The sequence below is a fragment of the Alosa pseudoharengus genome, unplaced genomic scaffold (genome assembly GCF_046254945.1).
Source record: "Alosa pseudoharengus isolate Yale_2024_CS ecotype anadromous, Long Island Sound unplaced genomic scaffold, YU_APseudo_1.1 YU_APseudo_1.1_scf_5, whole genome shotgun sequence".
Taxonomy (NCBI): domain Eukaryota; kingdom Metazoa; phylum Chordata; class Actinopteri; order Clupeiformes; family Clupeidae; genus Alosa; species Alosa pseudoharengus.
Genome location: NW_027468837.1, coordinates 35,657,669 through 35,800,817, shown reverse-complemented (window position 1 = coordinate 35,800,817; position 143,149 = coordinate 35,657,669). Strand labels below are relative to the sequence as shown.

The 143,149-nt window shown below is 41.3% G+C and overlaps 9 protein-coding genes across 18 annotated transcripts; 3 read left to right on the top strand and 6 right to left on the bottom strand.

Annotated features, from left to right (window-relative positions):
* Window positions 1-5,750: 5,750 nt before the first annotated feature.
* nr4a1 (nuclear receptor subfamily 4, group A, member 1) lies at window positions 5,751-20,489 on the bottom strand. 3 transcript variants are annotated; one of them, XM_076267568.1, is made up of 7 exons: window positions 20,179-20,489; window positions 9,192-10,039; window positions 8,871-9,000; window positions 8,564-8,727; window positions 8,256-8,458; window positions 7,918-8,096; window positions 5,751-7,805 (listed from the first exon to the last, which is right to left on the bottom strand). In XM_076267568.1, exons 1-7 carry the CDS (start codon window positions 20,210-20,212, stop codon window positions 7,543-7,545), a joined length of 1,821 nt encoding a protein of 606 aa, XP_076123683.1. In that variant the 5' UTR covers window positions 20,213-20,489; the 3' UTR covers window positions 5,751-7,542. The 3 variants fall into 3 exon arrangements, with proteins under 3 accessions (XP_076123683.1, XP_076123684.1, XP_076123680.1); XM_076267569.1 differs by lacking the exon at window positions 20,179-20,489 and adding an exon at window positions 11,721-12,043; XM_076267565.1 differs by lacking the exon at window positions 20,179-20,489 and having other exon boundaries at window positions 9,192-11,699.
* Window positions 20,490-26,083: 5,594 nt separating this feature from the next.
* Window positions 26,084-42,863, bottom strand: LOC143103602 (diacylglycerol kinase alpha-like). Of its 4 annotated transcripts, none has more exons than XM_076267317.1 (24): window positions 42,787-42,863; window positions 40,974-41,066; window positions 40,569-40,645; window positions 39,997-40,171; window positions 39,547-39,621; window positions 39,384-39,433; window positions 39,102-39,176; window positions 36,873-36,989; window positions 36,540-36,657; window positions 36,244-36,332; window positions 35,992-36,102; window positions 35,748-35,846; window positions 35,219-35,290; window positions 33,917-33,990; window positions 33,261-33,335; window positions 32,563-32,648; window positions 31,833-31,922; window positions 31,512-31,672; window positions 30,903-30,967; window positions 30,309-30,399; window positions 29,732-29,912; window positions 28,614-28,734; window positions 28,440-28,500; window positions 26,084-26,922 (listed from the first exon to the last, which is right to left on the bottom strand). In XM_076267317.1, exons 2-24 carry the CDS (start codon window positions 41,050-41,052, stop codon window positions 26,842-26,844), a joined length of 2,223 nt encoding a protein of 740 aa, XP_076123432.1. In that variant the 5' UTR covers window positions 41,053-41,066; window positions 42,787-42,863; the 3' UTR covers window positions 26,084-26,841. The 4 variants fall into 4 exon arrangements, with proteins under 4 accessions (XP_076123432.1, XP_076123434.1, XP_076123433.1 ...); XM_076267319.1 differs by having other exon boundaries at window positions 40,039-40,171; XM_076267318.1 differs by lacking the exon at window positions 42,787-42,863 and adding an exon at window positions 41,163-41,277.
* Window positions 42,864-43,726: 863 nt separating this feature from the next.
* LOC143104033 (E3 ubiquitin-protein ligase NRDP1-like) lies at window positions 43,727-50,386 on the bottom strand. Of its 2 annotated transcripts, none has more exons than XM_076267942.1 (6): window positions 50,113-50,386; window positions 49,436-49,550; window positions 47,293-47,564; window positions 46,755-46,890; window positions 46,111-46,214; window positions 43,727-45,535 (listed from the first exon to the last, which is right to left on the bottom strand). In XM_076267942.1, exons 2-6 carry the CDS (start codon window positions 49,523-49,525, stop codon window positions 45,181-45,183), a joined length of 957 nt encoding a protein of 318 aa, XP_076124057.1. In that variant the 5' UTR covers window positions 49,526-49,550; window positions 50,113-50,386; the 3' UTR covers window positions 43,727-45,180. The 2 variants fall into 2 exon arrangements, with proteins under 2 accessions (XP_076124057.1, XP_076124058.1); XM_076267943.1 differs by having other exon boundaries at window positions 50,118-50,386.
* A 105-nt stretch (window positions 50,387-50,491) lies between these two features.
* Window positions 50,492-57,548, top strand: nabp2 (nucleic acid binding protein 2). Of its 3 annotated transcripts, none has more exons than XM_076268214.1 (7): window positions 50,492-50,563; window positions 51,102-51,240; window positions 51,437-51,575; window positions 51,770-51,841; window positions 52,357-52,432; window positions 52,651-52,699; window positions 55,931-57,548. In XM_076268214.1, the coding sequence occupies exons 2-7, from the start codon at window positions 51,162-51,164 to the stop codon at window positions 56,101-56,103; spliced, it is 588 nt and encodes a 195-aa protein (XP_076124329.1). In that variant the 5' UTR covers window positions 50,492-50,563; window positions 51,102-51,161; the 3' UTR covers window positions 56,104-57,548. The 3 variants fall into 3 exon arrangements, with proteins under 3 accessions (XP_076124329.1, XP_076124330.1, XP_076124331.1); XM_076268215.1 differs by having other exon boundaries at window positions 50,539-50,629; XM_076268216.1 differs by lacking the exon at window positions 50,492-50,563 and adding an exon at window positions 50,694-50,790.
* Window positions 57,549-57,617: 69 nt separating this feature from the next.
* On the bottom strand, window positions 57,618-62,031 carry LOC143104243 (SAM pointed domain-containing Ets transcription factor-like). The gene is made up of 5 exons (XM_076268213.1): window positions 61,506-62,031; window positions 60,307-60,504; window positions 59,409-59,456; window positions 59,132-59,269; window positions 57,618-58,480 (listed from the first exon to the last, which is right to left on the bottom strand). Exons 1-5 carry the CDS (start codon window positions 62,005-62,007, stop codon window positions 58,302-58,304), a joined length of 1,065 nt encoding a protein of 354 aa, XP_076124328.1. The 5' UTR covers window positions 62,008-62,031; the 3' UTR covers window positions 57,618-58,301.
* A 7,136-nt stretch (window positions 62,032-69,167) lies between these two features.
* Window positions 69,168-71,984, top strand: snrpc (small nuclear ribonucleoprotein polypeptide C). The gene is made up of 6 exons (XM_076267564.1): window positions 69,168-69,248; window positions 69,795-69,837; window positions 70,084-70,192; window positions 70,324-70,413; window positions 70,864-70,968; window positions 71,517-71,984. The coding sequence occupies exons 1-6, from the start codon at window positions 69,241-69,243 to the stop codon at window positions 71,639-71,641; spliced, it is 480 nt and encodes a 159-aa protein (XP_076123679.1). The 5' UTR covers window positions 69,168-69,240; the 3' UTR covers window positions 71,642-71,984.
* A 1,950-nt stretch (window positions 71,985-73,934) lies between these two features.
* ankrd52a (ankyrin repeat domain 52a) lies at window positions 73,935-110,782 on the bottom strand. 2 transcript variants are annotated; one of them, XM_076267877.1, is made up of 28 exons: window positions 110,613-110,782; window positions 106,719-106,802; window positions 101,955-102,033; window positions 101,545-101,615; window positions 101,001-101,201; window positions 99,796-99,883; window positions 99,471-99,613; window positions 98,836-99,048; window positions 97,525-97,603; window positions 96,210-96,324; window positions 95,131-95,213; window positions 94,848-94,965; window positions 93,796-93,864; window positions 93,536-93,676; window positions 93,111-93,170; window positions 92,497-92,608; window positions 92,125-92,196; window positions 91,766-91,967; window positions 91,307-91,394; window positions 89,403-89,520; window positions 88,868-89,087; window positions 87,842-87,929; window positions 87,646-87,729; window positions 87,356-87,501; window positions 87,054-87,136; window positions 86,755-86,837; window positions 86,203-86,294; window positions 73,935-86,066 (listed from the first exon to the last, which is right to left on the bottom strand). In XM_076267877.1, exons 1-28 carry the CDS (start codon window positions 110,637-110,639, stop codon window positions 85,849-85,851), a joined length of 3,177 nt encoding a protein of 1,058 aa, XP_076123992.1. In that variant the 5' UTR covers window positions 110,640-110,782; the 3' UTR covers window positions 73,935-85,848. The 2 variants fall into 2 exon arrangements, with proteins under 2 accessions (XP_076123992.1, XP_076123993.1); XM_076267878.1 differs by having other exon boundaries at window positions 106,584-106,802; window positions 110,613-110,780.
* Window positions 110,783-111,211: 429 nt separating this feature from the next.
* coq10a (coenzyme Q10A) lies at window positions 111,212-119,897 on the top strand. The gene is made up of 5 exons (XM_076268246.1): window positions 111,212-111,941; window positions 112,876-113,022; window positions 115,518-115,710; window positions 117,009-117,110; window positions 118,287-119,897. The coding sequence occupies exons 1-5, from the start codon at window positions 111,808-111,810 to the stop codon at window positions 118,452-118,454; spliced, it is 744 nt and encodes a 247-aa protein (XP_076124361.1). The 5' UTR covers window positions 111,212-111,807; the 3' UTR covers window positions 118,455-119,897.
* A 13,299-nt stretch (window positions 119,898-133,196) lies between these two features.
* asip1 (agouti signaling protein 1) lies at window positions 133,197-134,708 on the bottom strand. Its single transcript, XM_076268760.1, has 3 exons — window positions 134,543-134,708; window positions 134,099-134,154; window positions 133,197-133,364 (listed from the first exon to the last, which is right to left on the bottom strand). The coding sequence occupies exons 1-3, from the start codon at window positions 134,706-134,708 to the stop codon at window positions 133,197-133,199; spliced, it is 390 nt and encodes a 129-aa protein (XP_076124875.1).
* Between the last annotated feature and the right edge of the window lie 8,441 nt (window positions 134,709-143,149).

The following is a 143,149-nucleotide window of genomic DNA, read 5'->3' as shown; positions in this document are numbered from 1 at the left end:
TAAATATCACGTATTGTAAACGTCACCACATTTGATCACGTTTTGCCTGCATGGATGCGCGATTGAGTGCACATCTAAATAATATGCAAGATGCAACAATCATTTCTAAGAGGCCTATACACGGTAATTTCTGGCATTACTACTAGCATATGAATGCATTATTGATGTTGAAAGACGTGAAAGAAATGACACAGGCTTGCACAAATTCATCATTTAAAATAAAACGTTTCACTTTCGCTATCATTGCGAGAATAGGCTACAATATGGAAAATGTTCCCTTTCAGTCTAATCGGCTCCAAACATGTATGGGATTTCTTTAGCCTGTGCTACACCTTTCCAAGAAGTTTTGTGAAAATTGTTCCGGTAGCTTTTGCGATATTGTTGACAGCCCTACCTCACCGCAGTAGGGTGCAGTAAATGGAAGCTTTTGATAGCGCACGCCACTAACGAAAAACGGAAAATGACCAGGACAAACCACTCAGGGGTGTAGGCTACTCTGGAACCATAGGTCACTAATTTGTGCGTTATTTACGTTTGATTACATTTCAGATACGTGTTGGTTTCCTGTAGGCCTAGTATAGCGCTTTATTCTTTCTTTATTTTTCTATGTCCGAATATTGGGGGGGACATTTTGGTCATATTTGTCTATGGTGACTACGGCCCTGCTCTAGTCTAAACTGTCAACAAGTACCTAAAACACCGCAAACAAGCTGGTTACCTGTACAGAAGACACAGGCGCAATTGTTAAAGGAGAATTTCGGTGTGATTTTGACCTAAAGCAGGGGTCTCAAACACCCGGCCCGCGGGCCAAATCCGGCCCGCGTCCGGCCCAATTCCGGCCCGCGACGTATGTCAAAATAATAATGAAATCCGGCCCTTGAGACTTTTTAATTGTGACAAACAACGATACTGATTAAAATAGACGATAGTTCCAAGTAGGGGAGACCGGGGCTGGTTGGAACACTTTTCACTCTCGGCTATATTTCTCCGTCTTACAATGCGTTGAAATTGTCAAATTGTGATTAACTGAAAGCTTGGGATCTCAGCTACAAAATGTATACATTTAATGTCAACAAATTATCCCTTGTTTTGAGTTATATATGATTAAAGTGGTGTTGTGCACGTGTGCCAACCTGCCCCATGCACGGGGTTGGTTGGCACACGTAGTCGGGTTGGTTGGAACACCTATGTTATAGTCCTTTGCAGTACCCTTTTTGGTTTTGTTTGAAGTGCTCATCTATATCACTGCCTGTAGGGCTTTGCTGATGTCTTTCCTGTGTGTTTTTCTTCAGTAGGGCCCACCGTCAAGACCAATTTGGTCCCTACCGATTTTTTTTTACTTCAAATGTTTAAAAATGTCTGAAATGCTTGCAAATGTAAAACTATGTTCAGTAATTACAATAACAATGCTAAAATAAAGATTGATGATGTTTTTATGTGTAAAATACAAAGTTTATAGATTTGTCACAAAATAGCCATAGGGAATGTATGTGCCAACCAACCCCAAAATCAGTGTGCCAACCTGCCCCGCCCACATTAGGTCAAACTTTTTTGCACAAATGCTGTTAGCCTGCTAATCTCAGTCACCTCAGGTTTTCAAACTTCATTTTAAGATATAGATGAGTCCCCTAGCAATCAATTATAATGAATATTTTTTTTATATCCCTAACTATTACCCTTCTAGGATGTATTTAGTGGGAGGTGCATATTCTAAGTTTTGACACTACAAAATTAAAATGTTGTTCTCACCTAAAGGGTTAATGACCTGGAGACCAGTTACATACGTGAGTTTACTCTACTCAATAAGGCCGTCAGTTTAGTGTTGGAATTTCGTTGCAGCTCCCTCTAGTAGCCTGGATATTAACAGTGTTTCAACCTGCCCCTGTTCCAACCAGCCCCGGTCTCCCCTACAGTGACAAATCTCATTTGTACTCTGCTCCACTATGTGCTAGACATCCAGAGCTTCATTCAAACCCAAAATCGCTGCGCAAAGTTTTCAGGAAATACTTGTATTACACGCGAGAAACACGAAGACGTGCATTTGGAATGACGCGGAAGCGATGCAGGCCATAGTGTTGCATAAGTTGAAGCAGAAATTAAGCAGAAATAGGCCTACACCGAATGTTGAAAAACGTTTACGTGTGATAGATAGGCTATGTTATTCACCTATTCTAAATCTGAAGGAGAATATCCTTTTGGAGATTATGATCGATTGTCTATTGAATGGAGGTGCGTCTGCGTGTATACGACGGTGTCCACTAAGCATACCATGCTTATTTCGACCCTCTGCCCAACATAGCTTGGAGGTTGCAGTGGTAATCGTGATGATAGTGTCCGTAATGGACGTGGTACAGACAGCAGGGCTATAGAAATAGGGCTCTAAACTACAAAGTCACCCGCAATATGATGCGAACTTCTGGGTACTCCGATTACCAGCGATAGGAACTCATTTAACCAGAATACTTTATTGTAGGCCTTGTGGTTTAGAAACCATATACATCTTAGGTGTTGGTATACATCTTAGGTGTTTTCCTGTTAATTTGTTATGTGGGTAATATGAAAAAAGAAAAGTAAACCTGCTCAAATATGTTCATCCAGTATTTATTGAAAGGTGCATAATTTGAGGTGCTTGCCATCCAGTGGCAAATTAGATGGGTAAATTTACCCCCTTCATAAACTTTTGTTTTACTCAAAGATTTTTACATTTACAGTAGGACTTTATCTCTGACCACTTTCAAGCCATGGCCTTTTGAAATTTTGATATAAAAATCCAATAGTGTTGCTTTCTTAACCATGACGCCTATAGTTTGCCAGGTTTAAAAAGTTATTTGAGGAAAATATTTTTATTTGGTGTGAAACACACACATACCTGTTTTTATGCTTTTCATTTGTTTTATAATTTGTATTAATATTTATTTTATCATTATTTTATTTATAAGCTAAGGTTGCTAGCACAGGTGTCTAAAACTAGATAAAAACACGTGCACTTTCTGTTTGCAGTTTTGTGTGGTATTTGAAAAAAAGAACATTGCATTTTCAGAAATAGCCGGCCCTCCAATCAGATGACGTTGGCAGAATTGGCCCCCAGCTCATTTGAGTTTGAGACCCCTGACCTAAAGTGTGTTGAAACATGATACCGAGTGTGAATGTATGTCTCATAGCTCATTTCGGCTTGTCCCCTGCACTCAGAAATCTGGCGCAAGTTAGCCAATGCTAAAATAATTCTGTGGAAATGCATGGATTCCAGTTTCTTCCAGTAGCAGCAACTGAAATCCATGCATTTCCACAGAATTATTTTTGGAATCTGATCCCTTATCATACCTGTTCATTCATACTCGTCGCTCAACTTATCGTGACTAAATTCAAGATGACTGCAAACGCTAAACTCTGTGAAGATACTGTCTGGATAAATGGTCTGGTAAGTAAACTACCAGTGCTTTTTCAAAGTTCTCAATGTCTCGTTTTAAATGTCAAGGCCCTCGGAAGTCTACCAATGAAGTATGGAGCTACTTTGAGCCTCATAAATGGTGTAAAACAGTGATTTATTTGCATGGCTAGGCCGATGCCCGAGGCACCCCCATCGAAAAAATGTTTGTAGCATCGGCTAACTAGCGCCAGATATCTGAGTGCAGGGGACAAGCCGAGATGAGCTATGAGACATACGTTCACACTCGGTATCATGTTTCAACACACTTTAGGTCAATATCACACCGGAATTCTCCTTTAACTTTAATCCTTTAACTATATGTCACTGACTCTTCCCCAAACTAATGAATGCCAGTGAAACTATGGGAAAACCAAAGCTGTAGGGTCCTGTAATCAAAACTGGATGTGAATTTAAAGTATTGCCTTCACATTGTAACCTAATATACCTTATTACATAAGTCCGAAAAGCAAAAAACGTCCCACATTAGGGCAATCCACCTAGGCCAAGGTCCACACTGACCTGACTGACCTCAACTGACAGCACCTTTGAGTTTAGTCCCTAGTGGAGCACTCATTTGCCTGTTGGTGTTGTTAAAAGATATGGAAGCTTGTTAAGACAGTTAGTCTACACAGAAGCCTAATGCCCTTGTCATCCATTTACACTCTCTACCAAGATGTAGTGAACTGATACAATCCAAGGGGAGTGTAGAAGCGTAGGAGTCTGTATGGTGGGGCAGGCATGGAGATAGGCAGAATGATGCGCGATAGAGCTTAGTGTGTGTTACAGTTGGATGCGGGTGTGGATAAGGCAGCCAGCATGGTAGTGGAGATGGGCAGTGTCTGATACCAGAGCTAGGCTCCTGCCTCAGGGTTTTTTCGGCCAGGCCACTGGCTGCACCTGCCTCCATATCGGCTTGCCTCCTCAGTCCCGCCCAGTCCTGCTCAGCGCAGGGCACTGCAGCTCTGCCGGCTGGCCTTTTCCACTGTCTTGGCCAGGGCCAACGTCATACTTCTCTTCATATTATACTTTTTTTTATCTGATTTGTTGTTGTTACATTTTCTTAAAGCAGATACATAACACAAGGAACCTGCTTGGTATTGCTTAACGAGTATGGAGCATTTGTATCGGTCATTGGCAAGTCAAATGGAGTATAGCATTCAGTCAAAGATTATCAAAGAGAGAGAGTGAAGACAGGTATTGTCCTTGTGAAAAACTCAAGAGTTGTACAACTCCTCCTCCAAATGTTAGTGATGAAGCCTGCATTAGGCATTTGATTTCATAATAAAATCGGCTTGCTCGCATGTTACCCCTAGTTTAACACATTTAACATTTCACGCCTACTCTACGAACTTGAAATTACAGCTGGTCTCTGACACTGCCAGAGTTAACACATTTACAAGTTGTAGACTTCCAGAAATATTTGGCTCCGTAAACTCCAATCTATCAAGTTTCAGTTTGCTAATACACCCTACGGTATTGTGCTGTTTCTCATGGAAAATTGTTCCACCAACCAGCAGTCAATATGTTCCTAAGTGATGACTCATATGTCACAAAGAGCCGCATAGAGGACAGAAGCTCCATCTTTGTTAAATGCCGCAGATGGCTGTGGTCTGACTTATAGGAGAGAGCTGGTTCCTTTAATTGAGCCATGCCTCATGCCCTGTGACATCAACCCAAACTATGAAAATGATTAAAGGTGCAGTCGCGATCATACGTGATTTCAAGCCCATACATTTTTTTGTCACATTCAGTGACACACCTATGGCTACGGAAAAATGTAAGGTTCATTTAGCAAATGTTATTTTGAAGTATTAAAAAAACATTGTTGTTTTAAGAATTTTCGAAAGAAATGGTTGGTAATTAGCACGTTTACGATAATTAAGGGCAGCCTATCCCCCCCAAAAAAACGAAACATTGTGTGTTTCTCTGGGAATTCTGAAGGGAGAGGTGAGGTACCTCTCTGGTGTGTTTTGTTTGGTCCTTGATGAAATTATAATGTACTTTGTTCTGGACAAAAGCGTCTGCTAAGAAATGTAATATAAACATAAGCATAAAGAAACGCAACGTCATGTGCAATTGCTTACCCCACCTTTGAGTCTGAATAGGGAATAGGCAATGTTTTTGCTAATGATACTCCAGTTTACTAGTCTATTACTGTAACACAATTAAGTGTAGCTCACTTCATACCAAATGCGCAATTATTATTATTATTAGACAGTGAAACAATGAGAGTATTACTTGTAATTCTAAACCGCAATGGATATAACCTGTTTTCCTCTGATAATGGATAATGCACTGAAGACATTGACAAGAGAGCACCAAATATTGCTTTTCCATCATTTTAATATTAAATACTCTAAACTCAGAATATAATATCTTCATATAACACATTACAAAACTCACAAATATAAAGTATTTCTATTATAAGTATACAAACATACCAGACAATCACATAGAAAAGGGAGCAGGAATAGTCGGTCTGGGAACACAGTCGAGTGTAATGGCAGAAAAAAAAAAAAAAAATCATACCTTCTCACATTTTCCTGTGAAATCATTTGAGTAACCTTGTCTTATTAACAATTACGGTAAATTAAACAAGATCCATAATATGATGCAGTATGTCTGCGTGACTAAGGCAGGTACAGTACTGTAAGGCCAACAGAACATACATGTACAGTATATACATGAGAGTGTGGTACTACCCTGTCCCCTAGAACAGACTCTCACAAACCACATCATTAGTACTTCAGAACCAATCAGTGGAGACTCCCTAAGGAAAAATCATGTACTTCTTTATTCAGAAGTCCACTCAAACCATAATACAGCTGCAGTAAAATACAATGTGGAGCACCTGTCGCGTGGAATAATATCACTGCCTTAAAGAAATGCGTTGGAAACGGCAAGTGATTTTGAACCATGCACATATTCCGTATATCCGCTATGAGTTGATTTGTCATAAACAGTTCTGGTTGTTAATGCTCTGCATATCAAAAATAAAATAAAACATAAATGTAAATGTAAGGACAAACATATAAACACAACATAATGCAAAAATAAATGAGCCAAAAAAAAACAATGTTGTATTGTTAAAGGCACTGTACTGAGGGGGGCTGCCAAAAGTGTTCTGTCCAGGTTGAATAGTAGAATGTGATTGAATGTGATATGATTGAAACCACAGTTTTAGTGCAGTACCGTCTGACTCGTGGCTCTATAGCTGCCAAATGGGAATTCTGAGCCCTTTATTCTAACTTGATAGTGCTGGTTAGTTAGCAGAGGCTCTGCCTAAGGCTTAATGGTGCTGCTGTACTCAGCATGTCATGAGAACGATATACTGAGTCACACGATATGAGCAGCTCTCCTTTGGTCCGAGAACTTCCATGTTGTGTGAGGCGTCATGCAACATACAATATCACACTGTGAAATAAGAGAGTAATGTTGTGTTTGTTGTGATTGAGGAGACCTCTTTTATTTTGGTCTCTATGAATGAAATTATAATGCCTGCACGGGTAGCACAGTTGTAAGCCTCTGTTTTGTAACAGCATTGTTATTGAAGGTTTCCTTTTATCCCAATAACCTCCACAAAAACCCAATGTGCAAAAAAGTATACTAAAAGACATGAGCAAATTTTGCATAGCAATTAAGCCACTCTAACATTAAAAACACATATTCATACAACACAGACACACAACTGTGATTGAAATGCCCTTTGATGCGACTATCTGTTGTTGCAAATAGACCTCTGACAATAGACATCCTCTGCACAAAAAAGGATGAGTAACAGATAGTTCACTCGTGGTGAACAGCACGTGGAGGAAAATAAACTCATTTGTAAAAAAGAAAAGAAAAGAAAAAGTCTAAGTTCATACTTCTTCTTGTCTCTGGAACAGGAGGCATGATCAAACTGACCATCTGTCCATTCCATGTTCTGAAATAAACCGGAAAAGACACTAAAATACTCCATGACCTATTTGGCTGTGTTTGCTTTCTTTTTGGGGATTTTCTTTCTTTTCCTGGCAACCAAGTCCACAACATTAGTCCTTTCCCATCATAGGGAACTTTCATGCCGTCTCCCTTTCTCCCTTTGAAATGTTTTTGTTCTATTGTCTGTCAGACCATCAGAAAGGAAGGGTATCCATGAATATTTTGTCCACTATGGGTGGAGGGGGCACCAAGTCCTCTAGCTTCAGGTAGAAGATGCGCTGCAGGCCCTGTATGCACAGGGTCCGCAGTTCCGGAAGCTTCCCTAGCAAGCGTGACAGAGAGCTGGGCTGGGCTTGGTTAGGGTCCGCATTGGTGGTGGAAACATGATCTCGGAAGCACGCAATCAGGTGGTTCTGAAACTCCTCCACACGCTTAGGCTCTTTAAGACCATGCCGATCTGGAACAGACAAATAGATTTGTTACAATTTTACCAGTGTCTGTGTGTGCATGTGTACATGTGTGTATGCATTTAACGAACAGACCAATCAGATAGGGGTCTTAGATCTTACCTGTGATAATGACGAGAGCAGCCAGACAGGAGAAGGAGGACACGTCCAGGTTCATGCGGTGAAGGCTTTGGGAGAACTCCATGATGGAGTCGATCCAGTCACCAAAACCACGGACGCACTGCAAGCGATGCAACACCATCCCATTGCAGAAGATCAGCTTGTCTTTCTCGGGACTTGACCTAGTGGAATACATAGAAAGTCAGACGGTTAGTGCTGTACTCAAGGAATAACCTCCAAGATTTCTTAGAGGGCTTGATGTTTCTCATAGTACATGTCTCTCTTAAATTCCTCAAGTAACACCTATACATGTGTCTTGTCTAAAACTATATGTCTCATACCTGTATGCCAGACGGAGGATGAACAGCTCCACAAATGATGACTCCAGGAGAAGCTCCTGGTCTTCTGGGCAGAATGCAGAGAACCCTGGGACTGAATCTGCCCATTTCCGTATCACATCCATAGTACTTGTCAGCAGATCATAGAACTGTTGGATGTCATTGGCGTCCTCTTTTTCTGTTAGTCCATCCACTGTCTCCTTGTACTGTTGAGGACAGAAATAAAGTTTAGATTAAATCTATCCACCTGACCATCATATGGCTCATTACATAATCAGCTGAAGTGATTTACAAACATATTTGGTGCATACCTTAGAGTAATCCAGCTTGCTCAAGGTGGGGTTGGAGTCTATGTGGGCTCTGACCAATGATGCAATGATATTCACAGGAGGGGTTGAGGTGCTTGAATCTGGAACATTCTTTGGCTTTGAGGGTAAGCGTCCCCGACGACCTTTAAGACTGTCTGTGCGCACCACTGAGGGGAGAGACAGGGTGCTCAGTTTACACGAATATCCTTAACAAAGTCTTCCATCATCACACTGGTCAAAAGCACGGCCATCTGTTCACTAGTGCTTATGAGACTGTAAATGAGACTGAGATGCAGACGAATGTTCTCACCTTCCTTCACCATGCCAACAGCCAAGCACTTCTGGAAACGGCAGAACTGGCATCGGTTCCTCCGCCGCTTGTCCACCGGGCAGTCTTTGTTGGCTAGGCACACATACTTTGCATTTTTTTGTACCGTTCGCTGTAAATGAAAATACAAAATATATGTCAATACAATGCAAAAGAGAAACTGGCCACTGATGTAACTACTTTTAGATGTGGTATTGGGGGGGGGGGGGGGGGGGACATTTTTTAATGTAATACAAATATGTCTAGAGTTGGAGGGTATAACCAAGGCTGACACTTTGCGCTTTAAAAAGGAAAAAGGCTCACTTTGAAGAAACCTTTGCATCCCTCACACGTCCGCACACCGTAGTGCTGGCAGGAGGCGTTGTCTCCGCACACGGCGCATCGACCCTCGCTGGACGCAGGACTCCTGGTCTTGGATGAGGCGAGGGAGCCCTCCATCAGGAGCGAGTTGTCCAGGGATCCCTGCTCCAGGGCCATGTGGCCGAAGGACTGGGACGGAGAGGCGTGTTGGTGCTGGTGCTGCTGGTGCTGCTGAGGGGGCTGGGAGAAGGGGTCGTCGTCTCCCAGTGAGGCCTGCGCCGTGTCCAGCGGGGACGGCTGTTCCACGGGTGGGTTGAAGGTGAAAAAGGAGGGCGCCTGCGGCAGGCCTGGCTTGTCGGACACCCAGCAGCCAGGGCCCGGCGAGTAGGAGTTGAATGGAGAGTCCCAGGCGGACACGGGCTGCGCCTGGTAGCCAGGGGTCGGGGGCGAGGCTGCGGCCGACAGGGGGCTACCATAGTAGTCAGAGCCGCAGGAGGAGAGAGTCTCGTCCAGATAACTGAGGGCAAACGTTCCTGGATAACAGCCGTAGACCTGGAGGTCGTCCAGCTTGAGGGGGGACTGCTGGTCGTGGGGGCTGGAGGCCTCCGTGCCCCCATGGGCTGAGCTGGAGGTGGCAGCCGCCGGGATCTGGCAGGCGAAAGCGTCAAACTCCCCCGTGAAGTCTCCTACCAAGGTGTTGATACTGGGGAGCGAGGAGGCAGAGAGCTGCTCGGTTTGGCTGCTGAGGTCCATGACCAACTTGGCGGTGAGGTCTGGGTTCAAAAACTCAGAGTTGAAGTAGGTGTTTTCATAAGGCAAGGTTCCATACTGAGTTTGGACGCAGGGCATAGCTGGAATAATATCACAGAAAGAGAATGAGTGGTCAATTTTTTTCAGTATGCGTTGTAATTTCAGTTCAGCCATTTCAGCTTCAATCTTTTTCAGCACTGGTTATCTGTGATTTTTCAAAACAAGGTGAAACACAGAGGATGTCAATGAGGTGTTTGCATGTTTATGAATTTATAAACTCATGAAAGTGAGATATGAGGGTGAGGCATGAGTAACAGCAGTAGCCATGGAATAGCAGATGGTATGAACATCCACTTGTCACATTTTTAATCTCTTGAATAAACAACACGTTCCGAAAATCATCGGCATCACAGGAGTAGCCGTTTAGCGCCTATGTCTAGCATCTCTCTCTCTCTTCCACCTGCTGTGCACCCCCCGTCTGCTCTCAACCACTTCCCCTGCCACTAACTATGGGCCTTTCTTCTTCAGCCCTCCGAGATTCTGAGAAAAGCTTAGAAAGCTGGCGGTCTGAGGGAGGATAGTCTTGCTGAGAGATATTGCATTACCGCCCCTTAATGCCATGAAAACCCCTTCAGTTATAAACACGGCGACCCAACCCCCCAAGGACTGACAGTACTAAGAAGTGGAAGGAGTTGGCTTTCATTGGTGGGCACGGTGCCAGCTAAAGTGGGGACCGAGGGTGTGAGAGCACAAGGTGTGTGTGTATGTGTGTGTGTGTGTGGCTATGAGGGGATCCTAAGGCCGACTCTTTCAAGGATTACTTTTTAAACTTGGAGTAGGCTAACTGTGGTACCAGTTCCATTCTGCTGCCAGCTGGAGTTCATAGTTTTTCCAAGAAATACAAAGGTGTATGTAAGGAGGTTATGCAAATAGAATCATAATTTTAAATCAAGATTTTAAAATGCCCACTCATACAGAAGCAGGCATTTTCACGGCTGTCTGATTATGTTATTATGTTGTCTCTAACAGAACACGTGACTGCCATTTGCACATTCGTTTCTGGAGTGTTGACTTGCATATCTGAGCGAGGAATATGGGAACTGCTGCTGTCAAGACACCTGTTGCACACTCACTAAACTCCAAACTACTGACCATCCTTGACCTACGAGAAAGGCGCGAACATCATGAGGTCACGATTTATCCTCTGCACACCCACATGGAACATAGTTGAGCACAAATATGTGAACACATAATAAGCTGAGGACAAGAAAGACACGCGAGAAGGAAATTCGATGCAGCCGCGTCCACCTAGCGAGCAGACAGAGAGCCGCCCCCCCCTGCACCACCTGTCTTCGTATTCGTAGCCTACAAGGGAAATATCTAAAGCTTCAATGACTGAATGGTGATACGACTTTGTTTATCTAATTCCCAACTGCATGTTTTCGGCATAATGATAACAATTAGAGTGCTGGTAATAGGCAAGCTATTACACATGCTGGTAATAGGCAAGTAGTAAAATCGTACAACTTCCAACCCCCCAAAGCGAAATGCTATTAAAAGTAGGCTAATAACTTGTAATGCTACTAATTATTAAGAACCGCAGATTTTCCAGACATTTTGCTACTTAATAAACAACATTCATGCTCAGCATGTAGGCTACATACCCTACTTGTGTGGACTAATCAATGCATAAACATAAACTACACACGCCCTTCTGTCACGAGCATTGACATATCAGTTAGAAACAAATAGACAGTGTTTAAAATAAATGCATTTACTAACCTGCTTCATGTATATCCAATTAGGCTTATCAATGTAACTTTCTTTTTAGTTTCCTAAATTCCACGAAGGCAGAGAGCATGAATTGTATCACAGGCTCACTATCATCTCCAAAAACAGTTTGAGCTCCCTGACTGAAGTAACCAGTGAGATATACAGGCGAATTTATTTTGCCGTGACGACATCAAGAGGCGTTTCTCCAACCATATAAGGTGACTGGGCGGAGACATTTCCGCTTTCACGTCCTCGTGTGTGACGCACAGGGATTCCATTGACGCAAGCATGTGCGGACTGTGTGATCTAAAAATAGGGTCAGAATGACAACGCTACTCGTGGTGGGCTATTACTGCCTGGAATAGACTAAAAATAGACACACAATGATGACATTTTATAGCTAAATCTAGGCAAAACTCCCACAAAACAGACTAACACATAATTTCTGCCATCAACAAAGAGAGAAAAAGAAACTTTAACTAAAATACATAGGGAATTTATATCTTTGTTTTTTTTCTAGCAACATTTTTGGTCTAAACTCACACAAAACCTGATTAGCAAATTAGTGTTTGTGCACCTTCCTATGTGTGTGTGTGTGTGTGTGTGTGTGTGTGTGTGTGTGATATTTCATGAGTAAGCATTAAAGTCACAGTGAAACATTACCACGTCAATGCACCAAACACAGTGTTTTGCAATAGGCTACTTAATGGAAACACAATTGTGATGCAGGATAATCTATTTAGCCTTGACCGCTACATGTAACCTACTTCCCTTTTAAGAACATAGCTGACCATTTTTGGCCTTCAGTAACTCTCTCTAATAATCATTCATTACGGTTGTGTAATTCTGTCACAGTGGTATGTGCTAAGATATCATCCTTCAGTGCAAAATCTCTGAGGTGTGAAAAGGTGTGGAAGCGCTGCCTCTCTCTTTCCATCATTTACGGGTAGCACTTACCAAACCCAGAATCCTGAGGCAGCATCACGTGATTAGGCCTTCAATTTGCCAACCCCTGAGCGTGACGGAACAAGTTGGCTTACAATTATATAAGCTTACAGCAAAAAAAAAGGAGGGAGGGGAGGGAACCTAGCAGAGGAGGGACGCAATTTCCCGCAAGAACAAGAACAAGTTTTTGTGCACATTTTGTAATTGCATGAAATTGTTTACCGGTAATGACCAAATGGCTTTCACTACCCACCACTAGTTAAAGAACCGCTCGATGGTGTTTTAAGCCCCCACCGTCGACTTCAAGGCAGCGCTGCACCCGTTGACTTCAAGGCACCTAACCTTAACCCTAAACCTTGCCTAACCCTAGTGCCTTCCATGCAGCGCTGCCTGGAAGACGACGCTGGGGGCTTAAAGCAAGAGACTAAAGAACAACCAAGAGACTAAAGAACCAAACTACAACGCCATTTGAAAGCCCTCCATATGACTCATTCATATGTCACTCATATGTCAATCAATGTTCAAACAAATAAAATAATGCTGTAAAGTGTGTTTCACTGCTTCATGCTCAGTACCAGAGATTATGTTTGTGGAAAATGACGCTCCAATATGTTGCATTCGGATATGAACAAAATGTGACACAAGATAAGATAATTAATCCCGCCAGAGGGAATTTGGCTGAGGGGTTGGAAACACACCTGCCAGGTGTGTCCAAGCAGGGACACCCTGAAGCCTCTACTAAAGGAATTACTGTTGTCAAAGAATGAGAGAGATGAGGTTCAAGACAGAATAGATTATATAAATCAATTTAGGTAAATCTGAGAGGGATCTTAAGTTGTTTTGTGTGATGCATATGAGTGGACTAACAAAAGAAGGAGGAACCTCACTCTCCCCTTCAACGATCAGAACCTCCTCATTATCCAGCAACATTACTGGTATACAAAGGGCACTGAGAAACAGATTAATTTGCAGACTACATCCAAGGTGGTTGGGGCATAATAAAACAATTTCAACATTAATAAGTAAGAGGGGTGTCGAACAGTAGAGAGTGCATTTTCTGTCCTAGCATCTGCTCCGCTCAGAGTTGTCAGGATGTCGAACAAACATTCTGAAATGTGCCCATCTCTCTCGTTTTAAGCTTGTGACAGAGTGGAGTGACTGCTCACTCCCTTCAATACTGCACAGCTGAAGTGAGAAATCGCCTCACTCAAAGTGCACCGCTTGCTCACTGTGTATTGTTACTGTCTATATACTCTCATTTCTTAATATGCCTCCTTGCCCAGCGATTACAGTTGGCAAATCCAATTTGTCATGTTTTCACATATTGCTTGTCCTAAATAAACAATTAAACTAAACACACTCAAAGGCTTAAACCATTGTGTGGTCTGTGGCCTACTTTCAGGTCTCAGTTCTCAGGTTCTCTCAATCCCACCTTAACATAAGATTTAGGCCTAAACAGCACAACAGGAACTGAGAGAAGATTCAGGACCTTTTTTTTAAAACAAACATTATCACGCTTGTCTTATTACCATGTCCACTTTTATGAAAGTCTACACATAGCGTGCTTTACAAACATGCCCCTGAGCAAATCTGCTCACCTTTCCCACAAGACTACTTTGATCATCAATCAAATTGAGCATCACTTCAATATCAGATAAAAGGACCCTGAGCAAACTGATCAACATCTTGGACAATGAATGTCATCCACTCACTATTATAAAGCAAAAGAGCTTGATCAGCTGGAGACTTCGCTCACTGCCATGCGAAAGGCTGAGGAAGTCATTTGTCCCCAGGGCCACTAAACTGTTCAATGCTTCACTTAAGGGAAGAGGAGAGATAGACTTCTCTGCATAGTCTGTCTGCCTCTCCACCCTCTCCATGTCTGAGTACCGACTGCCCACTACTGTTTTACTACTGTCCACAGCCTAATGTCTTACTACTGTTCTACTGCTACACTGTTTTTCATGCTATATTAGCACACATGAACAATGGCTTCTGCTAAAATACTGAATGGCTGTAACCCTATTACCTCAACCTATTCTTGCACTGACATAGTTTTTATATTACCTTGTCTACACTATACATTACTCTCTTATCTGTCCATATTATTTATGCTGGTCTCTAGACCTTAATCTTGCACTGTTGCACTGTTGGACTACTGTTGGACTGCTTTTTGCACCTCACCATGAGCGTCTCATGCTTGATCATCATCAAGCACACTGTGGATTTCCTTGAATTTCCCCTTGGGGATCAATAAAGTATCTATCTATCTATCTATCTACTTTGTTGATCAAAACAATTAACTAAAAACACAAACAGCAGGGAATCATTGCAAAATACATGGTATCTCTGTTTCCTCTATCAGTGTTTCAAAAAAGAACAAAAAATAGCATGACATTTTTTTACACACCCATTGTAATACCAAACAAGTGCAATAACTCTGAAATGCTGTATGACAGATTTATGGACAAGTGTGGCTAACTATAGTAACAACAAAACAACAACAAAAGCTGTACAGATGAACTAGAATAGATGATGATAAACTACAATAGACACAAGAAAATATACACACACAAGAAAAAAACATTGGGCAGTCATTATGACCCCATGAACATACATTTCGATTTGTTTATCACTTTTAGTGTGGTACATTTACTTTAGTTGGCTTCTTGAGGCCATGAAATCTCAACTACATTGATATTTTGTATGCACATAGCCAATTTGTGACCAATCATAAATAAATCAATAAATAAATGAATAAACCAACCAGCATATTTCTACAGTTCATTGTAAGTTGGTTACAGTCGCCATTGAGTGCATTATGTATCAATGCAAAATTAGTAATAGTTTAGTTCATGTTTGTGACCTCGAGAAACTATGTGAAGAGATCTATGTGAAAAATCGCAGGATTTCTCCTTTAAATCAATATAGTATATAATTTACTTAAACTTCTAATTTCTTCTCAACTTCTCAATACTAACTAACTTCTCTAACAGAAACATAGACCTAAAAAGTGCCTTAAAGGCAAGCTACAATGTGTACAACATCTACAGTGGTGAGGTTTCTGAGTTGCCACCAAATGAACACCTCTGCGTTTCCATGTGGGAGTTATAATTGGCCATCTATAGCCTAAAAAATGGGAAAGCCACTGCTATTGTCCGGCTTTTCTGGGCTAGAAAGATGTCCGCACAACATGACTGCATTTATCCCAATCCGTGAATTAGTGAAACACACTCAGCACACAGTGAACACACAAGTGAGGTGAAGCACACACTAATCCCGGTGCAGTGAGCTGCCTGCAACAACAGCGGTGCTCAGGGAGCAGTGAGGGGTTAGGTGCCTTGCTCAAGGGCACTTCAGCCATGGCCTACTGGTCGGGGTTCGAACTGGCAACCCAACGGTTACAAGTCCAAAGCCCTAACCAGAAGGCCACGGCTGCCCCCGATAGATAAAGGGCTCATTATGGTGAATAATGAATAATGAATAATGGTTATTGTATGGTTGTGGTTTACTGTTATGGTTATGGTATTTGGCAGACACTTTTGTCCAAAGCAAATAACACAATGATTATACAGGTATGAAACTGTTGAACTGTTGACACTGATGAAAATGCAGAATACTATATTTCTACTAATATCATGCTAAATCCTTTACTGTAGCTATTATGTAGCCAACTGACTGATTAACTGCCAGCATCAGAAATAATAATAAAAAAAACATAGTCAAGATATAGAAATGTAGCATGAAAGATTGATATATGAGGCTAAACTATACAATAACTTCCATTCAAGCAGTTACATCTCAGTAACTCGTCTGCTGCTCTGCAAGTGTCCTCCACACACCTGTTGCCTAAAGTTTGTCAGCAGGCCATCTCTGCTGGTGCTTATGTAAGGGGCCACTTACTACCAATAGCAGGGCAGGAGGCACTAATTGCCACTTCACTCAAGAGAGGGTCCCCGCATGCTGAAGCTGAGGTTGGATTTTATTTCTGTAGAATGAGGGTCAAGACATCCTATGTCCAAGGAGACGTTAAATATACACGCACAGCACAAACACACTCAGGCACACACGTCTCTGAGGTGTGTGGTCTGGTCAGCTGGTTGTTCCCCAGCGTCCAGTGAGGTAAGACCCAGAGATAGCATAGCAGCCATGGCTCTGAGGCTGATCCCATCCAGCCGTGACCGTGGATACAGACGGCATTGTTTGCACTGGCCTGTCAGCACACTAAGCATAAACGGACACATAAACACACAGCTGTCATAGGACCGACCCTCTGAGGCTCCTGAATCTCTCTCTCTCTCTCTCACACACACAAACAAACACACACACACACACACACACACACACACACACACACACACACACATACATACATACATGCTGACGCCCACAAACACCACCTGACTTAAATTCATTCCTTGTAAATTTTACTGGAATTCATTCGGTGGTGGATCTAAAGGGCAGAAATATTGTAGATCCCTCCTGCTCATAATGCATCCAACATATTAATAACCACCAATGACAAATTCCAAAGTAAACTGTGTATGTCACATAAGTGGTAACACTTTACAATAAGGGTACACAATTTAGTATTAGTTAAGAATTAACAAACACTTCATCATTCATCATTATTTAGTATGTTTGCGACATTACGGTACTTGAGGATTAACAAATGTGCTTTTCCTCATTATTTTAGTAGGTGTTATCAGCAGGCGCGCCTGCAGGAGTCTGTAGATGGGTGTGCATACTATAGCATTCATTCTTGCAGGTGCCCTGGTTATCAGTGTGATTTCCTTTGTTATAAATTATGAATTCCTAATATGTGCATTGTTAATCCTCAAGTAATGTTGAAAACATACTTAATAATAATGAATTATGTGTTTGTTAATGCTTAACTTATTCTTAACTTATACTTAACTAATGCTAAATTATGTACCCTTATTGTAAAGTATACCGATATAATAATCACCAGAGAGCTAATAGACAGTAAGCTTAGACATATTCACCCTAACAAAACAACTGTAGCTAGAAAGGCTGCCTATTTTTAGGATGGAGTAACACAGAGCTTCAGCTGTTTTACACATAGAGACTTTCCCAGCCCCCAAATTTATGTCTGTGCCCCACTGGGATCTTTGTTTTATAATAAACTTTCGCCAACCTCAGAGTAACAAATGCAACGTTATTCCACACCAGGGGAAGCTGTTAAGGGGGTTACCACCAACAGTCTGGTAGCGCACTGCCTCTGCCGATAAACCCGAGCCGCCCACGGGGCCTAACAGTCACATGAAACTTTAAGAAACAAACACACAAAGACGAAATCAAGCCATGGAGTTGTCCCATACACTATTAGCTCACAGGCCTCCCTCGGACAACCCAAGGCTGAGAATATCCTCTCAACAATGTTGTTGGAGCCAAAATAGCTTTGGAATATAATTGTGTGTACTAATCTTGTATATATTTAATATGTGTATAATCAATTTACTAATCTTAGGTAAGTGTATTGTTCTAAATCCAACATTCTGTAGTCATATTATTATTATTGGGGGGCAGCCGTGGTCTGCTGGTTAAGGCTTCAGGCTTGTAACCGAAGGGTTGCCGGTTCGATCCCCGACCCAGTAGGAAAAATGTGGGCGGGGAAGTGGTTGAGCACTGCTCTCCCATGCACACATCCACGGCTGAAGTGCCCTTGTGTTCACTGTGTGCTGTGTGTATTTCACTAATTCATGGATTGGGATAAATGCAGAGACCAAATTTCCCTCACGGGATCAAAAGAGTATACTTATACTTATACTTATTATTTAAACACAATCACTTTAAATAAATCACATTGCACTCACCCATGTTCTTAGAATGCACCTTTGTTATTGTTTGTTTAATTCTGTTATTTCTGTTGAGGTACAAGTGGAGCAACACAGTTTTCTTACCGTAGCGTAGCGTAGCATATGCTTAAGATATAAGTTTTAATGTACTAACTTGACTGATACATTGGACAACTGGAATAAACCCCCATTTAGAACGTGGAAAACTATTATGATATTCCAATGGTTGGGGGTGGTTTAGTATAATGTCCAAATGATGGGCAAACATATTTGTTTCTACACAGTATGATAATAATGGACTTCCATACCATGGTATACCACAATGTTAGTATATCACTGCCACTGCTAGTTTGTAGGGCTCAAGCTACTGGCTTTACGAGTCCAAATAGGGGTCCTCTACTACTCAGGAGGTATAATGTTGTCATCATCCATCAACTTAATCATGATGAAAGCAAAAGGGTCAGTGAGCCTGCTTTATGGCCATACTTCAACACTTTCCCATGAGCACCTGCTGGGGATGTTTATCCAGCTGCTGCTACCATACTGGCACCGTAAATATGACCTTCCCAAGGCGGTTCATGTCATTTTTGTGATATAATTAGTAGATATTCGTCTGAGAATTATAAGCAACTTTTTAACAATAGGCCTAGTTTTGCATCACACAGAGCACAACGTTAACCTGTGGCTGTCACAATTCAATGTAAGGATAAAGTGGTTGTCATTTCCTTTTTGAGCTCTGATAAAGTTATACTTCAAACATTTAAACCCAGCGACATTCTCCCACAAGGGGAACGGGGTAATTAAGATCCCGTATTACAGCATCAAATTTTGATCTAAACATAACTGGATCTTGGTAGGCCTACAATGGTACAAGTGGAACAAATTTAGGATATCCACAGACACACATTTCTGGAGACTTTCTTCAGGGTATAGGGCAACTTAAGGCCCTCTTAAGTAGATGGTAGCATTTTTTTTTTTCTACTTTGCATTTCTTTATCTATTTTTGTTATTTAAAATTCAATCTATATTTCATACAAGGAACAACTTAACTGTGAGCGATCACATACCTTTACCAAAGAACAGCATGAGAAAGACTAATGTGAAATCTAATGTGTCACAAAAGCACCTCCACAACAGACTATCTGTCTTCAGGGAGGGAGCTGAGAGGCCATTAGTGGGACAAGACTCCCAGTCAGGCCAGCTCTCCTGGGACAGAGAGCAAAGCCTGCGGCCTGACTCAGGTTAAAGAAGGCATTTATCCAGGAGGAATTAGTATTTTTTTACCCCCCCCCCAAAAAAAAAACAAAAAAAAAAAAACAACAACAACTGAGCATCAAGTCAAATTACCACAGATGGCAAAACTAATTGTGAAGAGAGAAGAGTTGTAAACCCTATCGCTTCATCATCTCATGCACCTTCGAAGGCTACTCATCTTATTTGCACCTGCTCTTACGGTCATTTTATAGTGCAAAATGCGGTAAATGTCTACTGTTGACTGTTTAAGGCTGCTTTACATATCTGCATGAACAGGCTATACTACTGACACAAAACATGCTGTTTCAAAATCTTTCGTAATATAAATCAACTACTAGACAAGAGCTATCGGATGGACTGATAACCTAACATTTTGATGTTTGATGTCATCCATGATAGCAATCATTCCATGATAATCCATCTTTATTAACATAATATAGGCTACCTACCTGCGTTGGAGACACCTGTCGCACGTGCTTTCATCAGGAGGCTATCCCGTCACGCTAAGTATTTTGGCTGTGCGCCGCTCGTTCTCAATGGCAGCGTTGTTCATCACCTCACTCCAGCACCATCTAATGCAAGCTAGTTCGGCGTTGTGATAATGACCACGTCTTATATGTCTCTCCTTAAATTTCGAGGCCATGGCGATTGGAATCACGGGGAACCCATCTTACTTACAGAAACAGAGTGGGCTTTTTCTTCCTAGAAGCCCTCTACGCAATGCGATACTCGTTTTCCAGCCAGATCTATCTCCCCCTTGTTCCATTCGGCTATTCGCTTACCATAGAACAGCCGATGCTTGTCTCGCGCAGAACAACGGAGGCAGGTCCCTCCGATGACGTCAATCAGAGGTACCCATTGACGTAGGTGGAATCCCTGCCAGTGACGTCAGTTCAAAACCAGAAAACAAAGAGGGAAAGTGGGCTTCTAAAAATAGAAAGCGGAACAAAGGAGCGATGAATTAGACCTCCGCATGGTTAAAATAAGAAACAACTCCAGACTTTATAGAGCAACATTTACAAGTCTGTCCCTATAAGTCTAGGCCAGCTCGTTTCCGTCAGTTGTAGGCTATTTGTCCTGAGCTTGTTACAAACGTGTTACACAATTCTGGTCTTGTAACTTTCCTGCATGTTCTTTTACATGTAGAAGTTGCTAGACTGAACGCCTGTTTGCTGTATAATAAAACTTCAATATTTGTCTGTCTTTTGAGAGACCATAGGGCCTATATGATAGCCTATTAGTTTGCATCATAGCCTAGTTTGCATCATGCAAAATCCATTCAATGAAAACTCAGTAAGTCCAGGATAAACATGTCAGTTATAGCCTACACATGGTAGAACAAAGCTGCCTTCCTCTTTTAGTTCTCTCCATGCTTCTGGGCTATGCAAGCTCACCACAACAACAGTTTCATAAAGGATGTTGCTGTGGATGATACTATTGTTGTAGTCTACTCTTGGGGGAACTGAGTGAGGTAAACAACGTGACGGTGGTCTATAATGGAATAAAGCTGCAAACGTGCCTATACGTACGTACGTACATGTCAGGCTGTGGTATGGGAATGATTGGAGACTTTGTACTAAGAGATACAGTCGACAATTCAACTCAATTCAATTCATTCTATTCTACATGCATGTCGCCATATTGTCAAACTGCAGCACATAGTCAATACATCATCCATCATCTTCCCTTCCATCAGCTGAATCTGTGAATGACAAAATGTATAGTCAAAAGAGGGAATAAAATGCTCTCGGACTCTCACACCCTATTCATAGTCTCCTCCAGAAAAAGGGGTCCGAAAAAGATCCCTGTCAAAACATCCCGAGCCTTTTTCACTACTACAATATGATCCAATTACAAGACATTTGCACTTAAATCCCGGCACTCTCTGCACTTAAATCTTGTGAATATTGTTTGCATAGACTAACTGTCATGTGTGTCAGTGTCTCATTTGATTCTAATGTCTACCGTGTTGCCTATATTGTTACTGTACTGGAATAAACTGTAACAGAACTGATTCTGATTCTAATAAGGATATGTCTCAAGGTGTTACTTGGTGTTTTAAGCCCCTAACGTCGTCTTCCAGGCAGCATTGCATGGAAGGCACTAGGGTTAGAGTTAGGGTTAAAATTAGTGTTTGGTGCCTTGAAGTCGACAGTCGCAGCGCTGTCTTGAAGTCGACGGTGGGGGCTTAAAACACCATCGAGCTCTCAAGGTGCAGATGTCTGAACTCCTGAGGCATCATAGTGATTGGATGAATTGTTTATGGTTTAGTCAAAGCTAATATGTTTGTTTGCCATTATCAGAGAGATAACTGTTTATGAACATCGTTTCCCTCCCTTTATTTCTTTTTTTAGCGCAAACATTGAATGGACCGCCAACCATGAGGAGCAATTCGCTGTCTTTGTAGGAAACAAATCTATGATAATAGAAAATTGGATTGCATTTATAGGGTATTCTAAGGTAATGTGGGATTTTTAGGAGTGAGAGAAAGTGGAATAGAACATTATGTCCAATATTCCAAATATATGGTTTAATGTTCTGCATTATGTCCAATATTCCAAAATGTGGTTTAATGTTCTGCATTTCTCATTAGTGGGTCACTTTGGGATTGAGCGCTTTGGGTTGCACTATGTGCATGTTAAATGCGCTTTAAAAATAAAACTGACTTGACTTGACTTGACTTTGATACTAAAAGTATGATTCTATGTAATGACTGTATGATATCTGTACTGTCCCTGTGTATATCTGTGTGTGACTGTATTTAGAGATAAGCGGGAATATTATGAATTTGCAGTGTTTCAATGTTCTGCATGGCTGCGTCAGTAGCTATCTGCTCCGGATTGCCAGGCTGCCACTAATCAGGGTCTGATTCAGTGTAGTCCACGTGAGATGGGATGACCAACGCCATCTCCCGTCAGCCTGGAAGGATACTTAAACCCTAACTATGTCCTTGTATAGTTAGAGCAGCTGATGGATCTTTAGGTGAAGTCATGCTGTCTCTCCCTTGATGCGCATCATTGTAAATAAACTCTGTTCCTGATTTTTCATACTATTGGTCTGACTGGGTCTCTATTAAATCTATGGTATCAAATTACCATCAGGAGCAAAAATAAAATACAATAGGCTTACTCATAATTATGCATTCTTTAGTACAGTGGTCCCCAAACTACGGCCTGCCACCTCATTTTGGGTGGCCCCCCAAAACATGTCCGTGGTATATAGCATTCGGCCTGCACAGGAGAACGACACCGTCAAACTATAGCCAAACCTCCTTAATTTTCCCCATTCATTCTCTATGGTGAGTCGTAACAGTACATATGTAATACTTTTTTGTCCACTGGTGGTTGTTTTGGCGCTGTTTTGAGTTTGCCATTGAAAACAAAATGAAAAGTAGGCCTACCAGCAAACAATGTAAGATAGGCCTATGCTGATTGCATTAGTGCTCAAAGTATTCTAAAAGGTTATCTATTAATTGTTAATAGGCCTAACTTCTATTCAAATAATATTTCTAGGATAATTATTTCTATTTTTTATTCACTCGTTCAAATGTTTATACACTTCTCACCGGTGATTGAAAGTTAGAATGGTGGTCATTTCAGATGCTTTTTCCAGCAGTTCATAAAACTCTCATAGTTTGAGAACTTTAAATTATTTTTAGGATATTGTTTGTTCACAACTTGTGCTGTGTATGCAAAGACACAGAGTTCAGAGTTCACAATTCTTTAATAAAATATAGCCTACTTTTGGGAATGCTTAAGTCTTTTTATTAGTATTATTTCATTTGAGCTAGTTCCATGTTGATTGCAATCGCCTATAAATGTAATGGATTAATATTCAACTAAGGTAGACTGCTGTTGTTCACAACACTAAGCTATTTACAGTTACTGACATGCTCCGAGTTTCCGGCCCTCTCTTACAGCCTGGTATAGTGAGCTGGCACTCTGAAGAAAATGTTTGGGGACCACTGATTTAGTGTATAATTGCATGTAACTAATCATTATGTTTTTGTTGAGCTTGTTGTATCTACATTGGGAGCAAATCCTCTTCCATGGAGACCACCACCATACTGCTTTGCCATTTTTCTTGAGTAGCCCAGAACAGAGAAAACATAAGACTGGCTAAAAAGATTGCCCTGTGCTTTCATATCTAATGGCCACCGTAGACCATCCGACATGCCTGCAAAGGGAGGGGTATTCAGTTGGTTGCAATCTGCAACCTTGTAGATGCCACTAAATCCAACACTAGGCACACTAATACATTTAAGCTGACTTACCACTCTGAGCACGATTTAAAATAGAGACATTGTGAATATAATCAAACAGAAATATTGCAATAAATACTAAGTTATAAAAAATATTAAAATGTAAAATCACATAGACCTAAAACTGAGTACAAATGGACACATCATTTTGTTGAAGTCCGTTTTTGACACAATGACAGCATCTTTAAATCAAAGTGTCATTACTACTAAAATGGTTAATGAGTAATAATTGTGCTTATTGATAACCCCTGTGTTTTTTTGACTAGACAAGCCATGATTTAATTCTACACTAGCCTTAAATATCCACCTAGCCTATATTTGAATGCCACTAATAGCCTCCCACTGAAATTAGGCCTATGCTAATTTAACCTTTGCAATTTGGAACTTTTTGCAATTTGGGATGTCTGAGAATGACAATAACATCCGCCCATCCATTTGTGTGGATTGGACCATTTCTGGAAAATTGTCATAAAACAAGGCCCATGCTACCACAATTAACCTCTTGGTCCATAGTAACTAACTTTTCTTTTTGATAGAAAGCAAGTTTTTTCTTTTAAACCTCGTTTGATTAGCCAATATCAGCCAGTAGAACCAGTTTGGATCTTTCTGTCTAAACGGGGTAGGTTTATAGGCTATGGCGCATAGATGCATTCCTGGCTGGTCAGCTGGTCTCTGTCAAGGAAGTCAACGAGGGCAAACAATGATAATGAGCGCCCCCGCGAGGACAAGAGAGCCTCCGCACACTTCGGGTTTGCGACACATGTTTATCTTGCCTTCTCTTGTACTGCAGTTTTTCTGATGTAGAATGCAGTACAATATTTTCATGTCCAAAATATGGCATTTCTGCAGTAACATGCAAGGCTATATAGTGCAATGCAGGTTTTTCATGTCCAAAATATGCCATTTCCTGCATATGAACAGCAAGTAATAATATAACTTAATAAACTAAAATATAACTTGATAACTTGACCTAGTAATGCCCACTTTCTGGACACCTCAAGTTTATGAGAAAAACAGGCGACTGATCTAGTTTTAGTCCTTCTATAGTTGACCTTATAACCGGAGCCTAGATTTGAATGGAGTCTTGATGAAAATGAATGAGCAGCCTGAACTCTTGGCTGGATCATGCAAGTGTCAGCTGGTCCTTTGCATGGTGGGCAGAGCAGGCAGGCGGTCAAGATCCTGCACACAGAAAGCATGCGAGGGGCAGGCATCGAGTTCATGAGGTACATGTGAGCATGAAGCTCGGGTTACACAACCGGGGGCATTTCCCTGTCTGTAGCCCCGCAAAGGCATGCCAGTGCTAGGCAGTGTGGGGACAGGGACGGGGGGTGGGGTGCGGGGTGGGCAGGGATGTTGAGGTGGGGGGGATTGAACAGGGTGTTGGTTCCACACCACATGATCCCATAAAAGCAGTCCTGGTGTTGGAAACGCTAACCCCTCAGTCAAGCACCGCACTGCAAGATCTGCAAAGGAGTGCTTATCTTGGGCACAACGTTCCTCGCTAGCGATGCAGCGACCATAATTAAAGAAACATGTTCTTCTAAATGCCCTCTAGGAACTAGTTTCTTATGGCAGTAGCCACTATACAGTAATTTTCCATGTATAAACTGTGGTGTTTTATGCTAATTTAAAAAGACAAATCCGTGTATTGACTGCACCAGTGTATTAATCGCAGTGCCCAATGAATCAGAATCAGTGCTTTAATCAGAAAGAAGAATAAAGAATGCACTCCCATAGGTCTCCCCTGTGTATTAACCTCATAGTGCACTCTTAAAACTAATGTGTTGGAAACAACACAAACTGTGTTGTCCATATCTGGACATAGAGATGTTTTAAAAAAACCAACACAAGTTGTGTTATTTTCAACACATTCTGTGTACCCTCTTGAAACGAATCACAAAAGAAATGTGTTGGAAACAGCACAAACTGTGCTGTCCTAGACATAGAGACGAGTGTGGAAGAAATTTAGCAAAATCAATGTATAGCAGTAGTAGGCACGAAAATTATGGTATTAATAACACTCATACAACACTCATAGCCACAGTATAATACAACATTGATCTGATCATGAACTAATGAAGATTCCTTCAGCCATTCAAAACAATCACATTGTTTTTTTTTTGTAATAAACATTAAACATCGATATGTATGTTGAAATGTAATTATCAAAATCACTTCAATATCAATTTATTATGAAGATGAACACATTTCCAAACTGGAGATTAGAACTACACCGGATAAAACTGAATAAAAATGTAATTGTACAAATACAAACAGCAAACCTATCATATTCATAATGTGACTATGTTAATAAATAATTTATGACCACACTGCAAAAGCTTGCCTACATTAGTAAAATGAAAACATTGATTTTGCAAATGGATAGTACCACAAAAGAGAGCGCTAATGCAGTTTTAAGCCATGAAAGTCTCATATGTTTACTACTAGTCCTAGATAGAATTTGTTCCCTCCCATTCAATAAAAAAATCATATGTGCCATTGCCAACAAGTAAGCCACAAATTGTTAAATGCAATCAATCTGAAGGACTGAAATTGAATATTTCTCCCTCTTTACACAGTAGTATAATATAACACAAAGTGGCATAATATAACACCTGTTACTGATAACAAATACAAATACGTTTAAAAAGTACATTTGTCATCTGAAATTAACCATGTCACATTTCATGGCTGATCTGTTTGTCTGTGGTTATTAAGTGAACATGGAAATAGAGACTGATGTGATGTGATACTTCCGCCTTGAGAAGTCAGTTGGATGGACAGACAGACACACAGACAAACACATGGTAGGGGGAGAAAATGAAGCTATAGACGAAAATCTTCTTCTTCATTTGAGGTGGAAGAAGCCCGTCGACTTGAAGGGCGATGCCATAAGCATGTTTGCTTGGTTCTTGTGGGTAATTTGAATCTTGGTAGGAGAGGATTAGAGATGAATAAACAAAAAATATTTTAAAGAAAGTATGTAATTGATTGAATTGATTGAAAGTCAGCCAGTGTAGTATTTGCAGTAAGGTTTTTCTCCCCAAATACCCTTCCTTGATGGTGAGAAATTTTGATTCATGCTACCATTTTTTGACAAGTATGCTATTCTATGCTTATTCCAGACTGTTGCAATGTTACTTACTGTACATTAAAGCAGCACTACACAAGTTTTTTACGTAAGGGATAATGTATAGAACCGGTCATTATTGGGAAAATAAGTCCCAACAGGGCGAACCGGACCCCGACGCACAGCGTAGGGGTCTTGTTCCGTCCTGAAGGGACTTTTTCCCCCAATAATGACCGGCGTTCTATACATTATCCCGCTTATTACACGACTACTTGCCAAACCGAAACAATAAACTCCCCATGATATGACTCTTTAGCCTACACAGCCTATTATAGCCTATTTGTTACCGTTTCATCGTGGCTTTTGCTGAGAAACAAATAGTTCGCAACAGCACACGCTGAACTTGAATCAAACATTCTTTAGAACCCAGCTGACCGTCCGCTTTCACTTTTGAATGAAGTTCCAGTCCTTGCGTAGTGATATGAAAGACGTGAAATAGAAGCACAAACCCCATTTTCCTTGACAGCGGTCTGTTATACTTAGCAACGGTCTGTTAGTGAGAATTAGCAGACCACCGAACGTTGGGAAGGCCCATTCAAGTGAATGGAGCATTCTTCAGCATTATGAAGAGCCGTGTAATAACTTAATATAACAGCTTCAAAATCTATTTGATGGTAAACAAACTTGTAATATAGGGAGTCGTTCACCTAGCATAGCCATAAAGGATAGCTGGTTAGCAACCCGCAGACGAAAAACCATCCTTGCAATTTCAGCTTTCATCGAACCAGATAACATTACCTTGTTAAATTTATACAGTGCCTATAAAAAGTATTCACTCCCTTTGGATGTCAGGCTAACTACTTTTGGTATGATCTTCAAATTAATTGATGGAATTATATTTTAAATAATTACAACATTTTAGTACATGGTCTTGTGAAGGCCAGATAAGTATAAGTAAGTAAGTAAGTACAAGTATATAAGTATATTATACTCTTTTCATCCCGTGAGGGAAATTTGGTCTCTGCATTTATCCCAATCCGTGAATTAGTGAAACACACTCAGCACACAGTGAACACACAGCGAGGTGAAGCACACACTAATCCCGGCGCAGTGAGCTGCCTGCAACAACAGCGGCGCTCAGGGAGCAGTGAGGGGTTAGGTGCCTTGCTCAAGGGCGCACTTCAGCCGTTCCCACTGGTCGGGGCTCGAACCGGCAACCCTCCGGTTACAGGTCCGGAGTGCTAACCAGTGGGCCACGGCTGTCCCTACAATAAACACACCTGTCATTCCCACTATTCATCTAGGCTACATGCACGTCATGTAGTTTTGGTCAGAGCATCCCATAATTATGTAAGAAAACGCTTCCTTCAACTCACTGTGCATGGCGGCTGCATCCATGGCTCTCCGTCTATCTGCATGGGCAGAGCTTTTAATGTCCTGTTGGGGAAATCAGAGACAGCCAGAGTCAAAAGAGGGGCTTCAGTGAATCCTCAAAAGGCAGACCAGCACGGTAGCTAGGAAAGGAGCGCCTGCTAGTCTGCAATAAGCACCTGATTGTGATCTGGGCCGTCTGGGCCAGTCTGCGGCCCATGCTCTTCAGCCCAGAGTATATCTGGCCCATCTCCAGAGCGCTCATCAGACCAACCACCTCCAAGCGCTTATCACTCATATCTGGAAAAGAAACAGACTGTGTGTGTACAGTATGCCTGTGTATAGTATGCTCTTACCCTGGTGAACTTAATGTTGAATCCAACTTGATCATAAATTGTTGGCACATGACTGCTTGTTAAAAGTGCATTCTCATACTTGAATGGCCAAAGCATCTAATAGTATGTAAGCCATTCAGAAGCTGAATGCACACAATATCATCCAAAGGTTTTATTGTTTTAACTGGGATCACCGGATCAATAGTGTTCCTTTAGCCTGCAAAAGTAATAATCCAATCATTACAATTATAGTACAATAATCTAATATATAAAAAATCTTGGTAAGAGTGGTCTCAACCATTCATAAAATTGTGAGAAGGACAAAAATGAGAAAACATTGGTGAATCCCAGAAACCAATGGACCTTAATGAAGTTAAAACATTGTTGATCACCAATAAGAGGAAATTTGTTTTTATATTGCTTCCTAGATGATGACCATTAAATCAGACAAGAGCAGTCAGAGAATTGCAGACCACCAAAGGGAAACCACATTCAAACATTTGCATTCTAATAAGGTTCCAGATGATCATGAAAAAGATATAGCTACCGATATAGCTATATATATATATATATATATATATATATATATATAAAAAAGATATAGCTACCCTCTGTATGTGATGTCCGGACAAGTACTTATGTGAGTGGACACACACACCAACACACACAGAAACACACACACACACACACTCAGATGGACAGACCCAATTACAAATTACAATACCCCCCTCTACTGGGGGGTGAGGTTAATAAACTGGCAATGGGTGTCATGAATACAGTAAGAATGGGTAGACTAAACTAGCTGTGGAGTATAATGTGTGCCATAGTCTCTACAAAACAGCCCGAATGTCTCTTGTGATCAGAAGGTCACTGAATAGATGAGAAGTGGGATCTTGCATAAAGTAAAAATCAGTTAGCTTTACTATGATGACAATAGAGATATGTATAATTTTCCTGCATACCTTGGGACCTAGTCTTCAGAGTGTCATGATCTATAATGACGTCTGGAAAATTTGTGACACTCTCAGCCTCCTCCTTCCGCGATTCTCCCCACAAGTTGGAGCCACCGTGCATGCTGGGAATGTTCAGAACAGCAATACCTTGTAGGTCCATACTACTCAGGTCCAGTGGAACCCCACAACACTAATAAGGAAGCAACAGAAAGGCATAGTCTTATAGTACAATAGGAAGCTTGCAGTGACAATGGTTTATCAAAAGCAGAGTAAAGCCTGTTTTATGAGCTGTGTGATCATGCGAACATCACCTTCTCGAGACAGATATTACAAATTAGCATTAGCTATAAATACTATGATACTTCCATCAGATAACTGTTCTAAGTTTGTCTATGTATATGTCTGCCCCTATCAAAGAAACCGTGAATAAATGAATACGATTTCCATGGCCATATTTACAGGTTTGAGTATTCTCACTCCTTGTCTGAGCCCTGTGCCTCACAAGGGTAAAACAGACTTCATTCAAGTAGAGTACAGTAGAGCCACTGCTTACTATTTCAGCATTTTCTAAACACCAGTTCCTCACCTCAATAGAAAGATAATCCGACAATTTCTTGCAAGAAGCAGACATGGTCTCAGATGTGGCCAGTTCGAAATAATACAGCTTGTTTTTTGCTCTTAAAGACAAGATGAAAACAACAACTAATTTCTTTAATATCATTACACTTATACATAGCCTTATTCTACTGCTCTTCATACTATCCATCCTGCACATACTTATTCTTAATACTCTTATGTTACTGTATCTGCACTACAATGGTACTGTTACCACACTGCACATAGCTGTACATACTGTACATATCTGTCTATATGGGTTATACTGAATATCCCTATATATTCTGTTTTTCTCATAATATATTCTGTTAATACATTGCATATATCTGTACATGTTGTTCATACATTGTTCATATCATATAGCCATATTCTGCTCTTATAAAGTAACTGCTAATACACTGCACATATTTATATCTAATTGATATGACTCTTAACCACCTTCTGTAAACCAACCGCATACAACTGTCTACACTGCACTATATTTCTTGTCCTGCATCACCTGTCTATACTTTGTATATCACCATGTCTTGGAAAAAAAGAACAGATTCATGAGCAGCAGATTTACCTGCTATTAAACTTCTGTGGGTTCTTCTCCCTCAAAGCGTGGAACCGATGGGCAATGGAGGCATCCTAAACATAGTAATACTGTGTTATTTATACCATAGAACAAATGTATTTTGTATGACACATTAATCACAAGTCAGGGAATTCAAACATGATTCTACATCTAGTCTATGTAATTACAGCGTGGGTCAAGCTGGCAGAGGAAGTAAGAACTCATGCAGAAATAAAGAAAGTGTACCCTTTGTAAACAACAGTACTGTGTACTGTGAAGGAATATTTTGGCATTTCTTGTCCAAAGATGTATTTGAAAATATAAAATATTTGGTATATATGGTATACTTTTTGGTCCAAATGCTATTGGCAACTTGTGGCTGCCATACACAAGTACAAAACAATCCTTTTCTAACTACAAATGTCAAAGAATGCTGAGCTATTCCTTCAAGCATATAATGAAACTGTTCTTTTTTTAGAACGGTTTCCTACCGAAGGGCACTGGGGTTGAACTCAGCTCAGTGGAGCCGCTACAACTGGGAGGACCAAGCGAATTGTGTCACCTCTTTCAGCTCACTGAAGTGTTTCTAGACTCCCTCCTCACTGGGCCTAAACTCACCACCCCAATGGAGAAGTAGTTGTTGATAATCTCGTAGGGCACAGGGTCCCCTTCCTCCTGAGGGTTGTTCGGGGTGACCTGCACACTCCAACGATCCATGGGAACCACAGATCCCACTTCCACCTCCTTTATGATCTCTCTGAGGTCTGAGCCATCATATCCTTCACAGAGAGATTGAGAGAGAGAGAAAGAGAGAGAGACAGAGAGACTTTTATGTCATGGAAGGCAACATATACCACATAACTACAAGACTTAATTGAGTGTAGCAGTGGGAAATTTTAAAACAACACATATAACTCATTGTCATGGGATATGTCTCACCCCCTCCCCAGCGCAGACAGCGTGCGAGGTCGTTCCCTGTGCCAAGGGGCAGAACAGCCACAGGTGGGTTCACTGGAAGATCTGCTTTGTCTGCCAAAAACACCCAGCAGTTAAGCAGATTGTTGGTTTGCTTGAGGAATATTTGCTGTTCATATTAGCCTGGCTCTGCCAGAGCAGATGCAATGAGCTCTCAGTATATAGCTGAGTTGGTTGAGGGATGTAAGTAATTCATATGTCACTCTTATAAATCAACAAAATGTGGGCTGACATGCAGATACAATGCTAATCTTATGTGTTATGGTTTGTATAATATTGTTTTATTTTCATTAGGCTGTTGATTAATTTGAGATTATTGTTTATTATTGATATTCTCCTTAATGTAGTCTTACCATGTCATTGTTTTTATATTATTGATTGAATGGACATTATTGTTTTATTATTGCTTTTCCCCTCATTTTTCATTGCTTATTTTATTAGGCTATTGATTGAATTGATATTGTTGTTTATTATTACTATTCTCCTTATTATATTTGAACAACATTCTAATCTGTTCCCTGTTCAATTTTAAATATTATGTTGTTTTGTATTTGTGTGTCGCTTTGGACAAAGGCGTCTGCCAAATCAATAACCATAACCATAATCAAGAGTGCACTCTTTAATGCAAGAGTCTGCGAGTTATCAAAGGAATTCTGGAATTTTACTCAGTTATGCCCCAGGACAAAATTCTTACCAATAGCATCTAGGATCCAGCCAACTGTGCCATCACCACCACAAACCAAGACTCTGTACTGCTGAAGGTTTCGGAAGAAGTGAAGCCTGATATTTAAGCATATAATACACAAATTATAAGTATGAAAACTAGCAGTGCAAATTATATTGATAACATAATATCCCTGCAACCTTTTACCCGAAACAGACACTTGTTTTTTGAAACATGAAAGAGACAAACGATAAAGTAACATGATCATCTATGAAAAAGTGATCACAATAAGTGGATAAGAGTCAAATCATTATAGGCATAATTAATTATATACTGCAAACTGTCTGGGTTGCACTTGAGCTTAACAAATATAGTAATGATTAACTTAACTCAGGGTATTGGAAATCCTATGCTGCAAAGTGCCTCTGTGTTTTTCACAAAAATAGGAACAACGTAATGCACTATATGATGGGTGTGGCTCGTGTCATTCTAAATAGTGAAATGACACTGTGGACCTTCATTTAAATATGGACAAAGTGCAAAGTTGTGCAATGAGCAAAGTGCCTCAGGCGTGACCTAAAGCAATCATGCGGCATGTAGAAGCACTGCGCTGACCCACCCATGTTCGCTAAGTTATTAAATCAGCTTCAGTTCATTTTTGCTCATTGCCTGACTTGGTACTTTGCCCATTGTTTAAATGAGGGCCAGGGGGTGCCTCCATGCCTCACCCAGGGCTTGGTCCTCCATTGTTGAGGTTGAAGACTTGTCGTGGATTCAAGAAGTACTGCATCTTCCTCATTACCCTTATTTAACAGCAAGAAACAAAAAGCAGAACAACTTCTATAAGTACAGAATTGTGTAATGGCGCTTACTGAACGTCTAAAATAACAATGATAATGTTCTTTGTTGAAATTTAGAACATTTTTATTTCAATATTGTACATTGTGCAATACATTGTAAATACCATTTTATTAGTGTAGAGTAGATTCTGTGGTTTAGCTATATCTGACATTTGGGTCAATGACTCATAGCTTTTTATCTCTGTGGTTACCATTTGAAAGGTCTAAATGGGCCAATTTGATTGAACTTTGAGCACAGTGACAAGGAGACACAGATTTGAATTGTGTACAATGCACAAGACATTTCCAGTAAGTGAGAAGGTATCACTATCTTTATAGGACAAAATGGCTTCACCAGCACGAAGTCACATTGTCACAACACAAAGGTTATTTGTTCTTTTCTTATCAAAGGCCATGTTTGTTACTAGTAGGTCAACAACACCATGGTCCTCACACACAACTGATCACACAGCTCCACCCAAATAGGGTGTCCTGTATGCTTAATGGACACTGATGTGGAGGGTTCAAATTTCATAATTTCTCACCTCTCTCCTTGTTTCCCTCCACTTTTTGGATTTACAAAGACCAGAAGAGGATGTGTCTGTGGTGGAGGAGTGATCTGAAAGAGATACAGTAGATCAAGGGTTAATGGGTTTTCCTGAGGGGTATTTCACAAAGGCAGAATTAAGACATCCAAGATAAGTGATAAAGCGAGGTTTGACATAGCGTTGTCTGGTCATCCTAGCTAAACTCGTTTCACTAACGCCAATCCAAGATGAGTAGGAGCAACTATGTCAAGCCAGGTGTAAGTAATTCAGGATGTGTGCGCGTTCTCGTTTCTGCTCCAAAATGCCCACGGTTGGAATAAAAAAGACGCGGAAAATAGCGTCATTCACACAAAGTGAAGAACCGCTTTTGATATAGACTAACAAAGAAGTGAAGTTGTCCTTTTTGGAATGGGAAATCATGGCTATTTCTGTAAAACAGCGGGAGTAGGCGTGGTAGACCAACTGAATGCAAATTTACGTATGCACCCACGTGTGAGTGCTTTCTTGTCTCAGCACGCAACGTCATTAAGAATGCGCTTGCCTCTGCAAAGATGCACATAGTATGATATACCTTAATATTATAGTTGAAAATACCTCCGAGAACTTGCCCCTCCACTTCCAATCAACTACAGTAGGCTATTCATCAAACGCCTATCAATAAAATAAGCAAACAAAGAGTACCTAGGCCTATGTTAATAATTATAAGGCTATCACAATTAAAATAATAACTATATGGTAGTAGGCAGACAATCTGTTTTGTTTTGCGAGCAAATACATTTAGCATTATAAATGGAATAAAGCTCCTAAAAAATTAGCACGGAGGTCTGATGTGAATGACAGCTAGCTGAACCAATAAGACGACATAATTACCATTAGAATTAACTTAGCTTGGCTGTTAGCCTGGTCGGGACCAGGCTAGGTGCAGAGAATAAATCCCCATGGTAACTTATGTGCCATCTCTTTTGAGAAACCAAGTCAAGGCTAAATTCATCCAGCATAACCTAAAAATCCTAGCTTAATCCCTTATCTAGGTTTTGTGAAATACCCCTCTGGTCCTTAGAAGTCATAATTCAATAACATAAGATAGAGTGAAACTTTATTAACCTACAAAAGACAATTTGAGTACAACAGAAGGCTGCAAGAAAGAAACAGACATGTAGAGAAACAGCAAACAAGGCTCCAGAAGTACATGACTTGAGATGTAACTGCCTCAACTGCACATGTAAACAAGGTCTTAAGTTGGACATGCTCTGCATCAGTTAGAGAGGTGTACTAACGTGAGTGGAGAGGGAATCTTACGTGTAAGTGGGTTCCTTCTGATGTCATATTCATCAGGGGCTTCTCTGTGCATGAGCCGTGGCCCTCATCCTCCTGCACGCACACACAAACACACACACCCCAACACAAACACAAACACACACACCCCAACACAAACACACACACCCCAACACAAGCACACACACAAGCACACACACACGCACCAATGCACGCACACAAGCATGCACGCACGCACACACACACACACACATACACCAATGCACGCACACAAGCACGCACGCACACACACACACACACACACACACACACACACACACACACACACACACACACACACACACACACACACACACACACACACACACACACACACACACACACACACACACACACACACACACACACACACACACCACAAGGTCACAGTAACTTATGTGCCACATGTAATACAGTGATGTTGGATAAAGCAGTTACAGGTGCAGACAGTCATTTCCTAAAATGCATAACACTGTCATGGCAGAGGATTAAGAGAACACTTATGGGGAATTACCTTGAGAAGGGGACTGATGCACCATGGGGGTAGGATATGGTCTCTCAGAGGTCCACAGTCACACTCAGAAGAGCCCAGAGGCACACACTCATCGTGGCGCTGTGAAATTCCACATGTGTGAATGCATAAATAAATCACACGTTTTCACACGTATTGATAATTAAAGTAGATAATATTGATAAGTAAAATATACGATAGCACCAACATCGTCATTGATATATTCGTATGAACAGCAAGCCTGTACCTTGTGATGACACCACGCACAGCGTTTTCCTGTCAGAGTTTTAATCTTCTTTGGGCAGGAGTCACATTTACTGGCATCGCTCTCTGTCCTGATCCAGTCATGCATGGGAACCTGAGCGCCACAGCCCATAAACAGACAGCCAGCCAGACAACCAGACACAAAACAATCACAAGGTCATGACCTCGTAAAACCAGGCAATCCCCTTTATTTTTTTTTGCTCTTTTCAACATAAATGAGCTCTTGCAGCCTCACCCCAATCTCAGCCTTGTTCTTGACGTACGTGCGCACGCAGGGGGCAGGGTTCTTGTTGGCACAGCGACTGTGGACCATGTATTTGCAAACTTTTGCCATAAGAAAGAATAAAACACATTTAGACCTTTTTGGTTCACCACCAATAGACAGCAGTCTTCACCCACTAAATGGAAACACCATTATCATAAATAGTTTATCGTAAGCAAATCAATTATTCAAATCAATTTTAAAACGAAGTATAGAGTAGTGATGTTGCATGGTGTAAAAAACTGAGCCCCCTGCTGGTGGGAACTCACCACTGCAGCAGAGGCCCTGTTTGCGGAGGCCCATCAGCATCCCGTCACACACGCAGCAGTAGGTGGGCTTGGTGAAGTTCTTCATCCGCCATGTGTGCTGGCTGTCCTGCTCCGCAATCTGACTCAGAGCCAAACAACATTGTGGTCACATTAGAGCGTTGTAAGGGCTGGCAGAGTGTCAATACTGAGGCCTGTGGTTTGCTTTTAGAAAAAGAGCTGACGCCACAAACGGCCACCGGAAATGCTGAGCTAGTACTTCTGGATCTCGCGTTTCAGTGCAATTTCCTGGCCGTCAGTGAACAGCGTATTAGTCAATTGGCGAGAAAAACTTGCCTTTAAGCCAAGCAGAACCAGGAGAGGCACGTTGTTCATCCCTCCCACGATCCACTCCTGCAGGGTCACCGTCCCACTGCTGTCCGCATCTATGGCCGTCATTGTGTCCTCCAGGAGCTAGGTCAATAGTAGTCAACTGTGAGCAACTGCAGGCCTCATCACAAAACAAACAGAGAACTGAAGAGAGGTCTACCCAGTGCGACCTTACACGTCATCCCACTGACTAAGAACTATCTCTTCTCCAAGTGTGAACACATCAATAGTTTCATGACCGTGTATTCATAAGGCACAAAACAAGACATTAGAATGAGATGTAACTTAAGACGGTCTTAAAGTTAAATACAATCACTGCTTGATAGAATTTCTGTCACTCTCTTCACTGCCCAAGCGCAAAAGAGTTGTAGTATAAAATGAACTAGATTTAGCAAATCTATGAAAAAATACTTATATCATAGGTGTATGGAAAAAAACTCAAGTGTGATCTGAAATGTGGACTGATGACTTTGTGAACATTAAAGGTCCAGTCCAGTTCTGTGTGATGAGAGTTTATTGATATCTAAAGGCATTCAACACAGTTTCAAGGGTTTTTTGCTAATGGGCTCGCAGTTGCGAAGTGTTTGTATTTTACACAACTGTCGGAAACACCACTCATGCCTAACACCCTTCCCTCTGGGCGTGCGTGTACAAATCAGCAAAGCTAATCTCCAAACAGCCATGTTGGTTGGTTAAGGTAATATGATACGATTTCATATACGTTGTGAACTATTGCACAGTTGCAGTAAAGCAATTTGTGATTCTGGGCGAGGAAAGAGCAAGTTGCAAGGCTGCCTGGCTCCGTAGATGGACAGGCTAGGGCTACGTAAGGTGTGCCATTCTCCCTATTACCTAGATAGTTTACTATCAAAATGATAGTGATGTTGTATTACAGTTTTTTCTGAATGCTTAAACACATTTTTTGTAACTATGGCTTTTTTTGCAAAACTCTACACACAAATGGCAAAACCACTCACTGAGTTCGCAGAACTAAAAGCACAAACACTGCTTTGCACTCAGTTTGCAATTTTGTAACACACACTTTGCACAACTGTAGGCACAATGGCTATTATTTACACTATTTTGCCAACTCTCTGGCACACTTTCTGATGTGAAAACTGTTTTAGATAATTAGTTCACTTTGCAATCAGCCTAAGCACTATAAATAAGCCACAGGTAATGTACAATGGGTACAATGGAGTAAGCAGGAAGAGTGAGAAGAAAAAGAAATTGCCCTTTTACAGACAAAAAAACAGTCTACATGTGGGGATATTGTCATGTCAGGCCTGGATACGTCATTCCAGAATATATTTTTCCCGGTGCCTTGGACTAGGACATTGCATGTGATGTAGACAGAATTTTGAGAGAGACGACCCGATGTAGACTGATTTGTTTTGTCTCAGTGAAATGCTATTTTGTGTTTTGACTTGGAAAAACACACTTGTGTTTGTTTTGATGTGTGTAAATAAACACTAATACTTGAAGTTTGGATCCCTGTATGTTTACAGAACTATGACAAAAGTATGACCTCAAACTGACATAGTCTACCTTGTGCACAGAGAAAGCAAAAGCCAGATGTGTTTTTTATTCATACCATCAGTGTGTTGTTGGCACATTGTGTGCTTACTATTGTGATGGCTTGTGTTTACTGTTAGATACGAAAACACCATTTTTACGAAGGTGTGAAGAGTTAAGCAAGGTGTGTTAGCTTTTGCAAGAGAACTACAATGTTTTGCTGATTGGGTGAGAGGTTTTGCCATTTGTGTGTAGAGTTTAGCAAAAAAAGCCATAGTTACAAAAAATGTGCTTAAGCAATCAGAAAAAACTGTAAGGTAAAGACTGGCATAGGATCCCTTTATAACCAACAACCAATCAAGTTACAGCTATTTCTATGTGCTCCTGAAGCAATGTGTTTATTGGTGTATGGTTTGTTCTGAGCCCCTATGTTTCCCATTTACAGAGCCAGGACTGCATACAAACACCAGCATTTATTTGAGTACAAATACTAGAGGACTGTGAGGACTGTGCATTTGAAAAGTGTGTGGGATTATAATCCCTGAATGCACCTTTAAAATAAAGAAATTGGCAGCTTTTGAGAGAACTCAAAAGAGAAGTGTTGTTGTGAGTCACTTTGGAGTGTCTGCTTGGTAACCATAATCACAACCAAGAGTTGAAGGAAATGAAGCAGTCCGTTACCGATCTAAGCTCTGTCACGTCCCAACCAAGATAATCTGCCGCACGCATCATCTGGGTTATTATTGAGTCCACTTCCTGGAATAATTCACAGGTATTTCAAATCAGTAAATCAAATATCAGATAGGATTTGAATATCATTTGCAAAGGTAAATGTAGAATCACAACATTAGCCTTAACTTAACTGACCTCCTTGGGAGTCTATGTGATTCCAGTGACCAGTAGATGCTATACTGAGCAATATGTTTTAAGATATATTTCATAACATATCAAGATATTACTTACTGATTTATCCAGATAGCCATTGCCATCTTTGTCATATAGTTTGAAGGTAACTATGCAAACACAGAAATGTCAGTCAGAAGTTGTTGCTGGTGCTATGGCCAAGTTCTATTTATTACCACTCAACGTCATATGAAACAGTCATTAACACAATATCAAGACTCACATTCCAGTTTGTCCCTGGGCTTTCCCTCCTCCAAAACAGAAAAGTAGCACGACATCGACTTGAGACAAACACCATCTAAAAGAGACACAGAACAGACATGCCAGGTGAGGCATCAGAATCCACTACACAGACATAACAATTCTGCAAGATTTATGAAATTATTCAAATGGCCATTAGCTTTTCATCAGTAACTGCGGTTAACATGGTAGAGGCTTAAATAAGCAAGGATTTTCCTTTACATGATAAAGCACAAACCCATTTTAAAACGCAGATGATTTTGCGTTGAATTACACAACCAGTGCATCTTCTCTTCAAGACGCTATAAATTAATTAACACAGTACAGTCATGCCAACAACAATCAACCTTGGTGGCATGCCTAATGTCTAGAAGGAGAAAAATCCTAATACTGAGGAAAGCATGCATAAGCTATGTGAGTTTGCAATGGATACCTTTCAGCAGCTTGGTGGTGAAGTCTAGACTAGATATTATACCGTCTTTATGTTTTTCTTTGCACATCTCAGACTCCTGGAAATACTGATAGAGGTGTTGGCAGAGCTCAGTGGGCAGGTTGTCTGCCTCCAGATAGCTCTTGAGAAAGAGGGAGAAACCAGTCCTGTTGACGCGCTACAGCAGAATGTGAGTGGGAGGACAGATGACAGAAGGAGAACGAGGAGAGGAAAGAGGCAAAGAAGGGAGGAGAGCGCAGAGGGAGAAGAGAGGAGAGGAAGTTTAGGGAGAGGTGAGGAGGAGACCAAATGGAGATGAAAACATCACCATAAATTGATCAGTGAATCAGACCCCAAAAACAGCTCACCACAGCAATTACATTAACGTAACCAACTGAGACAAAATAATGCCCGAGACAGAACACTGAGATCTAAACCTAATCTGATGATTCTACCATGTAATACCCATTAGAACACAATGAACACAATGCAGTTTCATGACAATCATGGGAGAACAGACTGAATTGCATTAAGCATTTTGCCAGCCAGACAGCAACGCTGTCTAATTTACTCACATCTCCGGACCTATGTTGCACCAGCTTGCCTCCAGCATTGAATTCCTTCACGACATCCTTCACCCTCATGCTGCTGTCTATTATTGGGACACAGCATAGATGGCATTAGACAGTTAGTTTAAGAGATGAAATCGTACATGTGCAAATGCAAACGACTCCATGCTACAAACCAACTGTGGCATCAAATGACAAGCTTGTCGCTGGGGGTGGGGGGGGTAGGGGGGTGCACTACTGCATTTCAAGTTATATGCACCACTAACATTACTTGTTACGCAAATAGGCTACATAACGGCATGCAGGCGTGGAGTGGCACCTTAATGAGAGGCCCCACGCCCACAGTACATTCAAGAGTGGCACAATTACCACAACATAACTGCTGCGACAGAGACTGTGACGAGGACTCACACTCCATGTACTGCTGCAGCTGGATGAAATCAACAGGACTCAACTCGGCCCCACAGGACTCCGCTGCCAAAGACGTCATCTCGGATGTCCACTCTGACAGAGCGAAGACAAGAATGCGAGAGACAGAGTGTGAGAGATAATAATACCAAAAGATAATACCAAAAACTCTCAGAAAGAAACAAACCCTACACTGACTACCCTCCTTGTTTACAATCCGACAAGGCAATGGAGAAGAAATGTGTGTTAGAAACTCCACTCTGGTTTAAAGACTGCACTCATGTCTAGGAATGGCACAGCAGTCCTTCTTCCGGATGACAATAGCCAGGAGCAGTTTTTTCCCCATTCCAGAGGATAGCTGACACTGAGACTGAGTACCGTATACCATATAAGAGATAACACTTCTATAAAAAAAAGAATATAGTTTGTTAAGGTCTTGCCCATGATATTAAATTAGCTATAGTTAGTCTTAAGACTTTCCACTTTGCCCATCATTCAAATTAGGGCCCTAAGAAACCCAGTAACAAGTGGGAAATATGATGTCCTCTATAAATCAATGGTTTTGTTTACATTTCCAACAGAAACCAAGAGTGAAATTGGGCCTTGTGTTGTCAGCTACTGTAAAATGTTAGGGCATAAGACCTGAACTGAACAGTTGTAGCTCACATATGATCTGTTTGGTGGTATTATGTGTCCGTGATTTAAATAGCCTACCTAAAAATCTATTTTTAATATTTTTATCTGATGCTGAACACCAGAGGAAATGATTTAATAAGAGATTAGCATCATGACTTTCATTTAAAAACAAGAATTTAGAATTTAAGGCTGTCTATTTAGCATCTCAACAGACCACTTTGGTTAAATACCATAAAATGTGATGTTTTTCCATCTAGGACTAACCCGCCATGCTGATTAAATTTATCCTAAATCTGCCAACTGCACAGGTCATTTCTGCGCGCACACAAGGATAAAATAGTCTTAAAACCAATAAGCGTAGGCCTACAGTAGGCTTTGGTAGTCCTGCATGTTTGGAAAAAAAATTGAATTTGGTAAACAGTATTCAACTGTTCTTCAATCTGTGTCGCCTATTGCGTAGCCAGAACAAATCCTTTTTACAGTGAAAAGGGTGACTTTCTGAGCCAAAGATTCTGGTGCTAAGCCGCGGCTCGATCATCAAGAATCAGTGGCTGCCTGAGTAGGCTAGGCCTAGTCGTCATAGATTATTGACAGCAATCGACAGCTATTCTTCGACTACATTATGTCCATTAGTATACTAATACCTGTCTTTCAGGCTATAGGCTACTCATTATGGATCAGTTTACACAACTAAGACTGAATTGAATCTCACGCGCAACCCCCGCGATCTTATCATCAAGATGTATGCCACCTGATACCTTCCGTGAGCGCTTTGTCAATGCCCTTGAAATTGTTATTGACATTTGTCTTACCTCATTAGAATGAATGTAAAAGCCCGAAAAGACGCGCATGATTTCACTTGCTACAAGACTGAGTGAAATGAACCGATTCACAAGTTGATGCAAACAAGTTCACGATGCCCAACACATTAAAGTTTTACTCAAATCCTTGGTCATCAGCCTTTATCAATCACTCCAATACTTAATTAACCACTTCAAAAAGCAGAATTCTTACAAGAGTCAACGAGGCGTTAAGTGACAGCAAAACCAACTTGTTGCAAACGCGTAAAGACATTGCGCATGGTCGATCTGAACCCCGTTTTAGTTTTACGAAAACGTTTGCCTTTCCTTAAAATGAGTTTCAGGCTATTCGAGATAAACGAAAAATATCAACAACTTACGGAGGCGGTTGTGCTCCGAGTCCGACGTTCAACACTGACAACACTGGCTAGCCCTAGTGTAGGAGGGTGGAAGTGGGTTAACCAAGCATTAAATGGGCGGAGAGAAATAGCAGCCGAGGATCGTCACTGCGGAGATGCACCCTCCTTCGCTAATCCAATTCATTTTAGAAGACTTACTTTGAGATACTATAATGAATTTTCAATTAAATGCGCTGTTTAGAAAAACGACATAATGTGATTGGTTTAATCGTAAGTAATGATATAATCCCGTGAACATTATGTCCTGCGCGTTGACGCGGAATAATCGATGCTGGGTGTCTGTCAGAGGTCCATTAACCCACTTTCAGGTTGAGACTTGTTTTTTTATCTACTCACCAGATGTTACTCACAACAGACGTATAGGCTACAAAGCCATATTTGAAGGAACTGTGAATTCAAAGATTTGTTAAAAATCGGAGTATATTGACTGCTACTAACAGCACTCAAATCAAAAAGTTATTCTTGACACTTATGTCTGGGTGCACTGCCACACAAATATTCTTAAAAGACTCTCCTCTAAAACTTAAGTCTAGTCAAAGATCAGCTTTGAGACAGACCAATGTCTTTCCAAAAAAGTTTAAGCCCATCTGTGAATAGGCCACAAGTTCCTGCTCAAAGATGCTCACACAAGAACAAAGTATGCCTCAAGTAGTAAATTATATTGAACTCTAAGTGAGCTTGTGAAAATAAGATGGTTCCCCTCAGTTGCTGAGTTTTTCCACTATGGCTTCAATCCACATGCAATGAGAAGTCTACTAGCAGGACACAGCGGTATTTAGACTTGAGCCAAGGCCACACCCAACACCCTAGATGACCATCAAATGCTGCACAGACACACAATAGTAATTACTCACAACTGTCCTTATAGTAAAAGGTGTATATCGGCACATACACAAAGAGATCAAAGACAAGAAATATAATTCATATTGGAGTGTTTACAGGGAATATCTTCTTCAATGGGTACACAGACATTATATTCTGTATACAACTTGCAACACTGTCACAAGCAAAAAAAATTCTGAATGCAAATCACAACACTCAAAAAAAAAGTAAACAAAATCTTGGATGAGTGACTCATTACTTCCTGAGAGCCATTTAAAAAAAAAAAACACATTCATGAATCATGCATTAAACATTTACGATCAAACCCTTTAGGGCACTTAAAACAGAAACAATACATTTTCAAATCCATTTACAAATAAGCCATTAGGAAATTAGACCAAAAACAGCCCTGAACATTCTACTGCTCTCAATCCAATCCGTTTTACTGTGTATAAGGGTGTGAAAGTTCATACATTGATATTGCTTTGATGTTTTGGTTTTGTTGGCTCTTACCATGAATGTGTGGAAGAAGAGTTTACTTCACTAAAATTATTACAGTACATTGTTCTGTAAAAGAAAAGAAATGTGTTGGAAAATATTAAAAATGAAGATTTAAACACTGAAAGGAATGAAGAAAAGCAGATATGGTCAAGCTTATCAGAAGTGGTGTCCAAGGAACTATCATTATAACTATGCTGCTAAGGGATTAGGGCTAAAATGAGTTCAGATTTCTGGGCAAATCCATTCCCCGAAAAATTGAAAGACACTGCAAAGATGTACAGTGTACCAGCTCCCACCTCTACTTTCGACATACTGTCCAACAATGACCAAGACTATTACAGAGAAAGTCATAAAACCTTGGATTGCATTGTTCTCTCAAAACTGCACAATATTTGACAAACCACACAAAAATAGAGTGAGGAATATGTGAGGTATTCTAAAGCTCGCAGTGCTGTATTTGTTGTTAGGAGCCAGGCTATTTTATAGATCAACATGACCATGGTCACAGCAGCTTCAAATGCTCAAACCCTCTTGCTTTTTTCACAGCACAGCAGAGTCCTGTCTTCAGAGTCTTGTGTTAATGTCGTTAGGGAATCTTACACAAATACAGACAAGTTGCTGGGGTTATTTATGTGTCTGTGTGTTTGTGAGTGTGTGAATGTGTGAGTGTTAGTGTTAGTGATATGTGAACTTCAGTTCAGACACTTCCACCACAACATTTCTGCATTTCATGCTAACATGACCAAGTTCTCACCCCATGCAACACAAACTGTTTTCTATGTATCCCCCGTCTATATAAGGTAAAACAACATGAGCATTTCCTCTGAGTCAGTCATTTCGTCTGGTGTTGAAAATGGAGAGACAGAGTTAACTGCAAATCTAAACCACAAACTTGCAGCATAATCACATAATCAACTGAGTGACTAGAACGTCAGACTGTCCTCCAGTATCTTCCAACACGTGTTAAACTAATACCTTATTCAGTTTTACTTCAACGTCCAAGTGATGGCCTACGTTACTATTGCACCCAGACTACAAAATGTCCTCCACTCCATGGGCAAAGATCATGACGAGACCAGGCTCAAGGATCATGTCTTCAGCCATGTGTTGGTTCTCACAGGCCAACACCACCACTGCCTGTTTTCCCGGGATGCGCTTAGCCACGTACAGTTCGTAGTAGCGGCGGTTCATCTGTCGCGTTTCCAGCGTGGCCAGTCCGCCGGGCCAGTTCCGCTCGTGGGCGTTCTCGATCAGATCGCCAACGATGGACGGGGGGCAGCCGCTGTCTACCAGCGAGCGTCGGATGACTGCCTGTAGAACAGCGTCGGGCGTGGAGATCATGCCTCCCCATCGGGTCACACGAGCTGGCTGCAATGAACCCACCCACCTGCAGGGGACAGTGTTGCAGGACAAGTCATTACAAGTCCAATTACACTCATTACAATCAAGTCACTAGCCTGGTTTCATTTCACTTCGTGAAGAGAGCCTGGGTACTCTCATTTGGAAAAGGTTTCGTAATGGGCATAGACTTTGCTTTAACTTTGAAATCAGTGGTTTGGTCTAACCAAGCACATTGATCAGAGATTCTTAACGTTACTTCCTTCTTCACTTAACCTTAACAAACTGATTGCAAACTCTATCTCCAGTCAGGAAACAACGCATTTACCTTTAGTGCATAAATGTACACATTCTTCCAACTGCATTTTTTGAAGTTTGCAGGTGTTACTACCACCGTTTACCACAGTCACTTTAGATTTCAAAACTAATGTCATCCCCTTTCGTCGCGGATTGGCCTACTATCAGGGAAACAGAAACACACTGAAAGGAGCCAGACTAGTAACTAGGGCTACACTCAAGTCAGTACACCATGGTCAGAGAGGTTTCTATTAACATCTAAAATGTAATGGGAGCAGAGGGAATAACACATTAGTTGTTACTACAGAAAAAAAGAATGATACTCACTCTAGAATCTCATTGTACTCAATGGTCTCCTCCAGGTTCTGTAAGCTGGGGTTGGTCGTGCGAAGGGCTCGCATGTAGGCCTTCAGTAACTGGATATCACGTTTCTAAAACATAACAGTAAAAGTCCTGATTTAAGTGAAAGGGCACAAACTGCACATTTCTAGCTGGACTGTTCACGGGTCAGATGTCCTGCTACTAAAATATACTACTACTCCATTAATCTCCTCTCATAGCACCACTTACAACAAGTCTTGCTGATCCTAGCACTTACCACCCGTCTTGAACTGACACTCAACTGTTTAAAAACATCACTCACTGATGCACTTATTCTTACTGTACTCTACCGTTTCTAAATTGTCCTAAAATTGTTGAGAAAATTGCTTTAAAAAAAACTTAAAACTGTTTACCATGTTGTTAGTCGCTTTGGTTAAAAATGCGTCAGCCAAATGTAATGTAATGTAATGTAATGTGATGTAATAATACTCCAAATATACACATCCATTTTTGAAATGCCATTTGTGGTTAACAAAGAAGCAGAGACGACTGTCCTAACTGCCCCATAATCATGTTCTTAATAGTGATGCTACACTGATGATCCACTATGAGAAGATGATTGGGCCAGCAGTACAGGCCACAGACCAGACCTGCTCAGCCAGTTGGTGTTTGTGTTCTGAGGCCGTTTTCTCCAGCTCTGCGATCTTGCCTTGCTGCTTCTGAACCAAAGTGCGGAGGTGCCCCACGCAGTTGTGTTGGGACAACTCATCCTTGGGAATTTCCAGCCTACATAAAGGTTATGGAAAGAAACCGGATAACATATAAGAACTAAATGGGGTGTTTCTCCTTTAAAAGCAGGAAACAAAGTACAGATTCCTTCAGACACATGATAACTGTGTTGTCTTGAAGAGAACTGGAACTTTCAAACAGACTCAAGAAAGTACCCAACAAAAAGCTCCCTAATCTATTCAAATGTCAGCTCCACTCAAATGTCAATACCAGCAAACAGTTAGGTGAGTCCTTGTATGAGGGAATCGAAAGGGGACTATTTGAGGATCTGTTCACTGATCTGTGTCATTAAAACACGAAACTGAAAACCACACAAACACACTCACTCACTACCCACACACACACACACACACACACACACACACACACACACACTACTCACCCACACACACTACTCACCCACAGCCTCGCTCACACATGACCGGCTTCTTGGGGTTGTGTTCGCACTCCCTGAGATGCGGCTGCAGCTGGCTGAGTCGCAGCACGGCCGTGCAGCCGAAGGCACTGTTGTCACAGCTCAGCTGCAGCTTGGACAGCATGTTGCGCATGATGCGGGGCACCGGCTGCAGCTGGGCCAGCGTGACCTGGGAGCGATCCACGGGGCAGGTGCTCTGCTGGGAGATCCATTGGGTGATGCAGGCATTGCAGAAGGCGTGCTCGCAGTCCGTGGCCTACGGGGGGCGACACCAGAGTCAGCCATTTCTGGGACGTTTCAGCAACATCGGCAGTTAGTTTGAAATGCAAGTGCTCCACAGTAAACCTGCAGCGGAAGCATCTCTGGGTGTTTGCGCTCTTGTTATTCTACGCGATAAAGCCTGTCAGTCTTTTATCACACAGGGTATCCTTCCAAGCAGTCTGCCAATCAATCATCAGGGAACAGCTGTGCTGCGGTGATCACAACAGGGATGGAGAACATCTAGCATTAGCATTACATCTGTCAACGCGCTAACCCCTCGCAAAGGTCAGAAGGACGTATGGACTCAGGCACGCGCGCACGCGCACACACACACACACACAGGCACAGATGTGTACACAGTCACACAGTGTACAAATGCACACACATGCAATCACATAGACACACAAGGTCAGGTGAAGTGCACTGGAGCAGTGAGCGATCTGTATGCGCGTCTCAGTTTCAGCCCATCTCTGCCTGTGGAGACTTACAGCATTATCGATTGGAAGTGGTGGCTGATGCCAAAACCATATATTACGCTCAGCGTGTGCATGTGTGCATAAACGGACTCTCTCCTCTTCATTAACTGAAGTGCAGCTATAAAGCGCCGACTGGCCCACTGCTTTCTCAGGGAAATGCGACTGTGCTCTGCATTCAGACTCCTGTATGGCTGCCAACCCACTGCGCAAGTCCCCATACAGACTAAAAGAGAGAGACCATGCACACACACCGTCAATGCCGCTGAAATAACTTCTTGACCTATGCTGACATGACACATTACCAAGCGCACACACAAAAACAAACTAAAAAAACAGAGTCACTCACCTCTCTCTTAACTTATCTCATACCTGTCCACCATCAGGTTGTGGAAATATTTTGGAGCAAACATGTCTTGCATCCGAATAGCTCATCGTCACGTCTCATCGAGCTGCTCAAGGACAACTTAGCCTTGCACTCAAATCTGCAAGGGAAAAGCCATCCCCCTAGCACTTCTTCTCATCCTCTTCCTTCTCTCTGCAACTCTCCTCTCCTCTCCTCTTCTCTCCCCTCCTACCCTGTGCTACTGCATCTCTATGAAAGCTGATCTGTCTCCCTCCTGTCCTTCCTGCTCCCTCTTCATGTGGATTCTACTCATCTGTCGGACGACCCGGACATTCTGTTTGAAGCTTTGATACACAGTTTTGCCCATTCTGATCTGTCCGGCATTAAACCCACGAAAGGAGAGCATCTCTGTGTGACAGTGGGACAGAGACACAACTACAGCTGGCATCTGGCTTGAGATATGCTGAGTCACACCCCCCCCCCCCACACACACACACACACCCCTTCCTGCAAGGTGTCTGTGTTTAAAGGGGAATTAATATCAATCTGATTTATTTACACATGAGATAAAAACAAAGGAAACTGATCAAATGGTTATATATTATTGTGTAAGTATACCAGTATAATCAGCTCCTATTAACTCACAACCCAAAATTATGCTATATATATATATATATATATATATATATATATATATGTGAAATATATAAGTGACATTCTCCTGAAAATACCAACTACACCTGTCTGTACATTAAGACCAGAGTGTAAATCTGGCTTCAATAAAGACTAGAGAAGGCTTTACACCAAAATCCATCTGTGCAATAAGAGTAGTAGTAGTAGTAGTAGTAGTAGTAGTAGTAATAGATAGATAGATAGATAGATAGATAGATAGATAGATAGATAGAGATAGATACTTTATTGATCCCCAAGGGGAAATTCAAGAATAACAGCATCTATAGTTATACCATGGCAAAAGGGTATAACAAAATGTCCCAGAAACCAGCCTCTGGAGTAAAACAGAGCAGGAGACTAGGTAGAGGGCTATACCTGTACGGGCTCCTCCAGCACACCACTGCAGATGGGGCACAACAGGTCTTCATCCACGTGCCCCTGGAAGCGGTTAGTGTCGTACCCCATGGCACATCACTTGGGCTGCCACAGCCTAGGGCAGATTCCAGCCATTAATTATTTTAGTGGCAAAGAAAAAAAAAAATCAGGAGGCAGTTCACATTGGTGGCACTAAGACCATCAGTACATCACTACGAGTGGTAGTAGTGAGCATTAATATGCAGTCTGATACTTCTGTGGCACAACATAACAGCAGATTTGGTAAAACAGAAAGCTTCAATCTTATCTTCAAACTTTAACATGAGTGATTATGTCCAAATAAGAATATCTTATTCATGGATTCTCTATCATTCATTTGCAATATTGACTGGTAGGCCGAACACTGCATCCACAGCACTTACTGTAATTATGAAAACTGTCATTTCGACATCATGTGTAAAGCTATTCAAGAACATTCATCTCACCCGCAATCAAACCTTATTTTACGATAAGTCACAGAAAGGTGACATTTAAGTCAGAATACAGATATGATTAGCCAGGTCATGTCACTGTCATGTTAACGTTTGTTACATTAACCGCTGCTGTAATCAGTGGAGATGGGTAAATCTGGCCATCTGATTATGCAATTTGTAGGCAAAGTTTGAACCATTTCTTACCTTACCTCGTGCAGTAGGTCTTTTGAGTTTGCCACAGACTGTATCAAAAATGGTCTCATCTGCATACTTGGAGGAGGCAGTATTTTTTTAATATCATAAACAAAGTAGTGGGACGACGGCGCTATAGAGACATGGTTAGGGATTAAAACTCCTTTGTGAATGTTGTTAACAATTAAAGTTGACTGAAATCCACAGCTTTGTGGGCTCAAACGCGGTTTTAATTTCACGTTACTCGCCTGTTTCCAAAGTTATCCCGTTGTGCCTGTATCCTTCCTGTTTGCTGACCACTTATGCACACGTCCCTAAACACATGACCAGACTGCACCACTATGATTGGGTAATAACGTTGATAAACGTTTAGTTTGACCAATAGGGTGTCTTTTGCCAAATGTTTCCGGTAGTGTATGATGCTATGGAAAAAATAAACAAGATTACATCAACGTAAAATAAGGTTTGCTTTCCATTTCTTCCACACACTGCATGCGTTGTAAAAAAAAAAACCATTAGCCTCAGTTAAGTGAGTGCAATTTTACCCTTACGTTTAAAAGTTTTAGCATGATAAATACCTTTAGCTCTTCTGTTGGTGTTACCCTCGCTGGCTAGCTAGCTATCGCTAACTGGTTCCTGATAGAAGCTCCCAGTTAGCAAACATTAGGCTGCAAGATGTAGAGCGCACTGGTAACGTTATTCTCTAACATGTATACTTTCAATATTTACTGTAAACGTTAATTAATATAATAACAGCAATATGCATGTGTGTACCTAACCAGCCATGTGAAATTGCCAAAAGCATTTGTTAGCTAAGTTAATAAAATTGGAACCAGTCGACGTTACCTAGCTAAACCAGTTGTCCCCTTACATTGATAGCCGCCAACAAGTCAGTTCTGTCAAAGTTGTACTAGCCTATTCGAATGCAATTACTAGGCAATAATGACCATTTAATGCGTTGCAACATACAATAAATATTGTCTCCCTTGTTTCCCCCCAAGGTTTGGCGGGAACTTGATCACAACCTGTCATTTCAAGACTAATTTAGATGTTCTGCAAACATGACAACCGAGACCTTCGTCAAAGACATCAAGCCAGGACTAAAAAACCTTAACGTAATATTTATTGTCCTGGAAACAGGTATTGGGTTATTGCCTTGTGCCATTTTATTCTTTATTGATGATGTTTTCTTTTTAAGAAATAAATCCATTGTGTTCCCATTTTGATTCTTTTGCATGCTGTAAAACACTCTTCCTGTTGTCCATGCCTGACATGCTCATAAATAGTGGGCATAAATAACTAAGTGTCAAATTCTGTCTTACCTCTGATCTTAAAGGACGTGTAACCAAAACTAAGGATGGCCATGAAGTGCGAACATGTAAGGTGGCAGATAAGACAGGCAGCATCAGCATCTCTGTCTGGGATGAGGTGGGAGGACTCATTCAGACAGGAGACATCATCAGACTTACAAAAGGGTGAGAAGAAGACTGCCCTTACCTCTTTATGTAGAAGAGTATAAGCATGTATCTGTTTCATAACTGAAGCACTGTTTCAAACGCTATGCAAAATTTAATCTCAGTCTTCTTTGTACTGATATCTGTAGTGATGTGTGTGTGTGTGTCTCTGTGTGTGTGTCTGTGTGTGTGCGTGCATTCGTGCATGCTTCCAGTTATGCCTCTGTTTTCAAAGGCTGCCTCACACTCTACACTGGAAGAGGAGGAGAGCTACAGAAGATTGGAGAGTAAGTTGTTCATCTCATATGGAATCCCTGAAATGCCATATGTAAACATAATGCAGCACATGCACAAAGACATACACTGGTATACAAGTATTAAGACAAACACTGATACAGGATGGTAACTGCCATGGGATTTTATACATGGGCTCAAAATAGCTGGCGATGGTTACACACCAGGGAACCCACATTGGGAATTTAAATCATAATACATAGATTCAGATTGCTAAGAGGATGACTAACACACTGGCATTAACTTGACAAGGCAATCGAAATTGAAGATCTATAATTGAACAATGAATCATTCACACTCACTCCTACTTGCACGGCATTATAGGCACATGAACATTACACACACAATGCTGAACACAACAGGCTCACTGCTCCTTACAATGCATTATGCATGTAATTCAGCATGTATGTCATTGCCCAGTTACAGCAGAAAGGATATAGAGAAAGTGACGAAGGTTACAATTTAAACTTTGGCCTGAGGTTGGTAACATGCTGCTGGGCTATTTCAGGTTCTGCATGGTTTACTCAGAGGTGCCAAACTTCAGTGAACCCAATCCAGAGTACACTGCCCAAAGCAACAAAGTGGTAAGAGAGAGACCACACCTGTGTTTCTTCTTTATCTCTCCATAACAGTTCTTGATATGTTTCAGCCGTGTGTGTGTGTGTGTGTGTGTGTGTGTGTGTGTGTGTGTGCTTGATCTAAAACTTCTCTGTAATGTGCGCAGACAGTGTTTGCTATGTTCAATTAGCGTGACCACTAGTCTCATGGTCTCTGCTCTCTCCCATCCTTTTCTTGTTGCCAGAGCTTGAATGACAATGGAAACAACAGTGCTACCTCTGGTGCCTCCAGTGGTGAGTTGAGTTGCATCTGAACGCCGTATAGGTTGCCTCGCCATGGCACTGTACAATTCATATAGACCCTTTCAACAAGATAAACAAAAACAATGCTTGAACGTTCTATTTTGTTCCCAATCTACTTCCTCTGCATGATGATAACATATGGAATGTTAAAACGGAAGCCTTGTGGGAACAACTATGATGCTGATAATGGAACTCTCTTGAAAGGGTCTATAGTTAATCCTGCTTCAGCAACCTCCTCATGAGCAGTGTTCATTTCAGACCATTCAAGTCAAGTCAAGTCAAGTCAAGTCAAGTTTATTTATATAGCGCATTTCATACACAGAGGTCATTCAATGTGCTTTACATAAACAAAACCAAACAATAATAACAAATAAAAGCATAGAAGGGCAATATAGTCAAAGAATAGTTAAAAGGTAAAGATCATAATAAAAAGAAAACATAAAACAAGGTAAAATCATTTAAAAATAAAGAATAATTAGTAAGCAAAACAAAGGTAAAAGTAGTAAAAAAAAGTAATAAAAGACAAAGTAGAATAATTATCAAGGCAGATTCAGAATTTGTAACTCGGCACAGTTAGCAGAAAGCATCTGAGAACAGTTTGGTCTTAAGTCTAGATTTAAAACTGGCTACAGTTGGGGCCTTTTTGATGTCATCCGAAAGTTGGTTCCACAGCTGAGCCGCATAGCAGCTAAAAGCTGCTTCACCATTCATCTAACTATAGGTTTTACTAGCAGGTTTTTCACCTGGGACCTGAGAGGACGAGAAGGTGTGTACTGCTGAAGCATGTCTGACAAGTATTTAGGTCCTGCTCCATTTACTGATTTATAAACAAGCAATAGTGCTTTAAAGTCAATTCTGTGACTTACTGGAAGCCAGTGCAAGGACTTAAGAATTGGAGTAATGTGGTCAGTTCTTTTAGTTTTTGTTAGAATCCTAGCTGCTGCATTTTGTATCACCTGAAGCTGTTTAATAGTCTTTTTAGGAAGGCCTGTGAACAGTCCATTGCAGTAATCAACCCTGCTGGAGATAAATGCATGAATGAGTTTTTCTAAGTCATATTTTGACATCAGCCCTCTGAGTTTGGCAATATTTTTGAGGTGGTAAAAAGCTGATTTAGTTATCGCTTTCATGTGGCTGTTGAAATTTAGATCACTGTCAATTAATACACCAAGATTTTTAACAGTATCCTTTGCCTTCAACCCTTTTGTGCCAAGGAGAGTGGCAACCCTAAGTCTTTCCTCATTTTTACCAAATATAATTACTTCAGTTTTTTCTTTGTTCAGCTGAAGAAAATTTTGAGACATCCAGGTGTTGATTTGTTCTATACACTGACACATAGATTCAAGAGGACCATAGTCGTTTGGTGATAGAGCTAAGTAAATTTGTGTGTCATCTGCATAGCTATGATATGAAATCAAATTATTTTGAATGATTTGTCCAAGTGGGAGCATATAGAGGTTGAATAATAGTGGCCCCAAGATTGACCCCTGGGGAACACCACAGGTCAAGGACGTTGGTGTTGAGGTACAGTTTCCGATGGCAACAAAGAAGCTCCTTTCTTGTAGATATGATTTTAGCCAGCTGATAACTATGCCTGTAAATCCAACCCAGTGTTCTAGTCTGTGTAGTAAAATATTGTGATCAACAGTGTCAAAAGCTGCACTAAGGTCCAGTAGCACTAGGACTGATGTTTTACCTGAATCTGTGTTTAGGCGTATGTCATTGGAAACTTTAATGAGAGCTGTTTCAGTGCTGTGATTTGCCCGAAAACCAGACTGAAAGTAATCAAAATACCCATTTGATGTTAGGAAGGTGGTTAATTGATTAAAGACTACTTTTTCAATAATTTTGCCAATAAAAGGTAGATTGGATATGGGCCTGTAATTGTTTAGCATGGAGGCATCCAGGTTATTCTTCTTGAGAAGTGGCTTTACAACAGCTGTTTTCAGTGACTTAGGAAAAGTGCCAGACAGCAGTGATACATTTACAATTTGAAGGACATCCGCCGCTATGAGGTGAAAAACAGTTTTGAAGAAATTGGTAGGCAGAGTGTCTAAGACACATGTGGAAGAGCTGAGATTCTGTACCGTTTTTTGAAGTGTTTCGTAGTCTATCAAGCTGAACTCTGACATCAAGTTTAGTTTCCCTCTGTTTGTTGCTGGAAGTTCAGGTTGTTGAATTTGTAATTGAGCAGATATGTTGAGTCTGATTTTGTCAATTTTACCTTTAAAAAAAGATGAAAACTCATTGCATTTATTAGTTGAGAGAAGTTCAGGCGCTAATTGTGAGGGGGGATTTGTTAACTTATCAACAGTTGAAAATAGAATACGAGTGTTATTTGAACTTCTATTGATAATGTTAGAAAAGAAAGACTGTCTTGCTTTGCATATTTCAGAGTTATATGTGCGGAGCATCTCTTTATGGATTTCATAGTGGATCTGAAGTTTGTATTTACGCCATTTTCTTTCAGTCTTCCTACACTCTCTTTTTAGAAGTTTAACTGCTGGATTTTGCCTCCATGGTGCTTTCTGTTTGTCCTTAACTTTCTTGAATTGTAATGGAGCAATGTCATCCATAATGTTTGCCATTTTTGCATTAAAGTGATCAAATAAGTCTTCAGAGTCTGACAGTTGACTTGACTTTAGTGAAAGTGCTTGCTCAAAGAGAGCACTTGTCTGATCATTTATGATTCTCCTTTTTACCATCATAGCTTTGTTTTGAGTGTGTGGGGACATAGACACATCAAAGAACACGCAGAAATGATCAGATAAGGCCAGGTCTTTAACAGCTGTAGAGACATCGAGACCCTTTGTGATAACAAGGTCGAGGGTATGGCCGAGAGAGTGTTCAGATGCTGTACATTGCTCAGATCATAAGGGATCACATTACAGTCCACTTTATGGAGCTTGAAGAGGAGGTTATAGGAAACCACTGAGAAGACAACAGTTTTTTGCATCCCTTCAGTTCTCAGATACTTTTAGATCAGCATCCACCTTCACGTTCTTGTAAAGACAGTTAAGCTTCATTAATATGTAAATTCAAAGGTACTTAAAGATTTGTCTCGTACAATTATACAAGGTACAGAAATGAATTACAATAATTAAACATGAGGAACAAATGTTGTAAACAGTTAATTGACGGTTGGAAGGTTAGAAAGCTGTGATAACATGCGTGGTCAAACGGTTCCTTTCAAACTTGTAAGACTTGCCTCTCTTATTAAAGGGAACGAGACAACAAATGGAAATGGAGTAACGTCTCAGACAGCTGGCAGCTCTACCAACTCCCAGACCGGAGGCCGGGCAGGTGGAACTAACGGTAATAAGGTGGTCAGCGCTGGAGGAGGGGGCAGCTCCATCAGCAATGGGAAGGAGACTCGGCGCACAGGCAAAAGATGATCGTTCTGCTAAAGAGACTCATCAAAGCCACAGACTGTAAAAACAAGGCCATCCCAACAGGTTTTAGCTTCTGTTCCCCCCCATGGATTGGCTTGTACAAAAGCGCTGCTGAACATGAATGTGGAAGGTTTGACTTTGCACATTTGGAACCAAAATGAAATCAGATACCTTCTGAGCAGCTTATAAAATGACCCCAACCATTGTCTTCGGTTCCCTTGGTTACAGTGGATTGACTTTGGCCCGTAGTCCAGGATATTCTGTCACCATTTTGCCAGTTTGATAAGTCTGGCAGATGACTTTGGGAATTTGTGCTCTACAGCCTCCAGCTATCTCTTCCACACGTTTTCCATGGAAAGCATTACACCAAGAGAGAAGCATCACTAACAGAAAAATACATGCTATAGCAAGCATGCTAAGCTAAGGTAAAAGTCATTCAAGGTTATCTCACTGGAATGAGATGTCTTTCCTTTTTATATTTGCCCAGATATGTTATACATGTGTTCATCCTGTCCATAACATGCATATTAAGTATGATTTGTTTTCATGTTATATGAACTACCTACTGGCCAGGTAAAAGTATATAACGTATAAAAGTATATAAGTAAATATAACTATGAATCAGATACAGGAATTTCCTGTATTCTGCTGTATAAATCAAGAGAAGGACATTCACTAACCCCATAAAAAATAACAAAACAGCAGACCAGTTTATTTTTATATCCTGTTCCAAAAGAGGCTTTTGTCATTTGTCATTTATTCAAACGGTTATTATGTCTGTAAAATATACCACTTTCAGCTCAAATTTAATGTGATTTGTATGTTTGTGGGAGTATGTATTTGCAGCATAATGTTACTAGATTTCATGTTAGACCTCTAATGCAGCATACTGTAATGTTATATTAAACCCCTAAGACAGTATTAGTTCTGCTTATAGTGTAAACCAAGAGAAAGGTGTAAACAAGCCTAAAAATTATGTGGCCAAATTAATTGGCTGCATGGTTGAAAACAAAAGAATGAAATTATGTATTACTATCTTCATTCACTGTGGAATATCATATTTTCCTCATTTAGCTCGTGCTTGATCTAGGCAACTAATACTTTGTAGGAAGCACAAAACATAAGGAAACTAAATGCGCTGTGTATGCTACAAGTGGAAATTTTCGAGGGTAGAGCCAAAGTAGACACACGATACAGTGGTCTATTCAGCTGATGTCCTTTTAATATCAGATACCTGTATGACCATCATTCATTGTGGCCCTAATTTCACTGCACCACTGGGAACATGAGCCAGTTGATTTGCACCACTGGTCAGAGCTTAACCACTCTGGATGACCTAGCAAAGATCCTCCGCTTCAACCCTCTCTGGACCTAATGTGGTCTGATCAAAAGTAAACAAACGTGACACATTTGCAAACCTCAAAGGTGTATAGCATAGATTGGTTTTCCAAAGCCGTTTACATTTGTCACCCTTTTTTTCCCTTTATGAAGAAATATACAAACTGAAGAAAAGCAAATAGGTTTTTTGATATTTTAATTTTCTGCTCTTGTTCACAGAAGTAAGCAAACTGTAACTAATACTCAAGGTATCTAAATAGACAAGATTCTATCTAGAACAAGACTATTAATAAAATAGCTTTATAGATCTACTGTATGAGCCTAAACAAATTAGGCAATTGTTGTACAAAGTCATATAGTGGGAATGTGAGAGTAAAACAGGGCACGGGCTCTTTTCTGTCCTCCCAATAACGCTTAATGGTGTAATCAACTACGTTGAGTTGACTTGAAAGAACACAACTGCACAAGTTTTTGCTGCCCTGATGAGTATCCTGGCACTAGACTAGTGCTCACTACCTTCCAAGGACTGGACATTAGGTCATCTCTTCTGTCATCATCTTCTGTCACTATATCAAAATATCATTTTTAAACCATGCTTTCTGCTGCTTGTGTAAAAAAAAAAAAAACTTTGTCATTTGACTACGATATTAAAAAAATAAATAATTTTTGAGAAAAAACAGATACAAAATACAAAGAAAAAATAATAAAATCAGCTGTACGTGCCAGTCCAGGCTGAGTTTATTTTCCTGTGGTTCATATAGTTAGTCTCTCAGGAATGGACTCAGACTCAGGGGCCAGTGGACGCATCACCTCCTCCCTCCTCCATCTCCAGACAGGGCGAGAGCCTGCTGCCTGTGATACACTCACACCTGGTTGACGAACTGATAGACCAGTCTTTGGGACATGTCCGGCTTGCGTATTATACCCTTCTTGTAGTATTGCCTGATGGAGCGACTAAGCTTGTCGTAGTTCATCGCTGGCCGGTTCTTCCTCTGACCCCACAGACGAGCCACCTGAGCAGAGTCTTCGATTTTGAAGATTCCTGGTGGTGCCAGAGAAGGGGAGGTAAAACAACATCACACATGTTTACTGAATATACCCATGATTCCACAAAGAAGGCATTCCACTATTTTCTATGAATGCTGAACGATTATTTTCTTGGAAAGTCATATAGATAATGACAGATGTAGCTAAATAAAAAAACTTGGGTCTGTTAACTTAATTTAGCCTATATGCTAAATATAAGAAAGTAAATCCTAGGAGTTAGTTCATTATTACTATTGACCAAATTGCAGTTTGCATCTGAAAATGGGATGGTGTCTGTATCGATACTAACATGGCAATGACATTTAATTGAAAAAGTTGATTGAATGAAAGCTATTTGCATCAAAACATGCCATCTTAACACTTAACTGGGACATTATCAGTGAAATTAGTAGAAAGTACATCCATAACACTGCAGGTGATGATGATACATGGGACAACGTTTTTGAACAATGTTGCTGGGCAACCACATAACCAGTTCAATGTGTTCTTGGATTGGACAATACTGATAATTTGCCTACTGGTGATTAAAATTCTCAAGGAATAAGAAGTTGCCTAAAACGGGAATGTATCAGAACAACAAGGAACATTTCTCAGCAACAGTGCCTTGTGTACTATCAGCTTAATAGCCAGGCGCTGGGCTGCTTACCTTTGTCCTTATTGAGCCAGCGGATGTAGCGGCTGTAGTTGTGGGGCTTGAGCAGCAGCTCCCGGAGAAACTGCCACAGGTGCACGGGCTGGCCAGAGCAGGAAGAGTCCGCCTCCGGCCACGCGTCCTGACCTGCTGCTGCACAGCACAGACAAGGCCTTAGACTCCACCAGGCTGCGCATTGTTGCGATTAATATTCATAGCGGAGCTGAATTAATGAGTCAGCATTATCATTCTGTGATGCGATAATGTGACTGTATGGTAGAAAAGGGCCTACCTGGTGTTGGTCTTTCAGTCACTGAACATCTTCCGTGCATCCAAGCAGCTGGAAGAGAACAAAAAGCTGATATTTAACAATGACTAGATGGGGAAAGTGATCTTACAAAATGTTTAGACCTAGCCTGAAAGTGATGCTTTGATGAACAAATACAGCGCACATACAGTACATGCTGTGGCTGATGAAACTTAATCAACTACACCACCTCTGAAGGCAGTATTAATTAACAACTGTGGTGTACTTCCATAAATGGGATGGCTGCACGCATTTAAAGGCTTTACTAACAATGATGTTGACACAGCACTCACGCATACATACATATAGGCTATTTAGAGCTTGCGCAGCACATATTAACTCAAAGCTACGGTGAGCCAGTCAGATTAAACTAATGTGTCAATGCACCACAACAACTTTTGATAAATGATACAAGATATGCAATCAATGCAGTTGCTTTGAAACTGCATTGTGTGCATGTTGCAAGTGGGACACAAATTAATCACAATGGAGACAGTGTGGACAATGAGCACACATATACAGTGTCAGGTGGAAATGCAGTGACTGTAAGTACTGTAGCTCCAAAGGTCACAAAATGGAGTGAATGGGCCTGAAGTGCAAGTCTTACACAAATCATCATTCTAATTTCTTTCAGTCTGAAATGAAGTGTAAATGGATTAAATCAGCAACATTTCCCCCCGACACCGGGGGGGGGGGGGATGGGGATGCAGCACTGACAAGGGGCCCCCAGTGAGGCCCCAAATTATTATGGGGGGCCCCAGAATTATTGTCTATCATAGGGCCCAAATTGTAGCAGCGCCCCTGAATTAAAGTGTATATTGAATTAATGGATTAAATCAGCAAGCTTTTTTCCCTGCACCCCCACACCTCTGCTGTGCTGTACCTGATTTCCATATGTCCAGGTGGGCGTGCAGTGTGCTGCTGTACTCGGGGCACAGTTTATGGAAGTCCTCCTGACTCATGGCACACAGGTCTTTGCCGTCCAGCTGCTGGAAGGCCTTGCCCACGGAAGGCAGCTTGTACAGGTGCTCCGTCCACAGCAGCCACTTCTGGACGTTCCCAGCGTTCCAGTCCACTGGATCTGAGGACGGACCAGATTGGTGTTCACGCGTTACACCCAAGACATTTTGGTAACGTTTAATGTACACCATGATTGTTTAAGATATCTGAGTAAACAGAGCAAAAAGGGAGCAGGGTTAATTAAGTTAAAGACCAGATCATTTTTTTATGGTCACAAGGCTGTAACTTCTCTTGTTGAATTTACCTGTTCAGTCAATAAAATCAAGAAAATAAACAGTCGAATAAAGAGGTTAGTCAACTGTTTCCTAAAATTGTTGTGTCAACGATTAATGTTCATACTGTACATCTTAGCAGTCCACCACCACTTCAGGCTACTTATGATTACAGTGTTTAAACAGTGTACTGTATGCTACTTTCAGTCATAACTTTGCTTATAAAGCAGGTTATACAAGGTGAAAAGAGTAGGCACAGAAAGGAGTCTATCATTTGTTTGCACAGGGCGGCGTGGCACACACCGGTCTTCACCCAGGGCAATTTGCCATAACACACACACACACACACGCACGCAAGTACACATGCATGCACAGAGACACATGGAGCATATGCTAAGCGTGAGGCTCGGCTTGCTCAGTGTTTACCCCGCTTGAGTTATGGTGCATCACAGGCCCACCCTTTAGTCCAAGGCCATGGGATGGCAGCTATTAGGTATTACAGCTTTTCACTTGGCTTGAATTTACTTTGTGAATACATCTCAGAGTATTAGTAGGTGGTAATATTTTTGGTTGTCCACAACTCTCTCACAATGTCTCTTTGTGGTGAATGGTGACAAGAAGGAGCACCATAACACATCTAAAAAATGTATATTTATTAAAATGAAAAAATATATTTTAACTTAATATTTCACCTTAGGGATTAGCAAGTATTTAGCAGTAAGTAGTATTCAGTAGACATGCATGCTGTCACAGATGCGTGAGATGAATGGGACTATACAAGAGAGATTATGGTAACTGCAGATAAAGCTGAGTGAATATATGTAGTGTCTCTCTGTAGGTTGGTGCTCACCTGGTGTGATGTTGAGCAACTTGCAGGCCGTCTCAATGTCCTTCAACACCTCCTCCACAACCAGGGTCTGCATCTGCTCCAAGGAGCGCTCCTCGTCCTGCCCCACTGGCATGGCTGGAACCACCAGGGCTGAGCTGTGGATCTGGGGACACTGCTCTGGCTCCCCCGCACAGCGTGTCGGGGAGGCTGAAGCGACCTCAGGGCTTGGGGTGGGGGTAGGGGAGGGTTCCCTGACCCGTTCCAGCCAGGTGGTCTCATCGATAGGCAGAATGTCAAAGCTGGGGAGATAGAGGACCTGAAGGCTGCGCTCCGACACGTTCAGGCTCCAGGGCTCAGTGATGTCAGGCGACCCGCTCTCTGCCTTCACGCTGATGGTCTCGGGGCTCCCTGTGAGGGTCACATCAGCTGGGCAAACAGTGGTCTCCGCCTGGCTCTCCCTTGGGCTTGCCATGTCTACATCCCCCAGACAGCCAGTGATTGAAAAAGAAAGTGACAAAAACATAACTCATATTCAGTTCATTTGTTTAATTCTGTCTCAGTTAGGTCAAGCAAATACAGTCTGTGAGCAATAACTTCAAAGTTTAAAATAAGACTGAGGTTTGTGTGAGTTACAATGATTAGTACCTTAACCTTGTAAAACTAATTTGAAAGTACTGCAATGAGTGCCTTCTACTACATGTCAGATAAAGATGCTCAGCAGCTGTAGTGTAAAAGTTAAGAATTCAGGTCAACGTTGTTAGAATAATTAATAATTAATAGATTACACCCATGTATGATCTCAGTGTTTGTCTGTCTACTGTGTAAAAGTTAATTATCTTACATTTGTACCACCCATTCAGTTTGACTTGTTTTTTCAACACTTTTCAACACCAAAAAATGTTTAAGAAAGTTCACAAGTTATCATATCGACTGTATTCTTCTGATGAAAACGTTCCCACTTTATTTAAAAGAAAATAATTTCATGATCACCACCAATATCTAGGAACACATTTAGCAAAGCAATAGACTGGGGAAAAAATATTTACACTACCTTTTACATAACCTGCACTGATGCTGAGCTGACACATACCAAAGAGTTCACCATGCCCAGTGTAGTCGTCTCCAAGCGCCGGTGAGCACTGGTATAAAGGGCCTGGAGAGGGCTGTATTTGAGGGGTCTGTGGGTGTGAGTCTGGGGTTTGTGGGTCTGAGGGAGTCACGGTGCAACAGCGGCTGGCATGAAGCAAACTGGATTTCCCTGAGTCACTTAATTGTGGGTCAGTACTCCAGAATAGGGTGTGACGCAGAGGTAAGTGACAACGCGACGCCTCACTCGGGCTTTTTGAAAGAGTCGGCTCTCTCCCCTGGTCTTTGTCAGCGTGAGTTTTTAATAATGGAGGTGAGCACGATGATGGCGCTCAATTCAAACGCAGCTTGACATCGGCACCTTTGGAGGACAGTCCACCACAGACGAGGAAAAATACTTCCATTCAGTCTCCCATGTAATGGGCCAGGCCAACACAGGTGACATTATAGCTAAAAACTCAGATTTTATCTGAGACAATCTTCTAATCATGCTGAAGGCAGTAATTAACAGACACTGTGTATGTGTGTGCATGTGTGTGTGTATGTGTGTGTGTGTGTGTGTGTCTGTGTGTGTGCATGTGTGTGTGTGTGTAATTGACTGGCTGATTACAGTTCTCCCGGGGTATGGACACACACAGATGGAGAACGATGGAGGCTGTGTAGAGTCATCGCTTTGCACATGTTCCGGAAGATGTTCTGGGATTTGTTTGGTCACAGCATGCATCCCTGCCATTCATAAAATCTTACGACAGCACCACACCTTGAGAGAGCAGCTGAAAGCTATAGCACTATCATGTATCACTATTTACTTGCTGTGCTGACTTGGGCTTGAACACAACACAGGGTGTGCCTTCTTTCAGATGATTGTCAGCGTGGCTTGGATCTCTTCCTCATAACATAGTGGAAGGCAAAGGGCTTTAAGGGGTCTGCTGTGTGGCCAAAGCAAAGCAAATGAAGTTATCCATACAGACTGACTCCCAGAGAGTCTGAAAGAGCCTCATCGCCTCACGTTCTGTTTGTCCTCCCTCCCTCGAGCAGTCCTTTCCACATTCTCACTTTCATCTCCTGATTCCCCATGAAAGGTCCCGGGCCATCCACGGCCTCTGCATTTACTGGGGGTCAGATTAGAGGAGATGTGTGTCCACTCACACCCCCAACCCCACACACCCCCTGCAACAGCTTGCGCTAAGTCCATTACCCTGGCAAATTTAGTTTATTTCCAGCAGAGAGGAGGCTTTAGAGCGGGGCGCAAACATGCCCCCTTAGCGAAAGGATTTAAAGCTCCACTGATCTCCAAATGAGTTTGCTGAAGACTTCAGGGCTCATTTCAGGAGAATTAGGAAACGGCAACATTTACGGGATTGTTCATCCCATTCATTGTAAGAATGTTCCAGAAACTCCCCCATTTAAAAAAAGAAGTGGCACCAAGAGGTCTGGCTACTCTCAAGTGAGGATATCCCTGTTGTCTGAAATTATATTTGCATAAATCATATAAGGGAAACAAATTGTGTGGATTGTGTAGTTTTACAGAAAAAAGCAGGGATTAAACGATTCAAAGAACAAAAATGAAAATCGGAAACGAACAAAACATTGTGGATGAACTTAACCCAAAACGGGAACAAAACCAATTTCACTTGATCCAGAGTGAAAACACTGTGTTCAATTTTAGATAGCCAGTTAACAACAGTATTTATCGTTCCAATTAACCTTTCTTTGAATAATATTCAAAAGTCCATAAGCTTGGAAAGTCACCTGCCCACACAGTGTTCCCCTATAGGATAGATTTAGTCAGATTTTATGAATCAGTGTCTCCCCTGAATAACAGGCTTGGCCTACTATGAGTTGATGAAATGGATTTTCATATCAAACACTATCTGACAGCCTTTTCCAAATTTGTAGCCTATTACTGAGCATTGTGTGAAATAACATACCAGAGACACTAAGAAAAGATCTAGGCCTAGTGTCATGCAGTTGGTAGCAACACACATAGGTTAGTCTATTTAACAGGGCTTAAAGCAAGGACATTTTCTGTGCCTGAAGTTAGGCTATCACACCTCTTTGAGGATCTCATATAGATCAATTGCCTTTCAAATCTCTGAATTCAGGCACAGTTCTTTTAACAGTTAGCCTTGATATCTATACTTTAATTTAAGCATTATGGCTATTGTGCAGAAAAAGCTTAGGCTATTGTGCCACCTGCCATAAATCAATTTGTAAAGGCAATGCTTGTAAAAATGTTTTTAGAGGAACATTATTAACCGCTCTTCTATAACGTTCTAACCAGTTACCATTTAGAGGAGAGGCCTTGGAACACTGGAACGGGAATAACGTTTTTGCTCAGAACGAACCGAAATAAAAATTATTGTTTTCAGTTCCTGGAAAAAATGTTTTGCAATGCTTTAACTCTACCCCCTCACAATGAAGGTTTAGCAGCCTTACTGAACAGTCCGTCTGTAACTCTTCCTACTGTACTGCTCATTAATCAGTCTATTGCTAAACCAACATGATAGTGTGGGTCACCATGTCTGCATAAGTTCTTCTCCTAAAACTTTCATTAAGTAAAGAGAGTTTAGAGCTCAAGAAAGTGACTAAAGATTAAGAATTTAAAGCCAAAAAAAGACCGTCTGGTCTCTCAGTGGTCGATGAATGCTGTAAAGAAATGTAAACCAGTAAGCCATGCCATCTGAAATATTGAGTACTTTCACTTGGATCAATTCCCATATTTTAAGTCTCGATTCATTGAAATTTATATTTGTTAGGCCACATCTTTGATGATGTCATTTTCATGTTTGTTTATATAAAGAGTTAAACACATTTTCGGGACATATCTGAGCTCAGTAGGCTTATTGTGTTATGCAACATGAGACAATTTTTTAAAAGGATAAAATGGGAAGAAGACACCAAATGTCACTCTGACCTTATTTTTCCTACTTTCAAGTAGACTTATCTCAATTATATTAGCATGGTATGACTTTATAATGCAAGAAAGAGAGAGAGAGAGAGAGAGAGAGAGAGAGAGAGAGAGAGAGAGAGAGAGAGAGAGAGAGAGAGGCATTTGTTATTCAGAAATCATAACTGATGTGCTGAAGGCCCATACCTCACTGGTGACTTGTGGATCCAGTGCTGATTAGTTTCCAATGGCTACAGGACCTCGTCCGCTGTAGACTGGCAGTGAAGACCCTCCACCAGTTCTTCCCAGATTAATGACACAGCTAAGCAAGAATCAGCAAGCTGCTATTTGTGCTGCCAAGCTTCCTTGAGTAATTTCCTGAAATTCAAGACATTTACAAGCCAGTCTCCCAGAATGACTGATCTCTGTCACAACGCTCTGCTGTAGAGGTGAAAGGGTTTCTGCCCTAATACACCTGCTCTGGGTGTGTACCAGTACCCAAGTGACTGTGTGTGAAGGAATGTCTGCTCCATTGACTATGGCGTTATATTTATAAGAAGCTCTCATTTACTTAAGTAAATATTGGGCTGCTGTGTGACCAGGTCATACAGTCTTTGTTTATCATGCCCCCTTAACAACCACTAGAGATGCCCATTTTCTGGAACAGGAAACACATAAAAGATTATTTTGTACAGCCCCAAATCAGAAAACATTGGGACGTTGTGTAAAATGCAAATAAAACAGAATGTGATAATATACACATCTTATAAACCCATATTTAGCAGCAAAAAGGACATAGACAACACAAAAAAGGTTGGAAATGAACATTTTGACTATTTCATGGAAAGATCATTTTGAATTTGATGCCAGCAACATGTTTCAAAAAAAGTTGGGACAGGGAAAGTTTACCACTGTGCTGCTTCACCTTTTTATTTTCACTTTCATTTAAAAAAATTCTGTAAATATTTAGGAACTGAGAAGACCAGTTGCTAGAGTTTTGATAATTAAATGTTGTCCCATTCCTATATAGGATTTCAGTTGCTCATTCCACCGAATCGGTGCCTTTTGCGTCCCACAACATATAATCAGTTCTAAAGTTGCTTTAACAACAAATAAATGTGTAATTTAAAAAACATAATGTTACTATAGATCATATGCATCAATATAAGACCAAGTAAACCCAATAAAATACAAGTTAAAATGATTAAAATCACATAAATATATGCTATGGGTAAGGATTTTGGTTGATTTTGGCCTGTCCCACGCTATGTTTTTTCTTTTTCAACAGCACTTCTCAGTTGTAAAATGTTGGTAAAATGATACAATTTTCACAGTTTTATATTGTCTTAAGTGAAATCTCATTGTTAAGCAATGATTTTGACATAAATAGATATGTTTTCTTAGAAAATATAAGTAATTTCTCATTGTCCCTTAATTTCATCTCAGTCCTGTTACTTTCACCAAAACCCCCTATAAAATAATGGTACAAACTAGAAGTGACATAATTTCAAGGAAGTGACATCATTTAGAAGAAGCAGATTCCACAGTGTAAGAAAGGGTAACTTTCTCTCTTCTTAAATGTCCTATTTTTCATGTTTTATCAGGGTTATGAGAGAGGGGCAAGCATACAACATCAGTCCTGTTACCATTTTTTAAAGTGTATACATAAACAATTATTTAGCAATACTGATATTACCAATATCTAGAAGTAATAACCTTTCAGATTACATACCATGTGCCTTCCTAACCTTGACCTTGTTAGCTAGAAATGAGCAATTTAGCATGAAATCATCAGTCCTGTTACCATCAGTCCTGTTACTATCCTACAATATTCTATGTAATAAGTGAATGGTAAAAAAAAAATGCATAGCTTGAGATGGCCCAACACAATTTCTTGTCATGTTAAGATGTGTTAATTAAATGGTCATTGAAAAAAATCAGTTTAAAACAATTATATTTTTCACATTTTTAAAGTTGAAAAGGCACCGATTTCGTGGAATGACCCATAAGGTATTCTTAATCATGTTTTTCATTCCATGATGCACTTAATTTGACAAGTCTGGACTGCAGACAGGCCATTTGGACTCTTCCTCTATGGAGAAATACTGTTTAAATGTGTGCAGAATTCATTTTGGCATTGTTTTCCTGAAATGCTCGAGGTCTTCCCTATAAAAAACACTGCCTGGATGGTATATGTTGCTCAAAACATGTATACATTATTCAGAATTGATTGTGCCTTGCCAGATGTGCAAGATACCCATGCTGTAGGCACTAATGCACCTCTACACTGTCCGATGTTGGGTTTCGAACTGAGCACTAAAACAAGTTGGATAGGTTGGATGGATAGGCCCTCTCCTTTTTAGCCCATATGACTCTGTGATTTCCAAAAAGAATTACAAATTTTGATTGGTCTAACCACAGGACCCTTTTCCACATTACCTCAGTCCATTTTAAACAAACTCAGGCCCAAATAAGACGGTGGTATTTCTGTATCATGGCTAAATACAATTTTGGCTGTTACATGGTAAAGTTTACACTATAGCATTTCTGAATTGTGTATCAAACTGTGCTCATATAGGCAATAGTTATCAGAGGTTTTCCTGAGCCCATACAATGATTTTCTTCAAAGAAACAGGTCTGGTTTTAATGCAGTGCCATATTATGTCCAAAAGACCACGCCATCCAATATTGTTTTTCAGCTCTATCCCCTGTTTGCAAAAATGTATCTGGATTCTCTGAATATTTTAATGATGTAGCCCACTGGAGATGATGAACTCCCCAAATACTTCACAATTTCATGTTAAGAAGCATTAAAATGACATTGTTTCATCGTTTGTCCACACAGGTTTACACAGAGTGATGAATACCCCTACATCTTTACTTCTAAGAGACTTTGCCTCCCTGGGATGCTCTTTTTCATACCCAATCATGTTGCCAGTTACCCTAATTAGTTGTGAAACATTCCTCCTTTTGTTTTCTTTTTTTGAAACGTGTTGCTGGTATCAAAATGAAAATGAACATATATTTTCCATGAAATATCAACATTTGATATGTTGTCTGTGTCCTTTTGGCAAGATGTGCAAATTATAACATTCTGTTTTTATTCACATTTTACACACATTCTAACTTTTTCTGATTTGGGGTTGCATATAAGACCAAACATTTTGAGTAAATAACAAAATAGTTCCAAAGCCCAAACCTGAACAACATGCTTGCTTACATGGAGGTCATGAATATCCTAAAAGGCAAATGATAATACATAAATATTACAGTGGTACAAATGGTAGTCTTTTTGACTGTGTATTTAAGAGCACACTGATTCGTATGCGTTTACTTTTGTCTCTACATAAAGATGAATATTGTAGGGAGAAGTTGGTCAAGGCACTACTAGGCTAGAGAGAGAGAGAAAAGCAGAATATTAGCCTATTTGAGAATAAAACATAGAGACTGAGAGGATGGAGGGCAACATGTTAGCTTAATTTAGCTTCACAGGCCTATTTAATGTTGTATTATCAAAGATCCTTGTGCTTCCTCAACCCTCCCTGGTATTATAATTTATCCACAGACTATTAAGGATTTTTATGGCAGAACATTGAACCTGTGGAAGGTACATAAATCCACATCCAATGTTTGCGCATGAACACTCCACCTTGATAGGCGGCGATAATGTGCCTATCTGTTGTTGTCACATTACAGAACAAGAGAAGAGAAGAAGGACACTACAACCGGTTATTCATTTAGCTAGCTAGCTAGCTGTGGCAACGTGTGGAGGTGTGGAAAATGCCCAAGTATGTATATTTTATTTAAAAATCATGTGTGTTCATGAACAAGTGTATATGTTTCATTATGATACACATTTGTATGGCGCCGTAGAGAACATTGTAAGCTGCCGAGGCGATAGGTGAACGTGATGTTACTTAGCTAGCGTTTGGTCTGTAACATAATGGTGTTTGCTAACGTTAGCGAACTAATTGAGCAAAAAGGTTTTTTTTACAGTGGATAGATCAGTTCGGTCAAATTATGTGTTTCACCTCAGCCGTTTTTAATTCTATTATAAGGTTAATACAAGTGCACTGGTATCAGGATGATTTTTTTTAGCATAACTTTAGCTGAATTGGCTATTGCTAACAGTCTGTCGGAGAACTTCACGACATCCCGATTTAACTTTAGTTGTAAACACTCGTTTCCATTTGTTTCGTGATTAACATGTTGTAGTTATGGAAATGCAGAAGTTATTTCTACCTAGTGCTTAAGCCAAACTTGCAGTGTACACACCTCAATTCAATTAACAATTAGTCAACTAACTAGTCTTTGGTATTTCTTTTTTATCCAAGGTTTTACTGTGACTACTGTGATACATATCTCACCCACGATTCGGTAAGTTAAGTTATGGTCTTCTCCTTTTACCCTGAATGTAGTCGCCTAAACTAGTGGGACGTTTTGCTTTTCTTGTTACTAAATCTAGTTATATAATGATCTGGTTATAGTTTCAAACGAGAATCTGAAGTTGTTTCCCTACATTTCGAAGGCCATGCAAGTTGTATTGATGTAGTGTCCTTGTAATGGCACGGAGCTTTAACGTTTACATGATTTATATGGATAAAATGATCTTGCCTTCGACAGCCGTCAGTGCGGAAGACCCACTGCAGCGGACGCAAACATAAAGAAAATGTTAAGGACTACTATCAGAAATGGATGGAGGAGCAAGCACAGAGTCTTATTGATAAAACAAGTGAGTTGGGTGCATTTCTCAACTGATTTCTCCCCCATTGGTCAAAAGAATTAATGATTGCTGTTGACTATGCATTTTGTAAAAGTCTGTTGAAACCTCGTCTCATGTTGATTAACTGCTTTCTTCTTCAGCTGCTGCATTTCAGCAAGGAAAGATCCCACCCACGCCGTTCCCAGGAGCACCTCCACCTGGTGGCTCGCTGCTTCCTCATCCAAACATTAGTGAGTCCCCTCATCTCCCCTTACTGAAAAGTCCAGTGTTTTCAGCATTGTCAAACCAGATGTGAAGATGTGGTCACATCTCCTGTCAGTGGCATTAATGAAACATGAGGACAGGGTGCCTGCACAGGCCTGGAAAGTTAGGACAATGATGGAATTTTGAGTTACTGTTTCTTAGACCTGGAAAAGTATGGAAGTTTTGCCAGAGAGGGTTTAAGCGGAGCTAGTAATCAAGGATCTTTGGTTTTGCTTATAGTAATATACCTATTAATTTGAGACTGTACAAAAATATTGAAGTTTCAAAACCAAATCCCTATCAAAAACACTTCTTATAAGTAGACATCTTAGAATAATTGGTTTGGAAAGATATTTTTTATTCGGGAAAAGGGAAAGTACTGTGATGGACACTGGAGATGCATCATCACACTGACCCTTATCTCTCCCTCCTCTCAGGTGGACCCCCCCGACCTGGCATGCTACCCGCTCCCCCGATGGGTGGGCCTCCCATGATGCCCATGATGGGTCCGCCTCCTCACGGAATGATGCCAGGAGGACCAGGTCAGTGGCCATATGGCAGATTTGTGGAAATGAACACCTAGCCAATCACTGTGTACAGTAAAAGAGGCTTCATATAGGTGGGCTGCGCTGCACTTGCTGTTGGGTTCAGTGCAAAATAGAAGTAGCAACAGTGCGCCATGGTATAAGTTCAACAACACGAGAGCTCACTGAGCGACACAGTGGCAAACCGTTCTTGCACCGCGCAAGCCATGGAAAGTAATGGGGTTCAGAGTGCAGCGGTGCTGTTTTTGTCGCATATGGCAGAGGTTGTTGCACCAAGTTTAATTGAAGGATGTGGTTCTGTGTCAGCTAATAATTGTGGAGTTTTTATTCTGTGTAGTCATATGCATGTATGGTAATTATGTATATTTACTAGGCCTATTATCCTAAGTCTATATGATTTTTATCTCTGTGCTTGAATGATGAGGTTCAGCCAGGAGTGGTCGCAACCCACATTTCACTGCTATTGTACCTGTACAATTATGCATATGACAAATAATACATTTTGAATCTTGTCTTTAACAAACCTCATACTGCCTGTTTAACAGGTCCTGGTATGCGACCCCCCATGGGTGGACACATGCAGATGATGCCTGGGCCTCATATGATGCGTCCTCCTGCCCGCCCCATGATGCTTCAAGTCAGACCGGGCATGGTGCGGCCAGACAGATAAGAACAAACTTCAACTCCTCGAGGACACATCCTTTCCCCACTGTCCCCCATAATTCAGATAATGCCATTGCTCAAAGTCATGCATGTAGAATTGTGGATAAAACATTTTGTTGGTGGGCTGTGAGATTATGGAGGACTGCTTTCCCCCATTTTGTTTTTATTTAGATTTATTGATTTTAATTCACAGTTGGCCAAAAAATGTATCTCATGTCTATTGATGGCACTGGTGCTTATGATGATGATTTGCGCCTGTAGATTTCTGTTTTCCATTTGCTTTTTTTTGTAAACTATTGTATGTTGACATTTTATGGAATAAAATTTTAGAAAAAAAACATGCTAACATATGATTCATCTTGGTTTGTATCTAGAACTCCTTAGGACTGATGTTTAATATGCAGTGTATATTATTATTTGTTTTTTCTGGTTTTGGCTAAGGCCTTGTGAATACCAGATGTGTTGTATAAGCATGACTGCTGGGGAACGTCTTCAATTTTTCATCTGATGCCCATGTTAACAGGCTGGAGCTTTCATTCCTGTATGCAATGTTTTGCTCAAGTTGCTCATGACAATTAAGATGTTCTGCAGCAATCCCACACATGCATCTTGTGCATAAGAGCCAAGACCTACATTTCTGACTGTTTAGATTTCAGGAATTATTATTGCCAATGTACCGTACCGTAATCCCCATAATCATAAACAGTAGTCAACTTACAAACTAATGCCTAGTTTACAACAACTATATAGACCAGGTATGTTTTTTTGTTTCTATGCTGGTTAATTTGAGTGGTGGATGGATGTGGTGGATCGCCACCATGCTTTTGTCAAACCGGTCATTACATTTTTACACTAGCACAGTTAGCGCTACATCAGTCTGTTGTTCATTAACTCAATTCATTGCAAGTTTTCTCGCAATATGGAGTCAGTGAACACATTTCTAAAATCCTTACATTTTTTTAGAAAGAAACATAACCAATTGCATTTCGGTTGTCATAGAAATTAGGTTTTTCATTTCTGGCATCATGTCATGGTGCAAGCATTTGTAAGTAAGACAAGTTCAACATGTTCAAAACCTTAGCTAAAGGAAAAATACTGTATCAAGCCTCCACGTCGGCCGCAGCAGCTATATTAAAAAAGCTTTTTTGAAATTATTTAAACATTTAGAAAGAATGAAATACACCAACCATAGCTGATTCCAGATTTTGAAGTTTTGTGGATTCCTGCCATATTTTCATCTCATGAAAGACTATTTTACAGTATAATTCTCATAGATTGTTCTTTCATAGCTCAGGAGACCTAGATACCTCATTATTGTTTCATTTATGTATCTCTAACTTACTGATATTGCAATTTGTTAATCAATTTGATCATGGAACAAGATGAGGCTAAATCTACTACAATTAGAAAAACAAACACCACCTTGCTAACGCTCTCTACAACAACTTTGGGCAGTGTTTTTTGTCACAGGCTAGTTACAGTACAGTAAACACACTATTGAGAATGTATACAGAATCCAGGGTTGTCGAGAGAGAAAATATCTAATGTTGAGATGTCCTAAACATTTATATATAAAAATGGCATGATTTATGACTGCTGATATCTCTCCATTCCTGTATTTTGAAAGTTGCTGTGCTATAATCAACTCCATGGATAGAGAACGTGCTAGTGTTTTCACAGAATTACTTGATTTTGAGCCAACTTTGCTGTCTTGGTAGAGTAAAGGCCAACGCCCACTGGCGACAAGATTTGCATTATATGGATTTGACACTTAAGAGAACAATTTTCTAACCTTTGTTGTTGACAATTTTACTGCGTTGCTGCATTAAAAGTAATGGAGTTCTAAACTTTGGTGTCATTTGCCACTAGTGGGCGTTAGCCTTAAGTGTATGCAGAGAAACGGTTTTGCATTTTGAAATAGAGACTTTAGTTTTCCAAAAGCACATGGGGTCAGGAGACCATGTACCAAGTTTGGCAAAAGCACATTTAGTTTTCCAAAAGCACGTTTTGTTCAGTAAATACTAACTCTTTGGCTTATTGTGTTAAGATGTGTTGCTGTGTTAAGAAAGTTTAGAAAAGGCATTTTAAGTATACTGTAGGTAAATGCTTGTTAGCGATTTATGTGAAAAGTTGCTGGGCCATCTGTACAAATTAAATGGCTCAATAGATTAAGGCAATATCCTTTCATATTCTTTTTCATATAAAACTGGAGACCAAAACTACAGCCCAATTTAATGTTTCAAAAATACCCCAGTGAGGAAGGACAGTTCATTACAATCAAACACAACAGGACACAAATAGATATTAAGCGATAGCACTTTATTTAAACATAACCAATTCTAAGCCACAATACTGAATAACAAGACTCAATGGCTGCAGCATACATTGTAAAAAAATCGATCAGATTTGAATGCCTTAGTTAATGAAGTTTCACTTGTCCTGTACTTGGAGGTCAATGCAAATTTGAATAATTTTTAAATGTCTTAATTCATCAAATTATAATTCCTTAGATTTTTTTTTTTCTCTTTAAAAACACAAATGTAACATTTTGCAACATATAACCATTCACTAGCACACGTTAGGATTTTAACAAGGCAAAGTGCTTTCAGAGATTGCATTGTCACAGAAAATCATGTACGGCTTTTCTCTTTTCCCATTTCTTTTAGGTGGGGCTGAGACTGGGGGTGGGGGTGGGGGGGTCTGTAGAGGTCCTCTGGAGTAGTGGGAGCCCTGCCTAACAGGTGACCTCTGAAGTGGGATGCATCTGGCGATTTAAGGCTGGATACGATAAATGTGTTTCCTTCAGACGGAGCGCAGCATGCACCCTAACTCAGCCTGAATTGAACCAGAGCTTCTGTCGGTTTGTTGCTTTTGGAGTTACATTAGTTTTAAGACGCAGACACATGGACACACCATCTCCACACAGTCGAGAATATTTCCCTATCAACACGACAGCTGTAAACGTGGTATAACATATGGCTTGATGCACACAAACACACAACATACACAAACACACTGTCAGGATGTGGAAAAAGGTGATGTCTGCTCACTGAGTAAAGGGTGCTTTTGAGAGGGGCTCATTGAAGCGGATCTGTTTTCAATAAAAATTCAAAGAAATGGCTGCGCTAGGACCCAGGAGAGTTTGTTGGTCTACCGACAGCTTGGCTTAGACATTCCTGTCGTTGGTTGCAACTATAATCCTCAACACTTAAATATGACAGAGACACAATCACTTTTTTTTTGTGAAGATAGAAAAAACAAATATTTTTTCCATCTTTTTTTTTCTTTCTTTTAACCTACAGAAATAGGTGGCTATGCGCTTAGCAGACAAAGATGACCTGTACATAATGGAGGTAGGCACAACAGAAAAACGATACTCAGTATTTGTAATACTAATAACTTTTTTTCCAACAATTTCCCCAAAATAGCATGAATTTGTGTATTACAAATGAAGTGTAAATCCACTTGAAGATGAAAAATGTGGTCAATTCTGTATTCATTTCTGTCACTGACATTTTGAGGTAATTAGGGTTTCATATTGGATCTACTACATCGCTGCTTTTGTCCTCTAAGCCTTAATAAACACCTGCTTTCTCTGACACCAACCACACACATGCATACACGCACACACACTCACTCTCGATCAGGTGGCAGTAGTGGAACGCCAGTGTGGGTGGGGAATAGGGCAGAGTTACTGCCAGGCTTCAGGTGTGCCCTGTAGGCTTACACTAACCAGTTCAGCTCTCCCAGGTCTCCACAGACCACAGAGAAGAGGGACAGGGGAAGCCAGTGGGAGAGCTCTAAAGCTCACTTTCCACTGCTCTTTTTAGAGGACACTGAGAATTTTTCAGAATGGGTGTTTAAGGCAACCAACAGCCTTATATTCCAGATACAGATTTTGGAAAAGAATTCAAGCGTTCACTCAAAACAGTGTTGAGATATCCTTTTCAAAGGGTTAAAGTTCACAAACATCTTAGACATCAAAACAGTCTATCAAACTAAATACAAAAAAGCCCACAAACTTTTAAAGACTAGAAGTACCATGATCTTACCATCACTAGAAGGGAATGTATTTTTTTTTTAAGGATTGACTAATTGGAGAGCAGAATCCTTGGGCTTCTGGTTGTGTAAACTAGTCGAGTGTAAAGTATGCCAAGACATGGAAAAATACAAATTTCTTTACAAAATATTCAGCGCCACGCAATGAGGACCAACAAATCCTCAGTCTTCAAATGGGAAATGCTTGAGTATATTAACTCATTCACACTCACACAAACTCACATAGCACATAGATATGGATGTCCTAGTACCATAAGGTAGTGATTGCAAGGTGGTTTCCCTTCATCCTGCATTATGGTATTCCACTGCAAGACTTCTCAAGCAGATTCAATACCAACACATCGATGTCCAGACACATCCGCAAACATATGAAGCTATGCCAACTGCATCAAACACCTCCCACTTGTGATTATCATAATTCACTTTACTTTGCTGTTAATTCAAGTTTAGTTTCCAGGTTTAAGGGAAGTAGCAGGCTGCAAAAAATGTCTTAAAAACAATGTTAAACTCCCTTCGCTAGTCACAGTTAATCAGTCAAATTTCTGGTTAAGATCAGATTTAATCCAGATAAACCCTGCGTTAAATTAAACAAACATGCCATTCCACTAACATGCAACAATCCACACCTAAGAGAGCTACTCTTGATAAATCAATAAAATCTATAACACCCTTCCAGTAGAATGCATAATGTTTCTTTATTGGTGAGTTGAAACAAAATATATTTTCTTTATGCTACTTACATTCGAAATTACACATTTTATAACTGTTTTTGATTTTGGGATACTGTAATGTTGCCAGTTCTTTAGTTCTAATAGGATATGTTTCCAAAGCTGTGCACAATCTTAGGGGCAATCTTACAGCACACAGCTTTTTTTCATATATATTTGTGCTCACAAATGGAAATATTGCTTAACTGAATGAACTACTGATTATTTGGCCATGGATGAACTTCTGTTTCCACACAAGGACGTTTACCCAATTGGAAATCACCTTGAAAACCAGTCCATATTCAAACCAGGAGTGCTGGCGTGTCATCATGGAAGGTTACTGTGAACAAAACTGGCAGAACAGAATTTGGGGACTTAGTGTCAAGAACTTCCTCTTTGGACTTGTGCTTTGAAAAATCTGTCAACACAAACTCTGTACACAGCTTTGACAATCATGTCCACAGACATTGCTGTGGCGACACAAAATGAACTAGCAGGTCAACAGAATGGCTTCCAGTTCCTTGGGATTAATGGAATTTGTGAAAGCCTAATGCTACAGGTGGATGGACCCATTACGGGCCCTGTGAAACGGGACTACTCGGCGGTAATTCGTAAGGCTTCAGATTGGCTTGAATGGAAGACCATTTACAGAGACTAAATAAATGACTGTAAATATTTTGAATCAATTTAGTAGCTCTTCAGAAATTATGTGACCATCTCTCATGAAGTAAGACACTACAATTACCTGTAGAAATTAACAAAATCACCAGCAAATCTCTAAACTCTAATGCATAATCAATATTCTTGGTGAGAAATGCCAACATGCCATAACCTCTTCTACAAATCGATGGCGTCTAACTCATCTCAGTGTGGTTACAACTGAGAACACCACATTTCTGTGAGGAAATAATGTTTAGTAGAGTCTATGGTTTGAAATTAATCTAAAATGAAGTTGCACAAACTACGCAAATCATTTAAAATAGGTCATACAGGTTTTAACATTCCAACTGCACAGCAATGTTCTCACCCCATAACTCCATCATGCATAACACAAACTCCATAAAACATGGGTATTTGCATAAGTTGCCATACATGACCTCAGCCTCCAGTTGGGTCCATCTGAGAGAAAATATTTTGACACCTTCAGCCCTGAATATGTAGCAACTGTCCCTTCCAAGTACAGAAAACCACTGAAAGATCACAAGCTTTCAGAGGGTCCCACTGGTGTCAAAGAAACCTCAGTTGGAAAGTGCTCTGACCAAACACAACAATGAACTGTGGGTAGGTTGGGTGAAAGGCATTTGGATGTTCACTGGGCTGAAATCCTCTCTAAGACTCCAAAGGATACTGTGGCACATGGACAAACATCTCTCAGGTCTTATGGACGCTAACCACACCACCTTGAATGGTTTCTTCTCGCAATCTCCACTTGCATCCTAAAAAACCCAGAGAGGTAACACAGAGTAATGACCTCTGATCACTGAGAATAGCCTTTAACATTATCAGAGGACACAAGTTATCAAATGAGAGAAGGTCACTAATATTACTTCCATGACACAGCTGCGATATAACCATGAGGCCAGAGGGCATAGTACTATGGAGGCAACCTCAGGCTAGTGACAGACATCAGTCTACTTTCCATTTGTCTAGAGCTGCTAAGGAAGGAGGGGAGGTTCATGCAAAGGGTAGGATCTTCAGGTGGATTTGTCACAGACAGCTCATTCACATGGGTCGGTACATTTAAAATGACAAGATGTACAGCTATCAGAGTCAAGGGATTAGCGGAGTCCCTGCTATGCCCATTTAGAATCTGAAGGTTGACAAAAACTTGAAAAACACTTTTTTCTTACATAGATGCATTATTATTGTTTTTACAATATCAACATAGACTTTGTTATATATTAAACAAGGTTATCTTCTATAACTGCAGCCACTATTGATATGAAAACCTGTACACCAATTATCACCAGTAAGGTAACAAAGACTTTTTTTTTTCCACTTTTACGTTGAGGGAATTCACGTGGTGTACCCTTAAGTTTAAGGCATGCTTTCTATGGGGGGCAGGGGGAAGGTGAAAACATAAAAGATTTTCTATTGCCTTTCACCGATGCTTCAAGTAAAGAGGGACACTGGTGCCCTTGGAGGTAAGGCTCAGGGGAGATGTTGCTGCACAGATGCTGACCTGGGACCAGCCTCTCTCCCCTCTATCGCAGTCTGAGCAGTAGAATAGAACATGACAACTGGTCCACAGTCAGCACTTATCAGGAGCAACTTCAACCAACACCGGAGGTAAGTGGGAGATTTCCCAGTAGACCGTGCTGTGGACAGTATCACTGTAGTTAATATGTGACACGACAGCTATGATGACTATAATATAAACTAACTGAAAAAGAAAAAAAATTATAATAATAAAAAAAAAAAAAAAAAAAAATTCCAGCTTTCCTACAAACCCTCTCAATCTTAAAATCAGAATAAAGTTCTGGATGTTAAATAATCACCAACATATACTTTACAAAAAACAAATACTATTAATTCTCAGAGAGCTGTGATTGCTCACCAACAAAACTCACGAGGCGCTACATGAGAAGTGAATCACCACTCCTGTCAAATACAGATCGACCTCCTGTACGAGTTCAGATGAAGAGCCAAGTCCACAACTAGTATTTCAGTACCCTGAAGAAACAACAAAGGAAAACAAAACTCACAAATGTACAAAATCACTAGTCATGCCCATTTTCTTCAATGCTTGTTTGTGAATAATTTCTCACTGATGCTCCGATGTTTTGTATATCTGAGTCTGTTAACTGCTACCATCTCCACAAGTTTGTGCAAGTCTATCTCTCTTCCTCTCTTCTCAAACTGGCCGACTGCAATATTGCTTTTCAAAAACTCAAAAACATACCTTACAACAGAGATCTGTCTGACAAAATGCACATTCGCTATGGGTTTGATGCTATACAGATGAGCAGAGGCAATAAAAACCCTTCGATCTTTCTCCTAAAATACTCAATCATTCTGGGAAACGTAGTCTTACCCAACATTTGAGCCAGTTAAGGATCTTATTTTTGTAAAAAAAGATTTAATTTCACCACCTTGAGGAGTGTAATGAACTGGGTTTTTTCCAATCATGAATCCTTGCTGTCTCACCGATACAACTTCCACTATTTCCCTTTCAGTGAGAACAAAACAAGACTAGTTATTTGCATCTTAGTGAAGGTCTTCGGAGAACAGCACTAGTAAAGAGTTTCACTTGTGATAAGGACTTTGGGAATCAAGCACTCTGGAAAAAAACAGAGATGGCCTTTGTAGAAACAAAGGCAAATGAAAAGGTGAGAATCACTCTTTGAATCCCTTTTTCCCTTCTTTTGTGCTGACCTCCACTGGAGAAAGAATGACCAACGGCCCAATTGTTTTTTCCAATAACCATCAAGGACAAACAAGAGACGGATATTGCTACGGCACTTACGGGTCTAGGTAACAGCATGGGGCGTCGTTAAGGTTGAATGCTTTTTGATATGCAATCAATATGAAAGAAAGATGTACACATTCCAAACAAGTACAAGAGTTGATGTAGGCTTGTGCATCACAACACAGGAAGAACATTAGGAGGTAACTGTAAGGCAATCGCAGTAGAGATTATGGCTGCCATTTTGAATTAACAACCACTTGAGTTAGGTTGCTTCACAGGACAGTGCTTAATGGAGGGGCCCTGAAGACAGGACCCCATGAGCAGTGCTATAGATTACATTGGTGTGGAATTTGTGCTGAGAACATAAGGCATATGCACTGGCTAAACCTATAACCCGCTTCTTTGCCAAAAATAATATCCAAACACTGGCTCAAATGATTAGACTGCGTTTCAAACCTTGTCCATTTGTTCTGCAGATGGAAGCAGAGGTGGAAAAAATGAACAGGTCCCAAAAAAGTGTGTCAGACTTGCATTAATTAATCTATTACTTTTTGTCATTTTGTCTAGAGACAGTGCAGTAATGTCAGCTTCACTAGTCTTATCTACTCAAAATTTAGACCTTACATTCACTTTTAGTCAGCAAATTACTGTACTATGGCTCAGCAGAGATGTCTGTAAATCTACGTATAGCTATACATAGTTTGTGTTCATCAAATGTCAGTTTTTGTCCTCATTTTTTTTTACATCCTTGCTCTTTTTGGCAACTGGTTGAATAAAGGCAGTGCAAATAGTTTTTTTTCTGTTTGAAATGGACTTTTGTGCTACACATGTGTGCACATACAGGTGCAAGCTTTTCTTTCACTGCTACCAAATAGTGATCCCGACAAGAGAAACCATCCCTACTCGTATACCGCTGCTCATACGTAGACACAAACACACACACAAACAAACACACACACAGCACATCTGCTCACTAGTGAACAGTGAGACACCCTCTCACCTCTTTTGCTGAAGTAAAACAACTGTAACCCCTAATGTTAATATCTACATAGGTAACATGTATACATAAATACACACATACATATAGATATTTTAAATATACAAAAGTGCGTATTCATTCGATAAGTGCTTTGGGTCTGGACTGAGCCATGTCCTATACAATGAGCCAACGCTTGACAGGGGGAATGGGGTTGGGGTGGGAGGAAGGCCTTCAAAACAAAAAGCCAGGCTTTTTTTTTCTTTTTTTCTTTTTTTTCCAAGCAAGCCTGTTTCCTCCATCACGGGCCCAACTCTCAAACCCTCTCACAGGACTGAAAGTCTGGCCAGGGGGCGGGAGGAGGGTTTGGGCTGTCAGTACTTCGTACAGCTCTTGACAAGACAAGATGGTTCACATGGGGAGCAAGTCCCCTCACTCAGGCCAGCCAATCTGTGGCAATATTTCACTTGCACTCATCCCACTATCCAAAATAAATGAAGTATGGTAGTCCAATTTTGAGAATCTAACAAACAAAAAAAAACAAAAACAAAAAAAACAAAACAAAGAAAAAGTTATGCGGGTGTTAGAGCAGGATGTGTTTCTCTCTTGCTCATTTGCCCACTCTTTAGTTTGAACAAAATGTACAATTTCAAATAAAAATCCCTTCTCCTATTCCGCTGAATTAGATTATTATTAAATGGCTTATTTGTTGATGTGATATCTCCGCACCAGCAACACCCTTGTCTGACATCATAGAAAAAGGCCTATGTAAAATGCCACAAAAAGTTCAGGTAGCTTAATACAATCATTTCTTTCAGCATACTAGTACAAATATGAGAAATAGCAATTACACTGGTTTTGGCATTTGCTATTCCTGCATATAGTAAAGGATATTGACTTTTTTTTCTTAAAGGCTTTAAAATGAAATACCTTGTGGAACACCAGTACTGGCCACATCAGGGTGCAAGATTAGCATTTGCTTTTTTTTTCTTAAACTTTCCTGTTTTTTTTTGTTCTTTTTTCCTTTTCCATTTTTTTTAAATATGATACCTTCTCGTCCCTATTTTAATGCACCATAGACCTGACAATAAAATCTCAGTCTGCAATGAACTTTGATGCATAAAAGTATGTGTCAATATATATATATATGTATATATGTATATAGATAGATATATGTAACTACCAATACCCCATGAACATTTGTGGTACGTTTTCTATATTCTGTTAAAAGAGAACAATTGTAGGTATTGTGTACAGCAGCGGCAACTAATAGTTCTGAGTTACAATCTGAAAGGGATTTTTACACTGTAAATTTTGCTAAAGTGACTGGGAAGCACAACATAATTATTTTCCTCCCTCCAAAAAACAGTAAGCACACATACCAAGCAAGTGCACACTCTGGCCATGACAGCACGCATATGCCGTTTTTTTTAAAAGGAAACTTGTTTGGATGTCAAGATATTTGCACAAGTCCCCATAAAAGTGTTTCCTTACAAATAAAAAGCCCTTAGTAGACTGATTGTCATTTCAAAATGAAAAACAAACATAACTAACAAAACGAAAAAACAAACACAAGAAAAAAGCGAACACAAAGAAACATAGCAGTCTCCCTCTCCAGCTGCTCTTTGAGAATTTCTATCCTCTGCCACCAATCCTCACCAGTACTCCCCCAGAGCTACACAGAGCCACCAATCCTCACCAGTACTCCCCCAGAGCTACACAGAGCCGAAAAATGTTTGAAGTAAATTGTGTTGCCTGATCACCTGGAGTGCAAAAGTCAGTCAATAATACACTTTTAAACTTAGGCTTCATACATTGCTGTTTGTTTCACGACGCAAGCCATAAAGCAGAACCCTATGGTACTCATTCCTGCTTAAATGGTCAAGTAAAATTGTGCAAATCAAAAATTTAAATAAAAATGCAAACACACCAAATGCTAGTTTGGATTTCACTACGTCTCCTGGTAACTACACAAAAACAGTTAAGGCCAAGGCAGCTGGCACTAACACTCAAGATTTTCTAGCAACAAACTGACAAACTAACACACTACATAAAAACTCTACCTTACACAAAAAAAGCTTAACTGACTGATATAGCATTTAACACTTTTAACTATGGAATAGATGGCCAGCTGTGCAAAAAAAGCATGGAAGATAAAACGCCTACAAACTGTTTGCAAAATAATATGTGTAAAGAAAAAAAAAAAAAGTCTGATTTCTTGTTTCATAGCACCACGCGGCCTCTTCCACTATCATTCAGGAGCACCTTATTGAGTGTCTTACTTAGCGGAGCCTAAATTGGTTAAATAAATGAAATCAAACCCAGCCTGTGTACTATCAACAGCTACAGTAAGGCCAGGAGGTACAAAGAGGAAGAGCAACAGCTACCGAGGCTGCATCTTACTAGCCAACAGACAAGAGAAGTGGAGCACAGAGCAACTACATTCGGGGAGAGGCAACAGCGTATTAAAGGTTGAGATGGAACAGGTCGGGGACGTGCTCCAACAGCTAGCTAGCAAGCTCGTTAAGAGATTAGCAAGAACATGGAGATGATTATCCAGGTCCAAAGGAATCATTAGGGCACAGTGTGAAATGCTGGCAAATTGGCTGGATGAGATTACAAGGGAGCTAACCATCACTGTGATGCTCTGTGTGACACCAGGGATGCGCGCCTATTGCCTGCTGCGGTTTTAGAGTCTCGTAGCAGAGCAATTGTCATTTTGCATGCGATGGACTTGGGAAGCTGTGGCCAACACCTGTACTCAGGGACGAACCCGAACGACAAGGCCTGGAGTCCACAGCCCGGGAAAATATTTGGCCGAGCCCACAAACCCTGGTTACTGGACAAGTCTACAGTGATGCCGTTTATGAGGTCATTATGTTGTAGTTTATATGTTTTTAAAGCTTCAAGTGCATTGGACCTGTAGATGCATTCAATTTTTTTTATTATTATTACTTTTTTGGTGATCTATGATTTGGTGGCAGTTGAATACATCTAGCATGCAGAAATGATATGTCATCTTCATAGCAGGTGATGGGCAACATGTAATACCAGGCAAAGGTAATGGGGGTTGTTAGCATTCTGTGTGGCTCTGTGGGAGTTAATATCCTCGCATGAAACATGTAACACCTTTGGTGGTAGCTTTCTTACAACAGTGCATATTTCAGTAAAAGTGTAAATATATTTTAGCCTTGAACTGGATAACCGTGTTAATTTCTTAAAACCAACTGCTTTCTTGGCAGAATTCTAAGGAAAGTAAATCAGAGGAGTATTAACATCCAAAGCCTTGCAGGATCAAGCGAAATGTGAGGTAAGACATTTTGAAGGCTCTCTGAGTATTGCTCTTAAATAAGAATGAAGGGGGGAAAAAAAGACCCGCTTTTAAATACCATTAATACAATCTACTAAAAAACAAAGGCAATTATATTTTAGCAGCTATATTGAAAACATTTTTTTAAGTCCTTGACACCCTATTGTGCAAACATCAACTTACTCACATAATGGATCATCCAGACAGTTCTCTGTACTGGAAAGCAATGAGAGGTGGAGAGAGGAGCAACTTTTGAAAAAGTCCTGGCGTTGGTATGGGTGCTTGTTGTTTTTTTTTCCTTCTGTAAGAAATTGCATTGAAAAATGTTCCTATTTTTGTGTGAAACTCCTAGAATTGTTCTCTTTTTGAAGTCTCAAAAAATCATTCCACATAGTTTGGGGAGGAGTGCAGGATCAAGGTGGTGGGTATATATCACTGAAAGGGGTACTTAAGGTGGGTCAGGTGGTGGGTATATATCACTGAAAGGGGTACTTAAGGTGGTTCAGGAGGGGATCTTTCCCACGCTGTGATTAGCATGATCAGCATCATTAGCTGTTTGTGAGATTTAGGCACAGCACTGTAAGACATCTGGACATTTCCAGAAAGAGAAGCCCAAAAGATGGCCATATATTTCTTGCACTCAATCGCACATATTTTTTTTTTCCTTCATCTTCCACTTCTGTGAGTGGAAAGGCTGACAATTCCTTCATGTCTGTGTTTACTGTGGGGCAGGGGACCGGTGCAGACAAACCCTAAATGCTTCTATCAGTCAACTTTACTCTGTAACTTTCTTTTATTCAGGTGACTTTTTTTTTCAACATTCACTTAACAGGTAAACTTTCTCAAAAACAAACAATTGCTGTGACATAATTATCAGGGGAGAAGCAAAGCTGTCAATGTGGTTATTATTGTGACTGTTTAAGCATGTAAATAACTGGATTGGCTGGGTAAAGTTTTATCATAAATGGGCCCCTTCATTAGAATGCATCATACAAGGCTTGTCTGCACGGGAAACGGTACCCCCACCCCACTCCATCCTGTGGCTGTGCAGTCAAACCTGTTGGTTCCTCTCCTCTACAAGTCTCCCGTGTGGCCCAGACTGGCTAACTGTGCCTGCCACCGCCAAATTTTGAGGCAACCGTTTCATAGCTCTTAAGTTCGGATACCAATTTCATCAGAACAATGAAATTGTTCAATGTTTTTTTTTTTTTTTTTTAATACACTGTTTGCTTGTTTGTTTTAGGGCATTGTGGGAAATGAGAGAGAGAGAGAAACAATGGAGACGTGGAGATAGAGAGAAGGGAGTGGAACAGGAATATAGACTTTGAGTGACAGATTTGCATATAGGTTTGACTGCACCCATCAGGTTAAATTCTGCGCACTCTCACACACACACACACACATACAATTGCAAGCATACACACACACACTAATTAGTATATTCCTGCGTGTCTACAGTGTGAGGTGAAGTGTTGGGGGTGGGGTAGGGTGGGGATGGGGTGTGGTTGTCAAGGTGAGAGTACTGGGCTAAGGAGGGAGGGGGTTCAGAGCTGAACAGGGAGGCATGACTGAGACTTCCTGTGTGTGTGTGTGTGTGTGTGTGTGTGTGTGTGTGTGTGTGTGTGTGATAGAGCAAGGGGGTTGGTCGGTGCGCACACACGCATGTGTGTGTGTGTGTGTGTGTGTATGCTTGTGTATGTTTGCTTGTGTTTGAGCGCGTGTTTGCTTGTGTTTATGTCTGTGTGTGTGTGTCTCACTCGGTGAGGCAGCTGTCCTTGGCATAGCCATGGCGCAGACTGCCGTTGGCAAGTGGGCGGTGGGCGGCGGCGATGCCGCAGTGCTTAAGCAGGTTGAGGCCGAAGTGGGCACTGCTGGACTCTTTGGGGGGAAAAGGCTTCATGGTGGACAGTATCAGGGCCAGGCAGTCGGCCACGTCCTTGTTGGGCGCACACGCCAGGGCTGGGGTGTGGCCTGAGGGAAGAAAATAAACAAACAAAATAAAGATTGGTTGGATAAATTTGATTGTCTACTACAAAAACTCAAACTATTTAGTTCTGACCAGTGTAGCCTAAGCAGCATGATCGATATGATGTATATATGGGCTTACCCTCTTCATCCACCGCCAACACTGTGGCTCCACGACTCAGAAGCACCTCCACCACTGTGGCCAGACCGTTGCGAGCAGCTATATGGAGGGGCCTGCAAGGAGTGGTACAGGGCTAGTTAGCAACGCTGGAGGATGGTGGCTGATTAGATACACAACTCCGCTATATGAAGGGGCATGGATGTCTTATTAATGGGCTAGTTAGCAATAGAGGAAGTTGACTAATTTGAAACTCAACTCAAGAGTTATATGAAGAGGCATGATTGACTTGATATAGGGCTAGCTAGCTAATTAGAAACTGAACAGTCAAAACAACCACACACCAATGTTCTGCAAACCTTCTGGTGTGACAATTTGGCTGTAACACATGGCAATCAAGCAGAGCTCCTAAAGACATCCAAAATTCTCCCAAATGGAAGAGTTTTGCCAAATATTACCATGCGAGATGCAACACCAAGTGTTCTGAATTGGCAACACTGACTGCGCTTCCTCTTACAATGAGGAGAAATCAAAGCTAAAAAGGAGAGTAAAGGAAAGCAGAGAAAGGAGACTCACATTTGTAGTGCGCTGTTGGTGGCGTTGATGAGGGAGGGATCGTCTATCTCAGCCAAGATCAGGAGGGCACACATCTCATGGCCCTAGAGGACAAACACACTCAGTGTCACATCATACAGACATTTCTTAATGCAGATAATTTCAGTGTGTGTCTGTGCATAAATAAGTATGCAAACCAGCCTTCTCCCTCTCTCTTTTTCTCTGTCTCACACAACACAACACAACACAACACAACACAACACAACACAACACAACACAACACAACACAACACAACACAACACAACACAACACAACACACCTTGCTGCAGGCCAGGTGAAGCGCAGTGTTGTTGTTGATGTCCAGCAGTGTGAGGTCTGCTTTGGCCTGGTGCAGCAGGATCTCTGAAGGGTATACGAGAGCAGAGAAACTCAAGTCTTGGCTATACAATGCATGGCTATACTGGAATGTTGCATTGTGTCTATACAGCAAAGCACACTGACTAAAACCACTGTGTATAACAATGTGCTATATAGATAAATTTGTACTTGAATAGGATTTAAATCCATTTTAACACTGACGAAAAGGGTAGACAAAGTTTTTCTTTCTAAAAGACAACGCACCAACGTGGGAAGTGTGTCCATTATCGGCGGCAACCATGAGTGGCGAGTGTCCGGCATGATCAACAGCATTGACCTCTGACCCCTGCACCAGGACCAGCTGTAGCCCGGGAACACTCTCGGCATGAGCCGCGGCATGCAACGGAGTTCTACGCAGACAAGGAGAGGTGACAGGTTAGGCCACACAATGGGTCCATTTCAAGATTAGAGTACTACCAGTAGAGTTCTAAAAGCTGTTTAATATGCCACAAATGTACACTTAAATAATGTATATCTTTGTTTAACACACTCACCTTCCTTTAGCGTCTCTAATGTTAACCAGCTGTGTTCCCAAGGTTTCCACCAGCAGTTCAGCAGCACCATCATGGCCATTGATTCTGATGGGGACAACTGACATGGTCAGCATCATCACAGACAGACACACACACACACACACACATATATTGGCATTAAGTTTACTGTAGAGGTCACGGTGGTAGTGATACTCACAGAGCACAGTGCAAAGGGCTGAAGGGGTTGCCCTCCTGGATACTAAACGGTTTGTGTTCAAGTAAAACTTCCAAACAGTCCTCATGCCCTGAACACAGACACATACGGAAAGACAAAGCAAATATTCCATGACGGGGCAGTTGGCTACAAAAAAGGCCAATAACAGCGGTTTAGTCAGTATTCCAGTGTTCAGTTAAAGCAGAAAGAAAGAGTTCATTAAATCAAGGTTATAGACCCTTTCAACAATAAAAACAAAAACAATGCTTGAACGTTCTATTTAGTTCCCAATCTACTTCCTCTGCATTAAGATAACACATGGAATGTTAAAACGGAAGCCTTGTGGGGCCAACTATGATGCTGATAATGGAACTCTCTTGAAAGGGTCTATATTTTCTGTGATGAACAGACTCACTCATTAGTCACAGACTTGTAGAATGTGCCGTGTGAGCGTGAGTGCACGTGCATACAGTGTCCGGGAGGTAGGTATGTTGACACGCGTGCTTGGCTTTTCTTGTCACCATACTGTACGCCTTGTGTGTTTTATGTGCTTACCGCGGCAGGCAGCCCTGTGTGCGGACATGTGGAATGTGCTGTGTGAATGTGTGTGTGTGTGTTTGTTGGGTGAGTCTGAGGAGTAGGCATATGAACACACACATGTTGTGTACTGACAGTTAAATGGGTCGTCACATTAAAGCCTATTCACACCAAGAACGATAACGATAACTATAACGATAAAAGCGTTCACACTGAACAAGGATAAACAAAGTCTCTCCTTGTGTTAATGAATGTGACGGTTAAAATTCAATGGGTTCTGATTGGCTATTAGCTTTTTATCGTTCTGAAAATCGCTCTGAAAGTGATCCCCAACGATATTGTTCTTCATGTCGTTATCGTTATATTTTATGTCCGAACGTCGTCAATTTATATTAACGAGAACAATATGTATTTGTAGTTATCGTTATCGTTCTTGGTGTCAATGGGCTTTTTGGTATGCCATCGCAATTCTTTGTCCCCCAGTGTGCTCACCGTGGTAGGCTGCCCAGTGAGCGGGCGTGTAGCCGCTGTAGTCCAGCAGTGAGTCGAGCGGGTCGCCGTGAAGCGCGGCGGCCAGCATGAGGCCCAGCAGCTCGCGGTGGCCACGGGCGGCCGCCAGGTGCATCGGGGTGCGTCCCCGCACGTCGCGGCACAGCGCCAGCGCACCGTGCTCCAGCAGCGCGCACACACACTCCTCAGCACCCACCGCCGCCTGGTGGAGAGGGAGAGAAGTGCGCGCCAGTCATTTCAGACTTCATCCACATTCATGTGTTTTCGTGTAATAATAGGTGTCTTTCCATGTCCCCTGACATTTAGAAAAGTAAGGCATTCCACATATATCTCAAATGTCACCACACCATAAATGTCAACGTCAAATCAATCTCTTCAAAAACATAATAAATTATTTAATTAATTAAACACTGACTGCCTTCATTCATTTTCAAGAATATTAAAGGAATGGACCCTGAAACACATTCCAGTATTTAGATCTTAACACACACGCACAAACACACACACACACACTTACGGCTCGGTGCAATGCGGTGCGACTCCACTTGTCGCCGATGTCAGGATTAGCTCCTCTCTCCAGCAGCAGGTGCACAGAATCAGTGTGACAGCCCAATGCCGCCAACATCAGAGGTGTCCTGCACGCACAAACATGCCATTTTAGGCCATCACCCTCAACAATGGTCCCCTACAGCTCTTAAGGCAAAGTCTTCCAGATGAAGTCACAAATCAGGATCACAAATGGGGCACTGTACCCCAGGGTATCTGCACATTTCCCAAGTGCAAATTTAAAGACTTTTAAGACCTTTTCAAGACATCTAAATGGAAAAAATAATACTATACCACGGCAAAAAAGATACAACTTAAAACTGTTTTATGCAATAGTTTTTTTTCTACTATAGTAGAAACTTTTCTACTATTTTTTTAAATTTTAACACCCACCCCATTTGGGATGTCTACAGAAGTTACCAAATATATTTTGGTGAAAGAAAATAATTGTGTGTGAATTACCTTCACAGCTAATTCAACGCCCAATTTTAGGGTCTGGACTGCTTGCTTTTGAAGCTGGCTGTACATATCTGGTTGTGCTACTGGCTGAGGCTGACTGTTCTTCACCTGTGTCTGTAGTAGCCTAGGCTACTTGCCAAACATGTGTACTGGTCTGGATTCCCTTATTTTTTCAAAAGTAGACTAAGCTATTTAAATATTCTAGGCCTACTAACTTAGGCATCTATTGTCCCATATGCAGCACAGCAAATCAAAGGTAATACATTTGCAGTTGTATTTAAACCAACCAAAGCTTGACTGAAACATTGTAAACCATTGACTTGTTTTAAAAAAAATTATGGGAAAAGTTAAACCCCGTCCTCGCATGTTCCTGCTGGTTTCATCTCAATCACGCACGTAATATGAACACACTTACAGATGCGTTTCGCCGACATAAAAAAAAAAAATATGCGGTTATATTTCACAACTTTTGCGAAGTAGGCCTACTGGGAAAGGCTGGCAAGCAAGCTGCAGACCGATATTACAGGTAGGCTATTATAACTTAGACAGATATTTACTTAGGCGAAGCCAGCCAAACACGCTGGAGAGATGCAAACAGACACACTTAATGTGTATTTCCTCCTGATTGAGAAAACGTTTGTTTTCTTTTTCTGTCGGTCCGTGGTTCCTTCATAAATTGCGCAGCAAATTATCAGATGAGTGACTCGCGTCCATAGTTTGTGAAACGATGCTGCGTCCGACCAAAGATTCTAGAAGCCCAGCGCAACTCCAAAAAGGAGGACAAATGAGCGTCCGGCTTGAGGCTGCGCTGGACAGGACTTTTAAACTGTCCGGCCTAAATCCGAACGTATGGCCACCCTATCACTAACTGGCTTACCCAGCTCTTTCTCCCGCTCACTCTACCGCTCGCGTAGGCTACCTAGGCCTACGTATCTCTCAGGCCTCGGCTATACCACGAAAACGTAAGGCATATTTTTACACAATTAGCCTACTTACCATTTTCACACCTTTAACGACCCGTGAAAACATCTTCACTCTGCAACCACTACACTTCCTTCAGTAGCCAGTCATTTATAGGGCCTACATTTCCGTTTAAAAAAATAGATGGAGACATTTCACTCGCTCTCTCACACTCGCTGGCGATCCCATACACAAATTTAATACCTCCTTTTCGAAAATTCAAGACATTCCAGACAATTTAAGACTTTTCTAGGCCTTAAAAACCGAAAGTTGTATTTAAGACATTTTAAGACTTTTTAAGGACCCGCGGGAACCCTGGTACCCATGCCTCACCACTCACTAGCAGATAATTATCAAAACCTACATAGTATTCATAACAATGACAACGACAACTGAGTACAACTCCGGATGACTGAGCCCAATTGTGCAAAGACACAAAGGAACAAAAGCACTTACTGCCCCTTAGCATCTGTGACGTCAATGATGTCAGCAGAGTTGGCCCGGTTGACCAGCATCAGTAGGCAGTCAGCATGACCATTGACCGCTGAGGACAAACAGAGCACAGGTCAGATCAAACGCTTATACTGGTAACAGTAAGACATTAAATATCACAGCAAAACCACAATATATACACAACTTAAATAGGCATGTACATTGTAGAGACGGGTATTTCAAGATGAATCTTTACTATGCTTTGCTGTCACTTAACAATGTTTTGTTTTCACTGGATCAAATGCTCAATAGCATTCAGTAAAAAGGGTTGAAAGAATTGTGAGATGGGTCTCCTTCAATGACTTGTAGCGAAGTCTCATTCGATCAGTTAAGCATGGTCTCATTGGCGAGTGATTGGTTATATATTTTAGCTCAAGCAGGAAGTAGCACTGAAAGAACACGCACGCGCGCACACACACACACCTGCCACGTGCAGAGGGGTCCACTTGCGTCCGCGGTCCTTAAGCAGGCTGGAGGCCCCATGGGCCAGCAGCACCTCCAGGCAGGCTGTGTGGCCCCTGAGGGCCGCCAGGTAGAGCGCCGAGCGCCCCATGGTGTCCCGCACGTCCAGACTCACCAGCGTCTCAGCCAGAACCCACAAGGCTTCACAGTGACCATAATATGCCTGAGGAACCACACACACACACACACACACACACACACACACACACAGGCATTAGGATGGAGGACTTGTCTGCTTTACCAAATGGACGTTATTGGTTTGGCTACCAAAACCAAATCTGGACAAACTAGAGAGAACTTGAGTGGAAGTTAACACTCACAGATAAGTGCAAAGGGCTGACTGGGACACTACTCTCCACATCTCCCAAACAGTTGAAAGACATCTCTAACAGCTGAGGGAGGGAATCAGAAACAGAGGTCAGTCTGAAAATGTGTCCATTTTATGGGTTTAATGGTAAAAATACAGGCTAGTAGTGTAAGGAGTAGTGATGGGCATCAATCTGCAGCATAGTGAACAGTACTGACATTGGAAGCATTTTACTGCTTTCAACTTATGGTTTCTCTCACTTTCTCAGTCTTTGTGTGTGTCCATGTGTGGCTGTATGTGTGTATGTGTGTGTGTGTGTGTGTGTGTGTGTGTGTGTGTGTGTGTGTGTGTGTGTCTGCATACGTATGCGGCCTTGCTCGCTCACCAACTCCAGATTCTGCTTGTTTCCATAGGCAGCTGCATAGTGGACTGGGCTGTAGCCTCTGCTGTTGCGCAGGGATGGGTCAGCCCCATTGTCTAGCAGATACTCAAGACACCTGCACAGCACAGTACAGCAAAGAACATTAGTTCATACTACATTTCCATGCTGACATCCAGAAAAAACAAGAATACACACAAGACATATAATGATAAAAACAAACTTGTATAAAGTCCATGTGACTAGGCTAGGGTTAGACTTAGAAATAATCTTTTGAATAACTATGCTTGTTAAGTATAAGTATAAGTAAGTATATATACTCTTTTGATCCCGTGAGGGAAATTTGGTCTCTGCATTTATCCCAATCCGTGAATTAGTGAAACACACTGAGCACACAGTGAAAACACAGTGAGGTGAAGCACACACTAATCCCAGCGCAGTGAGCTGCCTGCAAAAACAGCGGCACTCGGGGAGCAGTGAGGGGTTAGGTGCCTTGCTCAAGGTCACTTCAGCCGTGCCTACTGGTCGGGGTTCGAACCGACAACCCTCCGGTAACAAGTCTGAAGTGCTAACCAGTAGGGCACGGCAGCCCACAAATAGTTCCTAAGGATGACACTCACAGCAGGCCTTCTTTATCCCTCTCTTCAGTCTGGTTCTCAGCAGAGTAATGGCGGTCCACTCTGAAAATCCGAACACATTCATCAAGTAAAGCTAGTAGAAGTAGAGCATTAAAAAGTAATGTGCACACACACACACTAACTTATACTTTCTCTAGTATACATTTTTCATCACTCAAAAACGATAAATGATCGATACAAACAATATCTGAATGTACTCTGAGTTCTAGCTCTGGTTCATATTCAACACTCACAGTAACTTCATAATTACACTGTGAAAACTACATTATCCAATGCATGGCCAGGGGCCACCTGCAATGCCTTCATGGACCACCAGTGGGCCACGGACACGTTGGTTGAAAATCCCTGTTGTACAGAGTGTGTGCGTGCAGGGAGTCAAACGTGACAACGTATGGCTAAGTGCGTACCTGCGGAAGGTCTGGGATGCAGCAGCAAAGTGCAAAGGGCCACAGCCTTTTAGGTCCAGCTCATTGACCTCTGCCCCTGCACTCACTAGCGCCACCACACACTGGTAGTTGCCATTAGCAGCCGCATAGTGCAAAGGAGTCCTGGGGGAGGGGGGTGGGGGTGGGGTTGTGGAAAGGAAGGAGATGACTGGGTGTACTGGCAATGCAGGGATCAATATGAACATGTTTATTACAGAAAATCAAATATGACTGGATCTTACCTTCCCAATTTGTCCTTTTTACTCAAGTCAGCACCACTGCTCAACAGCAAATTAAGACATTCAACATTCCTGTGAAGAGAACACTCATCAATTGCAAATATTCTACAACACAAATCAGATGCATTCTAAAGAGCATCAGATATTATTTCTGATTCAGGCCTAGGCATTTTAATAACCATTTTTAAAATCCATACAAACATGGCATGCTAAGGGTTTAAGACTAGCAGACTGACTTTCCAACAGCTTTTATTTTGGTGTAACTAACAACTGAAACACTGTGACGAACCATTTATTTCTTTGCAACAAGCCAATATATTTTCAGTTGTGGAAAATATCAGTTGCAGGCTCAGAGATGTAGCAGGGTGACATGAGTAGACAGCTAAAGTAACAATTTCTCAAAGTTTAAGTGAACTGGCTTTGTGAGATTAAAATCTGATTTTATGTGGATAATCCAAAATTCCACATTCCATCCATATTTTTGAGTTTGAGTAGAATGTGCACATACTGGAAAAGCCTGCTAATGGCTCCAGCTCGACAAGAGGGGGGGGGGGCGGGGGGGTTGTAAAAGATCAAGGGTGAAGTGTGAACGCTAGGGTAAGTATGTTAGGCTCTAGGCTCTGGGACAAAAATACCCAAGAGAAGTGAGAAGTGGGGCTTTCTTTACCCCCCAGACTTAGCAGCATGTAGGCAGGTCCTATGGTCACATGAGCAACACAGGAGGGTGACATAGCTCCTAGCTTGCGGTTACCAAGTTACCAGAACAAAACAAGCAGGTTAGACACGGTCGCTCATTTGTCTTAGCAACGCATCTCACACCACCATCACTCTAAATGGTAGTCAGCCGGTCACATTGCTTAGTATTGGCATAAAATAGACCCGTAGCCTATTCTCACTCCTTGTAGTTGCCCATCAACAAGTAACAAAGCATTTTACTTAATTTGCCAGTTCTAACTGGCGATGAATGGAAACTGCTCGTTTCTAGCCTCTCTCCCTTCTCTCCCATGTGGCCACGAGGATAAGCTCTGGGACAGAAAGCTGTGAGGTCTCCTTACCCCCCAGACGCAGCAGCGTGTAGGCAGGTCCTCCCCAGGCTGTCTGGGGTGTTTATATCGAACCCCGCTGACAGCACATGCTCGTTACTCAGCGACGACACAATGCTGTACAGTTGACCTGCTCGCCACCGCAACAGAGGAAGAACAGGATATGACAACGCAACAGAGGAAGCATGAACAGGATATGACAACGTTAAAATGACTCTGACACCAAGAGATTCAGAGCAATTACCTAAAGGTCAGAGAACATACATATTCTATGTTACATAAGGATGCGTCTCACCTGAGGAAAGTAACTTTCGACAACAGTCTGAGAACCCGTAGAGCACAGCCAGGTGCAGTGGAAACATACCATGGATCCCTTGCCTGCAGGCCCAGAGGAAGACAAATGAACAAGGAGGCACACAGTGTGCACCTTTAATACCGGGTATCTATTGATGTGGGAGGACCATCCACTCATTCTCTCTCTATTACCAATCCAAAAGCTTTATGATGTCATGCTACACACCCCAGCGTGAGAATGTTTTGGTTCACAGCCAAAACATACTAACCATTCGGCTTTAAGCTCTTTAAGAGTGTTTGACTGCAGGCTACCTCCTGTCAGAACAGGTTATTTAACAATAGCATATATAGTGATGTTTCTGTTGCCTGTAGCTATTGCCTGTAGCTGTCTTTGACTGCTCAAGAATATCATTATGCAGAGTATGTAGGTTTTTATAAGCAACTACTTTTAGTGTGATCTTCATATTTATTGTGATTCTATATGGGCCTCATGTGAATGAAAGATAAACATACTTTACTTGTCATTATGTGGTTTGATACTCACCGTGAAAATGAAAAGAAAAGCCTTCACACTGCAGACAACATTTCCACTAGAGGCAAGTTAGCTTTTAGTGTAAACTGGGCAGTTGATGATTTTTAATAGACCTTTGTATACTTTGTGGCTAAGTAGTGTGATACATTTCTACTTTTCTAGACAAGTTCGCTAATGTTCTGAAGTACTTGGCATGGGGGTCACACAAGCGGTCAAACACAATCTACACGGTGCATCCCTCTGCTACTTTAGGCAACCTTAAGTGTTTGTGATGGCCAACTGCAGGTTCTGGTGCTATCAGAGCAAGAGTTAGAGATGGTGGGGTGATGCCTCTGTTGCATGCAATGTCAGAACATCAGAAGAGGGGTGTTTAAATAAATAGCTAGGGGCACTGAAATCTGCCTTGTCATCCGGTCAGGTGACTACCGTTAGCACCGTTGCCATATTAGAACCGAGTTTCGGTGCCCAACCCAAGCACACAGACACACACAGACAGACACAGACACAGACACAGACACAGACATACACACACACACACACACACTTACCTGGCTGTGTCAGCCCCGTTGGTCATGAGAGTGCTGATGAGGAGCTCGTGGCCATGCTTAGCAGCTACATGAAGAGGAGTATTGCCATATTTATCCACACAGTCTATCTCCCCACCTGCACCAGGACAAAAGGAGAGGAGAGGAGAAAGGAGCGGTGTGAGAGGACAGAGAAACAAGTATGCAGGCATCTGAAGAGCCGTCAGTTTCTTATACATGGCTTTAGCCTAGTCCTGAACTAAAAACTTTTTTAAATGGATATTTGATGGATATTTTCATTCTAGATCTAGATTTAATCCATGTACAAGAAACCAGTCGTTTGAGTCTAATTATTATGTGGAGACATACCTTGTATGACTTCAGGATCAAATGTTATATTTTATATTCCTAGTCTATATGGCAAAAATGTGCACACTGATTTGCACTAAGACATTTGTCTTGTTAGTGTAATGATGTATTGACAGCACAGTAAAATGGGACCCAAGATTGGATTGTCATAAATTACTCAATAACCCTAAGGATTGTGTGCCTACATTATCTTAAAGTAGACCTGTGACCACGCACATCCCTTTTCACAATTTTGGATGGGTGCTGGATCAGAGAAATAACTCCAAAAGTAAAACAAGAGAGAGTGAATATAGCAATATAGCTCCCTTGAAAGGTTTTTTTTATTTTGCGTGCAACATTTCGAGCCCCTGGCTCTTCCTCAGGCTACAAACAAATGTTTCACAATGCACCATGATAAATCCCCCCCTGTCCTCACTCACACGTGAATCACATAGGACAGGGGTGGGCAAACTGCGGTTCATCCGGCTCGCCGACCATTTAATTTGGTTATCAGGTTGCTCGCTATTTTTTTCCTGCGATAGGGACGACGTTGGTTAGCTTTACTGCAAACTGCTTTTCACTCTCCTTAGAGAATGTTTACAATGTCAAAAAATCATGTTACCGGCCAATTTTCAAAACCCAAAACCCAATGTGGCCCCTGAGCCAAAAAGTTTGCCCACCCCTGACATAGGACAATCAGGCCAACACTCAATACATTCAATTTACATAGCACTGATAAAAAGTACTACATTATCTTACCATTTTACATAGTACTGATAAAAAGTACTACATTGTCTTACCAATTTACATTACATTTACATTACATTCAATTTACATAGCACTGATAAAAAGTACTACATTATCTTACCAATTTACATAGCACTGATAAAAAGTACTACATTATCTTACCATTTTACATAGCACTGATAAAAAGTACTACATTATCTTACCAATTTACATAGCACTGATAAAAAGTACTACATTATCTTACCATTTTGAATAAGGATCTGGGAGCGTGTGAATCGCCCATGGATGGCAGCCATGTGCAAGGGGCTCTTCCCTTCTTTGCTCTAATAAAGAACAGCAGAAAAAGAGTGGACTTGTTCAAAACACACTTGTTATTCACATGGCAAAATCGGCATGCACAGAAGGCAATTGAAAACATCAGGTTCCCACACCATTCGAGAAAGGAAACACCTTTTCAAGGGTCCTTACTGAGGATTTGAGGGACAGAAGTGTTTAACTGAACACACAAATACCCCTGTCCACTGACCTCTCTGTTCTTGGCAGGCGCTGATGCTAACCAGTGCTAGGCCAGTCACAATAACTATTTTTTCTGTCCCCTCTTTGTACGGTGTCATTTTAGACCATTTTATGCTAGCCACACACTACTGCAATTACAGGCACTCTCACCACCCGCAACTGCATGTTTTTGTTCCTAGCTCAGAAACATTTCAGATAAGTTTGTTCACTTAAGATAGTTTTATTGCCATGTTTCTTTGTTCCTATCAGAGACAGAAAACAGACAGGCTATTTAGGAGAACCATTTATGTATGTGTATGCAAGTTTTCAACTACTAGCTCTGGTCAAAAGACATAATCTATGATAATTATTCTTTTAGCAGAGATTTGCATGCAAAGGGACACATATACATCCCAGGAACTATTGCAAAACACTGAAAAAATTAGAAGTTGTTAATTTCACTTATCAGCGAATTTTAGCTAATTAGATTATAGTAACAAGCTCGGTAGTGATTACTATTTAGATTGAGAAGTAAACCAGTTACGGAGAGGTACAGAGAAAACTAATAAGATTTATACAAAAACGGTCTTTGCTGTAGATTTGCGGGACACAGAGATACTATTCTAAACACTGATATGATGGGTGTTGCAGCTTGTGCTGCTGGGAGATATATCTGCAAAAGCTAAAGTATATCGGACTCTGAGACACACGACTGGATGGCCGAACAGCATGGCCGTATCTGCAAAAGTACACCTTCAGGCCTTTAGGTCAGTCATTGCAACATTTTAGGACACAAACACAAATCTACAGCAAATATGTTGAAAATGTGAATGTAAACGCAACATTTGGGCCATACTGACGTCTGCAAAAGTTATTTTTGATAACTTTGAAATCAATAATGCAATTATGGTGACAGGCCTAACCAGTGCTAATGGTATCTGTTAAAGGATGAATTACAAAAAAAAAAAAAAAGAAAATCAACAGGGAGGCTGTTCTGGCTTTGCCTTATATTGCTTCATTCATATTGTTTAACTGTTTGGCTGCACGACAGGCAACTGACCTGCATGTTGACGTCAGCTCCATTGTTGACGAGCAGCTCGAGGCACAAGGCCCCATTGGTCGAGACGGCAGCAAGGTGCAGGGGCGTGCAGCCACGGTGGTTGGGCTGGTTGACGTTGGCGCCGCGGTTCACCAGCTCGTTAGCCACTGCCTCCTGACCCGTGTAGCATGCCATGTGCAGTGCTGTGTTGCCAAAGGTGTTTGGCTCATCAATCTGCCACAGAGAGCAGTAGAGGAGAGAGTGAGGCAGATACCAGTGAAAGATGGAAAACACTGTTAACAATTCACAATCTCCATCTGAAGAAATGTAATGAGATCAGTGATGATTCAGTCAAGAAGTGTACACTTATTATACATTTATTTAATTTAAATGAATGCACAAAGTTAAAATGTATGAATCACAAGTGTGAGCAATTGCATGCTATTGGGCTGCACAAACGTGTTCTGAGCTAGCTATCTACTCTAGTGTGGTTTGCTGCACCATTATGCATGCCACTATTCAACCACCTTTACTGCAAGAGCCCAGCTGAATCAACTGCAGTGCAGATTATAAACCGCAACTGAGACGTCCAGCAGATATTATCTGATCTTTTACAATATATGGAAACAGGAGTGTGAGGATGAAGACAGTGATACCTCTGCCCCAAGCCGCAGCAGGTACTTGACCACGTCGATCTGTCCGCTGGCTGACGCCGCATGCAGAGGGGTGTAGCCCCGCTTGTCCCGGCAAGAAACATCGGCGCTACGAGACACCAGCAGCTTGACAACCTCCAGATGCCCTGGACGGGTGAGGACATGGAAATAATTAGTTTCAAATTCCAAAGCGATGGACCGTTTTGTATGTGTTGGCAGATATATTCAATTGAACTGATCTCTTAATGGAGCAGACACGATCCCAGCATCACAAACACACCACAGTAACTATGGCTTGTGGCAGAGAGCAGCGTGTTGGCCAACTCACCCAGGTAGGCGGCCCAGTGGACGGCCTGACGCTCCTTCTTGTCACTGGCACTCAGGTTGGCCCCGTGGTTCAGGAGCAAGTTCACCATCTAACCAAAACAAAGCACATTGCATTCATTACCACGACACACTGATGTTGCTCATATTTTGCGATAGAAAAGCTATGGCAATCTTGCTGTAGAAAGGCAATAAGGAAAGAAATTACAAAAGTGAAAGTAAAAGTAATTGAGTAAAACACAGTGGCTAGACTCATTGAGTCATATGTGGTCTGGCCAAAGTTCTGGCATCGGCTGAGAGCAAATGTATCCACTGCCTTTTTTCTAATAAAACAGCCACCACTAGAAGAACTAGATAAAGATAAACCACAATGGGAATGGCCTTATGCAGAGAAGATCAGCAAAAAGGAATGGTGGGGAAATTGGTAGATGGGTTCACGTTATAGGGTATGGATTCAAAATCCAACCTTATAATTACATAAGGTGTGTTAGAGTGTCTAGTTTCGTAATTTAAAAAAAAAAGCTAAAAACGTAATATTACGTTTTTGGCACTCAACGCATGGGAAGGAAAAACGTAATATTAAGTTTTTGGCACTCAATGAGTTAAGAGTCTACTGGCACACTGCTGACACAGGTAGTGCGTGCACATAGACATATAACAACATAGAATTGCTTTAAGCTATACACAGCTATTTGGGCCAAAATCAGACTCATATCAGTATCAGACTAGTGGAATCCCTAAATTGTTTCTTACACACATTTTGTGAATTGATTGAGAAACTGCGAACCACATGGATCACCCGAGAACACCTAGAAAACTTTAATGGTAGACTTGTTAAAGCTACCAATGTAAACTGCTGTTGTGGAATGCATTGTAAAGCATCATTGCACAGATTGGGGTATATAGGGATCAATTTCATCACAGAAGATTTTAGCAATAAAGGGTGCCGGTGCAACACCATAAAGAGGTACCAGAAATAAAAAACAGGGCAAAGGAAAAAAAACAGCAAGGAAAATCTCCTGTGCCTGACGTTATCAGAAATGTCCAAAGTCATATGTATAATTATCTATTTTTCTTTTACTATCTTACAAGGCCTAGTCCACTGCTGGATTCTGGCACAGTGCTTGGGAACTTTGAGCCCTGTAAAAACCACTACTTTTCATGTGGGCAGAGACGATTAGTGTTATGGGTCACGTGCTGTCGGCTGACCTCAGAGTGTCCACTGTGTACGGCATGGTGCAGGGCGGTGCGTCCAGAGCGGTCGGCCACGTTTAAGCTGCTGAGCTGCGGCAGCAGCATCTCGGCGCAGCGCGTGGCCTTGTTGGCAGCCGCCACATGCAGTGGTGTCTGCCACAGCTTGTCCCGTGCATTCACTTCTGCTCCCTGCCGCAGCAGAACCCCCACGGCCCTCTGGGAAATGGAGGCACAAGAGAGATTTGCTTGGTAACACGCTCAAACAAAGACACATACAGAACTCTCTGAGTCATAGTGCTTGATCTTTTGCTAGGAATTCTCCAAAAATTCTAAACTTTCACACTTTTCAATTTCTAAAGACCCCCACTTGTGTATTTTTTGTTGGGAATTTGACCGTTGATATTCATTGTGCATTATTGACTTTTTATGCATCAATAAGTATAAGCAAGACTTGTAGTTTTCAAGACTTTCACCCAAAGTTATATACTTCTCAAGGTCTGTAAAACATTTTGTAATTCATTTGTAATTCTGTACTGCTCCTGTTCCTGGTGACACTTACTTCATTTCTGGCGGCAGATGCCCGGTGTAGAGGGGTCAGCCAGCCTTGGTCCTTGGCGTTGACACTAGCACCTGGGAAAGAATGACCACAAAAGAAGCATAGTGTTGGTTATACTAAACACAATGGAAGCGAATGTACAGTTAGTAACCCATAATTATTCATACCATTGGCAAATTTGGATTTAATCAAATTTCTTATTTAACCAAGAAAAGACAGAAATGGTTTTTACATTTATATTTCCAGCATAATGTACTGCATTTTGTCTTGAATTTATTTTCAAACTGAGGAAGGCTATTGGTCAAATCAAAATGCAATATAGATCAAAATTTAGCATGGGTATGAATAATTTGGGGCTTAACTGCATGGTATATAGCATGACCAACTTGACCATGGTCAGAGCATCAGCCTACCTGACTTGATGAGGAGGTCCAGGATATGAACATCTCCCATACAGGCTGCAGCATGCAGGGGGGTGCGGCGCTCTTGGTCCTGCACAAACAGAGAGCACAGCCATTTCAGTCCCAGGGCTTTTCATTTACACCGCTACCGTCCAGTTTACACGCTACCTTTCAACCGCCCATCTACTACTTTGATTAATTGTGGACGGGTTAAATGAAGACGCAGTGGCTAACGTTAACTAGCATTGTTATCTAAAGGGAGAGAGATGATATCAGTACGGAGCTCTGGTTTTTCTTTTTTTTTTAAATCCTGGGAATACACAATGGACCATCAGTCTGACAACTGATGACCCTCACCCTGGCCAAATTCCAACATTTGCATTCTGATCTGGATCCAGATGACCGTGTAAGAGTACCAAAATATAGTACATACAAATTGAGTACATCAGTACTTTTTAAATTGTGTTCGAGCAGACACACACACAGAGGGGGTGGATGGACCCGATTACAATACCACCCATTATAATATTAACTAAATGTAACAGCAGCCTTTCTTTGCTCTTCCGTCCCTCTTTCTGCTGCTCCACCGAGGCTGAGCTACACCTGGCTGCCAGGTGAGGTGCACCTGACACTATGTGGATCACTGGGTGATCAAGCAGCAGTTGTGGCTGAGGGAGAGGCTTCCATCTTGGGGGAACTGCTGGCCTTGCTGGCTCTAATGCTGTATCTCTGTTGCCTTTTGACGATTGTTTGTCATCTTGATTTACTGTCTTAGCTGATTTGTATTGTCTTTATGTTAACAAATTCCCATGGAGTTGGTGGTTTTAAAGCGGTTTTCTGTCACTGATGTTGGTAGTGGTGGAGTGTTCTCCCCATAGAGCTGCCTAAGGGTGGGGCAGAACACTAGGCAAAATAATTTCATTCCATGAGCAAGGTCCTAAAGCACAAGGACATCATGCACAGGACACTTATTGCCTGACTTTGCTCTCTGACAATCTTTTAAGGCCTTTGAATCCTTTCCAAGATGGAATAGAGTACCGAAGTGTGACGTACAGTTTTCATGACTGTAGTTTCACTGCATCTAAACAAACCGAAGTGGCATCTATAGCATTGCATGTGGACATGTGGCATCATTTCTACCTCACAAATATCTTTTAAATGTAGGCTATAGCCGTTTAAACATGGAAGCAGCTTAGAAACGTGGAAGCAACAAGGAAGCAGCTTAGCCACATAATAAAGATTCCATGTCAGGTGTAATACTAATATTTCACGTCTCAAAGACTGGCAGCTATTATGGGAGAAGCTTTTTTTTACCTCAAAAGTAAAGCCAAGTAACGTCAGTAAATGTAAGGATTTTAAACGCAGGTAGTGAAATGCAGGAGGAAACCCATGCTAAAATAAAAATTATTTTAGCATGGGTTTCGTAGTGACACATTTGATTTTGTTGGTATGAATGTGTTGCAGTATATGATTCCTACAGTGTAAAAAAAACTAATGTCATAGAACCGTTGTAATATTATTTAAATAGATTAAAGCCTGTGTTGCAGGTTAACCACCACTGTTGATTAATGGGTACATAAAGCACTCAATATATGTATATATTTCCAAATGGTGTTAAATGGCAGTTTTTGTTGTTTTTAGCATTAGCGGGTTTCTTTTACGGAATTCGGTGATGACGTCACTTTGGGGACTACATGATCTGCGCTTCATTCATTTCAATGCATTTGACACTTTTTTTGTTACTGTCAGTGAACAGCACCGAGTGAAAGTCAACATTTTCTTTATATCTAGTGATGGTGATCATTTCGTTAGTTCAGATAAGTAGGCTACCGGGCAAACTTAGTCAGAAGATCAGAATATAAAGCATCATGATAGCTAGCTATGGGCTAACTTTCCAGTCCCACATGTGAGCCACCCCTGTTGTTGCAAACTTAGCTTCTAGCCGCCACTGATTAGGCTGGTCGTGTCTTCAGCATGAATATTTTCGATAACTACTGCTCGTGATTGATTGCCATTGACATAGTCAGGGTACGGCTTACCAAAGAGGGAGATAATATGGGCAAGTCGCAGTTTTGCAGGTGCTTGTGTGGGCTGTGCCGTCCCGATGGAAACTGTGGTGGAGAGCTGCAGTAACTAGGGAAGCGAGTGCATTTTGGCCGCTGGTCGAGGAGCTCCCCCCGTGACCAGCATATGACATGATCTATCTAGCTATCTATCTACCTGTCTATATACATATCTAGGCTATCTATAGCCTATCTATTTATCTATAAGCTGTGCTATCTACTGCTGAACAATCCCTTACTCGTCTCTCTTTACTCCTCTCTCGTTACTCTCAAGGGTCTCAAAGTGGGCTTTGGTCTGTAGCCTCCCCAAGGTGACGTAATGCAATGCATTGTGGGGGAAAGGAGAATCACTTCAAACGCTGTGAAATAGTACCTGCTTTTTCGTATTATATTCCGTTTTGTGATACCCAACAACATCAAATACAATGGATAACAGTTTAAATGTTTATTACCAACAAGCAAATTGTGCAAATTCGTTGGAAAATGAACCCTGCAACGCGGCCTTTAAGAAATCCATCACTATGGTCGCCACTATATATGGTTACATTGATTTGTTTAGATCCAGTGAAATTGCTACCTTGGCAATGCCACGTCATGGCTTCGGTACTCTATCAAAGTTTGTTTGTTAAAGTCTTGCATTCAATACATATGAAATATAAACATACAATGCATAAAAGAACACCAAATAGGCCTAAAGGAAACTTCATGAGCATCATGAGTACCTGACTTCAGGTTGAGTAAGTGGCTTTCGCATCCCAGGCACAGCCAGCCTGAAACTATTTGTTGCCAAAAGATCAATCTCATTAAGCTACCTAGTCTGACTACTGGTCAGTGTGAGAAGAGTGTGCTACTCAGATCAGGGAAGGGACAGTTTCGGGATACGGTTTCACTTGATGAGGGTGCAATTTCCTCACAATGTCCGACTTCAGAAAACTCCTGAAGAACGTGTTACAATAATTGACTCGCATTAACTTTTAAATGGACTGGATGTCAAATCATGGCATTACGCCACTAATCAGTAACAAAGTCATTTAGTGGCGACTAGTTTGTGAAATAGGCAACCTCACAATTCATCATGGCACAAGACTTGCCCAATAATACAGTATGTGCAGAATACGGTTCACTGAGGTTCTTTTAATATTTAGCCTAATATTTTAACACATTACTTAGAAATGACATGCAATTGAAACAAAATAAAACACTAAAAAAAATGTCTGCATGATCTGCATGGTCACCCATACAAAAATAGTCAGTTTCTTTCCCTCAGTTGGGATTAATTTGTGTGAATCTTTGTGGTGCCTGTATCTGTGTGAGTGAAACAGGTGAGTGTGAGTGTAATTAGCAGAAGGATGTATGAAAACACAGAATTGCAAGAGCAGACCTGCTAATCCTGTCAGCAAGCAGTTGGGCAGATTAGAGTTAAGGGATCAGAGAGCCAAGAGGTCAGGAGAGACAGAGCTTTGGAAATGTGAACACATTGGACTACCATCCCTACTTGGCAACATGCCTGCACTTGTAAATGCTCGCTGGCTGGCTAGCTAGCTAGCCCACTCCCCTCAGGTTTAACACACAGTGTCCAGGCTAGCTTCTTAAAGGGATGGTTGATAACAGGTTCAAACTTTCATTTGGGAGCAAAATTACGCTATTCAGAAAAGTTTTGAGCTATCGTGTCTTGTTTTCATGAGTTTTGATCGTTGTCTGCATTAGCAACTAAATGGCTTATAGCCTGTAGCAGCAGGCTTAGAGCCACATCAAAATAAATCACTATTTTCAAACCAGACAAGTCTTAAAATAGCTTTACACTTCGGTGATGGTGTGGAGAGGGTCCCTATAAAGAAATCTAAGTATTGTAAACTTACAATACAGAGAGGTTATAACAAGGACTGTTTCTGAAGGCAGCACATTGCCTTACTTCATGTTCCGGTAGCGTCAAATCAGTGGGCACATCTGACTTTTGCAGCATTGTGAAGATCTGAACGTGATGCATGTTTGTACTGTAAGATTCAGGCAGATATGCACAGCACTGCAAGATGGCACAACAGTGTAGGGCTGCTCGATTATGGCAAAAATAATCATGATGATTTTGTTCAATATTGAGATAACCATTATTAAACATGATTACTCAGTGATTTGGAACTATCATCCATTTTCAAAACTTACATGTTTTTTACATGAATTTTAAATATAATCCAACAGGAAAAAATAAATGTAGAAAGATAATGCACACGAAAACTCAAGAACTCAAGAATAATCATTATATTTCGATTATGTTGTTTTCATAATCATTGGAAGTCAATCACGATTAATCTATTAATTGCAGAGTCCTACAACGGTGTAACTCAAAACCCCTCCAATTAACATAATTTTGCTGTCAAACGAAAGTTTGAACTTGTTATCATCCATAAATAGACCGTAGGTTGTAAGTTCACTAGACCATTGCTTTAAGAGCACTGTGTTATGGCCTAGACATCATATGGGTTTTGAATCCTATGAAAATGGCTGGGTATGAAAAGGGTGAAGGGTATGGATGAAAAAGCGGCAACAATCACCCAGGGCCCTGAGCTCAATAAACACTCACAGAAGGAGTCTGCCATTGTTAGAAATCAGTCCTGCTTGCAAAATGCAACATCCGAGGCGCTCAACAACATACAGCAGCTCTGCAAACACAACGACACACACAAAAGGCAGAAAAATCCCAAGATCATTCTCTTACCAGTGCATTGACTTCTTCTTTCTTGTGCAACAAAAACTTCACTTCTTCTACATTTCGGCTAAATATAGCCTGGACCAGAGGTGTCTGAAAGAAACAAGAGCAGAATTATAATTAGGCGGTTTGTACATCGGAAGCTACCTGTTAGCCAGGTGAGAGAAATCTAAAACAACTCAGCTGGAGCACTTTTCAGGCCACAGCACTGATGACCAGACCGTTTTCCTGCTGTGTAATGTTTCATTAATTTACACAGCACTAGAGAGAAAGGAGTTATCCCAGTATTCAGCTCTTCAGATACAGAGGGAGCAGGCTGCTTAAATCAGACTGAAAGAAGGGAGGCATTCATGGAGGCAGGGGTGTGGTTATCCATGTCGTTACCAACACTGCTAAGGGAACGAGGTTGAGATTTGCATGGCTAAAATAAAATGCCTGGTAGGAGTGCTGGGCTTTACAACTTTACAATTCAGATTTTACAAAAAAAAATGGTCTGGTTTAATACGTTCTGCTTATGCTATACTCACTCTACTAGGGCTGGGATAAACGATTATTTTTTAAACGATTAATCTAGCGATTATTTTTTCGATGCATCGATTAATCTAACGATTCATTTTTTCAGTCCGATTCAATTTCGATTCGATTATCTCCCCATTAATTCACTATAATAGCAACTTATACATGTTTATTTACATATCTGAATGAAAAAACATGAATTTTTTAACATTGCAATATTTGTTTATTGCTCTTAGGATTCCAAAATAAAAGACTATACAAGTGCAAAGTAATGCATTCTTAGTCAGAGGTAGCATTCAATAAAGTTCAGTAGGCTAGTGTATGTCTAATTGAGTCATTTTAAGACGTTCGTGAGGGAATCCTTGCAATTAACATAACACAGTTAAAAGGCTGCTGATGTGTGGATGCAATTCATTACGTAGTTAGTTCAAATAACGGTTCGTACTTCTTCTTAGGACAAGCACTTTTGAGTCTTGGAAAACACCTTTCATTTACATCGGGATTTTGCAAACATTCAGAGTCAATTATAAAATGAGCCCTGAGTAACGAAATACAAGGAGCTGTAAGTAAGCATGCAAACTTGACATCCAAACAGTATTCTAACGTTAGCTTTGAGATACAGATTGATTGCATACTGTAACTTAACTTAGTTTAGTCTCCTCAATGTACTATGTTGTGATAAGACCTTGGCAGAGTTTACCTTAACTTTAATGCAGCAGTGTCCCAAGTTATTGCCAGGCTATAAGGTTATGGTGTTTAGCTAACAAGGTTAGTTGAAAGAACAACGAAAAGAAAAAAAGCATGCACCTACTAGTTTGCTATCCTATCAGATCACAGTGGCTTGAATGTAAGCTACACAGTATCTTGAATTTCCCCTTGGGGATCAATAAAGTATCCATCTATCTATCTATCAGTATAATGTTTAATTGACTAACAACAATGTTGTTGCAATAAAGAGCATACAACTTTATGATTGCAATTTCATTCAATGAAGCTACTATTATGGGTAATGGGAGTTATGGGAATTGCCACAAAAGGCGACGATACAATACCATTGCGATATATGGACCAGAGCATATTATTGTGATTATTTTACGCATACTTAATTATGTGCACTGGGAGTCTCTATAGTCATCCTATCTTGGTAAAAATTTTCATGTCTGACTTCCTTTACAAGTTACACATGATGGATGAGATAATCTGAGAACCAATGTGATCAGAGATAGAATGTGCAAAAATAAAATCACAGTATTATATGTATTTTGATGCTACCATACTAGCCTGCACTGTTTTTCCCCCACCCACCATAAAATTACATACTGGGGGGATATCCTGCAATATTGTTTTAACGAATATTATGAAAAAGTATTCAGCAGAATTCTGCAGACATTTGTTGATATGGGAGACTTCTGATGTAGGCTAGCTATGATACTACAAAGCCATAATCAGGAAATGTTTTCCTCTATGTGCTGGAGGCCTCATTAAAGCGATGGTTCGGAGTAATTTCACCCTAGGGTCTTGCATCATGACCCCGAGCCAAACACCCTCCCAGAGCCTGTTTTCCCATGATCGAACCCTGGTCGAGTAGCGCTGTCAGAAACTAATGAGTTTCTGCAGTCGTAATGGTACCAACTTTTATCTCGTAAATTACCCCACTAATAATGCCCTGAATGGTACGAAACTTCTACAGTAGTACAACTATGTTCTTTACTCATACAATGAGGCATTGAGACGTTAAATAACACTTGCCTGAGAGATGCTACTATCTGCTGCGCCGACGTTACTTCCGTGATTTGGGAAAAGCCCGTAAAAGTTCAGGCCGGAAGCATGCATAAGGATGTAGATCCAGGAATGCACTAATATTTTTGTTCGTAGTACCAGTTTGCAACAATTATTAGTTAACACTAAGTTGTAAACACTTCGGAAAAAATATTAAAAACTGGATATACCAAAAAACGTTGATGTAATCGCTTCCTGTAACGTCGACGCAGCGGTATAGGAGATGTAAACGGGCTCTTGTTCGACCAAGGTAAAACAGGTTCTGGGAGGGTGTTTGGCTCGGGGTCATGGTGCAAAGGACCCTAGGGTGAAATTACTCCGAACCATCGCTTTAACATGTCTGTAGCTACCAACTGCAACTGTCTGTATCTGATGCTCTGCTTACAATTTCATCTAGAAATAGAGCAATTTCGTGGTGCAACATTACAGTAATCACAGTGCATTATCGTACAAATCAGAATCTAAATCTACTTGACACACATCACATCCGGAATAGCAATATTCATATAAATCATATCAATTCTGCTCAAACTAACGGTGTATCTGAACTAGCAAGACTACGAACTCAGTTGTTGTTTAGTCATGCAATAAATTAAGGGGGGAATCTCAACTGGCGATAACAGTCACTCGTGCAGTATTGTTACCTGGCGCTACGTTCAGCAACCATTGTCATATCCATGTTAACACCAGCATAAATTAACCCCAAGGTGGTAATGTCGCTAACCATAATACTGCGTGACATTATAAAAGAGCTCGTACGCTTGGAATAGCACATGAACGAAGTCAAATTACAAATGTAGCTACCTAACGTGATATCGCTACCGCTAGACAAGGTAGTGTACGTTAATGTTAACGCTGAAATGTAACGTTATTCGTTCAGTCGGAGCCTCAAAAGATCAGCAGACAACGTTTCAAATAACCAATTCTTCAACGTTAACCGTGCAAATAATTGTAGAAGTCACTGATCTACTAAAATCTACGTTTGCTGATCTGGCTGTCGGAAAATCTTGCTGCAAAATGTGTTTAAATTGCTTTATACATTCTGTGTTAGCTATCTAAGTTAGCTGACCATCTACTGGCAAAAACTGAAACTGGCGCTAATGTTAGCTGACGTTGTTGAGCGTCGCAGATTCATTGACTCTGCAATCCAAATTAGAAAATCTTTATTAGAGCATATTCATTAGAACCCATTGCAAAATTGAAGTGTAGATGGGAATAACTGCGTGTTTCGGAGTACATTTAAATGTAAGTATGCAGTTTAGCTAGATAGCAAGCTCATCGGGGCGTGCTACGAAGCACGGTAACATTAGCACCATGTCGTAGTTCAATACGACACTAACTTACAATGCAAATTATAGCTGCCCATCCGAGATACCAAGTTGTTCTGCAATTTATGCTTTTTTCGCCATCAGACTTACACTACTAAGTAGATCACGGCAGTTCGTTCAAAACGCATAGCTTTATTACACGGATCATGAGGCCAGTTAGCTAGATTAGGCCCTGTAACGCTATGGTAGCTAGCAATCAAACCCGCCCTCATTTGGAAAACGGGATAAAGAAAGCAGCGATATGTAACCTTAGCTTGCTAACATTAGCTATTTGACCTACCTGGTCGGTTATATTTAGTATTCCCATCTCCCTTGGTCAGTCAGGGCGAAGCTCCTTCATTAGGATTGGGTAGAGAGGTAACAGGGATATTTTTGTTTGATTATGATAATTTTAGGGGAAGGGATAGCTCTGTGTCCGTGTGTGGTTCGGCGTTGTTTATTGCTCTGATAGACAGGCAGTGCGTTGAGCTGTATCCACCTACAGGAACGGCGGCGGCAGTACGGCATTGAAAGGATGAGGAAACAGCGACACGTGGTGGTGGTTGTGGGGTAACGCTAGATAATTTCTAAGCACACGGCTTTACATTTTCCCATCAAACAAAGACATGACTGGCACAAGAACTATTTTGTAAACCTTTATCAATTTTTTTTTTTGGGGTAAGTGCAGGAGAGTGCCGACCGATAAAGGTGATGAAGATTTCCTTCCCAGCCAATTACAGCGTTTGCCGTTATTGTACATTTCCCTATACAATATTATGCGAAAAAATTTAAAAATAGGTAATTCTCATGAGAATAATCAGAACTCTGGTGCCTAGGTTTCTTTTCTCGCGATAGTTGGATATGACGTGTGGCGCTCGACGACCCTGCTATCTGCTAAGCTAAGCTACATTTCCCTGCAATGACAGGAACAGTAAGACAGACACTAACGTTGAACACATAAGAACCAGCACTGTATGCTTGAGTTGACCTGTTACATAATACAACTTTACTTGCAAATCCTTTGGGATAGCAGGTGGTCTTGTTTGGATTACAAAACCATAGGACGGAGAAAATGCTGTCGGGGAACCTCTTTTATAACCAGAGACGGTTGATGGATGTTTGTTAACGTGAAACGAGCTAATGTCAGTTGGCAGCTAACTAGCTGGTCAGCGTTAGTTTATCAAACCTGTTTAAAGTGTGCGTGCTGCTTGGCAGTTACTTTCAGACATACTTAGTACATGTCGAACAAATGCTTTCCTGGTCGAATATGTGGCTAGTTTATTTAACGTGACGAATCGCAGTGTAGCTAGATAACAGTTGCTTGTTAACCACCACCGATTGACCCCGAAGGCAGCTGTAGCTAACCAGCAACAATTAGCTAAGATATCACCAGAGTTTGGCCAACTGGCAAGCTAGTCTAGCTGTAAGTTAACATTACAGCAAGCTAACTTTACTTGAAACATTACTAGACATTATTGTTGGGTCAGCTCTGCTAGATGGCTGTTTCTCTAGCCGCTCGTCGGCTACCGATGGGAGTACGAACATTCAGTGATTTTATAGAAATTGTGACACTTGGCTCGACCCATTCCACATCTGTAAGCTCAAGGGTACTACGGAAACAACCAATCAGGTGAGCGACATGTAATTGTTAAATAATGGTCGAAAACCTAGAAATCAACTCTGTCGTTTGACCCTTATTTGTAAATGTGAACCATCCATTAACGGTAACGTTACACACATCATAGCGAATATTATCAAAGTATTTCTAGCCTAACTGTCAGCTGTACGTTACATCTGTAACGTTACGTTAACTTACATCTGTTAACTGTTAATTCACACAATTCATGTAACATTAACTTCAACTTTAAATGTTTCCTTTCGTCCTAAAAACAGAGCTAACAGTTAGTGTTGCTTGGCTTCTTGAAAGAATCATACATAGTTTAATGTTATAAAATAACGTTATGTAACATTATGTTAACGTTACGTTATGTTTGTTCTGTGTAGTTTTCTTGTGCACCAACAACCTACGTTTCGACAAGTTAAGGGACTAAACTTACAAAAGTCTAGTTTGTGAGATTTGATATACGTATTCATAAGGCATTCTACAATTTATTTTACAACAAGGGTTGTATTTTTAGCAATGTATCAGTTATTTTTCAGTTGGCCTAAACATGGTCACTTAAAAGTGATCCTTTATGAATACAGGGTGGCATTATCTCCCAAATCCTGATAACTGGTGTGGGTTTGGTTGATGTGTAATTGTCTGTATTTACCACACAGCACAGTCTGTCTATGGTATTTACAAAACACGTTCTAAACCATGGAATGATCCCAAGCTCAATTCAAGAGACAAAAGGGATTGCTCTACATAACAGTGTGCTACTACTCTCCTGAAAACTTCTAGAGACATTGTTAGGATGGGGTGATTATTTGGATCCATCTATTCCAAACACACCTCACCAATTCATTATTTTCTATTTAGGGGTAATCTCGGTCTAATGCCTGTGTCTCCTGTACAGTATAGTGGTTTAAGGTAAAGCCATGGTCTCCTCCTCCCCTGTCAGGTACCTAGCATCATGTGGCATCCTTATGACAAGACACCCCAGATTGTGGTACCATTTTGACAGAAACCCAGCACCCATACCTTCAAGCCGAACCTTCATCAGTCTGACCAATAAAAGGAAACAGTACTCAGAGCGCAGAATTATTGGGTAAGTAGGCTACCACTTCAGTGTACTCCAGGAACCCTCAATGTGTTCTTTGTATCCCTGTGGCAAGTATTACAGATCAGTTTAATGAAAATATTCCTCATAAGCTAAATACGTTTTATTTAGCTAATTAAGCTCATTTTCTGAAAGAGGGTTTTATTAACAATTATGTCTCCTGAAATCTGAGAGGTCTGAAGGTATATCATTAAAGCCTATCTGACATGTATTCTGTGAGTTACTGGGAGCCAGTGCAGGGACTTAAGTATGGGAGTGATAGGCCTATGGTCAGATCTTTTGGTTTTCGTAAGAACCCTCACTAATGCATTTAGTCTTAATGGTCTTTTTTGGGAAGGCCTGTAGAAAGTCCATTCAGTGCAGTAGTCAACTGTACTAGGGTTGTGCCGATGGCATCGTGATGGTTGACAGGCATCACGATGGAAAGCAACCATCGTGATGCCACGCCCCCACATGCCAGTCACTAATTCTTGCTGTAACAGGCTAAAACATAAAAAAACCTTTCCCTGAAAATGAAATTGAGCCTACTTTAAAGGCTGTTAGCCAAACAGTTATCACGTATTAGTCTACCGTCTTGTAAAATAAAAGACTTACCCTCTTATTCAAATAATTCCTGACTGTGACGGGAATGTGTAGCCTAATTGTCCTTTAGTAGCCTACATGTCTCGCAGGCCTATAGCCTACATTGGACGTAATATGTAGCCTAATGTTTTAGCAGAAAATATAGATTTATTATTGTTAGGCTACGACTAGGACATTCTAGCGCTCAAATATTTTTGCGAGGCTACAGCGAGCGCCAAATGCGTCCTTCTTCTCTGTGTTAAAATAAACCATATCTTTCGTTAATTATAGGATCAGAAGGTAGCCTATCCGTCTTTCACTGCAAGGCTTGTATTTCATGCATTTAGCAAAAGTCCCAGACAGCAGCGGAGTGGTAATCGGGATTCGTTATTTGTAAAAGTGTTTTTACTTCGCCCTCCTATAGCCTGGACTGCGCGATTGCAGCCCTTTACTTTCACTTCCCGCCGCCCTTATAGTCAGCATAGACGGTAGCCTGATAACGTGGGATGCTGCATAGTACTAATATTTTAAATGAGTGACCACGATAGTAGTCTTAAGTAGCTTTTTTGCTGGGTCCAGCGAAGTCTGTCAATGTGTAATATTCCGCTGGTTGGTGCACACGCAAGTGTTCAGATTGATTGTCTATCCGTCTTTCACAACAATTTTCTTGGATTAGATCTTCCACACAACTTCGGTAGCCTGGTCAGTATGTCTCTCTTAGCTGTCCACTTTCATCAGGCCGTATAGCCTATATAATAGCATTTTTTTTATTTTTATGTAGAACATTATAAATGTATTTCTGTACAGACATACCTATAGGCTGTTTACTACACGAAACCCCCCCCGACGATATCATCGTCCATCACGATGTTTTACTGTACACATCGTCAAATGCCAATTTAGGCGACATCGCCCAACCCTAAACTGTACTGGAAATAAAAGCATGGATTAAGTTTGATCTGATTTGAAAAAAATTCCCATTGAAAAAAAGATGAAAACTCATTCCATTTGTTAGGTTGGAAAAGTTCAGGATCTACTTGTGAAGGGGAAATTGTTTACTTTTCTCAATGGCTGAGAATAGCACAGGAGTTTTGTTTATGTTTCTGCTGATATTAGAGAAAAAAAGACTGTCTTGCCTTGCATACTTTAGAGTTATGTGCTGAGCGTTCTTTTATGGATTTGATAGTAGAGCTGAAGTTTATTTTTGTGCCATTTTCTCACAGTCTTCATACATTCACTTGTAAGGAGTTTAACCCATGGGTTTTGGTTACATAGTGTTTTGAATAGTAATGGGACTATGTCATCCATAGTATGTATGTACCATTGTTTTAAATTATAATGGTCCAGTAACTCATCTACTGGCCTGATGGTTGACGTGGCGCCTCTGAAAGCAGCACCTCAAAGAAAGCACATGTGTGATCATTGATAATTCACTTTCCTCCCCTCATACATCTGTGACACTGTGTACATCTGTGACACACCGATTGAAGCCATGTGTGGAGGGCATGAACTCTTCTAAAACGTCAGTTACCATGGCCCTAAAAATTAAGGCAGAAAAAGAACAACTTTTAAACACCATACAACTGTTACATAGCTTTATTTATTCTGCTTTTAAGGTAACTGCTAATACACTGCACATATTTATATTTAATGTATACTACTCTAAACCACCTTCTGTAAATCAACTGTATACTACTGTCTACACTGCACTATATTTATTGTCCTGTTTATGCACCATCTACCTATGCTTTGTACATCACATTGCACTTTTCTGCTTTTTTTGCACTTCTGGTTAGACACAAACTGCATTTCGTTGTCTTTGTACTTGTACTCTGCACAATGACAATAAAGTTGAATCTAATCTAATCTACTCTAATCTAATCTAAAACTGTTGATTTAAGTATTTTCCTTCCTTCCCCCAGCTTCTCCATGCAGGAGATGTACGAAGTGGTGTCCAATGTGGATGACTATAAGCACTTCGTCCCCTGGTGCAAGAAGTCCCAGACCATTATGAAGAGGGCCGGTCACGCTAAGGCCCAGCTGGAGGTGGGGTTCCCTCCTGTAGTGGAGAGATACACATCCATGATCACTAATGTCCGGCCTCACCTGGTCAAGGTACGCATTGCACATGTTGAAAGTTGTTCAGCAACCACTACCATGCTTCAACACTGTTCCTCACATATTTAGGGTTCACAATTTAAACTGTTAAACTTTCAAGAAAATGCAAATTGTTGCCGGCAGATTTATTAGTTTGGAGTCCCGCTTTTCTTAGTCTAATTGTTGCTACAGCTGTCAAACATCGCAGAATCTTTGTCTTTGCCATTGGGATCTGCAGAACATAGGTACACGTGTAGAACACAAACAAATGGTGTTTACAGTACCCTTCTTTAATATCACAGAAAGGCTTCCTTTCTGTAATATTAAGGTAACTCGTTTACAGACAGTATTGCCTATTGTAGTTTGCGTCTGTTGGAACCATAGCCTGTATCGTCAACCCGTGATAACTAGTCAGTAAACACTAACAAAGTTACAGTAATGATAGCTAGCTAGCTAAAATAGTTATCTCTAAGTCGTAATGCTGGGTTTATACCCATCATTCCTAGTGACTTTAGACATCTCTTAAACATTACAACACAACCAAAATCAATAATTTAGCCTAAATCAATACATTGTATGCTTGTGTACATGTAGTATTCTAGACTTTACTATCATGACAACAAAAATCATAATTGGGAGTTACATACCTGGATCACGGAAACTGTCGTCAAATCATGTATTTAGTAAAGTTTTAGCAAGTGTCTGTGAAACAAGACATCCGACTGGTAGGGTGCCAAGCTTTCACGGTACATCTTATTTTGACAGAAAGTTACACTATCTCCAGGCAGTTTGTCTCTGGGTTGATTTTGTTTTGCTTTAGGAATTTTTAAAAAATACTTTTCAAAATTGTGTACATCCTTGATACAGGCTACTAGAGAAGCATGTATGTCATCAAAGTCACGATACTACCAAATTTCTAGGAGGAGTTGCATTCCAAATAGGATGTACGAACCACTTCCCAGAGAACAGTATTGTGGCATGATCCATTCACTTGATCGTAATAAAACTACCGATCCGATTAGAATTTTATTCGGAATGAAAGGGGTGGTGTATTCCGTTTCCACAGCCATGTATATGGTCAATTGGGTTGCCCGCTGTAGCTTCTCAAGCAAAACAGCAACGGCTATTCCAATCAAAGATTCTAGAGCGCTTGGGAGCACCTGATCAGAGTAGAACTTACCTCTTGTAAACAAACGGCACACAATTTTCATTCGGAGTAGTTTAATTAGAATGACAAAAACAAAAAAACCTGTTCGTGTAAACGCGGCTAATGTTGGAAGTAAATAATGTCCACGTTTCTTTTTTCCCCTATATAGGCTATATGTTCAGATGGCAAACTCTTCAACCACCTGGAGACTATATGGAGATTCAGTCCGGGTATTCCTGGGTATCCCCGAACGTGCACAGTTGACTTCTCTGTAAGTGCAGGCCTGTGTCATTAATAAGATGTTTCCAAGAATTTGGTGATTGGCTGATAGAATCAAGAATTTTGTGACTGGCTGATAGAATCATTAAATCATGCCGCAACATTTTGCATTTAAACACAGCAAACGTTATTCCTCAGCTTCATGTGCATTTATTATAACTGAATAACTGTGATGTTTGGAGTGCTGCTGGGTTCTCAGGCTTACTAAGGTTTAGCAAAGAAGCCCAATTATAGCCGATAACTAATTGCCACCAAATCAGATGGCAAGATCCACAATTCTTGAATTTCACCCTCGGGGATCAGTAAAGTAATCTATCCATCTATCCATCTATCTATCTATCTATCTATCTATCTATCTATCTATCTATCTTTCTATCAATTCTACACAATCTCACGTGAAAGAATGGCTTGCAACAAGCTGTGAAAGCAGTGATATTTTTGCAGATGTTTTCTGCATTGTATGATCAGAATCAGGTTTATGTGGCCAAGTGAGTAAGTGGAGAACAGTCATTGTGTGCACTAATGTGTCTTTCCATTTGTCTCGTAAGTCCCCCGCCCGAGTTGGAAAGTGTAAATTACCCAGCTTTCTTGCGGCATTTCATGGAGGCACGCCCCTTTACCTCAGAGTTCTTGAGGGTACCCCGTGGTGGCCGTACGACCTTACGACAAACATCCACACATGTATTTTCTTTGTATTTGTACTGTGTTGGTCATTTTAATGTCGATTCAATGCTCTTACACACTAGATTACATTGCTGCTAGATTACAATGACTAGCCTGATAATGCCCCTCGTGGCTCGAGAGAAATTCGACAGCACTTTTTGAAATTGAAATAGGCGAAATTGAGTTACTAAAAAAAGTTTTTATTATTAATTCACATTGACCATACCCAACAAGGGAGAATGAGGGACGTGTTCTCGTGTGTGTTCTAGACCAATGTCCAGCACTAACGAGACAGCTGCTGCCCTGGTGGCATCCATGTTCTTCCCAAAAAGACTACAAACCCCAGCGTTCGCGCTAGCATCTCGTACGGGTGGGCGTACGAGACTAATGGAAAGCCCAATAACTCACTTGTCCAAATATACCTGATTCTGCTTTCTATATCAGATAATTCTATTCTGAATTGAATTCTGCTCTGATAGTCTGACCTTGTACTCTGGTTGCCTAGATCTCCTTCGAGTTCCGCTCCTTGCTTCACTCGCAGCTGGCTACCATGTTCTTTGACGAAGTCGTCAAGCAGATGGTGGTCGCCTTCGAGAACCGCTGTGGCAAGATCTACGGCCCCGAGACGCGCATCCCCCGAGAGCTCATGTTCCACGAGGTGCACCAAACGTGAGCTCTGCACTGGGACCTACAGCAGGATTGTGTGTGTGTGTGTATGTGTGTGTGTGTGTGTGTGTGTGTGTGTGTGTGTGTGTGTGTGTGTGTGTGTGGATGCTTTGGGGTTGGAGGTTCTGTGAATGGTTCTTGCCTATCTGCATCACGCCACCGGTCGGCTACAGCTGTGAACACTAGCGAAGTGACTGGATCACGTTTTTCCTGCAAAGAGATCCTGCAAGCTCGGTGCTGACTACCTGGTCTGACAAGGTCCATCACCCTCCAGGGGTGCCATTCTGTAGCTTACATGCTCGCTTGTAATTTAGCTGTTCTATTTATTGAAGCAGACACAAACTTTTGAGACACATTGAAAGAGGTCTGAATATATATATATATATATATATAATACAGAGAACCTTTTTTTAGTCACACACATTTTGGGGTGTTTGCTGGGTTTCAGTTTTGGGCATGCATTGAACAATGGACATTTATTGGACACTTTGTGTTCAATGTGGGCTTTTAAATTTTAACATTAAACTTTAATGTCATAGGTAATGTGCCTATTTCTACTTGGACTTGAAGGAAGTAGAGTGAAGAGGCTTATAAAGACAAAAGTGCAATAACTTCACCTAAGCTGAATCACTCTCTTCTCCACACATTTTGGTCTGATATAGTTAATTTGTGAGGATTTTGTTCTACCTTGTGGCCTAATTCTTTATTGCACAATTCAGTGTAAGCTGTGAGGAACTTGTCCCTTAAAGGATTCACAAGCATTGAGTATGGATCCAGAACAGATTAAGTATACAATTAAAAAGAACATTTCACACATATTATACTGTTTTGCATCTACACTGGGTGTGTTTTTATTGTTTTAATTTAGATAATCATAATATATTATTTAACAGAAATATAACACTTTGTAAAAGTTGAAAGATTCTGTATTGTTATTCAACTTGAAAAAAAGTCTCAACACGTCGTACAAAACTGTGTTCAGCCTGCTTGTGTAAAAGGTCACATACTTCTTTTCTCCACATAGTCAAGTTACAGACAGAGCAGTAGTGTGAAAATGTGTGCTTTTGGTTGCTTTTATTCTGCATGGCCAAAGAGTGTTAAAACAGTTTGAGAGAATTTTAAAACCTGCTTCTATTTTTGCCAGTTTGCTGCAGAAAGGCCATGTGTGAGTGTGCGTGAGTGTTTGTGCGTGCATGTGCATGTGTGTGTGAGAGAAAGAGAGAAATTCTATATTTTATCTTAAGTCACTGTTCTTTGTGTGTCTTCCTGTGGTACTCTAAAAGAAATGGTGTTATATGTATCCTTCCTGTATGAGTCTTAGATGTTTTGTCTTTTGGGGTTGAAAAGGTAACTCATTATCTGATCTATTATCAGGTTTGAGTAATGTGACGTGACAGGTGCCATGAATGGTGATGATGCGCTGCTAATAAAGATGATTGTGTTTCATGAATTTGTATGGAATATGTTAAGAATGAAAGATATTGGAGTAAGTTTAATGTTCTGTGCATTACAGGCATGCTAAAGTAGACATTTTCTCATATGGATGAGCATTCTTAATCTTGCTCATCATGGACCTTGGCTATCCTGTGTGTCTTTTATTTATTGTCTTTTATTTAGCATGACCTGTTCTGTTGAGCTGCCTTATCTGTTTAGTATATAAACTGTAGGCTATGAGGTGTGTTTTTTTTCTACCACTATGTTCAACCCTTTTTTCTGTTTTTAAAGTCCTACCATTCAATCTGGCCTGTCCTTGATTGAATATAACAGATAGGTGTCGATATGAAACATCACATTGCTCTTTCCTGCCATGTGTTTCATGCTCTTCTTTCACCTCAGAGGTATACACATCAGAATATCGTGTAGCATCCAAGCTATGTGTATGCCTATTTAAAGAGTTTGAAAGTAACTGGATTCTACTAGAGGCATGATTAGACCTATTTATAGCATAAGAGGGAGGGAGAGTGGAAGAGAGCAATGGCAATAGGTGTTGTCAAACTTTGGGAGCCATTCACACCACTCATGCTTTTGAAGAGCAGTAAACAAGCTTAATAACTTACTGTCACAGTTGTAAGAGGTGTTGACAGGAAACATTTTAAGCTCTTCATTTGTTTCCTATAAACAGTTTTAACTAAACAAGTATTACAGAGATGTGAAGATAAGTCAGAACCAAGCAGTGGGCGTGAGTGTGTGTGTGTGTCTGTCTCTCTGATAAATTTGGTCGTCCTGATTTGCATCGTAGGATGTATTTGACAGATTATAAAGTCTTTTACAATTATAAATTGCTCCCTGGCAGACTCCAACTTGATGTACTAAAATGTGATGACTTACTGTAGACTAACAGATGTCATTCAGAGGCAAACTTGCGATGCTCAATCTGATACACATTATTACCCTGTCAGATATATACAAAAAGGGTTTGTAAGACCTTATTGAATTACTTTTTATAGTTTATGTATACATTAATTAATGCTCATGTTTACATCACAACTCACATCTAACTGAACTCTGAGAGAAATATTTGTAAGATTAGAAATGACGCTGGCCATGCAGAACTCAAAATCAACATTACATCATTGAGTTTAACTTTATTTTTTCAGAACCTAATTGTTTGGTAATTGATCACACAGGCTCCGATGATATCGTTAACTCATGTATCGTTTACTTATCAAATCTGAACTTCCCACTGACAGTCCCAAGTATCAAACATTCATCAGTCAGGCATAACACAATGCTCTCAGCACAATCGAGCAACTCACTGCATCACAATTCAATGCATAATTGAACGCTAACATAATGCCTTACACACACTTGTGTGCAGACATAACATTTCCCCCCCTCCTACAGGATTTCAGACATGAAATTTGGATTGAAAGTCCTGTAAGTGCCCAGGGCGAGAACGAGTGCGAACAGGTCGCGGAGAGCCATGAGGCGGAGGCTGGGCAGTGTGTGATGAATAGGTACCAGACCCGGAAGGCGGATCAAGAGGCGTGTCGGGGACCTGTGTGGGAGCTATCTGAGGCACCGGCTGAGGCGTCGGGACGTCCTGCCAAGCTTGAGGCACGATTTGGGGTGTCACCACCGTTGTATGGGGCAGAGGGGGCATCCTGCAGAGGCGGCTTGAGTGCCACCGAGTGCCATCATTCAGTGAGAATGTTGCTGCACCCAACTGGCGGGTGACTTGGAGAGGGGAGGACCAAGATGAGGCCAGTTTGTTGCCTCTGTGGGGCCTGCGGACCCTGACCCAATCTGAGACGCTGATGTCGGGAACCTTAACGCGTGCTGACAGGTCATATCTTTCCTTCATCCGCCTCTGCCGACAGGCAACAGAGGCCTTGACCCCAGGGGGTGGCCCTTGAGGCATGACTGGGCTGAGGCGGTCGAGGGGAAGACGGAGCTCAGGGCCAAGCATGAGAGACGCTGGGGAGACACCTGTTGTTGAGTGCTGAGTGGCTCTGTAATGAAGCAGCGTGTGCCGTATGGCCAGTGGAAAGGTCCATCCCTGGACCATGTGCGCTCTGAGGCTGTTCTTCAGTGACTGGTGGAACCGTTCAACACCACCATTGGCTTGGGGGTGATAGTAAGCTGTACGGACATGACGGATGCCTTTGCTTTTGAGGTAAGACATGAACTCTGCAGAGACGAGTTGAGGGCCGTTGTCAGTAGTTATGGTGTTTGGGATGCCCCAGCGGGAGAAAAGAGAGTCCAGGAAGTTGATTATCACCTGAGAGGTCACCGAGCCAGTGGTGATGAGCTCAGGCCATTTCGTGTGAAGGTCATATACAACCACAAGAAAGCGTTGATGGTGGGGAACCCCCTGTATCTCACCGCATATGTCCAGCTGTAGGTGGTCCCAGGGCTGAGAAGGCCAAGCAAGAGGTTGTAGAGGTGGAGGAGCCTGGTGACCGGTCTTACCACTCAAGAGGCAGGCAGGACAGTCTTTCACCAGGGCCTCGATATCCCTGTCTATCCCTGGGCACCATACCAGGTCCCTGCAGCGCTGCTTCAGCTTCACGATACCTAGGTGGCCCTCGTGAGCCATGGTTCTGGATGTAGCCACCCGTTCTGGATGTAGGCACGGAGCTGAGAAAGGACAGGGTCCTGCTCAGATGCCTCCTTGAGCTCCTGTAGCGGTACAGTGGTCTGGAGGGGTGTGTGTAGCATCTGGACAATGTCGTGTTCCACACAGTCAGTGTCAATGTGTGTGTGTGTATGGCAGGGTGGGGTGGAACGGAGCGGGACAGTAGGTCAGCTACAACATTATCTCTGCCCGGGGTGAACTTCAGGTCAAAGTTATATTGCCGGAGGCGGTCAGACCAGCGATGCAGCCTCAGTGGCCTGTGGCCTGTCCCACATGTGGAGAGCAGTGCAGTCAGGGCCTGGTGATCTGTTCTGAGGGTGAAGGAACTGCCATAAAGGTACAGGTGCCACCTTTCGCAGGCCCAGATGCAGGCTAATGCTTCACGCTCGCCCACTGAGTAACGCTGCTCTGTCGGATTGAGGGCCCGGGAGGCGAAGGCGATGGGCTTCTCCACGCCCTGCTGAGTCTGTGACAGCACCGCTCCCGTGGCTGCGGTCGATGCATCGCAGGTAACCAGGGTGGGGCTAGAGATGTCAAAGTGAGCCAGCACCGGGGCTGAGGTAAGTTGCACCTTGAGGGAACGCACAGCATCGATGGCATCGAGCCCATAAATAACCACGTCATCCAGGTATATGGCCACGCCCGGTATGCCAGCCAACACAGTGATGTTATAATTTTCCAATATTGTAATAAGTTGCAATAACTGGGGCCATGCAGAGACCTAAGTTGATGATCATTGTTTCTACCTTCTGTTATGGAGACCAAGCAATTGCTGTGTTTCAATATTTTTATTATTTGGGGCCAGGAATGAAACTGTTTAGGGAACCAGTTGTGTTTCTACCTCTTCTTATTAGGGGACAAGCTGTGATGCTGTACAGGCACCTAATTGGGGGCCAAGCTGCGAGGCAACCCATAGTGATTCTACGTTTTCTTATTATTATAACGAAACGCTCATTTGCCATTGAACCATACAGTAAAAAGTTGGAAATTTGGCACATTGATTCGGTACAGTAATATGATTAATTTCACTAAGTTTGTCAAGTGCCATTGCGCCACCAATGTGTCAAATTTTGCATTACATCTATTAGCGATTAACGTTTCAACCGTACACATTGAGGTATATTTGGAATCCTTGGATGAGGCAGAACTCAACGCAACCCATGACGTCAATATCCGCTATGTTGGACCTTCCGCCATATTGGATTTCATCAAAAACACTTACAAGTTTTCACAGGTCACAAAGTTTTTCCAATTTTCACGAATCTTGACGCAGATCATCGTCAGACCATGCCTCATAAACACATTGCTTTTTAGAGCCATATTCAAAACCCGTCGCCCGTCACAACCAAGCCAAATAGGAAGTGAAGTGATATCTCAGCAAGGCTTTCACGTATCAAAACCAAAGTTGGTACATTTGGTCAGGACCCAATAAGGAGGAGGCTCAATAAATTTGATGACTTTTGACCTATAGGTGGCGCTGTAATTTGTAATTATAACTATTGTAACAAACTGCACAGTTGGTTTTCAGAATGGTTTTTATTGGTTACGCACCAAAACACACAAACACATAATGCCGGGCCAGACCTGGCCCTTATGCTCCAGCACTAAACATCTATGTGAGGCTGTATCTACAACACACACTAGTTAGACCCGGTTATGAACACTGTAATCAACTATAAACATAAACACGACAGTCAGGACGCACAACATTGGTAACTTGCATGGTTAACATTAACATTCAACATAACACATCAACTGAACAGCATCATGGGAGCACAGTCATGAACAGCTAGGCTCAGATCATTACACAGCCCCCCGAGACTTAGTCCATGTCCCCTTGACTCAAGTCTTACCCTACGTCAGTCCATGAGCCTGGCTGGGACGCGACGCTGGCGTTGTGGGCGCCCCGCTGTCGCGGCGGTGACTTCCGGTGAAGGCTGCACGGTGACCGGTGTTAGAGCCACAGCTCCATTGTCACCAAGTTCCACAGAGTCAGTGTCAAAGTCTCCACGACCCTCAGCTGAGGCCAGGGGTCGATACGGGGCCAGTCGATCACGGTGGAGAGCCACAACTCTCCAATGCTTAATCAGTCTCACACGATAGACCACATCAGACAACTTCTCCGAGACATCGCACGGTCCGACCCACTGGCTAGTGAGTTTCGGGGAAATGCCTTTCTTTCTCTCCGGGCAGTACACCCAAACTTTATCGCCGGGCTGGAACTCCTGGCCGCGACAGCGCGTATCGTAAGCTCGCTTTTGACGTATTCCAGCTTCACTCATAGCCTGCCTGGCCAACTCGTGTACTCCTTTCAGTCTCTCGCGTAGCTTCTTGTAGTATTCCAGCCCTGGCTTACCTCCAATCTCCGCTTCCGGAGGCGAACCGAACACCAAGTCCACTGGCGTGCGTAGCTCTCGCCCGAACATCAGAGCTGCCGGTGTGCATTTTGTTGACTCTTGCACCGCTGTGCGATATGCCCAGAGTACTAGGGGCAAGTGTAAGTCCCAGTCCTTTTGTCGGCGGTCGGCCAATATGGCCAGCTGCACTGCTAGAGTCCGATTAAACCGTTCCACCAGCCCGTCGCTTTGCGGATGCAGAGGTGTCGTTCTCGTTTTCCGGATGCCCATGCACTGGCAAACCTCAGCAAACACCTCTGCCTCGAAATTCCGCCCTTGGTCGCTGTGGAGCTCTTCCGGTGCCCCGAACCGGCAGAACATCTCAGTGACCAGTCTGTCCGCTGTCGTGTGGGCGCTCTGATCTAGCACCGCATACGCCTCCTTAGTGAAATAGTCCATGGCCACGAGCACGTAGCGATTTCCCCGCTCTGTGACTGGCAGTGGGCCCATGACATCGACGGCTTCCCGCTCCATGGGAGCCCCGACTGCGTATTGCTGCAGCGGAGCGTGCAAGCGTCGCGTGGGGCCCTTCTTTGCTGTGCAGGCGTCACAGCAGTGAACATGCAGTTCAACGTCCAGCCTGCATCCCGGCCAATAGAAGTGGCCTCTCAGCCGACGAAGAGTCTTTGCAATGCCGAAATGAGCCGCCCCCACTGCCCCATGTACCTGTTCCAGTACACAGGCTCGTAATCCAGCAACCAGCAACTGGAAAATGTCAGATTGTCTATCGGGAGCTCGCCAGTGTCTATACAATAGTCATTGACGTGCTACTATTCCCGGCCACTGTGAATAAATCGCTTTGGTCTCTGGATCGAGTGCTGATACGTCAGTCCATGGCGGTCGCTGACCGGCTTCGATCCATGACCACACTTGGCCGAGCGTGGCGTCTTCTGATTGCGCCTTCTGGATCTCCTCCCTCGACATCACGTCCACCGGCGACTGCGCGTCCGTGGCCTCAGCTGCCGCTCTGCAGTGCTGCGTTGTGGCGTTGGGCTGCGGTGCGCTGTCTCCGGTCTCTCGATCACTGTAGCTGGTAGCGGAAGGTGGCGAGACGACCTCGGGGTGCTGCTGGCAAGCGTTGACTCTCGCTGGCGTGAAGCTGGCGAGCGGTGGCTCTCTTGATGGCGCGGCGCTGGCGAGCGTTGAGTCTCTCGCTGGCGTGCTGTTGGCAAGCGCTGACCCTCTCGTTGGAGCGACGCTGGCGAGCGTTGAAAACAGCGACTCTCTCTCTCTCTGCCAGCGGTGATGCAGCCTGTAGAGTCGAGTGGGCTCCGGTTGAGCCGCGGCCAGGCTCCTCTCCTCCCTCCGGTGGCAGTGTTGGCACTGGTCTGCTGCACACGGATGCCTGGACAGGGCGTCCGTGTTGCCGTGAAGGCGACGGTGTCGAATCTCCATGTCGTAGTCCTGGAGCACCTCCAACCAGCGAGCCAGCTGGCGAGATGGTGGAGCCAGTATCGATCAAGGCACGACACTGAGTCCCGTCTAGCGTACAGTCCACATAGAGTCCTCTTGTTTGGCCGAGCCGGCCCAGTCGTATGCAGTCCATAGCCAGGGAGGTAGTGAAACTTGAAGGTGGCATCCCTCCCGCCGTGCCACCCCCCTCTAGTTTGACTGGGGCGCGCGTGTGAGGGGTGCTAGGGCGGGACAGTACCTCGCGATGTGCCCCGGTTCGCCACACCGGTAGCATCAGTCTCCGCTGGCCGGCCTCTTCCACTCGCGTGGGTGGTGTTGTGGTGGCTGTGCTGTGGTCTGTCGCGTCGTCTCCAACTCCTCCCCGTCTTCCTCCATCGATGTCTGCCGTACGCAATGCCTCGACTCTGTTGTGTGAAAGATGTTTTCCACCCGTTCAGCCTCAGTGAGCGCCACGGCCAGCGAGCTGGGGGCGCTCAGGCGAAGGTGTTCTCTCAGCCGCTCTGGGTGGATGCCTCGCACAAACGCTTCCAGTGCCATTTCTTCATGTAGACTCTGGCTGTACGTTGGGTAGCCCCGCCGGGCATACAGCTGCAGGTCAGCCGCGAACTTGCCCAGTCTCTCGCCCTTGTGGCGCCATCTGGAAGCGAGTTGTTCTCGAGCATCGCTGGTGAAGATCCTCTGGCCGAATCGTCGTTGCAGAGCGGCCTCGATTGCAGTCCAGGTTGCTTGCTCTGCCAGTGGCAGGTCTTCTAATACTTGTAGCGCTTCCCCCTCCAGGGCCAACGCCACCTGTACGCCCGTTCTCTCCGCCGACCAGCCATTCAGCTCGGCTGCCAGCCGGACCTGCACCATGTATGTCGCCAGTGGCCTCTCACCATTGTAGCGGGGCAATTTGGCGTTGGAGCGCCCTTCTGCCGCCGTCGCACCGGGGACCAGCCGATTTCCATCGCTCCCGTGTGGAGCGGGTTCCAGTGGCGGGATGCTGCCATCAGCCTGGTTCGTCTCCTCCTGTGGCCGGGGGCGGGTTTCTTCGTTACGGTCACACTACAGACTGGCTCCGTCTGCTGGGCCCAGCAGGTGGCCATGGGCGAGCGTACTGTCGAAGAGCCGTCTTGGCAGGAAACTCATCATCGCCGGGGTATCTGTCGCAGCTTTCTCCTCCCGTCCAGTAGGGGTCGGCATCCCACTTCTGACACCAATGTAACAAACTGCACAGTTGTCTCAGAATGGTTTTTATTGGTTACGCACCAAAACACACGAACACATAATGCCGGGCCAGACCTGGCCCTTATGCTCCAGCACTAAACATCTATGTGAGGCTGTGTCTACAACACACACTAGTTAGACCCGGTTATGAACACTGTAATCAACTATAAACATAAACACGACAGTCAGGACGCACAACATTGGTAACTTGCATGGTTAACATTAACATTCAACATAACACATCAACCCAGCATCATGGGAGCACAGTCATGAACAGCTAGGCTCAGATCATTACACTATAATGTTTGTCCGATTTTCACGAAACTTGACACAGATGATCAGACCATGCCTCACATACGCATTGCATTTTGGGGCCATATTCAAAACCAGTCGCCCGTCACGACCAACCAAAAGCCGCCAAACAGGAAGTGGCCTCATAATTCAGCAAGACTTTGACATATAGAAACCAAAGTTGGTACATGGGGTCAGGATCCAATAAAGAAGAGGCTCAATATATCTGGTGACTTTTGACCACTATGGGGGCGCTATAATCACAGTAAATGAGTTCATATCTCGCCAATGCTTTCACATATCAAAACCAAACTTGGTTCATGGACTCGGGACCACATCCAGAAGACGCTCAATATATTTAGTGACCTTTGACCACTAGGGGCGCTATAAATATCAACACTTTCTCGTATCGATACCAAACGTAGTATGTGGACTCGTGACTACAACCTGAGGATGCACAATCATGGTGATGTTTGAGGTATTCGTATGTGTGGGGGGCTATTGGGGTATGTGGGGGAGAAGGTTTATCTGTGTATATGTGTGTGGTGGGGTTTGTGGGAGGTTAATTGGGTGTGTGTATAATGTAGCAACATTGTGTTGTCATGACAACTCCTGCTCAACTGCTTGGCCCCCTCATTGCTGCTTGCAGCTATATTTGTGATTACTTTTTCTTATTGGCGGCAGCCAAGCTGAGTAGGAACCCATTGTGTGTCTTCCTTTTCATATATTAGTCTTAGGCCTACTTAATCTTATATGCATCTTCTTTCTTCTTCTGTCATTGGAGTCTATAACAGCCTATAAAACAACTTGATAAAAATGTTCTGAAATTTAGCACACCTAGACATACCAGGATTTCTTCCATCAAGTGTGTGCACCTTGAAATGGACGATTTAATATCAGATTTTAAGTTTTTCACACCACAGATTTTGACCAGTTATCACAGTATTGACTACAGATCATCACACAAGTCCATCTATCTATAGATGCATTATAGATTTAAAAAATCAGTAGCAGTAAGTGAAATTATATTTCAGAACGTGTTTAAATAAAATATAACAGTTCATAATTGCTGCCAGTCCCACTTGGGCCAAACTGCCAAACAGGTAATGATGGGCTAATCTTCAGCCTTTTCAGCATCTTGGTGCTTATTGTCCTCACATTTCCATGGCAACTATGCCCTGCTGGGCTGCCTCGTCATTGCTGCCTGCACTAGTCTGGCACTCAAATATCCAACACTAAATTGAGTGAAATCCAAATGTAGACATTAAGTGGTGAAGATGGTGCCAAATATTAGTACTATTTGCAATGGGGTTCTATAGAATTTAATGGCAGAAGATAGAAGATGCGTAAGAAGAAGAAAAGGCGGAAAAGAAAAGGTATCAACTTCCCCATCTGGCCCCCAATAACTAAATGTGAGATACTATGGGTGCCTACACAACTTCTGTACATGGCCCTCGTAAGAAAAGATAGACACACAATGGATGTCTACATAGCTTGGCCCCCAACTGTTGGTGGGATGCTACCAGAACCTTGACCAGTTATTACAGTATTGGGAAATTATTACATTATTGGGTTCTGAAACAAACATTTATTATAGTATTGGGAAGTAGAAGAAGAGATTTTCATTAGGCCACATTATTGGGAGTTGTTTACATTATTAGGATATTCTTAAGTTCTACCGACCCATCTCTCCCTCTCTTCTTTTTTTAAGGATTTCTGACATGCATTTTCTGATAAAGGCCAGTAGATGGAAGCACTAATGTGTACAGATGATTCCATAGTGGTGCCAAAGTCACTCAACAGGTCAGGGGCGCGTTTCCCAAAACCATAGTTGCTAACCTGTATTTTCTAAATATATAGCTAAAATCAAAGCATATGGGATATATGCTTACAAAATAACCAGTTACCAAAAAAACAAAACATGATTTGGTGTATAAATAATATAAAAATAGGTCAATATGAATACATTCTCTGCAATAAAAGTGGCTAAAATATTATTTAGTAAAAACTGCAGAAACCACAGAAATTCATTCGTATAGTCATTTTTTCAAAAAATAACCCCAGAAATATGAAATCAAATATGTAGTAAAGCTGTTTAATTTAATTGAATTCAAATAGATATTTGAGGTGGGAACCCCTGGTAGATTTAACATGGACTGACTCATATGCATGCATCTGGTAATCTGGTCAGCCAATATATGAAATATTGAATGTTTGACATTTTGTGCATGTTGTACACTCACAGAGACAGCTATAAGATAATCAAATATACATTTAAACAAATAGACACATTACTGCACATAAAACAGTACACTACACACAAAACAGTTGTTCAAGCTATGAAGCCATGTGAGGAAGGCAGCCATTAATCAGTAACCATGGTGACAACTGCTTCGTGTTTGATTGAGCTGCATAGGTGTCCAATAGTTTGGTTCTGCACCTACAGGCCCCATACCCTCCCTTTGGACAAAGAGTGCCCCCCACCCAACTTCATGGTGACATTCTGCCATGAGACTGAATATTCAGTCCATACTCAACAAGGTCTTAATCTAGATTAAGACTCTGTTGACTGTGTTATTTTTCCTAAAGGCTCAGTCAGTGTGCACCAATGTTTATAAACACAGGATTGGTCAATAAGCCTTTGGCCTATGCAGTCAATGTGGGTATGTGGGTGGTCCAAGACCAGAAAGTAATTCTGTAAGTAATTGATCCAAGAAATGAAATGAAACATTATATCACCGATTTACTCAAGCAGTGCATTTTATGTAAATAATAAATACAAAAGTAAACAAAAAAAGCAAAGGTATCAAAATAACTAGGGCAATGTTGTTAGTTTAGTAGTCTATACATAAGGAGTGTTTTTAAAATGTAGAGGTATGTGGATGATATTACTATCTTCCATTCATTATTTTATTAATGTTCAATTGTTAATAGAGGTAAATGCACATATAGCGTTTAACACTTGCTGCCAGGATTAGCCTGTAGGATTAATAAGAGCATGTTGTGTAATAAAAAATTTTTTATTCACCTTTAATGAAAATGACACAGTAATTAATTGCCATTAATTGAAAGGTTCAGATGAAGGGATTGGACTGTGAGCACAGGTTTTTGATGTTTTAACTTCTCAGTGAGTACTTCTATTCTATGGCTTTTTCCTACTTGTGTCACAGGTCTATGAGATGGGATCAATCAGTGTTGCCTGTGGACAATTAGACACAGCGGAACATTAAAGTGTGAGCCAGAAACCCTCTCCTGACACACTATAACTACTCAATTTACGTTTGGATTGTTGGTTTTTTCTCTCTGAACTTTGAATAGAAACCAGCTGTAACATCTGGTCTTTAATGTGTCACTGTGTTTCTGTGAATTCTGTACGCGCCACGGCCAGGTTTATTGGCCATGTTGAACGAAGCTTGACCCATGCTTAGTGCCTCCTCATTACCAGACCTCCGGTTCCGAGCAGGTTTTCTGGAAGGAATGAGACAGTTTTCAATCTAAACATTAACCGAGGGTCCGTTAGTTCAGCCTAAGACCTCACTTCTATCTTCCCATGCTTATCTAAAATTGAATGTAAGTGTGTTGAATGATCCACTGTCTTGGATGAAGAGCCATTAAACTAATTTAATTACACAGCAAAATTGTGTTGATCAATGCGTCTAAATGCTTTAGTTCATGCATAAGACACTTTGCACATTAAGCGGCTTTGCCATTTGCCACGTAAAAAAAAAAAAAAAGAAAACTGTCCAAAATATCAAAAAACTGTCTCCGCTGAGAACCTTGGCAACTATGCCAAGGCAACTATAACCAATATATTATTGTATATAATCAATAACTCAACTGCGCTTTAAATAGCTCAATTTACTGAAATTTACCTTTGGCATGTTCATAAATACATTGGTAGAAAACTTGCTAACTGATTAACAAAAGAAGCAGTACACAGACACTTATGTGGGCTTTCCTTACTATTCTGTTCTTATGCGGAAATCATGGCCTCCTACACTCTAGCCAAATTCACGCAACAACAACAAAATTGCAATGGATTTTGCTACAGGCATTTTCAGATCTGTGGAGGTCCATCGACTCGAGGAGATACTATTATTTAAGGGATGCTGCTTTAAAGTGTTTCCCCCCACAGTGCCAAGAGAGCACAGCAGCGGCTAGCGTTGATATCAGAGGGAGCCAGGAAGCCATAGCTGGGGGCTTCATACACTCTGTCATTTTTTTACAACAAATAGTTTGCCTCACTCATGGGGTGGACACACAAAATAAAGGAAAAACATCAAGAATGTGTATATATCATTTTCATAACAGTTTGGACTGTTATAAACAGTTCAAAACATCCTTCAAGCTCACACCAAGAGGTACTGAATAATAATATACTTCGCTCTGTATCACTAATTAAAGGAATATGTACATTTATGGACATTATGAATTGACAAATAGTTATAAATGCAAACAAATGGTGGTCAGCACACCTCATTTCAGCTGCCAATCCACTTTTGGAATTTTCCTCAGCATCATAATTTGGAATTTCATTTCTGGGGGAAGGAATGTCTACTAAAACATATGGATGTGTGTGTGACATGTATATGAGAGGACAATCATCTTGACTGTGTGGGTTAGATCTACAGAATATCCAGCTTTCTCTCCTGTACATTTCATGACACCTTCATTTGTGGTATTTATCAACCACTTCAGGCTAAAAGTATTGAGGAATTTGTGATGTATTTCAGATAACATAATACATAATCACATAATTTAGTTCAATCTATTATAATTAACAAACAATTGAATTAAATAACATTTTCCAAAACTATTTTAGTTAGGATCATGCAAAAACAGTTAACTGTATTAATGATTTAGTAATAGATTGCCCATACGATCTCAGTGCTTTAGTGTACTGTATGTGACATAAAACATGGCTGCCATGTTATAGCTTACTCATGGTTAAACCTACTCTAAACCAACCAAATCCTGCAAGTTTATCACATGACAGGACATTCCTTTCACATACTTCACAATGTCTATTTCCATATGGAACATAGTGTCTTGCATATGGATTCTTATGAATAGTGCTTTGTTGATTAAAACACTGCAATGAAATTGATAATAAATAAAAAATATAATAAATCTAGTTTTGTGCAGGGGAAATAAAGTCTCTGTTATCATGTGCAATTCTTTTTTCTTAAATAAAAAAAAGCCTTTTTATATCTTGATCAGTCATTAACTGTCGATCCGTCAGAAGTCCACGTAATCCATCACTCCAATTGATTCCAAGCAGGCATTCCACTTGTATCTATACTGCAGAGCCACTCAGTCTGTTTCTGTCGAAAAGCACACGCGTTTCTGTGCTGTTGAGTTTGGTTCAGCAGCCTGGGTAACCCATGCGACAGTAGCAGACGGTCTTGAAGATGCGACAGTGGCACTGGGCGCAGTACTCGCAGCAGACGGCGTTGGGCGTCTTGCAGCTGCCCCATAAGGGCACACAGTTGGCCGGGGGAGTGGGCCGTTTGCTCTTGGGGCTGAACTTGTTCTGCTCAGAGGAAGACACCGTGTCTGAGGTTTGTCCAGCAAAAAAAATTCCGAAGTCGCATATGCTTTCAAGGATGTATGCTATAGGGTAAGGTACATCTCATCTTTAAAAATGGAGGTAAAATGGAATTCTATATAGACTACTGATATAATCAACTGTCAAGTGCAAATAAATGACTATTGGACATACAGCCAAGACAACAAGCAATTTTTGATGTATTTCAGATGCCACAGCATTTAAATCCACCTATTATAATCACAGAATACTTAAATGACATTGTCCAAAAGCCTGCAGAAATTAATTATTTAGGAGTTATCTATACACACTCAAAAGTACCAGTGTGATAATATATATGATCATATAAAGTCAAACCTACCCTAACCCAACCAAATCCTGTAAGTTTATCACATGACATGTTCCATTCACAATCTTTACAACCTCTATTTCCATGGGACATAGTACATCTTGGATGGATTCTTACAAATTATGCTTTGTTAATTAGAATAATAGTGAAATATAATTTTTCAAATACAAATGTAAGGTTGGATTTTTTACAGGCTGCTGATATAATCAAACTGTTGAATAATAATATATTTATATGCTTAAAAATACATAATAAAATGTATGTCAAGTATTCAAGTATCTAGTATCTTTGTACTTAGTGGCCTACAGCATCTGTAAAATTACTGACAATCTGCTAAACAACATGAGAATGTAAGTACAGTGTAAATTACCTTCTTTTGTCTCTTCTCTGTTTTTGTTTTGTTTTTCTTTGCATTTTTGGGTAATTCTGAAAAAGACAGACACATGTTTTCAGAACATCCTTAGTGTGTGGACTGGCCTTAAGAAAGCAGCACTGGGCACGCTTACAAGCAGGCACACGCCTAATACGAAGAATATGAGCGTTGACCCGATAGGTCGCTCTGAGCTCACTAATAAGAAAAACTCGTCTCTGAGTGCATACTCCCCTCTTCCTGTGTATGCACGGTAAAGCTACAGCGTCTGATTCAGTCGCTACAAACGAAAGGGTTACACTGGATCAATGCTGTACTTTTTTGCTCAACCCAACCACACAGCAGTGTATGTCTATTTTTTTTTGTGACAAATTAAGCGTATCTGTGAAAATAATAAAATATGGAGCCGCGGCTGGAATTTGAATGGACATTAGCCAGGATTACCAACGATGAGGACTGGGGGAGTGTGGGGTTGAGTGTGCTCCTGCAGGGCGTCCATGGGAGACTCGTTGGTGTTTCTGACCCGTTCCTCCAGCAGCATGTGTGCGTACACCACCACACAACCCGTCGAGCTCAGGACCAGGCAGCACAGCAGAAATCTGGAGTCCATTTTAACAGAATCTGTGGGGCAGATGGAGAATTATTACAATGATTACTATATATGTGAAATATAAATGTCACAAACGACTCAGTTTGAAATTGTGCATGTTTGAAAATACAAGACTTAACTAAAGGCAGATTTAAAAAGAGGTAGGTGGCAGGAAATGGTTGCTGGTGATTTTTTGACGGGGGATTTCGAAATCCACACTTTGCTTATGTTTTGTTCCACACATCTTAATATTTTCATATATACTTATGATGTGAATTATGACAGAGGCAGATTCTTCCCACATGTGTTGTGCTTTAGCGAAATAGGTATTTTGAAAACAAGAGACAATTTATTTGAAAATGTTAAAGCTATATTTTGAAAATATAGTAGACTATTCCCTATGATCACCACCTTGCTAAACCCATATTTTTTTGTGTTTATGTGGTTTTATCATTTAGAAAAAGTTTTCTTTTACATCTATGTAACAGTTTGGAAATAATCTGTTGATGATTACATTTTCCAAATTCTTAACAGATATGATTTAAACATTTGTTTTGTATATGAGCAATCACAGCAGCAGTTTTATAAAAGAAAATCTATTAAAACTTTTCACATTAATCAGTGCATATTGTGAGATAGTGTCATTTTGTAGTCTATACATTTCCTTAGATTTTTCCAGTTTCAAATTATCAGAATAAAAGAATTCAGTTTAAGATAATAAAAAGAAACGCATAAGGCCAGAACAAAAAACAAATGTTTGAAAACATTTTCTCAGATTGAAAACATAACATTAAAGCTTTGGAAATTGGGAATATAATGAAAATAATATGAAAAAACAGCAGACATATTTATATTCGACTGATTTCACATATATTTGACACACAACCATTAATCACAGTAATATACCAAATGGATAAACTTTCATGCAAATGTAAATCCAGTATTTTACAGGTTTTGTATCTTAACTAACAGCAATTAATAATACATGTATACCACTAGACATGAACTTTCTTAGCACAAACTGAAAAGCAAGCATCAAGATAGATATTTCTTGCAGGTACCTGTGGCACAGATGACAAGCCAGTTCCTCGACTGTTTTCTCCCCAGTGTTATAATCAGATGCTCCCAACACTGAAAGGAGACAAAAATGTCAAAGAGACAATATAACCCAGTGATTCGAGACAAGAATCAGGTTCATCAGAATGGGCGGAGAGAGAAAAAAAATGTCGGGTTGTTTCGAGAAGAACAGATTTTCATCTCTCTCCAGACTCCCAGCCTGAAAAGGAGTCCTGCAAATTTGGAGGAGAGATACTGAGTTTGTTTAACAAGGGGGCAGATACAGGATTGCTCAAACTCTGGTCTGGTATAGGAGCTGATTAAAGGCTTCTTTTATGGCGACTTTTATAAGGCCCTACAGAAGAAATGCTTATCTGAAAAGTTTTCAAATTAATCTGACTCTGAAATACAGCTTTGACATTTACTGCAAACAAGGTCTTTCCTGCAAACTTCTCTCTACCGTTGCCATAAGAAGACATCTCAAAATAGTATTTTAGGCGTCATTTCACTACCTTTTCTTCTATCTTGCTCAATACGAGATAGCCATAGATGCTATATTGATGTATACTACAAACAAGAAGGTTTTCTGGTGAGATCAGAACTATGATGACACTATGATTATATATTTAAAAAAAAAAGCAATTTACAACGAAGGAAAGGAAAAGGTGTTGATTTGAAGGAAGTCCTTTGAACTCCCACGTGATTAATTAATAGTTGTCAACCACTAAATTATTCACCAAGTATTTTGGCAATCGATTGATCAGTTTGAGTAATTTTTAAGGGAAATTCAGCTTTTTAAATTTGAATATGTTCTGGTTTATACCTACTGCTCTGACAGAATGGAATATGTTTGGTGTGTAGACATTTGAGGGCTCTTGGGCTTTACAAAACACAAATTTCACAATTTCCTGACATTTAGACCAAACAACTGATCTATTAATCAAGAAAATACAGATTATGATTATAATTATTAACAGCAGCCTGAGCATGGACACACGCCATCAATGTGCAAATCCACTCATGGTTAAACTTGGGATCTTGCTCATGTTATCAAACCATGATTTTGTCCAAGTTATCGAATTTGCTTAAGGTCATGTGTGGCAGAATTTGCATGCTGTTAGCCACATTGTCCATCAATAAAATAAGGGGTCTCTATTGTTGATTTTGATATGTGTTTCCCTTTGAGGCAATAAAAACGTATAACAGCTTATCCAGCTATAAAGCAGAGATGAAAGGAGAAAAAAAAGGGTGAAGAAATGACCAATGATTGCGACTTTGTTGAATGATTCATCAAGATTCATGATGAGGCAATGCGTACTCTGTAAGAACCAAGAGTAAGGGCGTGTGAACTTCCAACTAATTTGGATGGCCATTGCATCCCATGGGTTGTTACAGTTACGTCCCATCATGTTTCATATGATTTATTCTCTCCATCAGCCAGCCTTTCATCACTCAGAGCCAAACCACAGCCCTGATCTCTGAACCAAAGCAGGGTCTGCCCTCTTTGCTAGTACTCGGATAGGAGACTGCCTCGGAATGCTAGGGTCTGTAAGCTTTTTTCCAAAAATAGATGAAGATCCCAAGTTGACAGAACTCTTGTCAAAACTTGAAAGCCTTTGTAAAGTCCAAAATAGTAGCTAGTTTGAGAAAACTCTCCAAAAGTCTTGCACCTGATCTGATCACAAGTGAACAAACTCAGGACTGACATTGTTTATCCGAAGACTTTTACAAGTAACTTGTCTGTGCCTTGACTACAAACTGCTTTTGTCTGAGGTTTGAACACAAAGTTTATAGCAGTGCTTGAAGAAAAAGTAACTCATGTCCATGTGTCCATTTAAATCCAATAATAATAATAAAAAAAACATTTGTAACCTCTTGGAACATTAATCATCATTGTTATGGTATATATCATGAATACCAGGCCAGGTCCGTATCTGTCATTAATAGTGTAAAAATCCTCAGGATATGAGCAACGCTGTATATTTCATGTGATGCCAGTTGTATTATAACATGAATATGGATTTGTGTCATGGGCGGATTAAGAGACATGTAAAACTCCTCCCCAGGCTGGGCAGTGGGCAGGTATTGATCACCAATCACTAATTATGCATATACAGCATTACTTATACAGCCATTTATGCATCACTTGATGCAGGCACTGTTTTTGAGCTGATACCACCTACTCTATATGGGCAACCTTGGTAAGCAGGGCTATCATTCTTTTGATCTTACTCAGTAGATGAGGGCACCAGACAGTACTTGACAAGTACCCTAGCAAAGCTCTGGAAAAATCTTGAATGTTCTCGCTCCTGAGGAATGGGATATGGTTTTAAAAAGACACATGGATGAGATTAGACGGGGGTGGGGGGTTGGGGGGGTCATGAGAGATGTGAAGCTGTCCTACGTTAGTGGGTGTTGCATGGCACATGGCCTATCTCCACCATAGGATGAGCGCAAAGAGCAGAGCTTTGATGTAAGCACACCCCACGCTGGGAGTTGACGGGGCCCAAGACAAATTGCTTCATGCTGTGAAGGAAAAAAAATTTAACCTGAACGACTGAAGACCCTTCCCCTTATTTTTGTAATCTTTCTCATTTGCTTCTATTCAGCAACTCATAAAATTGGGAATGTGTGTGTCTGGGAGTGAGTTTTTGTTTGGTTTCTAAGAAGGTCACACACAACTCAGCGATGTTCAATATCACTTAATAATCATCTCAAATAAATTTGTAATTCTAGGATAACACTGATAACATAGAGATATTGATTTTACAGTCTAGTATAAGTATAAGTATATATACTCTTTTGATCCTGTGAGGGAAATTTGGTCTATGCATTTATCCCAATCCGTGAATTAGTGAAACACACTCAGCACACAGTGTACACACAGTGAGATGAAGCACACACTAATCCCGGCGCAGTGAGCTGCCTGCAACAACAGCGGCGCTCGGGGAGCAGTGAGGGGTTAGGTGCCTTGCTCAAGGGCACTTCAGCCGCTTCCTACTGGTCGGGGTTCGAACCGGCAACCCTTCGGTTTCAAGGCCGAAGCGCTAACCAGTAGGCCACAGCTATAAATGATGATGAAAATTGTCAGTAGGCTATTACATTTGTGAGCACTGTCGGCACCTACATCAAACAAGTGTGAAACGCGTTCCCAGACCTGTCAACATGGTATGAAGTCTCCATGCTGAGAGGAGAGTGCTCCCTATGGTTTGGGGCCCCATGTTAGCATGAACTGTAGAGCCCAGCTGCAGAGAGCAGCGCAAAGAATTTATGTGAAATTTCAATGACCTCACAGATTGCTGACAGACAGGAGCAGGTCCAACACAGCAAGCTTTCGCCCTCCTGTTGTGACAAAGGATGTGCAGTAGCACATTTGTAGCCAACATGTAGCTTTCCCTCCGCTCCACTGCATGTCTACTTGGTACAAATCAATCTCACGCTCTTGTCATAATAACAGAAATCCTAAGGTTGTAAAACTACCAAAGCCAGACACAGGACAAAAGGCTTTTCCCTTCTACAGGATAATAATAGTCCACTGTATTTATTTTGAGAGAATTAGGGCTTACTGTCGTCTACTTACTACTCTACTGTAGTCCAAATAAAATTAGCTTGAACTGTAACAATGGTTCTTAAACTGTGTCATTTTGCACACTGTGTGCTTTGAGAGATGGCCAAGTAAAGTTTGGAATTAGTCATATTTATGATGATTTACATAATCATATGCAATGCCTTGGAAATACTTATTTTCACCAATGGGGTGTGCCTTCAAGGTCAGATCACCACTGAACAGTATACCTTTGACTGAACAGTTAACATGACCAGAAGCTTAGTGAGGAATTATGTTCAACTAGAAATGTGTGCACTCTATGGCAGTAAACAGGCAGTCTGCAGCTAATGGAAATATTTGCCCTGTGGAGAGAAAGAGTCAAATTACTGATCATAATCAACATCTAAACTAAACAGCAGTTTACAGCTTCACATTTTCTGCATCCAGTTAAGATTATCAGAAGTTATCTTGAAGACCTCTTAGGTTATCAGTGCATCATAAGATGAAATTCCAAGAAAAACTATAGTTTAGTTGGAAGCAAATGAGACTTTTATTAGGGTTAACGAGAGTTGACAACCACACACTAGTAGTCTTACAAAAACATACCTGAAACATAATTCATAATAGATTTTCCCTTTTGTCTGGGACAACACTCTTCACCTCTGTTTTGCATTTATGTTCAACCAGTGTCACACAGTTACTCAAGTTATAGTGATTTACACGGCTCAGTCAAAAGGATAATTATTTAATTGCATCTATTGTCTGCAAGAACCACATTCAGATTTCATGTCTTATTTGGTCTTATTGAGTAAGTATGGTTTTAGTTTTCCATGTAGCCATCCAATGCATCACTGAGAAGCTTGTCTCCTTTAAGAATTCTTCTCATTTTTTGCAGGATTTGTTTGTCAGAACAAATGCACAGGGGTCATGACTAAAATATAAATGCTTCCACTCCCAGGCATTCAAATACCACAGTTAAAAAAATGGGTACAGAGAAAAAAGAAAAAGTGCATATGTTTCCGTTTTAAGTAAATAGGTGAAGCCCATTATGTAGTTCTCCTTTCATACACTTTCAGAGAAGAAGCCTATGCTCACAATATGTTTTGAGTGTTTGGTTTCAAGCCAAATGCATTATCAAGTTTCAGGCTCACAAATAATTGAATAATTCATCCCAAATATCACTTCCTGAATACAAAATCATTTTCCACCAACTGTTTTCAGCTGTTATTGACACAGGCACCATTTTGAAACCCAAGATACTGCTTAGTGGAAAGGATCACTGATTTATATTCTGTGGTTGAATGATTACTGTTTTTGAAAAACTATACTACCAGGAAATGAAGAACAGAGAGGACAGAGCGATTGTTTATGAGCAATTGCAGATACATCGTGGAGGTGGTGGGGGGTACAGCTTTTTGATGGCCAGCATGACAGCTTAAAGGGGTGGTTCAGGATTTTTGACTTAGGACCTCATTTCCAAGTTAGCAAGTGTGATATTTATCAGTGGAGACCGTTTTCAACACGTTTCACCCAGTCCTTCTAATTGCAGAGTTCGAAGGTGCTAGGCTAGCGCAAGTCATCAGTATGTGTTAGCCTGTCACTAAAAACAGTCTTACCCACTCCAAAGTACACACTGAGATGTCAGCTGGAGCTTTATACCTGGTTAGATGTAATACTTTCACGTCTACGGTGTCTTTTTCATGATAAACTAATACGTCATTTTTAATGGGCATATCCCATAATTTTATTGTTCAAAACATCAGCAGCATAGGCCTAGGCTAGCCTAAGATAAATTGTTCCAACCATATTGTTTCAAAATTCAAAACCAACTAATAAAACGCAGCAACTGAATTGCAATGCATACTGGGAAGCAAACCTCAACATGAAATAAAGTGCATTAAATATTATTAAAGTTATATCCACTCTAAGGCGTTTTCTTGAACCTGCAGGGACAGCCTAAAAATATGTAAGATATCTTCCTGAAAACTTTCAGATAAAAAATGTATTGTTTTCTCTAGGCTATGAATGCTCTTCTTAGCCAACGTTAAGCTGAATAAAATAGATTCCAGATGTTTCTGTTCGATATAATTTTTTATTCATAAACAGGAAGGCCAGAAATCTTTTGCTCCTCGTCAGAAATCTCATCGGAAAAAGGCGCTCTTCTTTGCCGTTTCAAGGAGCTGCTGATACATCGGGGACAGCAATGCTTGAAACTTTTAAACGCGAGCATACGTCAAATAAATTACAATGACATTTAAACAAGTCATAAAATTGTAAGAAGCAAGTCATAAAATTGTAAGAAGCAGCATCCTTAATTCTTCTGCAATGTTTTTATATCTGTATCGGAACATCACCTATTACCGCCCATCCCCTATTTCCGCCCATGTATGCACCACATATTCATTTCTATACAAACCATGACGGCAGATTCGTAAAGAAATGCAAGCACCCACACCATAAGTGTATCTAAGTTAGCGATGTACCAAAAATTACATTTTACCATGACTCGAAGAGCTGTAAACAGTGTTTTAAGGCTGCGTGTACAAATCCGGTTGGAGTTCCAGTGGAATTTTGATTTTGCGACGAGAATTCTCGGTCTAACCGTGTAGGCTAACATGTGAGGTCACACATGGATTTGGATGTCTCCGTCCTGCAGGCTGCAGCCAGCCAAGGCCCTCTCAACTCTGTTGCCTTGCCTGCACTTAGCAAACAAACGTCCCCTTGATGTCCCCGGTATAACGTTATTGTCTGGCCCACACAAGGACGTCCTTGGGATGTTTTTGAAATGACCCAATGCGGATGACACCAAGAGACTTAACGGGGACATCCCCAAAAGGTCCGACACCGAACATCACATAAGGACCAAAAGGAGAATGTCAATAACATTCTGGTGACGTCCGCTAGAGAACACAACGTTGGAGACCAATCGGGGACGTTGTGAATGTCCGCTTAAAGTCCTGGGGACATCCCGTGTTTGTCGGGCAAGTACTGTCGGTAGGAAAAAAAGAGTTATCCTGCTGGTGGCGAGGGTAGCCAGTGTTTGTGCCTCTTCACAGACCAGTAATTGTGAAGAAACACTATAAATTCAGTGGTTGTACAGGCTGCCACATACCTCTGTTATGTAGAACCATGTTTTTTTCCTACTGACCAGGGACGATTCTAGGATCAGACCTTTAGGGGTGTCACTATACCTCGAGCTGCACTGGGGTAGTGGTTAGAATTGATTATTTTTTATCTATGGATAGACATATTGGTGCAGTAGCTTAACCTATTTTGCACTTCAGAATTTTAACCATGCACACACAGGTGGAATAGTTATGATGATACTGCAATAAGTTTACAACCACAAAACATATTTGCTGAATTTCCCAGTTCAGAAATGGTCAAAAATAGTGTACATTTCAGCACTCCATGAAATTATGCAATAGTGGTCACCTGTGTTGTTTAGCTAGTTAACCTAATATAAGCTAATTATTTCGGCCATCTATACATGCTATATATTTCTTTTCCAGGACAGTCTGGGACACAGCAGTTCAATACTGGGGCCCGTGCGCCAGTAAAATGGTTCTTGCCCCTAATGAGTAGCTGACAGTGGATCTCGTACCAAGAAGTGGGCAGTTCAGTCCAGTTTAAATATATTTCAGAATAAGCCTACTTGAACAAACAAAAAGTGATTGTTTGAACTGTAGCCTATTTATTTATTTTATTAATTATTTTGAATGGTGTTAGGGACACTAAACATTGTGGTTATGTAGGTGTTATCCCCAAAATATATCATATCCCCCAGTAAATGAGTGACTGTCATCAGCAATTGTAGTAGGCCTTGTGGTGGAAAAAAGCCTCTACCCGAACCTCCAAT

Excerpts from the sequence above, each read along its gene's own strand:
- snrpc (XM_076267564.1), top strand. Across the intron at positions 70,414-70,863 it reads GCTTCCTCATCCAAACATTA|GTGGACCCCCCCGACCTGGC; the intron begins GTGAGTCCCCTC and ends CCCTCCTCTCAG. Across the intron at positions 70,969-71,516 it reads AATGATGCCAGGAGGACCAG|GTCCTGGTATGCGACCCCCC; the intron begins GTCAGTGGCCAT and ends CCTGTTTAACAG.
- nr4a1 (XM_076267565.1), bottom strand. The coding sequence starts at position 10,112 with ATGGCTGAACTGAAATTACAACGCATACTGAAAAAAATTGACCACTCA. Across the intron at positions 8,728-8,870 it reads TGTTGGCATGGTGAAGGAAG|TGGTGCGCACAGACAGTCTT; the intron begins GTGAGAACATTC and ends CTCTCCCCTCAG. Across the intron at positions 8,459-8,563 it reads GCAAGCTGGATTACTCTAAG|TACAAGGAGACAGTGGATGG; the intron begins GTATGCACCAAA and ends TGTCCTCAACAG.
- coq10a (XM_076268246.1), top strand. The coding sequence starts at position 111,808 with ATGGCTGTTTCTCTAGCCGCTCGTCGGCTACCGATGGGAGTACGAACA. Across the intron at positions 111,942-112,875 it reads CTACGGAAACAACCAATCAG|GTACCTAGCATCATGTGGCA; the intron begins GTGAGCGACATG and ends CTCCCCTGTCAG. Across the intron at positions 117,111-118,286 it reads CGTGCACAGTTGACTTCTCT|ATCTCCTTCGAGTTCCGCTC; the intron begins GTAAGTGCAGGC and ends CTGGTTGCCTAG.
- asip1 (XM_076268760.1), bottom strand. The coding sequence starts at position 134,708 with ATGGACTCCAGATTTCTGCTGTGCTGCCTGGTCCTGAGCTCGACGGGT. Across the intron at positions 134,155-134,542 it reads TCCCCCAGTCCTCATCGTTG|AATTACCCAAAAATGCAAAG; the intron begins GTAATCCTGGCT and ends TGTCTTTTTCAG. Across the intron at positions 133,365-134,098 it reads CAGAGAAGAGACAAAAGAAG|AACAAGTTCAGCCCCAAGAG; the intron begins GTAATTTACACT and ends TCCTCTGAGCAG.
- LOC143104033 (XM_076267942.1), bottom strand. The coding sequence starts at position 49,525 with ATGGGGTACGACACTAACCGCTTCCAGGGGCACGTGGATGAAGACCTG. Across the intron at positions 47,565-49,435 it reads TGCTGGAGGAGCCCGTACAG|GCCACGGACTGCGAGCACGC; the intron begins GTATAGCCCTCT and ends CGCCCCCCGTAG. Across the intron at positions 46,891-47,292 it reads ATGTGTGAGCGAGGCTGTGG|GCTGGAAATTCCCAAGGATG; the intron begins GTGAGTAGTGTG and ends ACCTTTATGTAG.
- LOC143103602 (XM_076267317.1), bottom strand. The coding sequence starts at position 41,052 with ATGACGTCTTTGGCAGCGGAGTCCTGTGGGGCCGAGTTGAGTCCTGTT. Across the intron at positions 33,991-35,218 it reads CAGAAGGAACCCACTTACAC|ATCACTCCTCCACCACAGAC; the intron begins GTAAGATTCCCT and ends TATCTCTTTCAG. Across the intron at positions 28,501-28,613 it reads ACGGCCCAGATCACAATCAG|GACATTAAAAGCTCTGCCCA; the intron begins GTGCTTATTGCA and ends TTTCCCCAACAG.
- LOC143104243 (XM_076268213.1), bottom strand. The coding sequence starts at position 62,007 with ATGTTTTTGTCACTTTCTTTTTCAATCACTGGCTGTCTGGGGGATGTA. Across the intron at positions 59,457-60,306 it reads CCTGGACATATGGAAATCAG|CTGCTTGGATGCACGGAAGA; the intron begins GTACAGCACAGC and ends GTTCTCTTCCAG. Across the intron at positions 58,481-59,131 it reads CTGGCTCAATAAGGACAAAG|GAATCTTCAAAATCGAAGAC; the intron begins GTAAGCAGCCCA and ends TGGCACCACCAG.
- ankrd52a (XM_076267877.1), bottom strand. The coding sequence starts at position 110,639 with ATGGGAATACTAAATATAACCGACCAG. Across the intron at positions 97,604-98,835 it reads GAGCTGACGTCAACATGCAG|AGCAAAGAAGGGAAGAGCCC; the intron begins GTCAGTTGCCTG and ends GTTCTTTATTAG. Across the intron at positions 89,088-89,402 it reads GCACCGCATTGCACCGAGCC|GCGGCGGTGGGTGCTGAGGA; the intron begins GTAAGTGTGTGT and ends CCTCTCCACCAG.
- nabp2 (XM_076268214.1), top strand. The coding sequence starts at position 51,162 with ATGACAACCGAGACCTTCGTCAAAGACATCAAGCCAGGACTAAAAAAC. Across the intron at positions 51,576-51,769 it reads ATCATCAGACTTACAAAAGG|TTATGCCTCTGTTTTCAAAG; the intron begins GTGAGAAGAAGA and ends GCATGCTTCCAG. Across the intron at positions 52,700-55,930 it reads TACCTCTGGTGCCTCCAGTG|GGAACGAGACAACAAATGGA; the intron begins GTGAGTTGAGTT and ends CTCTTATTAAAG.